This window comes from Ruditapes philippinarum, unplaced genomic scaffold, assembly GCF_026571515.1.
Source record: "Ruditapes philippinarum isolate M1 unplaced genomic scaffold, ASM2657151v2 ctg5968_1_1_1_1, whole genome shotgun sequence".
Classification (NCBI taxonomy): Eukaryota; Metazoa; Mollusca; class Bivalvia; order Venerida; family Veneridae; genus Ruditapes; species Ruditapes philippinarum.
The window spans coordinates 105,375-228,927 of record NW_026863255.1 but is presented as its reverse complement, the minus strand read 5'-3'; the positions used below and the strand labels follow the sequence as shown (position 1 = coordinate 228,927).

Genomic DNA, 123,553 nt, shown 5'->3' with positions numbered 1-123,553 from the left:
CCCAAATAGTCCGTGATAAATTAAAACCACCAAGAAGGAAATATAAAAAGGTATAATTAATTTAGGAAAATTTTGTATTGAAAAATTTTTTTAAAACTGAAAAAGTATAAATTTTTTCTATTTTTAAGGTCTCCTAAAAAACGGCCCAACTGAAATACTTTTTAATGTAAACTTAGGGGGGCAATATTTTAAAATTTTTAGATATAGAGAATTTTAAAAACAAATTTGTTGGAATGAATGATTCCGTCTTTTTTCCAGTTACGTTTATAAAGGGTTTGGGAAAATTTTAAAAAAAAAGTTGCCTTTTTTGCCCCCAAAACAAAAGGGTTGTCTTTAAAAAGAGAATAAAAAATAGAAAAATAGGAAAATTTTTGCAGGTTTTTTTTTTTTTTAAAAAATTAAATGAGTCAATAAAAATAAAACCTGTAATTTTTTTAAAAAAACATCTGCTGAGAAAAATTTAAAATAATCTACTATTTTAATTTAAAACCCTGACTTGTTTTGTCTGCCCCTTTATGCAGTTGATCCATTGGGGGCCCCCAATACATTGGGGGTCATAAGAGGGTTAATTTCCCAAGTGTGATAAATTTAGGGGTTTTAAAAAGTGGGTTCATTAGAGGTTAATACAGCGTGAAAATTAAAATTTTAAAAACAAAAAGTGTGTCTTTAAAAGGTTTCACGGTAACAAGGGTTAAACAAAGGGGTAAAATATTAGGGGTTTTTAAACAGTGTGATAATTAGAGGTTTCAATACGTTTTATTTTAGGGTTAAAAAAGGTGTGTTCATACATGGTTAAAGGGGGTTGGGGATGTTGGGGTCATATATGGGTGCAATTAAAAGGTTAAACGCGGATCTTAAGGGTTAAAAAGAAACAGTGTAATCATTAGAGGCCCCAAACTTTTTGATGAAAAAGAAGGTTAAAACTTAGGAATTAATTAAAATTTTAATTATAATGGATATTAATTAGGTTATACAATGTGATCATTAGAGTTAACCAGTGTGATCATTAGAGGTTAACCCCGTGTGATCATTAGAGGTTAATCAGTGTGAAGATCATTAGAGGTTAACACAGTGTGATCATTAAAGGTTAACACAGTATGATCATTAGAGGGTAACACAGTATGATAATATAGAGGTTAATACAATGTGATTACATTAGAGGTTAACACAGGGTCATGATCATTAGAGGGTAACACAGTATGAATCATTAGAGGTTAACACAGTATGATAATAAGAGGTTAATAGCAATGTGATCATTAGAGGTTAACACAGTGTGATCATTAGAGGTTAACACAGTATGATCATTAGAGGTTAATACAATCTGATCATTAGAGTTAACACAGCATGATCATTAGAGGTTAACACAGTGTGATCATTAGATGTTATTACAATGTGATCATAAGAGGTTAATACAATGTGATCATTAGAGGTTAACCCAGTGTGATCATTAGAGGTTAACCCAGTGTGATCATTAGAGGTTAATACAGTGTGATCATTAGAGGTTAACACAGTGTGATCATTAGAGGTTAACACAGTATGATCATTAGAGGTTAATACAATCTGATCATTAGAGGTGAACACAGCGTGATCATTAGAGGTTAACACAGTGTGATCATTAGATGTTATTACAGTGTGATCATAAGAGGTTAATACAATGTGATCATTAGAGGTTAACCCAGTGTGATCATTAGAGGTTAACACAGTGTGATCATTAGAGGTTAACACAGTGTGATCATTAGAGGTTAACACAGTATGATCATTAGAGGTTAATACAATCTGATCATTAGAGGTTATTACAGTGTGATCATAGGAGGTTAACACAGTATGATAATAAGAGGTTAATACAATGTGATCATTAGAGGTTAACACAGTGTGATCATTAGAGGTTAATACAGTGTGATCATAAGAGGTTAATACAATGTGATCATAAGAGGTTAACACAGTGAGATTCATATCTTGATATATTTCAGTATATTTAATTTCTCCGAGTGTAACATGTGTCGTATATGTCACGAGGACGGCAGTATGGAGAAGCTTGTGTCACCGTGTCATTGTGCCGGAACCATGGGTATGCTACACGTATCATGTCTAGAGAGATGGCTCGGATCTTCAAATACAACAAAGTGTGAAATCTGTCAGTTCCAGTTTATCGTACAGAAAAAACCTCGACCATTAAAATGGGTATATATGTTACTATCACTTTAAGATACCAACATTTATGATTCAGCGATTTTTTTCCCTATATAAATGGTACCCAATAAGGGACCCATTCACAATCACAAAAAGGACCTTCACAATTTTCTGAAACTGGTTCCAACGGACCCGTTCACAATTCTGATGAAATTTTCACAATTTCGATTCATTAAGCCTTTAATAATGTATTATTTCCTCTCTTTGCATAATGATGATAAAATTTTGCCTGCTTTACTTTATCTTAAAATGCGTTTAGCCGACATGATTTCCGTTGCATTTGCCCTTTAAATTCTCGTATTGTTTAAATACTAAACTTCTAGGAAGAATCAATACCGAAACAAGCGTCTTACAATTTCTGTAAACATCATTCAAAATGACTCGTAACAGTAAAGCTTTAGACATTAAGTATGTTTAAGTCAGTCACAAATTATATGTTCTTACTGCTTATAACTATAATCGTCTCATATAGGACAGATATTTCAATGATATAATAGAGTATACATGTATGTTATTATTTACAGTACATGCAGGAACCGACGTTGAAAGAAGACAGACTGTTGATAGTGAAGGATATAGTGATACTGGTTACCCTCGCAGGTCTTGTCCTTGCTGTTGCTGTACTATGTCTTGTGTTTGCTAAACGTTTGACAGATGAGCACAAGCCGGGGCCAGCAGCAGTTCTAATTATTTTGACCGTCTGCTCCGTCATGCTGTACGCTATATGGATGTTTGTAAGTGTACTGTATTATCTCCCTTGGCGGTAGTATAATTATCATGCTAACACTGGTAAGAAATTCATGAAAACAAATCTGGTCAGATCCCATTGTTTAATGCAATGAAATATTTCTGCATAGCGCAATTTGTTCTACAATATAGTTTTCATTCCATGTATATACAGTTAAACTTCGTTCGCTCGAACTCGGATCGCTCGAATACCTCCTTTCGCTCGAACTCATAGTCCAGTCCCGGCAAAATTCCTATATAATAATATATTGTTCTACCTCGGATCGCTCGAACACCCATCGCTCAAACTCTCGAACATGATCTCTGGTCCCTTCGGCAGAAATATAGTGTAAATCACACCTTTTCGGTCGCACACAAACAGACAACAAAAGTTGCAGGTCGACATGTTCTAAATAATTGACAATCGGTGACACATGTTTTTAACACCTCGTGATCGTGACAAAGGCAATTAAGGTTTATTGATACAAAATAAAAGGTGTTGTAACAGATTTGTTAACCAGGTTTTCAATTTTGAAAATCCTGGTTATTAGATTGGGGTATGGCGGGCGGATGGGCGGATGGGCGGATGGGCGGCTGGGCGGATGGGCGGATGGGCGGATGGGCGGGCGTCAAACGAAATTGTGTCCGCTCTGTAACTCTTCAACCCTTTGAAGAATTTTGATGAAACTTCAGACAAATGTTTACCACATCAAGATGACGTGCAGAACGCATGTTCCGCATGGCTGGCTCCAAGGTCAAGGTCACAGTGACATTAACATTGAAAATCCTGTCCGCTCTGTAACTCTTCAACCCTTTGAAGAATTTTGATGAAACTTCAGACAAATGTTTACCACATCAAAGAGACGTGCAGAACGCATGTTCCGCATGGCTGGCTCCAAGGTCAAGGTCACAGTGACATTAACATTGAAAATGCGGATGGGCGGGCGTGTCAAACGAAATTGTGTCCGCTCTGTAACTCTTCAACCCTTTGAAGAATTTTGATGAAACTTCAGACAAATGTTAACCACATCAAGATGACGTGCAGAACGCATGTTCCGCATGGCTGGCTCCAAGGTCAAGGTCACAGTGACATTAACATTGAAAATCCTGTCCGCTCTGTAACTCTTCAACCCTTTGAAGAATTTTGATGAAACTTCAGACAAATGTTTACCACATCAAGATGACGTGCAGAACGCATGTTCCGCATGGCTGGCTCCAAGGTCAAGGTCACAGTGACATTAACATTGAAAATCCTGTCCGCTCTGTAACTCTTCAACCCTTTGAAGAATTTTGATGAAACTTCAGACAAATGTTTACCACATCAAGATGACGTGCAGAACGCATGTTCCGCATGGCTGGCTCCAAGGTCAAGGTCACAGTGACATTAACATTGAAAATCCTGTTTATCATACTTTAATTTTGTCCGGGCCATTTCTCTTCAACTAAAAAAGCTATGGACTTGAAACTTCATAGGATGATAGATCTCATTAAGAAGAAGTGCAGTGCACAAGAACAGGTACTCTGCACTTCCTAATTTTGAGTAATTGCCCTTTGTTAATTTTCATACTTTATTTTGTCCGGGCCATTTCTCCTAATGTATAAAAGCCATGGACTTGAAACTTCATAGGATGATAGGTCTCATTAAGAAGAAGTGCAGTGCACAAGAACAGGTACTCTGCATTTATTTATTTTTTGAGTTACTGCCCTTTGTTTATTTTCATACTTTAATTTTGTCCTTGTCATTTCTCCTCAAGTATGAAAGCTATGGACTTGAAACATCATAGAATGATAGATCTTATTGATAAGAAGTGCAGTGCACAGAAACTGCTGCTCTGCACTTATTATTTTTTTAGTTATTGCCCTTTGTTATTTTTCATATTTCATTTTTGTCCTGGCCATTACATTGTTCACAAGGCGACACATCCGACTCGCGGAGTTCTAGTTTCCTTATACAGAATATAATTATAGTGAACACTTCCTCTGTGGCAATTCCTCCTACATTATTCATGTTTTACATTGCACATAGTTACATTGTTTGTTGCTTGTATTTGTATTTCAAATACAACATATTTATCTACAATGGTGATAATTGAAAACCTGGTTTCATGGCATTGCCATGTTTCTTGTTTGTTATGATAAAATTGTATATTTGCCGTCTTTAGTAACGATAAAAAGAAAACGACTTCTGAAATGCGCAAAAGTCAATAAATAAATGACGTTTACCCGGACGGCTTTAATTACAACCGTGGTTCATGTATCGTGAATTGTCAGTGTAATTTATTTATAGAATGATACTTGTACGTGTTTATTTTAGTAAATGACTACAAATATTTGCTGCTGTAAAATGTTATTTTTTATATTTAATGAATTCATTGTTTAAAATAAAATTAATTCCATAATAGACATATAAATATATTTTGAACATTGTTCACAGTTTGGATAAAGATCGCCCAATTGAACTCAACCAATTACAATATGCATAAATATAGATTAACACAGTGTACCGTTAATATTGTTTTCAATAGTATAATAATTCTTAATATGATGTATTCGACAAACAGATGTTCTAACAACAATTATATTGACGTATTTATCATTTGACCTATGTAAGCTGGAAAACCTTTAGGTAATAATAGTTCAACCTCAGTTGGCTCGAACTACCGATCTCTCGAACAAATTTTCACAGACCCTCCGAGTTCGAGCGAAAGAAGTTCGACTGTATATCTATATGTAACTGCATGTAGGATAAACTTTAAACATATATTGTAACACCAGGCACATATAACTATAGGATACAATGATAAATATATTATTATGTAACACGAGGCATATATAACTATATATAACTATAGGATACAATGATAAATATATTATTATGTAACACGAGGCATATATAACTATATATAATTATAGGATACAATGATGAATATATTATTAAGTAACACGAGGCATATATAACTATATATAACTATAGGATACAATGATAAATATATTATTATGTAACACGAGGCATATATAACTATATATAACTATAGGATACAATGATAAATATATTATTAAGTAACACGAGGCATATATAACTATATATAACTATAGGATACAATGATAAATATATTATTAAGTAACACGAGGCATATATAACTATATATAACTATAGGATACAATGATAAATATATTATTAAGTAACACGAGGCATATATAACTATATATAACTATAGGATACAATGATAAATATATTTATTAAGTAACACGAGGCATATATAACTATATATAACTATAGGATACAATGATAAATATATTATTAAGTAACACGAGGCATATATAACTATATATAACTATAGGATACAATGATAAATATATTATTAAGTAACACGAGGCATATATAACTATATATAACTATAGGATACAATGATAAATATATTATTAAGTAACACGAGGCATATATAACTATATATAACTATAGGATACAATGATAAATATATTATTATGTAACACGAGGCATATATAACTATATATAACTATAGGATACAATGATAAATATATTATTAAGTAACACGAGGCATATATAACTATATATAACTATAGGATACAATGATAAATATATTATTATGTAACACGAGGCATATATAACTATATATAACTATAGGATACAATGATAAATATATTATTAAGTAACACGAGGCATATATAACTATATATAACTATAGGATACAATGATAAATATATTATTATGTAACACGAGGCATATATAACTATATATAACTATAGGATACAATGATAAATATATTATTATGTAACACGAGGCATATATAACTATATATAACTATAGGATACAATGATAAATATATTATTAAGTAACACGAGGCATATATAACTATATATAACTATAGGATACAATGATAAATATATTATTATGTAACACGAGGCATATATAACTATATATAACTATAGGATACAATGATAAATATATTATTATGTAACACGAGGCATATATAACTATATATAACTATAGGATACAATGATAAATATATTATTAAGTAACACGAGGCATATATAACTATATATAACTATAGGATACAATGATAAATATATTATTATGTAACACGAGGCATATATAACTATATATAACTATAGGATACAATGATAAAATATATTATTAAGTAACACGAGGCATATATAACTATATATAACTATAGGATACAATGATAAATATATTATTAAGTAACACGAGGCATATATAACTATATATAACTATAGGATACAATGATAAATATATTATTAAGTAACACGAGGCATATATAACTATATATAACTATAGGATACAATGATAAATATATTATTAAGTAACACGAGGCATATATAACTATATATAACTATAGGATACAATGTTAAATATATTATTATGTAACACGAGGCATATATAACTATATATAACTATAGGATACAATGATAAATATATTATTATGTAACACGAGGCATATATAACTATATATAACTATAGGATACAATGATAAATATATTATTAAGTAACACGAGGCATATATAACTATATATAACTATAGGATACAATGATAAATATATTATTATGTAACACAAGGCATATATAACTATATATAACTATAGGATACAATGATAAATATATTATTAAGTAACACAAGGCATATATAACTATATATAACTATAGGATACAATGATAAATATATTATTATGTAACACGAGGCATATATAACTATATATAACTATAGGATACAATGATAAATATATTATTAAGTAACACGAGGCATATATAACTATATATAACTATAGGATACAATGATAAATATATTATTATGTAACACGAGGCATATATAACTATATATAACTATAGGATACAATGATAAATATATTATTATGTAACACAAGGCATATATAACTATATATAATTATAGGATACAATGATAAATATATTATTATGTAACACAAGGCATATATTAAGAGGATATTTTTTCGTTTGAGTGAAATATGGAATATATTTTCACGAAACATGATAAAATGCCACATATTTTCACGAGCCGGGACGGCGAGTGAAAATATGTGGCATTTTATCATGTTAAGTGAAAATATATACCATATTTCACGAAAATCGAAAAAAAAACCTTTTTATTTAATTTCATTTTCAAAGAAAATGGTTACGAACCCCTTTGCTTGCTACGCAACTGCAATTGTACAGCGCGCAGTAATATAATTATTGTCTTGTTTTGCACGCGATATTTAGCGCTACATTGTGACGTCACGTAAACAACTCTTTTAAACGTCTGTACAGCGTTAATGACTGAATTAAAGATATTGGTGTTCGGATTTATTTTCTTAGTTAGACCATTTCCTATCATTCTAGATAGTTTTCAAATCAAAATTCAACAAAAATTTGTTATTTATTTATCAGATTTTGTAAAGAAAATGGCGAAAGAAGTCCCCTTAAATGAATATGAGTTTTGACTCCGCCCACTTTCATATTTATATTTCATATTTATTTTAAAAAAATATGAAATATATTTGACTGATATAGCACCATATTTCATGGGTAAAATTAAATAAAACTATATATAATTATAGGATACAATGATAAATATATTATTATGTAACACGAGGCATATATAACTATATATAACTATAGGATACAATGATAAATATATTATTATGTAACACAAGGCATATATAACTAATATATAACTATAGGATACAATGATAAATATATTATTAAGTAACACGAGGCATATATAACTATAACTACATGATACAATGATAAATATATTATGTAACACGAGGCATATATAACTATATTTATATGTAACTATAGGATACAATGATAAATATATTATAATGTAACATGAGTACAGGTGGCTGTAAGACGTATGAGGAGACGTGTACACCTGTGGCATGTAGAACATCACATTATTCAGATCAAGCAGAAAAACAGTTGTCCTGGTGATACTAGCAATAAAATCTTCAGAAGATTTCCGGTGAAGTTGCCGTCAGCTAGACAAAAGGTTAATAGTTTTTTATTTATCACTTACAAAAAATAGAGCACTGATCTGGTCAGAAATATGTCACTTTTATAGCTTTTGGGAGCGAGGATTTGAATTTTTTTATTTTTCCACAACAATAGTGTCATTTATGTAACATGTACTTGTTGATGACACTTTAGTGTGCTGATTTTATTATGTATAAAGCCAGTGAGGCAAGAGGCATTTTTCAGTTACCAATTTTATTTTATTTATTGCTCACCAGTATCTCTGCTTCTTGTAAAGTCACGGCTCCTCGTATTATCTGGGTCAACTCTTAAAACCATCAGGATTTTAAATAACAAGTATATTCTGTTAGAAATGTTGTTTTGTCTAAGTATGAATTTAATCCATCTATAAAGAAAAAAGTTGGGGCAATTGTAGCAAAATTCAGGGACATGACCTTAAAGGTAACCATAATAAGGTCAAGGTTAGATCCTAATTATTCATGTCATGTCAACATACTAATCAAATAACTCATTCCTAACGACATATCAACCAAAACAATTGAACCTAGACCAAACAATAGTTACATAGTTATGTACTAAGTTTTGAATACAATATCTCCATAACAATACCTGTTACCTAACTATAGTTATAAATTGGAAAATGATATTATATTTACAGTAACATTGACCTTGACCCTAGGGGGCATGAAAGCAATTTCAAGTAATGTCTCTTCATCATGTTGCTGGATGACAGTAATTGACGAGACAACCATTGTTCTATTTTAAGTAACTGACTTTGGTTGTAGGGGGTTCATAGGCAAATTGCAATTAGCAAGGTCTGCATGTAAGCTTGCTATATACCAAGTTCCGATGTTTAACAAAACCCAACTAGACTAAACACCTACCTGTAAAAGTTTTCTAGGCATACAAAAACTTCCGTATACAAAAAAACTTCACAATTTTACACTAATACCTTGTATGTTATACACATAAAAAAGACAACAAATAACTGCTTGTAATTTCTTTTATGTTAAAAGTTACTTTTGTGGCATTTGAGTCTGAACTTGACATTTGCGCTAAATTTGTGCTGCAGAGTTAATACAATTTCCTCAAACTTATTTTATGATCTTCACCTTAAAATGACCTTGACTGCCAAGGTCAGATGTGAAATGCTGTTTCAATTTCGTATAACTGTTTGTTAATGCACTTATATGATTAATATTTGAACCCAAAAATAACCCTAACATCATCATAATGCCTTAAAGTGAATATGACCATGAATATCCTTAATGAACATCAAGGTCATATTTTGAAAATTATTTCATTTTCAATGAATATTAATTTATAGATGTATTTGTTCAATAATTTGAGAAACCATCATTTAGGACCAAACTGGAGTTTGAATGACCTTAGGCAAAAAAGCATCTTTGGTAATAAGAAAAATCCTAAAATGCAGTAAACTGTTCCTGCTTGCTGAAGGCTTTTTGTTGAAAGCATTACCAGAGTTCACAAAAATGTTGAAGTTCATAAATAATGTGGGAATTCATGAATAATGTGGGAGTTCATGAATAATTTGGGAGTTCATGTAAATTTTAGTTTTTAGGAATCATACAGGCTGTTGATTTATTTTCCTTTTTTTCAGACACCAATTTCAAAAAAGAAGAAATGTAACAACAATAATTTAGTGTCTACGTCATTTATCGGCTGCTCTTTGGAGTCATATAAAGCTGCCATGTTTAATCCTGTCACACCCACAGAACCATTACTTCAAGATGACAATAACAATGATATTACCACCCTTAATGAAACCAGCCCATCAGTGGTCTCCCTTGATGAAATTATTGACGAGTGTTTGAGTTACTATCAGCCACCGGAATGTGGAACTACGTCAGTTTTATTAAACAATGATTCAAGTCAAATTGTTAGAGAAACTGGTGTTTAAACTTGATTATTATCAATTTCAGATGGACTTTTATATAAGGAACCCTTATAAATTCTGTTTGAGACTAATTCCTTTGACTCGAATTGAAGTTTATAAAGCTTGCCGCAATCTGATTGGTCAGGAACTGTTAATTAAGTGACTTATTTTGTAAGTATTTACTCGACTATTTGATGACTAGTTCATCTATCGTTGTCAGTAAAACACATAGTTTATTTGCTAACATTATCCATCATCTATTACAATAGAAACCTCACACAAGCTTTTTGGTTTATAATTGGAGGTGACTTGTTAATCTAGCATGGATTTTTTGGTGAATTTTACATGTGAAATGTATGGTCAGATTTTATAACCAAAGAAGATATTGACTACATGATTGCTTTTTTTTGGTCATAATAAATTTTGTTTGTCAATATCTCAGATCTTTCACTCTAGTATTAAATTTAACTGATTTGTCAATCTTTGTAAACTTGAGTTATTTAATGTTGGTGCTCAGCCTGTTTTATTGTCCAGTAACTTGGAGATAATGTCATGTGACCAGCAACAAGAGATTAGTATCTAGTTATCATTGTTGATTATTGTGAGGTCAGTATTTTTGTTTTTGTTATTAAGAGAAATATACATGTATGCCAACTGATGTATGATTCTTACATCAGACCATTTATCTGGTCACAAATTGCTTCTCTTGTAATATTATTTCCCAGCCAGCACTGAGAATGGTCTTGTCCCAGATATGTCCCAGTCATCACTGAGAATGGTCTTGTCCCAGATATGTCCCAATCACCATTGAGAATGGTCTTGTCCCAGATATGTCCCAGTTACCACTGAGAATGGTCTTGTCCCAGATATGTCCCAGTCATCACTGAAAATGGTCTTGTCCAGATATGTCCCAGTCACCACTGAGAATGGTCTTGTCCCAGATATGTCCCAGTCATCACTGAGAATGGTCTTGTCCCAGATATGACCCAGTCATCACCGAGAATGGTCTTGTCCCAGATATATCCCAGTTACCACTGAGAATGGTCTTGTCCCAGATATGTCCCAGTCATCACGAGAATGGTCTTGTCCCAGATATGTCCCAGTCACCACTGAGAATGGTCTTGTCTCAGATATGTCCCAGTCACCACTGAGAATGGTCTTGTCCCAGAAATGTCCCAGTCACCACTGAGAATAGTCTTGTCCCAGATATGTCCCAGTCATCACTGAGAATAGTCTTGTCCCAGATATGTCCCAGTCACCACTGAGAATGGTATTGTCCCAGATATGTCCCAGCCAGCATTGAGAATAGTCTTGTCCCAGATATGTCCAGTCACCACTGAGAATGGTCTTGTCCCAGATATGTCCCAGTCATCACTGAGAATGGTCTTGTCCCAGATATGACCCAGTCATCACCGAGAATGGTATTGTCCAGATATGTCCCAGTTACCACTGAGAATGGTCTTGTCCCAGATATGTCCCAGCCAGCACCGAGAATGGTCTTGTCCCAGATATGTCCCAGTCACCATTGAGAATGGTCTTGTCCCAGATATGTCCCAGTCACCACTGAGAATGGTCATGTCCAGATATGTCCCAGTCACCACTGAGAATGGTCTTGTCCCTGATATGTCCCAGCCAGCACTGAGAATAGTCTTGTCCCAGATATGTCCCAGTCAGCACTGAGAATGGTCTTGTCCCAGATATGTCCCAGTCACCACCAAGAATGGTCTTGTCCCAGATATGTCCCAGTCACCACTGAGAATGGTCGTGTCCCAGATATGTCCCAGTCACCACTGAGAATGGTCTTGTCCCAGATATGAACCAGTCATCACTGAGAATGGTCTTGTCCCTGATATGTCCCAGCCAGCATTGAGAATGGTCTTGTCCCAGATATGTCCCAGTCATCACTGAGAATGGTCTTGTCCCAGATATGTCCCAGCCAGCATTGAGAATGGTCTTGTCCCAGATATGTCCCAGTCACCACCAAGAATGGTCTTGTCCCAGATATGTCCCAGTTACCACTGAGAATGGTCTTGTCCCAGATATGTCCCAGCCAGCATTGAGAATGGTCTTGTCCAGATATGACCCAGTCATCACTGAGAATGGTCTTGTCCCTGATATGTCCCAGCCAGCATTGAGAATGGTCTTGTCCCAGATATGTCCCCAGTCACCACTGAGAATGGTCTTGTCCCAGATATGTCCCAGCCAGCACTGAGAATGGTCTTGTCCCAGATATGTCCCAGCCAGCATTGAGAATGGTCTTGTCCCAGATATGTCCCAGTCATCACTGAGAATGGTCTTGTTCCAGATAAGTCCCAGCCAGCATTGAGAATGGTCTTGTCCCTGATATGTCCCAGTCATCACTGAGAATGGTCTTGTTCCAGATAAGTCCCAGCCAGCATTGAGAATGGTCTTGTCCCAGATATGTCCCAGTCATCACTGAGAATGGTCTTGTTCCAGATAAGTCCAGCCAGCATTGAGAATGGTCTTGTCCAGATATGTCCCAGCCAGCATTGAGAATGGTCTTGTCCCAGATATGTCCCAGCCAGCACTGAGAATGGTCTTGTCCCAGATATGTCCCAGCCAGCATTGAGAATGGTCTTGTCCCAGATATGTCCCAGTCACCACTGAGAATAGTCTTGTCCCAGATATGTCCCAGTCACCACTGAGAATGGTCTTGTCCCTGATATGTCCCAGCCACCACTGAGAATAGTCTTGTCCCAGATATGTCCCAGTCACCACTGAGAATAGTCTTGTCCCTGATATGTCCCAGCCAGCATTGAAAATAGTCTTGTCCCTGATATGTCCCAGTCACCACTGAGAATAGTCTTGTCCCAGATATGTCCCAGTCACCACTGAGAATAGTCTTGTCCCTGATATGTCCCAGTCACCACTGAGAATAGTCTTGTCCCAGATATGTCCCAGTGACCACTGAGAATGGTCAGTCATATGATAGGTCTTGTTTGTCGTACATGTGATATTTACAAACTACTATTTCTATAATTTATAGTTGTGTTGAAATAACATTTATATGATTTATATGACATATATATTTATATTTTGTATACATGTACAATGTTGTTTGTTTCCCTGTTTATAGTTTAATATAATAAAGTTTACTTTGTTTCTAGTCTGATTTGTACACATTTGTTACGTTGAAATGATAGACGGATGTACTTACTATATCTGCATATTTAAAGCTTCTTGGAAAAGAAAAAAAAATGTTGTGCAAAGGGAGAATGATTTATTGATTTGCTTGGTAATTCAGGAGTTAGTGGTATCCTATAATGGCCCAGTGATCAAGGTTGCACCTCTTGCCCCCCACAGCTGTGGTATCAATGCTTCCAGAGACTTTAAATAAGCTGTTAGGAAGCTATCCAACATTGGTGGTTCAACTTGGGTGCCCTGAAATAGTGCATGTCATAATCATGTACTTAAATGTTTACCTTTTATATCTATTGATTCTTAACTTAGGTATACTTAAAATTCAATTGCCATATATACACATGTGGTTCATGTATCTATCTTTGGTTTTGTACAACTTGGTAGTACTTGGCTTTTCTTTACATTAACTGTAAGTGTCATCTGTAGAAATTATATCATTGCACTTTTTTTTTTTAACAAGGCAGTCTGAAGGACAGCTAAATCTCCCTCCATAGCAGACATGAATGTGTACTTCTTGACCATAAATCAACCACGACCTTGATGTTGTGCCATGCATATCATAAGCAAATTTGTTCATCACAAAAGTTTGTTTCAGTCATTGACCAATTATAATCCATATTCAGGATACCTTCAAAGATCCTCTTATTTTGTTAGAAACCATGGGTAATTTTAGACTTCGTAAATTGACATATCTGGTTGTAACATGCTTTAGGCAAAATTGCTGTCCTGTGGGCTTTAGTAATATGTTTTGTTTTAACATATATTATTTCATGCTTTCCAGTGTTTTATTGTAATATATCAGATGATTATATTCTGATAAACCACTAGTGAAATTTATAAAATATAATTTTCACTGTAGCCGGACCATATCTGAATGCGGATGAAAAGAAAATCATAACTAAATGGAATAACAGACAGAAATAAATGCCGTCATGCATAAATTTTTAATCTTTAGGAAAAGAAAGTCCAGGTCATCATTTATCATGTTAAAAATGTAACAAAATTAGAGAAATTTAACAGAACTATATTTCAAAATTGATGATGTGACTTCATGATATGATGACATCACAAAGGAGAATGCGTGACATTACGCGGCAAAATCGGTAAAAAAATACTGAAAATTCCTTAAAAAGCATGAAATAAAAAGAAAATTTATTTGTGTTACATATAAGATTGAAATATAATTCATTCGTGAACACCAGCTATTATATTTTCACTCGTGGCTACGCCACTCGTGAAAATATTGCATCTGGTGTTCACTCAGTGAAATTATATTTCAATCTTACATGCAAAACAAACAAATATCCTATATATACTTTGATTGTGACTCTAGTTATAAATTATTTGTTGTATAGTTTTCATGTTTTACAAATCATTCAGGTGAGGATTACAAGACAGCTGGTTATGTTATAACTTTGACATTAGAGGTAGCCACCTAGTTGTTGCCCTCTGTAGGTGATCATTTGTGCCAATATAATTACAAAATTTCAGTAGTTAAAAAGTTTTAAAGAGGGCACAAAATTGTTGACTTTTAACATTTGCCTTCAATGTGTGGCCTAGACCTTCGGGATAGCAACCTGAATATTGACCTCCACACATCATGTCATTATGATGACCATTTGTGCAAAGTAATTTAGCATGGGACAAAAGTAGCTTAATACACATGGCCGCATGGGCAAGTTAGGCTGTAATTTTAAAACCTTTGAATTGAGCGGATGTGAAAAATTGAGGTTTAACATTGGACTTTTGAGTGAGATCCTGACCTTGAGGGTACTGACTTGATTGTTGCGGAGTGGACACTTGACCTTTAAGTGTGACCTTGACCTTGGGGGTAACAACCCAATTATTATGTTTTCCAAATTGTCACATAATGGTGATCACTTGTGCCAAGTTATTTCAATTTTTTTTCAGCCGTTAAAGTAATGAGACGGATACAAAAGTGTTAACGAATGGACGGACTGGGACCATTTATATAAACTTTGCTTTGCAGAAAGATATTAAAAAGATTTTTTAGCATTTTTTTATTCAAGGAGATAGTTTAAATCTACAGGATAGAAAATGGTCAAATTTGAAGTTTTTGACAAATCAAAGTTAGTATTTCAAAGAAAGATATAACAAAGACAAAATATACAGATTTTGCATTTTAATATTTTTGTTAGCACTATATCTTTAAGAAGACATATTCTTTAAAACAAAAAGATGTAATCAACAGATGTACATTGTATATATATATATACTGTGTGAAACAATAAAAAACTTAAAATGTAAATGAATAGCAAATATATGTACACAAATTGTTCCTTACAAATGCAAAAGTGTAACAAAACGTTACAAATGAAAAAGTGAAACAAAAGACTAAATACAGAATAGAAGCTATATTGAAATGTCTCCAACATTTAACACCACAAAAAACATAACAACAAGAACAGCAAAATGACTGACCATAATGTTTTTAAATTTGACAATTTCACCACATTTATTTAAACCAATGTCTTATGTTTACTGAGCATCTATGAAGGTCCAACTACACATTTTTCACATCTACTAAAGTTATATTTAGTTAAAAAATGTGATTTTTTCTCTATTGACAGGTATTGTTTATCAATATTGACCGGAACCTCATTATTTTTCCTAATTTTTATTGTTAGTTTCTGTAATTTATTATGCTTTACCGACTTTTAATAATAGGAAAGTTTGCGATACTTTATTTTATACAAATGTCTTGATAGCCTAGTGGTTAGTATGACAGCATATGCAAGTTTGAATTCTCAAAAAAACATTATTTTCAGATGTCTTCAAGTTTTTGTTTTTTGTTAATTAGATGCAGCATTAGTGGATGAACCATTTCTTTTGTCTTTTCTTTAAAAAAACCCTTGATATATAGATGTATATGTAAATTTTTATAACTTCAATTTGTACAGTTGTACAATGGGTGGTTGGCATGCACAAAAATCTAGTAGTCAAGTTCATGAAGATGTGAACCTATAAACTTCAATTTGAAACCAAAGGTCTTAACTGAGGCTAGTTAGGCAAGTGTTGTGTCGGCAACTTTAAACATAAACCATGTTTACCGTTATGCCATACTAAAATATATGTATGATTTTTACTTCGGAATATGACAATAACAACATTTACCGACAAAATGTCATTGAATATTCAAATGTCTTGGGTCAATATTGACAAAACAATATAATTATGATTGAAACATTCAACATCTTATATATGCCAGTATTGGTAACAATTTAAAAATGTAGAATAATTGAGATTTTGATGTTTTTCTAGAATTTTTACAGACATATCCAGTATAAATTGATTCTATTTTCATATGTTTTCATTAACCTGTCAAATATACATATATAACAACAATTATATCATTATTCTATCAAACTTATGACATATCCGTCTAGTTAGTGGGACTTTGTATGATGACATAAATTACACTTGTAAAAATGTTGATTTACAATCATTTTACAGGTACTGCGGAGAAAGCTATCTAAGTTTAGTATAATATGCATTAACAGTGCTATCAGGTATGTATATTGACAGGTTAATGAAACTGAATGATCATAAGAAAATACAAAAACTGAAGTGATCAAATCAATTTATTGGAGGCAAGGAGAGTGACAAATTTCTGGTTTAACTAAGTTATTCTTCCAAAATGCTTGTTATGAAATAAATATGGTAATTTATTGCCTTAAAAGCGAATGAGTCATGCACAAAAACATTGCTTAACAGATTAAACCTTAATAATATTTGTTTTCCGTAACATTTCATTCTGTTTAGGTACATTATTCATGTGTATTAAATAACAGAGACATTCTATGGTACAACTTTTTCAGGAATCAACCATATTATAATGGAACCAATATAATTTTACTGTTGATAAATTTTATTAAAATATTTCATAAGATATAGATTTATATTATAGATTTATACCCTTGAAGTTTAAGTGCAAGCATTCACAAAGTAAAATAACTTACTAGGTAGAGAAAGTATTGCCATTCATAATCAACAGAAACATGACATTAAATCATCTTAGGCACAAAAAGAAAAGTCTAGAAAAAAAATCTCAATTTTTCATTTTTTGTAATCCTTAAAGTGGGGAAAACACTGACCGTATACATTTATATCATAAACTGTGTCTTGAGCAAAAACTATATTACAAAAAAAAAAATATATATATACAGTAACTAAAAAATGTTCATAAAGAAATTCAGTTTATTTATAATACTGGATGTTGTTGGAACGAGAGAAAGTGGAGCTGAATTATAATTATTATAATAGAATCACTGATATAACATTATCTTTAAATGTGCCACCACATGTTTATAACGATTAAGAGGAAAAACAGCAGGAAAAATGTATTTTGTAAAATCCCAAAATTAAAGTGACATTATGCTCAATTTTTGTTTTGTTTTTGCTGTCATGTTGAGTTGAATTAAGCATATATTTCTAAAAGATTGACTAATATTATAATGGTGATTGACCAATATTTGATAATGTAAAATATATATGATAAAATATTAAAACAACCCCATTAATAAAGACTGCCCCCACCCCTTTTTTGATAATTGAATGCTCCTTATATATTCTGAACAATATTTATAAAATTTTCCGTCAGTCAAGTGGATTATTGATCTTATCTTTTCATTGAAATATATAAAATTGAACACAATTTTGGGAAAACATCAAATTATTTTGATTTTAACCTATTCACTTACATTCTCATGGGCATAATCTCACTTTAATATTACAAATTTACACATTGAATTAACATCTTGATTATCATAGACAATAATTTTTTTTTTCATATCTAAATTCAATTTCACAGATATAGTTACAAATAAAGTAGTTTCTTCAAAAACTCTTTTGTAAATATGTTCCACTTTAAACTGAATTATCACTCAGAGTCACACCATGTTATATCATATAAACAATATTATTCCTAAATATTGACTAAAACAATGTGAAATTTGGTTTAATTGTAAATGGAATATATTTTATATCCTATCTTTTATGAACAACTGTAAATGAGATATATTTCATATCCTATCTTTATGAACAACTGTAAATTAGATATATTTCATATCCAATGTTTATGAACAACTGTAAATTAGATATATTTCATATCCTATCTTTATGAACAACTGTAAATTAGATATATTTCATATCCTATCTTTATGAACAACTGTAAATTAGATATATTTCATATCCAATCTTTATGAACAACTGTAAATTAGATATATTTCATATCCAATCTTTATGAACAACTGTAAATTAGATATATTTCATATCCTATGTTTATGAACAACTGTAAATTAGATATATTTCATATCCTATGTTTATGAACAACTGTAAATTAGATATATTTCATATCCTATGTTTATGAACAACTGTAAATTAGATGTATTTCATATCCTATCTTTATGAACAACTGTAAATTAGATATATTTCATATCCAATTTTAAGACAACAAATCCCGGAGTACTGGTGGTGACAGAAATGTTTTCAGGCATAAACTGGTTGGACAATGTAATGGGGGTTGGGAGATAAAACAAAAGTTTTCTAGGATATAAGCTGTCTCAAGCGGTTGGACAATATCTATAGATTGTTTGAAATTCAGTATGAATTAATGATCAATCAAAATATATAGCATCTTTTATTTCTAATAAATTCACCTGTGACACAATTTTAATATAATACATACACAGTGAATATAGTTACTATATCTTTAGTTTATAAATGATTTAGTAGAACCCAAATATTTCAATTTTTTTTTTTATTTATCTAGAAGAATTCGACCCGAGGTAATACTTTTAAAATTCTTTTTCTTATAGGAATGAACTTGAACGATTGTCGCCAGATTACAACATTATATATATCTTGTATCATTAAAATGCCAAGGGAATAATTTTCAATACTGATACAAACTACACATTTTACCTATCATTAACTTTCAATACAAAAAAAGAAAATCAGAGTTACAATTTATATGTTACAGTCGGCATGGTGTGTTTTACGCGTAACAAATAAACACAGGCAGAGAGCATGTTACATTAATAATTACACATGAAGAGAGCACATAGGCATAGGGATTACACAGCATATGCCCAGGGATTACACAGCATATGCCCAAAAGGGAGACAATTCAGAACAAATTATGCACAAAATCTATATATATATATATATTTATAGTACATTCAAAATAATGATTCTTTTTATATATTAATTGATTTGTCACAATTAGTCATTTATATCATATACAAATAATACATCACTCTATGGTAAATAAATGTTTTACAAAATGAATAAGGACAGATGTATATACTGTGTTTACATTTTTATCTGTAACATGGGAAAATAAAATAAACCCGTTATTATTTAATTTTCAGTAAAATTTTGGAGGATTTCTTCTCCATTTATGTCACAGGGTAGTAGTCAAACCTACTGGAACATTTCACACTGTATCTACCCTATAACATTACAGCTCTATCTCATCACATACCTTGTACAAAACAATAAACAACAAATAATTTCAACTTGATTTTGGCAACTGCTTAAACAACAGAACAAAAATTTCATTATTCCAACAATTTTAGCATAATTAAATGATAACACAAAATCCCACATTGGTTTAATGAAACTTTGAAAAAGTAACAATTAAACTCCTTTTATAAACCTGCTAGAATGAGATATGCGTAACAATGACATATATATATAGTCCAATATTACATGTGTAACAATGACATATATATATAGTCCAATATTACATGTGTAACAATGACATATATATAGTCCAATATTACATGTGTAACAATGACATATATACAGTCCAATATTACATGTGTAACAATGACATATATATAGTCCAATATTACATGTGTAACAATGACATATATATAGTCCAATATTACATGTGTAACAATGACATATATACAGTCCAATATTACATGTGTAACAATGACATATATATAGTCCAATATTACATGTGTAACAATGACATATATATAGTCCAATATTACATGTGTAACAATGACATATATACAGTCCAATATTACATGTGTAATAATGACATATATACAGTCCAATATTACATGTGTAACAATGACATATACAGTCCAATATTACATGTGTAACAATGACATATACAGTCCAATATTACATTTGTAACAATGACATATATACAGTCCAATATTACATGTGTAACAATGACATATATACAGTCCAATAATACATATGTAACAATGACATATATATATATATATAGTCCAATATTACATGTGTAACAATGACATATATATAGTCCAATATTACATGTGTAACAATGACATATATATAGTCCAATATTACATGTGTAACAATGACATATATATATGTAACAATGAAAAATATATAGTCCAATATTACATATGTAACAATGAAATATATATAGTCCAATATTAAATACCTTATATCTTTGTTATGTTTTCTTTTATCAAAGTAGACAATGGTATTTCAAGAAAAAAAGAAATGAACAGCAATAAGACAATATTATTGATCTTTTCTGTTCTTATGATGATTTCTTTTCATATGAAGCTAAAATAACATCTCGCATACATGAACGCCACAGATTTCAACTTATTTTATATAACAAAAGTCTGCGCCACTTTGTAAGCAACACAATGACATTAACCTATAACGCAACTCATTCATGGAGGCACCAGAATAATGATTAATAGAGCACCGATGTTAACACCATACAATCCAGTCAGTCATATGAAAAAAATTCTTGAATAATAAGGTGAAACTTCTTTTTATTGTTTCTTTTGTTCAATAATATTTATACCTTAGCAACAGAAGGGTGTGAAAAAGAACAGCGTTATATGAAAATCGGCAGTGGAAGTAATCTTGGCTTGAAAAAATAGAATTAGTGATCTCACTAAATTTGTCTTGTTAGAATCGAAATAATAAATGTCTGAGTGGTGTTTATTGGCTATTTTAAACATCGGTTTTGTACTTTTGATGCAAAAAAATTAACCAGCCTTTGTGGTCAAATCCTACACATCGAAACTCCAAACCAGTGTTAATTAGATGATTAACACCATTCAGACTGATGATATTTCAATTTAAAAAGACAAAATATATTTCTTTAACATACTAATATCTAGGATACTTTTCTCTAGCGAACCATTTTTAACCCATAACCTTTAACCCATGCCTTTACAACCAGTAAACAACCAAATCAGCCGACACATCCATGCAGTCTGACCCTGATTTTCAGGGTTTATCTTATAGCCTATATTCGGTCATATTCCCAATTGAAAAAAGTATATTATTTTCCCAATCCACAGGAAAAAATTCCCACTTTGAAGTTACAAAACAGAAATATTGAATAAGAAATTCTAAAATCTTTGAAAATAAGGGCTTCTTCACTGTGAAGGTGATTAAATATTTGAAGATGTCATCCTACACAGTGATTCTTTACATTCATTTAATGATTGCAAAATTTAAGTTGTGCATTTTCCCCCCATTTTTTTAACAAAACATTGCTGAAATTACCAATTCCATGGGTATGGGTCATGTTCCCAAAATCCTGGAAAAAAACCCTGATTTTTATATTTTGATTCTGAAATCCCTTAAAACATTAAATGAACTGTTCCTAATTCAAAGATGGACAAGTCCATTTAAGACATTCAGCTGATTACGGGTTAATAAAGAATGTCAAAATGGAATAAGCTGAAAAAATAACTGAGGTATTCGCATAACACACTTCATTTTCAAAACAAAACCCAGATTACTTCTTTATCTGTGCCATTTATATTAAATAAGCAAACATCACTCTACTTTCTTCTTATCTCTATTATTTTAACATGATAATAATAATAAATCCAATCAAACCCTTAGTCCATACAACTGTAGGCTACACCTTGTTTGAAGTTGGAAGCTTTTTAACATGCTACTCTTTCAAAATGAAAAATATTTTATAAGGCAAATTTGTCTATATGAAGAAAGCAAGTATATATAGCTTATGATAATATCTGTCTGTAGTGACTGTAGTATATGCAACATTGTTTTCATAAAAACTTTGATCTATGTGTACAGCCATATAACTGCTGGACATTTATATAATAAAACTTGTTCAAATATGAAGTTGATATTGACAGAGAGTTTAGTGAGTCACTTTGTCAAACAATGTTCTACATTTATCATGAAATAATAAAAGTTTAATGTATGGCCGCAAAATTGGATAAAGTCATGTTATAACACTTGGTAAAGTATTCATGTTATAACATGTGATAATCCATCTCTGAAGTAGTCATGTTATATCACTTAATGAATTATCTCTGAATGTTATAACACTTGGTAAATCATCTCTGAAGTATTCATGTTATAACATTTGGTAAACCATCTCTGAAGTATTCCATGTTTTTGTCTAGGGACTCGAGTTTATCAAGGTGGGTTGCTTCATTCTTCGTCCTCTTCTCTCACATAGGCAAATGGGAAATAGCCGACCTAAACAAGATAGATAAAGATTAGAAAGATGTAATACATCACAGCACCCACTGGCCTTATACACTACTTACATTCTTTTGTTATGATAGACGATGGCCATGATTGGCTGAGATTGTTCACCACTACTACTGCTTGGTAAGATCATAATTTCTATATGATTCTATATTACTGCAGGTGTATTTCAAGGCCACAGTTTAATGATACACTGAATGGTAAACTTTCGTGTAATAACTTAAAGCATCTCAAATGAGATCAAAAAGCCTTAGAACATAAAATTCAAAAATCTTACACTCCTGAGTCAACTTCAAGGAGCACTGAAAGTGACAAGTGTGTTACATGTTCACAATTTAACATTAAATATTTATATCACAAAATAATTTTATAACAGTAAAAAGAAAAGAAAAAGTACTTTATGCGTGGCCAGGTGTTCTCCTTTCCACCATCCCTTATCACTTCCTGTTTTACTGAGCACCGCTATACGGTCTCCGGCCTTCAAGTTGATCTGTGTTGTTGCCGTCGCTGCGTAGTCATATACAGCTGTCGCATAACTCATTATACGCTGACCTGTAAACAAAAATAACTCAATATATGCTGACCTGTAAACAATAACACAATATATGCCGACCTGTAAACAATAACTCAATATACGCTGACATGTAAACAATTGCTCAATATACGATGACCTGTAAACAATAATAACTCAATATATGCTGACCTGTAAATAATAACTCAATATACGCAGACCTGTAAACAATTACTCAATATACGCTGACATGTAAACAATAACTCAAAATACGCTGACCTGTAAATAATAACTAAATATACGCTGACCTGTAAATAATAACTCAATATACGCTGACCTGTAAATAATAACTAAATATACGCTTACCTGTTAACAATAACTCAATATACGCTGACCTGTAAACAATAACTCATTATACGCTTACCTGCAAACAATAATAACTCAATATTCACTGACCTGTAAATAATATCTCAATATACGCTGACCTGTAAACAATAACTCAATATAAGCTGACCTGTAAACAATAACTCAATAAACGCTGACCTGTAAACAATAACTCATTATACGCTGACCTCCAAACAATAATAACTCAATATACGCTGACCTGTAAACAATAACTCAATATATGCTGACCTGTAAACAATAACTCAATATACGCTGACCTGTAAACAATAACTCAATATATGCTGACCTGTGAACAATAACTCAATATACGCTCACCTGTAAACAATAACTCAATATAAGCCGACCTGTAAACAATAACACAATATACGCTGACCCGTAAACAATAACACAATATACGCCGACCCGTAAACAATAACACAATATAAGCTGACCCATAAACAATAACTCAATATATGCTGACCGGTAAACAATAACTCATTATACGCTGACCTGTCAACAATAACTCAATATACGCTGACCTGTAAACAATAACTCATTATACGCTGACCTGTCAACAATAACTCAATATACGCAGACCTGTCAACAATAACTCAATATACGCTGACATGTAAACAATAACTCGATATACGCCGACCTGCTAAACAATAACTCAATATACGCTGACCTGTAAACAATAACACAATATAAGCTGACCCATAAACAATAACTCAATATATGCTGACCGGTAAACAATAACTCATTATACGCTGACCTGTCAACAATAACTCAATATACGCAGACCTGTCAACAATAACTCAATATACGCAGACCTGTCAACAATAACTCAAATATACGCTGACATGTAAACAATAACTCGATATACGCCGACCTGTAAACAATAACTCAATATACGCAGACCTGTCAACAATAACTCATTATACGCTGACCTGTAAACAATAACTCATTATACGCTGACCTGTCAACAATAACTCAATATACGCAGACCTGTAAACAATAACTCGATATACGCCGACCTGTAAACAATAACTCAATATACGCAGACCTGTCAACAATAACACAATATATGCCGACCTGTAAACAATAACTCGATATACGGTGACCTGTAAACAATAATAACTCGATATACGGTGACCTGTAAACAATAACTCATTATACGCAGACCTGTAAACAATAACTCATTATACGCTGACCTGCAAACAATAATAACTCAATATATGCTGACCTGTAAACAATAACTCAATATATGCCGACCTCTAAACAATAACTCAATATATGCTGACCTGTAAACAATAACTCAATATACGCTGACCTGTAAACAATTACACAATATACACACCGACCGGTAAACAATAAACTCAATATACGCTGTCCTGTAAACAATAACTCAATATACGCCGACCTGTAAACAATAACTCAATATACGCCAACCTGTAAAACAATAACTCAATATACGCCAACCTGTAAACAATAACTCAATATACGCTGACCTGTAAACAATAACTCAATATACACTGACCTGTAAACAATAACTCAATATACGCTGACCTGTAAACAATAACTCAATATACACCGACCTGTAAACAATAACTCAATATACGCTGACCTGTAAACAATAACTCAATATACACCGACCTGTAAACAATAACTCAATATACGCTGACCGGTAAACAATAACTCAATATACGCTGACCTGTAAACAATAATTCAATATACACCGACCTGTAAACAATAACTCAATGTAACCAATTACACAATATACACAGACCTGTAAATAATAACTCAATAAACGCTGACCTGTAAACAATAATTCAATAAACGCTGACCTGTAACCAATAATTCAATAAACGCCAACCTGTAAACAATAACTCAATATATGCTGACCTGTAAATAATAACTCAATATATGCTGACCGGTAACCAATTACACAATATACACAGACCTGTTAACAATAACTCAATATACGCTGTCCTGTAAACAATAATTCAATAAATGCCGACCTGTAAACAATAACTCAATATACGCTGACCTGTAAACAATAACTCAATATACGCTGACCTGTAAACAATAACTCAATATACACCGACCTGTAAACAATAACTTAATATACGCCAACCTGTAAACAATAACTCAATATACGCTGACCTGTAAACAATAACTCGATATACACCGACCTGTAAACAATAACTCAATATATGCTGACCTGTAAACAATAACTCAATATACGCCGACCTGTAAACAATAATTCTTGTCTCAAATTCATATCACCTTATAATAATTGTCACAAATATCTTGTTTCTAATTAAAACTGAGACAAAAATGTAATAGGTCACATTTACGTTATAAAAGACAATCAAGTGTGTGGAAAACAGCTGCTTCTCCGCCACCGAAAAAGGCAAAAGTTACAAAATCCATAGGAAAACACATGTTTATCGTGTTTATTGATAGGAAAGGGGTACCGTACTTGTCTGTCATGCAGTCCCACTTGGCCAGACCGTGAATTCTGCATACTACTCAAAGGTAAGTCTATAGTTAAATTCTTTGTAATTATTACGGTAATAATTAATAATAATGACTGATTTCTCCGTTATAATCAGAATAATATCCTAAAGTGTAATCACATTTTCAATATGAATTAATCTAACTTAGGTCTATTTTCTTTAATTTGTGTATTATCAGGTAATCAGACGTGATCTCTTAAATGCGATAAGAAAGAAGCGTCCAGCGTTAATTGACAACTTGGAGAACATTATATTTCATCAAGATAATGCACCTTGCCATAGATCTCAGGAGATACAGATTGAACTTGATGTGATAGGTTTTCAGAGACTTCCTCATGCACCATACAGTCCGGATTTAGCACCCTTAGACATTGCAGTGTTTCCTTATTTAAAATCACAATTACGAGGTCAAAGGTTCTAAAACTTCAGCGAACTCCGCCAGGAAACTCTACGAGTGTTGAGTACATTGAAGCAGGACTTTTTTGAAAACATCTATAATAAATGGGTCACCCGACACCGGAAGTGCATCGAAAAACACGGAGAATACTTTGAAAAACATTAAAAAATACTTATGACGTCATGACGTTCATGTCGGCGTGCTTCGGTTATGTACAGGTATCATTTTTTAAATTTCAATAACTTGGTCAACTTTGGAGGTATTTTGTTTATATTTCGCATAGACATGCATAGAAGGTGTATTGACTTTTCTTTAGCTAGATTATTGTAAAGTGTTATAAATGATTGAGTAACAGACTTTGTCTACGATATTTTGGGACAACCCTCGTACCTACATAACTCCCCAACATAATAATTTAATGTTCCTGGTACAATTTAAAAAACCTGATAAATATAAAGAATTAATAAGGCTTCACTATACCAGGTTTATTTAAATTTTGACCCATTTTGACCCACAGTCTGACAGATTAATACACAATGCATTTACTTGTTTTTTTTTTTATAAAAAGTAAAAAATTCCATTGAGAGGTAACCTGATTGGCTCAATTACCACAAAAGGCAATTTTTCATTATTCATGCCAAAGGTGTTTTGAAGATTGCTGCTTCATGCAAAACTTTAACCAGTAATTCACAAAGAGCCATAATTTCAATCAAATATGAAAACTTTGTCCAGTCTTACATCAATGCTCAACATCACCTGAATTAGTAGGATTTGCCCAATTATTCTTCAAAGAGTCAAACTAAAAATAATGTATTTTCTTGTATTGTCAGAAATAATACATAATTTGATTTTTGTTTTTCTTAAAAGATATCTAGCTTTAGCAAGGCAACACACATACTACAAACTGAAGACATCCAAGAAATACACCTGGAAATAAGTTAAGCACACCCTGGAAAAATCTAAAATTGGTTGTGATTGAAAGCACTGTCATGATTTAAGAAATAGTTATATGATTACATAAGTAGCAATACCAATTTAGTAATCATAAACCAGTAAATTTAAGAATTTAGTTATTTCTTAACCAATTTATTGAAGCATTAGCAAATGTGTTGTTTTTTACCAAAAATGTAAGTGATTATAAGTATGGCTTTGGAGCATTTACAAAACATTTACTGGTGGATATTTTTGGTAAATGTTGCCTAGTACGTAACCTAAAATGACATTATGTAGCCAAATTTTTAATAACGTGCATAACCGCCACGTGCCAGAATGACAGCCTCAACCCTTTTCCTCATACTACCAGGTAGCTGTGTGATTTTGAGATAAATTTTGACATTCTTGGTGCATAGCTTGTTCCAGTTTACAGGTTGACTACAAGTGGTTTGTACAATGGCCCAAATAAAATCTAAAATTTCAGTTGTGGTCATGTCAAAATTGAGGCAAAATGCCGGATGTGCTTACCTTTTTTTCCATGTGTATATATAAAAGTTAAAAATGACAATATACAATACAATGATTTATGATTGAAATGTTTGCATACCTTAGCAGTAACAAACTTTAACATTTTCTATGTTACTATGATGTACATGTGTGCCAAAATCATTATTCTATACAATAAGTACATGTATTATATAAGTTCTATATAAAAAGCATATACATTATAATTATATAAAATATAAGTATTATATAATTACTAATAGAAACACAGACATACTGATGACCAGATATATAACATAAAACTTTCCTTCAGGCATAAAAAAGCAAAATAAAATGAATTCTCTTTCAAATGCTAGAGCAAAGGGTCAGTTTTATGATTAAACATTTCAACAAGAAACAAAACTGAACAATTCTTTTTTCAGAACATTGTGCTCAGAGTGGCTTAATATTTAAAGAATGAAAAAAAATAACAATAAATAAATAATAAATATCAAATTATAGAACTGAAGTAAGTGCATACCCGCAGTAGAATTCTCAGGCTTTGGTGGGAGTGCAACTCTGAGTGGTGATGTTATGCCATTGGTGGCTAAAAATAGAACAGTTAGCTAAAAATAGAACAGTTAGCTGACTAGTATGGGTTATATGGGATAAAAAATAATAACACATCTACAGTAGCATGCATAAATATAACAAAAGCAACTGCCTAGCAGGGACCACACACAATTTCTAGTTTCTAAAGTCAAACACATCAAAGGAAGAATATTATACTACAAAACATTTTTTTTTTTAACAAATTAAATTAAAATTTCAGATTTGATCTTGACAGTCAAGGTAAGTCAAAGGTCAAAGTCACATTTGAATTTATCATCATGTCAGTTTTGCCATAAATGCTCTTTCGTCCAAGAATGAATCAAATCTCTAAGTAAATAATAAAGTAAAAACACTTTCTGCAAATTTCGATAATTTGACCTTGATAGTCAAGGTAACTTGATAGCCAGTAACACAGACATTTAGGCCAGTAACACAGACATTAATGTCAGTAACAAAGACATTAAGGTCAGTAACACAGACATTAAGGTCAGTAACACAGACATTAATGTCAGTAACACAGACATTAAGGTCAGTAACACAGACATTAATGTCAGTAACACAGACATTAAGGCCAGTAACAAAGACATTAATGTCAGTAACACAGACATTAATGTCAGTAACACAGACATTAAGGTCAGTAACAGAGACATTAATGTCAGTAACACAGACATTAATGTCAGTAACACAGACATTTAGGCCAGTAACAAAGACATTTAGGTCAGTAACACAGACATTAAGGCCAGTAAAACAGTCATTTAGGTAAGTAACATATATATTTAGGCCAGTAACACAGACATTTAGGCCAGTTACACAGACATTAAGGTCAGTAAAAAAGTCTCTTTTAAGTATAATTAGTTGGTGACATGATGTATGCATAAAAAATGTATGTAATTTAAAAAAACATGTAATGGTATTATTGCAGTGAAAACAAGTAACATAATAATTTTGACCATGCACTAGCAGCAAGTGTAACATGTTAATAACACACAAGCTAATACACAAAAATAAAATAAACATGCACTAGCACAATGAAAACATGTCAGTTATTTAAATAAGTGAACTGTTGAAACTCTGTGAGGATTATACACAGGTTTATAAACTTATCACGTCTCTGACTTATATTTAACAGTCAAACAGATCACAGTCAAGTGGACAATGCTGAGGTCATATGGCAACTTTCCAGCTTTTCTGCTGAAGGAAGTCCTAAGTGTCCCCACCATGCTTTATTTCAGGCACAAGCAGGCACCTGAGTAGAACCAGTGATGTTTTAAGATAGCCTGATTTATTCCTCACATTTAAGAATCCAAAGTCCCAAGTGGGATTAAACCAACAAAGGTGAAGGGCAAGTGGTTTTAAGTCAAAGACCTTAAATACTCAGCCACAGGCACTCCTAAACAGATAACTAAGCTTCATTATTGTAAGCAATAGATTTTATACAGCCAGATAGCTTACCTTGTGGATTGGAAGCGACAGATTTATATGGATATAGAAGGTTAGTCTGAACTTCAGGGAAACTGTCCGATAATGAATTCTTCTGGTAAAACTCTATTAACTCCTGAAACATTACAACAAAAGATTTGAATTCAACTCTTCAATATTGTTATTATATTGTTTGATGCTATAACAATGTTTAGAGGTTCTAGCTTACACAATTAAGTAACGGCCAAGTAACATGGCTTTATCTTATATAACGATAGCATGTCAAAGTATGAAATCTCTAACTAATATAATATTTTGACAAAGCTAGAGTTGTCAACAAGAGACAAAGAAAATAACACAGTACAAAAACCATGACTGATATTTCCAGGACCCATTACATGTTCTATAATTTAAGTGTATTTTACTGCTAAAGAATGTAAATGTTACACTGACATGAAATCAATGTTACACTGACAAGTAATAAATGTTACACTGACATGTAATGAATGTTACACTGACAGGATATGAATGTTACACTGACATGTAATGAATTTTACACTGACATGTAATGAATGTTCTATTGACATGTAATGAATGTTACACTGACAAGTAATGAATGTTACACGGACATAAAAAGAATGTTACACTGACAAGTAATGAATGTTACACTGACAAGTAATGAATGTTACACTGACATGTAATGAATGTTACACTGACATAAAATGAATGTTACACTGACAAGTAATGAATGTTACACTGACATAAAATGAATGTTACACGGACATAAAATGAATGTTACACTGACATGGAATGAATGTTACACTGACATGGAATGAATGTTACACTGACATGTAATGAATGTTACACTGACATGAAATGAATGTTACACTGACTGAAGCAAAATGTTACACTTACTGGCAATGAATGAAAGAACCTGGTGTCAGCCATATAATACATGTTCTCTGAATTCTTTTCTATCTTTATGTGTCGAACTGTTCCTGAAAACCTGAAGGGAGAAATGTAAAAAATATGTTTATATATTCAGCAAATAGTCCTTTAATGTACCATATAGGACTAAAGAAATGAAAAAGCCTCAAATAAATAATCATTGTTTGCTCTATAGGAATATTTTGCTTTTTCAGATAATGTAAAAAATGTTTTGGATTGTTTGGGTATTACAACTACAATTTAAAGTTTTTTTTTAAGAATGGTTTATTTTACATTTTAAATATTTGAAAGTCATCAATGATAAAATAGCTTGCCTAGCAACCAGTGTACAGACAGACTACTTCTTCTTCATCAAAAGTTAGAGCACCACCCAAATATATCTGATTGTGCTCTCATTTGCCCATGTAAGTGTTTATTGTGGACAATGTGTGCCAAAGTATGGTAGCTTCTTTTTCATTGGTCACTTTAATATAATATGGCACTAATTCTAACTTAAGAACCAATCAAATTTTAGATAATCAATACTTACTTTATACTGAGAGCAGGATTGCCTTTACGCTGGGGGTTTTCACTATCTCTAACTAAGTATGTACCATCTGGCAATTTTTTCATCCTTTCACCAGCTTGATCACGTGCTAAAGGACCTACGTACCTATAATACAATATATATCTATTATAACTTGATCTCAAACTAGAAAATCTAACATCAAATTATATTTTGTCTTCAACACAGACCAAGTTGGACCATCAATTTTACATCAGCAAGCCAGATCATAAATTTCCTCATATGAATGGACTCCAAGTCCCTGGCAGATTTAATACCGTCAATGGTGATGGGCAAGAAATTTCAAAGTCTGTCATGTTAACCACTTTGTTGAATGCAAATACAACTATTTAAACAATAAGTTAATACAAATTTTTCAAATTAAACATTTACTTCCACAACCAATGACGGCACTACATGTAAATACTGCTTCAGTTTTATTCAGTGTTACATTGGCTTAAATGTCTGGACGTTGTGCTGCATTTATATTATAAAATGATTATAAACAGTGTCATACAAATCTCACTTACTTTGTATATATCTAAAGCTGTTAGATGATCATGACTTTTTTGATCTTAGTTAAATAAACGCTTATTAGAAATTTATATAACATCAGAAGAGACAAACTATGGTAAAGTTATTACTTTAAGGAATGGAAATCACTGAACAAATTTTATAAATAAATTGTTTTTTATTTTAGGATTAAACATTCTAGCATGCATTGTAATACTCACAACATCACAAATATTAAACAACAACTAGAACAACTAAACAGAAACAAACAATTTTTTTTTTATTGTAAAACAAGATTATTTTTTTTTTCATTTTGAACGTTTATTTTCAAACTTACCAATCCATTTGTTCTAAACAATCTGACCTATTTATGTCTTTACTCAAAGTTGTGTTAACAGAACCGAATTTGACTTTATTTGTCCCACGTTGTATAACAACTGGTATGTATCCTGAATCTGGCATGGCGGGTCGTCGGGCTCGCTTTGACTGTTTGTTGTACTATGTTAAATCAAAGTAAAACTCTCTAAGAAACCATCAGTCATAATACTTCCCTCAGTGTAGATATATGGTTGACAAAATATGGCTGATCATATATGACTGTGAATGTATGACAATGATCATATATGACCAACCAAATAAGACACTGATTATAGTTGACCAATCATATATGACACTGATTATGACACTGATTATTGATGACCAACCATATATGACACCAACCATATATGACAGCCCATATAGGACACTGATCATAATTATGACCAACCATATATGACCAACCATATTCTGCACCTAAGTTGTTTTCATTAGAGAGATAACTGTTTTAGTTAGAACACTAACTAGCCAGAGTCATGCATAGGAGAGGTGGAAGTTTTCAGTGTTTTACAAGATGAAGTTCAATGATAATAATCATGTACATAAAGAAGTCATTCAAGATGAAAACAATCATTCATTGGATACATTCCAGTTGTCATAGCAACAGAATCACTATATAAACCAGTTTGCAGTTGTTGTTTTTTTTCTTCTTCTATTTTCACTTTCCTATATACGTATAGCCCCGAGTTTACTCTATGTTAAAATATACAGTGTAACTTCTGAAAGCCGAACACCTGTGGGACTAGCCAAAAAGTTCGAAATTTGGAAGTTTCCGGAATTCAGAAGTTTGGAATTATCTGAGACATAGTAGAAAGAAAAAGTAGAAACATTAAACATCAATTGTTTATGTAAGACATGGTGAAAAAAAATATGAAACTAAATATATTTATAAAATGGCAAAATTATATGACTTTTAAAAAGTTTATAACTTAATATGCATATTAAATTTCTTTAACACCTATAACTGACTTTGTTTAAACAAAAGCATAATGTAAAATTATTTAGTAAATTTCATGTTGTACCAGCTATTTACCTGTAATTTTTATTTTTCATCATGTTATACTTCTCATTTTTAATATTCACACTGTAATCAAGTGTTTGACAATTGGTTGACAGGGGTTGTAATCTATGGATTTTGGAAGTAAATTATAATTGATATAACCGAAATTTAACAAGAAAATCGTTAGAATTCAGATTTTAGAAGTTCCGGAATTCAGAAGTATTCATTACATAGAAAACAAAAGAATTTTGGGACCCTGAAAAATGTTTGGATTTCAGAAGTTTCCCGATTTTAGAACTTCCGGAATTCAGAAGTTACACTGTAAACAAAATGTATTGATCCATTTAATATTTGGAAAATCATTAAATTTTAAAAATAATAAATCATGAAAATGATGGACACTCCCCCGCCCCCCTTCTACCAAAAACATCCAAACAATTTGAGTTAGGATATCCCAAAGAAGTCATTGAAGAATACTTTTTTTGAATACTTTTTTTTACTATAAAAAAGTTTTTTCCCCTGCACTGTCAAATGTTCTGATAAAAACAACTGGTCAGTGTGTTCCCATTATCTCCGGTCTGCGATTTACTCACCATTCATATTGACTATAATCATGCCCGTCTGGAACATTTACATAGCCAACTGGTTTACACGGTGAAGGTATCTGAGAGGTACGGTGTCTGCCAGAAAATTCCCAGTCTAGATAGGAAGGGGCACGCCGCGGGGGCTGAATAGAGATTACAATAACCATGCAAGTTAACTCAGTACAAAAATCACTATATTGGTTCTACAAAGTGCCCCCTGGTCACATTTCATAACAAATGCCTACCCCCCCCCCCCCCCCCCCAAGTCATAGATTATAAAAACCCTGTTACTGGCTCTGTTACATCCATTCCAACCAGGCTCTACAGTCCGGGCGACCAGCTTGCAAATTAATTGTTCAAAAAACTGATAATGGTTCAAAAATTGAAGCTGGACCAGCCCATTCAAGTCAAATTCCCAATATTTTGGTTATTTTATCCATTAACCTGGTGAACTTGTGTACTGGATTAGCTTTTTTCTGAATCTGTAAAGTCTATTTGAAGTTTGAGGGAATTCATTATCAAACTACTTAAAGTATAAAGCCTGGTCAATTTGCACAGATATGCCAAAAAAGGTTCTATACCCGGTGACAAAGGTTAATCACCTCAGAATTCAGCAGGATAATGGTTAAATGAAGGACGGAATCTGTTTCTGAGCACTTTTAGAACCAATATGGTATTTCACTAAACTACATGCAAGAGTGATGAAAGTTTTCATGTTTTATCACATTCCCATGTACAAGATTGTATGCATTGAAAGTATGTATTTATATCTAACAATCATAAATATAAAATTTCAATGTACATATATTTACAATACTTCCATAATACTTTATTTTTTAAAATACTGAAAGATTTCAATACAATCCTTTCATATATACTTCAATAAATTTTTTGTAAGTAAAATATTTCCAAAGATACACTGATAAACCTTTTGTAAGTACACTCCTTCCATAGATACACTTATAAACATGTTATAAATGTAATACTTCCATAGATACACTTATAAACATGTTATAAATGTAATACTACCATAGATACATTGCTTAATCCCTTATAAATGTAATACTTCCATAGATACATGGTAAACCCCTTATATATGTAGCACTTCCATAGATACATACCCCTTATATATGTAACACTTCCATAGATACATTGGTAAACCCCTTATAAATGTAATATTTCCATAGATACATTACTAAACCCCTTATAAATGTAACACTTCCATAGATACATTGGTAAACCCTTTATAAATGTAATATTTCCATAGACACATTACTAAACCCCTTCTATATGTAACACTTCCATAGATACATTGGTAAACCCCTTCTAAATGTAATACTTCCATAGATACATTACTAAACCCCTTACAAATGTAACACTTCCATAGATACATTGGTAAACCCCTTATAAATGTAATACTTCAAGTGATACATTACTAAACCCCTTATAAGTGTAATATTTCGAAAGATACACTGTTTTCCTGGAATTTTAATCACCAGTGCAGATATCAAACTGCTTTCCTTGAATCTAGGCAACAAGTGTAGTTACCAAACATGTTTGCCTGGAATCAAGGCGCTAAGGGCAGAAACCAAACATGTTTGCCTGGAATCAAGGCGCTAAGGGCAGAAACCAAACATGTTTGCCTGGAATCAAGGCGCTAGGGGAGAAACCAAACATGTTTGCCTGGAATCAAGGCGCTAAGGGCAGAAACCAAACATGTTTCCCTGGAATCAAGGCGCTAAGGGCAGAAACCAAACATGTTTGCCTGGAATCAAGGCGCTAAGGGCAGAAACCAAACATGTTTCCCTGGAATCAAGGCGCTAAGGGCAGAAACCAAACATGTTTGCCTGGAATCAAGGTGACAAGGCAGAAACCAAACATGTTTTGCCTGGAATTAAGGTGATAAGGGCAAAAACCAAACATGTTTTCCTGGAATCTTTAACAATCTGTGCAGATACCAAACTTCTTTCCTGGAATCTATATCTACAGTTTTTTTTCCCTAAAACAATTGCAAAATCTTTACATATATCATTTAAACCAACATTTCAGGACAAAATGCACATTCTGTGAAAATGTTCACATGCAAAATGTATGAAAGTGAAATAAGACTAAAAGAGAGGAAAAAATGTCAGAGGGAAAAATGTCAGAGTGAGTCTTACTACATCTTTAATACAAGCCAGAAAAATCAATGCCATAACAAAAGATTAAAAGTAAAACATTTACATTCACTTTATAATATGTTTCAATAAATAACTACTAAATCACACTGTGTATACAACTATATACAATTATTTCTGTCCACATATTTCATCATTTTATAAACTTATTAATACATAATATTTTAACCATTAACATCTAAGAATCAAATAAAAAAGTTCAGTTATATTACAAGAAATGACATTAAAATACAAATTTTCCCGGCATATTGTTTCTTAAGCCTTTCACCTGATGAACATGTAATACGTTTGCCCAACCTTGATATAGGAACAGTTCAATTCAAGTAGATTTCATAATCAAAATATAAAACCTTGAGCTCACAACAGTATAGAGCCTGGTCAGACTGCACAAATGCGCAAGCCGGCCTGGCTCTGCACTAGTGGTAAAGACAAATCACTTTCATTTCCAGCAGGTCATGGGCTAGTGTGACTAGAATCTGTAGGTCACATGTTATTTGAGTGTGAAAATCAGTCATCTAAGTTTTGCCAAGAGTTACTAAAATACTTCTATTCTTAGTTTTTCTATTCACTTTGTTTCTTAAATCAGCATCAATCCTACCAAACTAGTTGTTATTGGACAATTCATGATGATATATGTGGCATCAATTCTATAATTCATGTTAACCGTAGTTCTATTATTAATGTTAAAATTAAAATACAACACATGTTAACAATCAAACATGCACAACAAAAAGGGCACAACATTTAGTGTTTTTTTTTTCTCTCTTTTTTTTTTGGCTAACATGCTGTCCTGACATACCATGGGAAGACAGCAAGGTCAATCTGAGGTCGTGTTGTTGCCCCGGCAACCTGACCTTGTATTAGGACATGACCTGGTCTTGAAATATGGGCCTCCTCATAAGACGGTCTTATCTATGAGCAAATACAATAAAATATTTTATGTCTTATCTATGGGCAAATACAATAAAATATTTTATGTCTTATCTATGAGCAAATACAATAAAATATTTTATGTCTTATCTATGGGCAAATACAATAAAATATTTTATGTCTTATCTATGGGCAAATACAATAAAATATTTTATGTCTTATCTATGGGCAAATACAATAAAATATTTCATGTTTAAAGTTAACACTGTTAAAACCCTGTTAGAACTATGTTCTTTAAAATTTATCTCACCAACATGTGTTTGTAAAACACAATGACTCTGTCTTGAATCTATTAACTACATTCTTGTGAAAAAATATTGGGGATAGTCTTACAATATAAAACCAAGCAGTAAGAATGCATAAATACATTATTACTGACAATGAATCCTACAACAATACAGAGACATTAAAGCTTGGTGTTCACCTTTCCAATGTGAAGATATAGGGAATATCAACAACTAACAATCACACTCCTACCAATACTAGAACAAGGTGTTTGCCCTTCCACAGTGAAGATATAGAGATTATCAACAACTAACAATCACACTCCTACCTATACTAAAACAAGGTGTTTGCCCTTCCACAGTGAAGATATAGAAAATATCAACAACTAACAATTACACTCCCATTATACCATTATATACTAGAACAAGGTGTTTGCCCTTCCACAGTGAAGATATAAAAAATATCAACATGTAACAATCACACTCCCATTATAACATTTAATACTGGAACAAGGTGTTTGCCCTTCCACAGTGAAGATATATAAAATATCAACATGTAACAATTACACTCCCATTATACCATTAAATACTTGAACAAGGTGTTTGCCCTTCCTCAGTGAAGATATAGAAAATATCAACATGTTACAATTACACTCCATCCTATACCATTAAATACTGGATCAAGGTGTTTGCCCTTCCTCAGTGAAGATATAGAAAATATCAACATGTAACCATTACACTCCCATTATAAAATTTAATACTGGAACAAGGTGTTTGCCCTTCCACAGTGAGGATATAGAAAATATCAACAAGTAATAATTACACTCCATCACAAGGCATTTGTCATTCCACAGTGAAGATATAGAAAATATCAACATGTAACCATTACACTCCCATTATACCATTAAATACTGGAACAAGGTGTTTGCCCTTCCACAGTGAAGATATAGAAAATATCAACATGTAACAATTACACTCCCATTATACCATTTAATACTTGAACAAGGTGTTTGCCCTTCCACAGTGAAGATATAGAAAATATCAACATGTAACAATTACACTCCCATAATACCATTTAATACTTGAACAAGGTATTTGCCCTTCTTCAGTGAAGATATAGAAAATATCAACGTGTTATAATTACACTATATCCAAAACTAAAACCTTTGTTAGCCTTGCCAGACACTACTTATGTTTTAGAAACATATTAAAGTCATTACAAAGAAACAGCTAGTCTATAATAAAACAAACAAACAGAATTCACTCTTATCATACCTCATCATTCTGTATTAAACAAAGATAAAAATATAAACATAAAATACATAGCTTATCAATACATTACAATAACAGATACAAGTAAACATATTTTTACCTTTGACCATAATTTTTTTGTTTCTAGTTAAAACATAATGGATCATTTTCAATTGACAGAACTAATACAGCAAATATATCCCTATAACTTCTGATTTAAATCCAAGACAACAAAAATTGTTCTTGTATTACATATTGTCTGACGTGTTATATTTAGACAGGCTGGTACCCACTTTGAACTCACCTGTCTTACTTCCTCTACAAATTGAGACGGGAACCAGCCGTCTTGATCATCACATTTTCCTCTCCACCAATCATGTTCTTTCTGTGTAACTTCTATAATCGCGTTGACTTTGAACAATAGTGCTTTCCGTGGCCGAGGATTTGGTTCTCCTACATATTCTACTTTGGCCTTGTATTTTTCTATCGAATGATAAAACATAATTTAGCTGGGTCACGACAAAACCAACATAGTGCGTTTGCGACCAGCATGGATCCAGACCAGCCTGCACATGTGCACAGTCTGATCAGGATCCATGCTGTTCGCTATCAGTTTCACTACTTATTATAGGGTCTGTAAGCGAACAGCATGGATCCTGATCAGACTGTGCGGATGCACAGGCTGGTGATCCATGCTGGTCGCAAACGCACTATGTTGGTTTTGTAATTACGCGGCTCATATTTTAAAGAAATGATTACACAATGAAATATTTATCTGTAACTCTGTATCAATAAAGTATCATACATGGTCATATCTGAAACTTTCAAGAATAAAAAAAACACGGTAACACAACCCTTCGAAAGAAGTATACTTTAATCACTGGGCATAAACTTGTCCTGTATCATGTATGACAGACAAAATACTGAATCTTTTACTTATTTACAAAGCTATATTAGTGCATGGATTGACAGTTATTTTGAAGTTGAGTTTAAATGACTTAAACATATATATAATGTCATTTACAAACCTCTTCTATGTGGGGTAACAGGGGGTGTCTGTTCTTGCTTCTTTTTACCAATACATTCTTTATGTACACACATACCAGTGACTGAAACATAATATATATACAAAATGACCAAATATTATATCCACCAGAATAAAAACATTGATAATATCTGGGTAATGCCATCAGTATACTGTCAGGTCAATGTGTATAATGTCAGGTCAATATGTATAATGTCAGGTCAATATGTATATAGTCAAGTCAATGTGTAAAATGTTAGGTCAATATGTATAATGTCAGGTCAAAGTGTATAATGTCAGATCAATATGTGTAATGTCAGGTCAATATGTATAATGTCAGGTCAATATGTATAATGTCAGGTCAATGTGTATAATGCCAGGTCAATGTGTATAATGTCAGGACAATGTGTATAATGTCAGGACAATGTGTATAATGTCAGGTCAATGTGTATAATGTCAGGTCAATGTGTATAATGTCAGGTCAATGTGTATAATGTCAGGTCAATGTGTATAATGTCAGGTCAATGTGTATAATGTCAGGTCAATGTGTATAATGTCAGGACAATGTGTATAATGTCAGGACAATGTGTATAATGTCAGGACAATGTGTATAATGTCAGGTCAATGTGTATAATGTCAGGTCAATGTGCATTATGCCAGGTCAATGTGTATAATGTCAGGACAATGTGTATAATGTCAGGTCAATGTGTATAATGTCAGGTCAATGTGTATAATGTCAGGTCAATATGTATAATATCAGGTCAGTATGTATAATGTCAGGTCAATATGTATAATGTCAAGTCAATATGTATAATGTCAGGTCAATAAGTATAATGTCAGGTCAAAGTGTATATTGTTAGGTCAACCTGTATAATGTTGGGTAAACTGGAATCAAGTCAGGTCAATGTGTATCAAGCCAGGTCAATTTGTATCAAGTTTGAAATGTGAACATTCAAAAGATTGCCTTAAAAACTCTGTGATATTTATTTGCTAGAGTCCATGTAAGAAAGTTAGTCCCATCTATTCTTTAAGTAATTTAATTATTGAATCTTCATATGTGTTACTTATAACTGATAGACAAATAGACTAGGGTATTTGGTAAACATGTATGCCACCAGGCACTGACTGATGTCAATAAAGCTTGACCTATTCACTAAGTTATATGAGGGGTGATTGCTGAAGAAAAATTATTAACACAATGAATTCTAATACGTCTTTTCTTCTTATCAGACAAAATGTAAATTAGTAAGCTATCACTATTTGATGGAGCTAAAAATGATTAAACTTGCCAATAATGGTTGATCAAAGATACATAACCAATAATCCAAACTCCATTAAAAGTAACAGAACCACTAAAAGTATCTCTAAAAAGATATCAGTCCATAAATAAAGGCCAGACAAGTAGAAGTGTAAAAAATCTATTATAAGCATCAGTCATCTTGACCTTGTGGTGAACCAAAACTCCGTCGGAAGTTAGAGGACCATTCAAGGTATAACTCAATCAAATATAAAAGACATCTGTAAATAAATAAAATCAGGAAAAGCTTAAGGGTAAAAATCTATTTTAGCAAAGGTTACTTGATCTTGAGCCCATTCCTGCATAAAAAATTTCAAATTTCTCATGGTATATATCTACAGACAATGACCTTGACTTTGAACCCAGTAACCCAAAACTTCATCCAAAGGAAGAGGATCACCAAAGGTCAGTTCCTACATAATATGAATGCTGCAATGAATGGTACAGGCAGAACTTGAGATATATCCAACTTGCAAGTTTAGGGGGGGGGATGTATAAAAAGACAATTTTTATCTACAGACAACTTACCTGGGCATTTATACCCCTGAAAGAAGACACCACGAAGGAGCTTTCCACAAATATCACAGACCTTGGGTTCACTAAATGTTGTCATTATAAAATTCTTGCCTGCTGCTGGCTGTGTATTATCCCTGTAGGTAATCAACAATCAAGTTAAAACAAGTATAACTGAATAACATTATCCCTGTAAATTTAGGTAATCAACAATCAAGTTAAAACAAGTATAACTGAATAACATTAAGTTAAAACTGTAAATTTAGGTAATCAACAATCAAGTTAAAACAAGTATAACTGAATAACATTATCCCTGTAAATTTGGGTAATCAACAATCAAGTTAAAACAAGTATAACTGAATAACATAAAACATTGTATACTATGACTTAATCTTTACACTCTTTATATGATAGGGTATTGTGTTACCTGTACAAGAATACTGTTACCTGTACAAGAATACTGTCACCTGTACAAGAATACTGTTACCTGTACAAGAATACTGTTACATGTACAAGAATACTGTTACCTGTACAAGAATACTGTTACATGTACAAGAATACTGTTACATGTACAAGAATACTGTTACATGTACAAGAATACAGTTACCTGTACAAGAATACTGTTACATGTACAAGAATACAGTTACATGTACAAGAATACAGTTACCTGTACAAGAATACTGTTACATGTACAAGAATACTGTTACCTGTACAAGAATAGTTTTACCTGTACATGAATACTGTTACCTATACAAGAATACTGTTAACTGTACAAGAATAGTTTTACCTGTACAAGAATACTGTTACCTGTACAAGAATAGTTTTACCTGTACAAGAATAGTTTTACCTGTACAAGAATAGTTTTACCTGTACAAGAATAGTTTTACCTGTACAAGAATAGTTTTACCTGTACAAGAATACTTTTACCTGTACAAGAATACTGTTACCTGTACAAGAATACTGTTACCTGTACAAGAATACAGTTAACTGTACAAGAATAGTTTTACCTGTACAAGAATACTGTCACCTGTACAAGAATAGTTTTACCTGTACAAGAATAGTTTAACCTGTACAAGAATAGTTTTACCTGTACAAGAATAGTTTTACCTGTACAAGAATAGTTTAACCTGTACAAGAATAGTTTTACCTGTACAAGAATAGTTTACCTGTACAAGAATAGTTTTACCTGTACAAGAATAGTTTTACCTGTACAAGAATAGTTTTACCTGTACAAGAATAGTATTACCTGTACAAGAATAGTTTTACCTGTACAAGAATAGTATTACCTGTACAAGGGTTTTGTGTTTTAAGTATGGCTAAAAGGATACTACACAGATAAATTAAACTATTGCTTTGTTTGTTTCTTTTTGGTGGATTTAAAGTCACATTTAACTGCAAGGTCACATTGTGACTTTCCAGTTTTATTGGTGGAAAAGACCACAGATTGTAATTCAGGCACAATGGGGCACCAGAGTAGAATCACTGACCTTCCGCATGTTAGCTGGATAGAATCTTGCCATGATTAAATCCAGAGTTCCTGATATGATTCATACCCACTGCCATCAAGGACAAGTGATTTACAGTTGGCAACTTTGACCTCATGGCAATGAAGGCTACAATTATTGAAGTAAATCCATCCATGAACACTGAATACGATACTACTCTTAACTATATGAACATAAGATATCCGACAACTGCCCAATATACTCAACTACTGTCCAATATATGTTCATTGGATACTCGACTACTGTCCAATATATGAACATTGGATACTCAACTACTGTCCAATATATGAACATTGGATACAAAACTTTCTGCCCACTATATGAATATTTAAGATTCTTGTGAGCCAATTCTCTTGATATCATAACTCAGTACAAAATGGTTGGTAAAAACTTACAATGCAAGATTGATTGCCTCTATCCATTTGTTTTTAATTTCCTCAGTTTTTGCGAAGAAGGTGTATGCCATTGAATTGTCTTGCTTTACAATTTGGAACGAGCAATTCCACTGAAATTTATATAAATATGAATTAATGTATTAAAAGACACTGACAACTGGTTCTGAACCAGAAGACAGAAATTTTGTTTTTTTCTAGACTTATATAAATGTACATTGTCTTGACACATACTGGAAAATCATTTATTATATACAACATAATTCACATACATGTATAATTATGTATGGCAAGTATATTTAATGTTTTGATATATTAACAATTTAACATTAATAATACCTTCAGCCTTATTCTCTGTACAATAAAATACAGACCATGTTAAGCTTTAACCTCTAAATGTGACCAGAGGTGCATCAGTACTAAGGGTGTAGTACTTAAGTACCAGTACCAGTACTTGGCAAATTTTGCAGTACCATTACCAGTACAAGTACTAGATTTTAGCTCGGTACTGCAGTACCAGCACTTTTTTTGGTGAAGTAATTAAGTATCAGTACCATTACTTTTATATATTCATCAAAGTTTGAATAAATACAGTGTCAAACAAATAATTGCAAATATTATTCAGCAAAGAAATAAAATCATAATTTACTTTAAAGTTAACATATTAACAACTTTATAGTTTTAACATACTTTTTACAAACAATATTTACAACATATATTCATGTCATATCTAACCAGTTTATTAACCAGTCAACTGTATAAATACAATGCAAACATCTTTCATTTAAAACACAACAGTCTTTTGTTGCCTTTCACACCTTCACACCTCTGTTTAATTTATACCAAAGTAAATAACAACTTTTTATGGTGCTAACAATATCACTTTTTTCACTTGAAATGGGATTAATTAGAATAGAAGAAATTAATTAGTGTTTATTTTGCTCTTTTACTAGTAAATACAAAGTAATAAAAGATTTTAATAAGGATATTTTAGGGTAAAGAGTTATTGAGTCTGTTTATCTTAATTTAATTTTTACTTAAAGTCTTTGGTGCTTTTTATGATGAATACTATGTTAACAGTTGAAGGAATATTGCAGCAAATTATCTTTAGATTTGATAGCTTACTTTTTCACCAAAATAAAATATAGTTAATGTAATTTACAGCTATATTTTATGAGAAAAATTGATGCTATTTTTAATTTTTATCAAAACCAAAAGTACTGGGTAATGCAGTAGCAGTACCACTTTTTAAGACAGTAATGCAGTACCAGTACCAGTAGTAGCAAAATTTTGTAAGAGTAATTCAGTATCAGTACCAGTACTTGCAAAATCGCTGCAGTACGTACTGCAGTACCAGTACCAGTAATGCAGCTCTGAATGTGACCTTGAGCTTGCTGTTAGGGGTATGGGTGAAGCACATGACAAATTATCATAATATGTTGATCACTTCTGAAAACTTAATTTCAAAATTCTTTCATGAATGGAAAAGTTGCAAACCAGGCACAAAATAAGCCCTATAACAGACTATGTTAAGCTTTAACCTCGGAGTGCAACTTTGACCTTAAAGGTAGGCACTGGGGTCTAAGTGTTGTGCATGAAATATTGTCTTATTATTGTTAACATTTCTGCCAAGTTATTTCAGATGAAAAAGTTATGAAGGTGACTGGAAATACAACTTTATTAATCTACTGTCTAACTTGCTCATGCTACCATGTGTATTAAGCAACTTTTTTCTTAGGCATAAAAAAAAATAGAAGTGTTTCTGGTGGCGAGGCGAAAAAAAGTAGGGTCGGTAGGTCGGACTTTTTTTTTTTTTTTTTAGTCAATCAACGATTGTAGATATGTCAGATACAGATTATATGTACTTTAAATTATATTCTATAGCATATAAAAGTACTTAAAATGTTAGACTACCAAACCTAGTCTTCAATATTTTATTTTGAAATAAATTTTACCAATGGCATGACTCGACTTTCGTTTTCATTTTTTTTATTCTTACCGAACAACTGGCTTCAATTTTAATATTATCACTCTTAACATGACCATGCACGTCCGAAAAATGTTTTGAGCTGTTTTGCTGTGGTCTATTAATTTGATTTCCTGTTTTGCCAAACTATGATCGTATTTTTAAAGAAAATCGCCAGCAGTAACACTTCGGCTGCTTGTTGTGCCGCCATATTAGCCTGTGCGCGTTAATACGTAATTGGAACCCGAATCGTCTGTGCCTCACATCGTTGTCGACTCGCAATACTAAAACCCGTCTTCGGTAATGGCACCATTTTTTTTTTGTTCATCGATAAAAAACTTTGGGTCGGCGCTAAAAAATAGGGTCGGTAGGGCCACCGGAAACACAACATTTTTTTTTTTAGGCCTTATGCGACCACTTTTAATTCCCCCAATCATTTTCTCTATAAATCTTTTATGTATAAAGCGACTTTTGCTCAATGCGACCAAGGACCGCTAATTAGTCAGGTAATTAAGATCAATCTTTTCATTAAACAACCACTTTTACCTGTCAAGTAATTGTGTTTTTAGGAATGCCCCCTCGTAATGTCACAAGTGTCAACAATCAAAACACCAGGGCTCGAATTTAACACTCGCACACTCGCAAAATGCTAGTTGAAAAATGATTTTGCGAGTTAGATTTATGACTACTCATAATTTTTTGAGAGTTGAAGATAACAGAATAAGCTCGTCAGGAAAATCCGAAATATAAATGGGGCGTAATATTCGCAGGTAGCCGAGTTATAAACTATGCGCCCACTTGCTGTCTGGTTTACATTTTCTATACCTTAACCTCACTTAAAAAAGTACACAAATTTAAACCAGTCCAAATGTCATTTAGTCCGTGTAAATCAAGCTTGATCGAAATAAAATGTCTAAACAAAAAATAACAAACTTCTTCTCACTTACTGAAGCAAATTTGTCTTCCAATGACAATACTCTTGAGTACAGAAGAAGATTCCCAGTCTATCAAAAGAAAGACAATCAGACCTTCAGTTAAAATGGTTAAAAAATGGGAGAAAGAACTGCACGTCAGTTTTACGTACTAACTTGATGACGATGGAAATGTTGCCAAAATATTTTGAGCCGATTGTTGTGCGCATAATTCAGACCAGACATCGACGGTATGGCAACAATATTGCATTATTATTTTTTTACATGTAGATTGACATTTGATAAGAATCCCTGTCCCCTTAATCAAATTTTTGAGTAGAAAGTTACGTTGCTGATTTGTACCCCGGGCAGTTTGAACTCGTCCAAATAAATTAAAATTTTAATTTTGTTATTCTGTATATCCAGCAACAACTTTGTCTTTCAGCACAGCAAATAATTAAACTTAAAATTGAAGTATTATAAATTTTTTCATGCCCAATTTCATGATTAAGACAGCTGTCACAAAATATGTTTAAACCTACAACATTTATTAATATAAAACTATTAATGAATGTACTCAAAAGTTTAAACAATTTTGGAATTAAAAAATCATTGACGTAAAAAGTGCTAAAAAATTGCTAGTGGCCAAAAAAGTAAAATTCGAGCCCTGTAAACACAATATATAAATGTGTGAAAAACCCCATTTCCCAAACCGTTTAAGCATATGCAAATGAAGTTAAGTATATGCGTGACATGTATTATCCAATAATATTGATTAAACAATATAACACTCCGCCCCTACTGAGATGGTGTATACCCTACGCTGCTGATATTTAGACTGCCTTGAATTGACTTTGATCAGCAATTAAATTAATGGTTACAATTAGATGTATTTGTTTATTTCAAATGAAAAAAAAATGCACGACAGAAAACATCTTCATTTATTAGGGTTTTCGTGTTGGAGACAAGGAAAAACAAGGGAGAAGTTTAAAAGTTCTGGAAAAATATCAAACATGTACATAATGTCTCAAAATTTTTTTGTCAATAAACATAAACAAGTTATTTTTTACATTAGCATGCATTTTGATTATCGGAGCATTCTAATTATTAAACATTTATATAAATGAAGTTGGAAAACATTCCCACCACAAAAGAAAGATGTAACATATAATTTTGAATTTTTTTTATCATGCTTTGTCTTCAGAGACCGTTTCATTAAGCAACCCTTTTGGTTGTTTCCCTTGCAGGGTTGCTTTATACACTTTTTGACTGTATATTGAAATTTGACCAACGTGTGACAATAACTCTGTATGTTGCACATGACATGTTGTCTTATTATGGTAAACATTTGTGCCAAATTACTTCAAAATCCCTTGATGAAAGGCTGAATTATGGACCTGACATAAATTGTGACAAACAGACAGACGGAGCCCATTGAAAAGGTGAGGGACAATAAAACATTTAGAGCATTTAAAGTTTACCCAATCAAATGTTTTTTAATTAAGAGTGAAAATACCAGTACAGTTAAAAGCAAGCTACAACATTTAGACAGCATAAGCTTTTATAAATAATTGTGGAATATGTTTGTTAGTAATTATATCAATATGTTTAGAAATAGTAACTTTAATCATTTATTTATTTTTCTGTATATTTTACCTTGTCAGGTCGCCTATTTCCATCTTTCACAGCTGAAGAACCATCCACCTTGTATTCTGCTAAAACTATTGCTTCTTTAAAACTGTATGTTTCTCCCTACAATCATACAAACACTGACAATATATACATGTTATACTATTACACTAACAGTGTTACACTAACTTTACCTTACAATTAACTCTCATACAAAAGCTGTAAAGCTCCCCACTATTCACTTGTAAAGACAGTCAATTCACTTATAAAGCAGTCTATACACTTATAAAGGCAGTCTATTCACTTATACAGGTAGTATATTGAACTTATAAAGCTGGTCTGTAGAACTTAAAAAAACAGTCTATTCACTTATAAAGGCAGACTATTCACTTATAAAGACAGTCTATTCAGTTAAAAAGACAGTCAATACACTTATAAAGCAGTCTATACACTTATAAAGACAGTATATTCACTTATAAGGGCAGTCAATTCACTTATATAGGCAGTATATTGAACTTACGAAGGTGGTCTATAGAACTTTTTAAAAAAAGGCAGTCACTTCACTTATAAAGACAGTCTTTTCAGTTAAAAAGGCAGTCTATTCCCTTGAATTATACAGACAGACTTGTCACAATAAAGACAGTCAATTATTATATTATAAAGACAGTCTTTTCACAATTCACATTAAAGGCAGTCAATTCACTTAATATATTATAAAGGCAGTCACTTTACTTAAATTATAAAGGCAGTCTTTTAACAGTAAAGACAGCCTTTTCACTTATAAAGGCAGTATTTTCACTTATATTATAAAGGCAGTCAATCTACTTATAAAGTATTATTCATATATTATAAATATTCCAGATTATTTTAGGATTCCAGAAGAAATAAAATAAAGAATTGTAAAAACATGTGAAATGACACCAAGAATTTGTTCTTCTTCATTTTTTGTAATTTATTTATTAACCCCTGACTTGCTGCATGATAGACAAATGGGTTTGCCCAACCTTGAATTTGGAACAGTCCATTTGAATATAAAACAGATTTTTGATATTAAAATATATAACCTGGTCAGACTGCGTGGATGTGTAGGCTGAACATGCTCTATATTGGTGGAAATACCTTAAATCACTTTTAGTTCCAGCAAGTTAAGGATTAATATAATTTATGACATTGAACAAAAAGTAGAAATAAAAAAAAAGAAATGAAGTAGAATTTCAAAATGTTAGTCCTTGGGACAAAATATTAATATACATTGGATGTTTACATGCTTTTATTTTTCACTACATGTATAAATTATTTAGCTATGAATATCAGTATTGTTATGACATGCAAAAAAACCCATGGTAAATCAAATAAAGAAATGATGTCATTCATAATACATATTATACTGAAATTCTAACAGTGACATTATGTGGGCCCTGTTAAATAGTTTTCACAACATCTTTAAAATATTGATAAAAATTAACCTTTTAGCTAAGGAGTTTTTGTCCTGCTGAAAAGCGAATGTTGTACTAAACTAGAGTGACATCCAGTCTTACAAACACAAATGACAGACCAACATACAACAGCATTGTTTCTCAAGAGGGGACATTACTCTATATGATAACATAATCTATATATCAATGTTCAAGATCAGTCTCTGTCTAACTGCCTATACAATTATGAGATAGGTTGGTCATTGTCTGAATGCTAACCCTAGGTCTGTCTGAATGTGCTATATAACGGCTATATAAAGGCAGCTAAGATAGATATGTCTGTCTGAATGTGCTATATAAGCAGCAAAGATAGATCTGTCTGTCTGAATGTGCTATATAAGCAGCTAAGATAGATCTGTCTGTCTGAATGTGCTATATAAGCAGCTAAGATAGATCTGTCTGTCTGAATGTGCTATATAAGCAGCTAAGATAGATCTGTCTGTCTGAATGTGCTATATAAGCAGCTAAGATAGATCTGTCTGTCTGAATGTGCTATTTAAGCAGCTTAGATAAATTTGTCTGTCTGAATGTGCTATATAAGCAGCTAAGATAGATCAGTCTGTCTGAATGTGCTATATAAGCAGCTAAGATAGATTTGTCTGTCTGAATGTGCTATAAAGGAAGCTAAGATAGATTTGTCTGTCTGAATGTGCTATAAAGGAAGCTAAGATAGATCTGTCTGTCTGAATGTGCTATAAAGGAAGCTAAGATAGATCTGTCTGTCTGAATGTGCTATAAAGGAAGCTAAGATAGATCTGTCTGTCTGAATGTGCTATATAAGCAGCTAAGATAGATCTGTCTGTCTGAATGTGCTATATAAGAAGTTAAGATAGATCTGTCTGTCTGAATGTGCTATATAAGCAGCTAAGATAGATCTGTCTGTCTGAATGTGCTTTATAAACAGCTTTGATAGATCTGTCTGTCTGAATGTGCTTTATAAACAGCTAAGATAGATCTGTCTGTCTGAATGTGCTTTATAAACAGCTTTGATAGATCTGTCTGTCTGAATGTGCTTTATAAGCAGCAAAGATAGATCTGTCTGTCTGAATGTGCTATTTAAGCAGCTAAGATAGATCTGTCTGTCTGAATGTGCTATATAAGCAGCTAAGATAGATCTGTCTGTCTGAATGTGCTATATAAGCAGCTAAGATAGATCTGTCTGTCTGAATGTGCTATATAAGCAGCTAAGATAGATCTGTCTGTCTGAATGTGCTATATATGCAGCTAAGATAGATCTGTCTGTCTGAATGTGCTATATAAGCAGCTAAGATAGATCTGTCTGTCTGAATGTGCTATATAAGCAGCTAAGATTGATCTGTCTGTCTGAATGTCTTATATAGACAGCTAAGATAGATCTGTATGTCTGAATGTCTTATATAGACAGCTAAGATAGATCTGTATGTCTGAATGTCTTATATAGACAGCTAAGATAGATCTGTATGTCTGAATGTCTTATATAGGCAGCTAAGAAATATCTGTCTGTCTGAATGTGCTATATAGACAGCTAAGATAGATCTGTCTGTCTGAATGTCTTATATAGACAGCTAAGATAGATCTGTCTATCTGAATGTGCTATATAAACAGCTAAGATTGATCAGTCTGTCTGAATGTGCTATATAGACAGCTAAGATAGATCAGTCTGTCTGAATGTGCTTTATAAACAGCTAAGATAGATCTGTCTGTCTGAATGTGCTATATAGACAGCTAAGATATATCTGTCTGTCTGAATGTCTTATATAGGCAGCTAAGATATATCTGTCTGTCTGAATGTCTTATATAGGCAGCTAAGATATATCTGTCTGTCTAAATGTGCTATATAAACAGCTAAGATTGATCAGTCTGTCTGAATGTGCTATATAGACAGCTAAGATAGATCTGTCTGTCTGAAAGTGCTATATAGACAGCTAAGATAGATCTGTCTGTCTGAATGTCTTATATAGGCAGCTAAGATATATCTGTCTGTCTGAATGTCTTATATAGGCAGCTAAGATATATCTGTCTGTCTAAATGTGCTATATAAACAGCTAAGATTGATCTGTCTGTCTGAATGTGCTATATAAACAGCTAAGATAGATCTGTCTCTGTCTGAATGTGCTATATAGACAGCTAAGACAGATTTGTCTGTCTGAATGTGCTATATAAGCACCTAAGATAGATCTGTCTGTCTGAATCTGCTATATAAGCAGCTAAGGTAGATCTGTCTGTCTGAATGTCTTATATAGGCAGCTAAGATATATCTGTCTGTCTGAATGTGCTATATAAACAGCTAAGATTGATCTGTCTGTCTGAATGTGCTATATAAGCAGCTAAGATAGATCTGTCTGTCTAAATGTGCTATATAAGCAGCTAAGATAGATCAATATGTCTGAATGTGCTTTATAAGCAGCTAAGATAGATCTGTCTGTCTGAATGTCTTATATAGGCAGCTAAGATATATCTGTCTGTCTGAATGTCTTATATAGGCAGCTAAGATATATCTGTCTGTCTGAATGTGCTATATAAACAGCTAAGATAGATATGTCTGTCTGAATGTCTTATACAGGCAGCTAAGATATATCTGTCTGTTTAAATGTGCTATATAAACAGCTAAGATTGATCTGTCTGTCTGAATGTGCTATATAAGCAGCTAAGATAGATATGTCTGTCTAAATGTGCTATATAAGCAGCTAAGATAGATCAGTCTGTCTGAATGTGCCATATAAACAGCTAAGATAGATCAGTCTGTCTGAATGTGCTATATAAGCAGTCAAGATAGATATGTCTGTCTGAATGTGCAATATAAGCAGCTAAGATAGATCTGTCTGTCTGATTGTTCTATATAAGCTGCTAAGATAGATCTGTCTGTCTGATTGTGCTATATAAGCAGCTAAGATAGATCTGTCTGAATGTGTTATATAAGCAGCTAAGATAGATCTGTCTGTCTGAATGTGCTATAAAGGCAGCTAAGATAGATCTGTCTGTCTGAATGTGCTATAAAGGCAGCTAAGATAGATCTGTCTGTCTGAATGTGCTATAAAGGCAGCTAAGATTAGTCAGTTTGTATGAATGTGCTTTATAAGCAGCTAAGATAGATATGTCTGTCTGAATGTGCTATATAAACAGCTAAGATAGATCTGTCTGTCTGAATGTGCTATAAAGGCAGCTAAGATAGATCTGTCTGTCTGAATGTGCTATAAAGGCAACCAAGATAGATCTGTCTGTCTGAATGTGCTATATAAGCAGTTAAGATAGATCTGTCTGTCTGAATGTGCTATATAAGCAACCAAGATAGATATGTCTGTCTAAATGTGCTATATAAGCTGCTAAGATAGATCTGTCTGTCTGAATGTGCTATATAAACAGCTAAGATAGATATGTCTGTCTGATTGTGCTATATAAGCAGCTAAGATAGATCTGTCTGTATGAATGTGCTATATAAGCAGCTAAGATAGATCTGTCTGTATGAATGTGCTTTATAAGCAGCTAAGATAAATTTGTCTGTCTGTATGTGCTAGATAGACAGCTTTGATAGATCTGTCTATCTGAATGTGCTATTTAAGCAGTTCTTTTATATATAATTTGATTCAGATTAACAAAATTGAAGCTGTGACTTAAAGCTTGGGTGTTTGTAATAATCTGAGGAGCTAAGGACAGCCAATTACAAACTATCAACAACTACCCTTATCTAATGACTTTGTGTAAAGAGCTTATTAACTATTAAATAGTCTGGTTATATATTAGATGGGACAGTGGTGGTCTGGTTTTATTGTCACTAGAACATCTATTCTACTGAAGTTATTTAACCTAAGAATTAACATGACATATAAATATTGGTCATCTGTTTATACCAGTCTATCTGTAATCTGTGTACAATATTCTAATTAAAAACTAATAATAATAAATTTGTTTGTTTCTGAAACAAAAACATAGTGTCTCCTGCAACCCCACCCTGAAGCAATCTATTGAGGAACATAATTATGTTCCTGGTTTATTTTGTTTACTGGACCAGGATTCATACCTATAATACATTGTTTCAAGAAAGGGAGATTTGCATAAATAACAAAATATTGGGTAAGGGTTCTATGTCGCTATAACCCTCTAAAAAACTGATATAAATACCACATAATAAGATAATATTTTCTATAAATCATGCACCACCAATAAATCTTTTAACTAATAAAACTTTCATCCTTTTAAATATTTAATTTATCAAACCCTTCCTTCTTACCCCACCAAAAAATATTATACTTTTGTAAGATGCTATTAATCTTGACCGTTTAATTAAAAAATAAAATATGTCACATAATAAAAAACAACAACAGATTTCTCAATTAAAATGTAAAAAACTTATAAAATGTTAAATATAAATTAGAGATAAATAAGTGCACTGTCACTTAATGTGGGTGGGTAGTAAATCACAATGTTTTTGATGTGGGTGGGGTAGTAAATCACAATGTTTTTGATGTGGGTGATTTACATGTGTCTTCAGGTGAAAGTTTTCATTAAAATGTAAAGTCTGCAAGAAATCACGGCTTAGAGCATGTAAAATATCCCCCATTTGTTACAGATTAAATAAAGTAGCAGTAGAAAATTCACATAGTTATTTTGTTTGGTGTAGGGATGGGAAAGAATGCCATGTTTTTTTTATGTGGATGGGGTAGTAAATTATCATTATTTTGATGTAGGTGGGGTAGTAAATCACAATGTTTTTGATGTGGGTGGGGTAGTAACTCATCATATCTTGGATGAGGTGGGGTAGTAAATCACCATGTTTTTGATGTGGGTGGGGTAGTAAATCACAATGTTTTTGATGTGGGTGGGGTAGTAAATCACCATATCTTTGATGTGGTGGGGTAGTAAATTACCATGTTTTTGATGTGGGTGGGGTAGTAAATCACCATGTTTTTGATGTGGGTGGGGTAGTAAATCACCATGTCTTTCATGTGGGTTGTGTAGTAAATCACCATGCTTTTGATGTGGGTGGGGTAGTAAAATAGCATGCTGGCTTGCATACTGAACAACAATAACATGCTTGTGATACTGAACTAATATACTAATCATGCAACTTCACTCCTTGTACTTAATAATTGTAACATCAGGAAAAAAATATCACCACAAAAACAAAGCTTAATTTCTCACAAAACCAATCCATATCCACTTGTAATTCTTTCTAACAAAATATGGACACTTCCCATAATGGCATGATAAAGGTAACACTAATTTCTTCTGTGCCCCTGTCTCCCCCCCTCCTGTTCCCCAATTTTTTTTTTATATGTGTGCCCCTGTCTCTCCCAAAATTTTACATGAGGGTAGTACACAATGTGTGTCCCTGTCTCTCCCAAAATTTTACATGAGGGTAGTACACAATGTGTGCCCCTGTCTCTCCCAAAATTTTACATGAGGGTAGTACACAATGTGTGTCCCTGTCTCCCCATAAATTTTACATGAGGGTAGTACACAATGTGTGTCCCTGTCTCCCCTAAATTTTACATGAGGGTAGTTCACAATGTGTATCCCTGTCTCCCCTAAATTTTACATAAGGGTAGTATACAATGTGTGTCCCTGTCTCCCCTAAACTTTACATGAGGGTAGTACACAATGTGTGTCCCTGTCTCCCCTTAATTTTACATGAGGGTAGTACACAATGTGTGTCCCTATCTCACCAGAAATTTTACTTGAGGGTAGTACACAATGTTTGTCCATGTCTTCACAAAAGTTTTACATGAAAGGTATTACACAATGTATGTCCCTATCTTCCCCAAAATTTTACATGAGGGTAGTACACAATGCGTGTCCCTGTCTCCCCAGAAATTTTACTTGAGGGTAGTACACAATGTTTGTCCATGTCTTCACAAAAATTTTACATGAAGGTAGTACACCATGTATGTCCCTATCTTCCCCAAAATTTTACATGAGGGTAGTATACAATGTGTGTCCCTGCCTCCATCTCCCCGCAATTTTACATGAGGGTAGTATACAATGTGTGTCCCCGTCTCCCTGAAATTTCACATGAGGGTTGTATGCAATGTGTGTCCCTGTCTCCCCCAAAATTTTACATGAGGGAAGTACACAATGTGTGTCCCTGTCTCCCCAGAAATTTTACTTGAGGGTAGTACACAATGTTTGTCCATGTCTTCACAAAAATTTTACATGAAAGGTATTACACCATGTTTGTCCCTATCTTCCCCAAAATTTTACATGAGGGTTGTACACAATGCGTGTCCCTTCTCCCCTGAAATTTTACATGAGGGTTGTATGCAATGCGTGTCCCTATCTTCCCCAAAATTTTACGTGAGGATAGTACACAATCGCAACTGAATATACTGATTGTAAGATAAATGGATACCTTTGTCTAAACTGTACATTCATAATGTGAAAGGAGTACAGTCAAACCTGTGTTTATGGTTATATTTAGATACTTTTAAGGAACATTTCCTTTAAAATTAGCCAACCATATTATTTTGTTTTTAATTAAGTAAAAATACTTGTTTATAGAGATCTTGTGTCAAAATAACATCTATTTTCATTGCTTAAACCTATCACTATAGACAGTCTGGTTTAACTTTGTATGTAACAAACATATCTTAGAAAGAAGGGCTTTACTTATAAATTATTGAGGTACCACAAGGGAAAATTTTCAGGCTAGTGTGAAATGATATTTTAATAATTTTCACTGTGTCGTTCTCATATATAATTTATATATATCAATTATCCACTCAAAGGCATAAAATAAAATGAGATTAGTGTATTCAGTATAGTATTGCAAATATACATGTCAAAGGTATCCATTATCCTTAAGGCATATAAAAAAATAATGTGAAACAACATCAAATATCTTACCCAGAGAAACTTGTCCACTATCTATTGGTCACATAATTAACACAGTTACAATAGGAAAAACAATAAATCTGTAGCTAAAGTGGGTGATGGACAAGAACCAAGGCTATATATGATTCACAACAAAACAAAAATTGTGCATTAAAAAAGTTATAAATTGTTAAAACCCTATGTTACACTAAAGAATATTGTACTTATTATAGATTAGAGTTTTCTATCACTATGTATATAAGAGCTGGAATATATAACTTTGTGTATTTAATATTTTTATTTAAAATAATGCTTGTGTTTTTCTACAAAAATCTACATTCTTAGAAAATGAGTATTTTTTATCTATAAATGTTTGCATAAGAACTCATTTAAAAAAAAAGAAAAAAAAAAGACATGCATTGAGAATTAAAAATATTAATCAAAGCGGTCCAGTCTGAAATATATATTATATGTAAAAATCTTTTAATGCAAATTTGAAATCTTAGATTATCTTGCATCTGATTGGTGGATTCTGTATGAAACTTTGAAATCTAGCATCTGATTGGTGGATTTTGTATGCACATTTGAAATCTAGTATCTGATTGGTAGATTATATATAACTTCAAAATTAACAAATGAGGAAGTTTCATTCAATATTCATAAAAAAAACTTTTGGGACACATGTTTTATATTTGAACAGTTAGAAATATTGGTTATGTAATTTAATGTATATACATGTATATATATAAATTTATCATTCATGACATTTTATTTATAATATTAAAGTTGTATGGAAATTTAACAATGTTTGACTTGAAATATACATATGATATGATAATAAACATATGACATGCCTAGAGACACGTCTTTCATCTTAAGTCTACAAACATTAGTGAGCCATAACTGGTATATATACATGTATATAAAGACCCTTATTAAATTTAAATTACAACACAGACATTAAATATATTAATAAGACTCCAAACTACAGTAGAACTTCAGTGCCAAACTTTGATTTGTTGATTTAATTGATGTATTGAAGTAAAATGAAAGTCCCCGATTTTCCCCCTACCACCCTCATTACCCTATACATATATTCCTTATTAAAACTTGTACATCATAGTAGAATTTTTCTGTATGTCGATTTTTCTGATTTCTCAAAGTTTTAATTTGGTCTGCAAAGGATGAATAAGTCAAAGTTTATCACCTTCACTCTGAAGATATTTTCATACCTTTTCAAGCCACAATGTTGATTGCCAATCAACTTATATGACATATCTATTTACTATAAGCTGGTTTAGTTATGACCATATGCTACACCTTTAGTAACTAAATAAAGGTCGACCGCTCAAATGAAACCAATTCATGAGTCACAGTCCTGATGCATTAAAGTTTTTACATAAGTCCCTTCAAGTTTGACTTACCAAAGTTCTATTGTATAATTATCCAGTACTGATACACATGTTGTCATTGATTCTATACATTAGCCTGAACCTTAGTCTCTTAAAAAGCATTAAATTATAACTAACTACATTTAATAAACAATATCACACAATACAAAAATGTAAACTACATGTATCCATACCCCCCCCCCCCCACTGAATTATTACCAATAAATTGTCCTGTTTTTATATAATTATGTCAACCAGCTTACAAGAAACACTTAGACTCAACTCAAGTTATCTTTGCGAGATTCTAGAATCAATGTGACAAAATCAATACAAGATATCTTGGCAAGTTCTCAGAACATGTGCCATAATCTCAACATTAGGTATGTTGGAAATTAATCAGAATCTATGTGACTTTGCAATAAACTCAACACAAGTTATGTTTGTAATTTTTCAGAATGTCTGTAATAAGCTCAACACAAGTTATGTTGGTAATTTTCCAGAATCTATGTGATGCAGAACATGTGCCATAATCTCAACATTAGGTATGTTGGAAATTAATCAGAATCTATGTGACTTTGCAATAAACTCAACACAAGTTATGTTTGTAATTTTTCAGAATGTATGTAATAAGCTCAACATAAGTTATGTTGGTATTTTTTCAGAATCTATGTGATGGATTCAACACAAGTTACCTTGCAGGTTTTCAGAATCTTAGTGATAAACTCAACATAAGTTATGTTGGTATTTTTTCAAAATGCATGTGATAAACTGAACACAAGTTATCTTGGTAAGTTTTCAGAATCTATGTGATGGACTCAACACAAGTTATTTGTCAAGTTTTCAGAATTTGTGTGATATTATTTGAATTAGCTAAGCAACTTGGAAAACAAAGTATGCAAGTCTCTCACTTATTCTAATGAATTTATGGACAAGATAATCAGTATATTTTTATGTTTAATTTCATACAAAGTAAATCTAATCTTTGTTTTATCATAAAAACAGCCTTAAGTTTTACATCAACCAGTCTTTGAGAATGAAAGAGATATTTGTGCTTTTAGTATGAAATAAAGTTCAGTAAAGTTAGAAAATTCCAATTTATGTGAGGAGATTAATTATCATACAAAGCTGATAAAAAACAAAACTGGAAGACAGATAATAGAATATATGTAATATAGGATTCTACAGAGCTTTAACTCTTCCAGATACAAAATAATTGTGAATATTTCATGTCATTTTACTTATCTAAAGATCAAAAAATATCTGAAAAACTCTTGTTTTTATATCTAATAGTCCATTTATTCTTGATACTAACATTTAATGCTAGGAAACCTAGTTTGTTTACAGTGCAGAAAATTAACAACTACAATATGAGTGAGGCAAGCAGAACAATTAGAAATGTGCTCTCAAGGGAGGCAATAAAAACAAAACTAAAAAGTTAACGACACACAAGAGTTACCTACCTTTGATTTTCCCATTAACATCACCTTGTCAAACAGGAAAATGTATCTGAAATAATAAAATATTCATTTGTAAAGCTTTTGATTATTACCTAAAATAATTCATTTCAGAACTGCCCTAAAATAATTCATTTGTGAATTGTCCTAAAATGATTCAGTTGAGAACTGTCCTATAATGATTCAGTTAGGAACTGTCCTAAAATGATTTAATTGAGAACTGTCCTAAAATAATTTAGTTGAGAACTGCCCAAAAATGATTTAGTTGAGAATAGCCTTAAGATAACTCATTTGTGAACTGCCCTAAAATTATTCAGTTAAAAATTGTCCTAAAATGATATCTGAGTGCACTGATTAGAATCTAATATTAGATTTAGATTCAAAAGTTTTTGGTTCGGTATGTTAAGGCACTGTCAAACAAGAATGCCTGCAATGTCATATAATTCACTATGTCACATGTAAATAGAAACAAAAATGGTGGCTACTTGTTGATCCAGTGGCATTGGTAAAATCCTATGTTGTTTTTATATTGTGCATCTGAGAAAAGATTTTGTATGAAAAGTAATGCATACAAGTAATTTGTATAACAGCAAAATAACTTTTATGAATACATTGAGCATTTTATAGGTTTAAAAAAAAGTTTTTAGTAATACTGATTTATTTCTACAAATGAAACTTGAAATTGAAAATAATCATTACATGGCTGGAATTTTAGAAAAGAAATTTTAATTTCCTGTTTACATGTGCTAAAATATCTGCAAAAAAGCTAATGTATTTATAACTGTTTAAATATCTGCATGTGGTAGTGATTTAAAATTGAATGTGGGAATGATGTAAGATACCAATAAGATAAACTGCATTTGAGAGTGATTTAGGATACTAATGAGATACATTGTATTTGGGAGTGATGTGAGTTACAAATGAGATAAATTGCATGTCATAGTGATTTAAGATATCCTTAAGATAATCTGCATTTGTTGTGATTTAGGATACCAATGAGATAGGGAGAGACTTGGGATACCAAAAAGATAAACTTTGTACAGGCGTGATGTAAGATACTTATAGAGATACCAATGAGATAAATTATTTGGGAGTGATTTAGGATACCAATGAGATAAATTGCTTTGGGAGTGATTTAGGACAACAATGAGATAAATTGCTTTGGGAGGGATTTAGGATACCAATGAGATAAATTGCTTTGGGAGGGATTTAGGATACCAATGAGATAAATTGCTTTGGGAGTGATTTAGGACAACAATGAGATAAATTGCTTTGGGAGGGATTTAGGATACCAATGAGATAAATTGCTTTGGGAGGGATTTAGGATACCAATGAGATAAATTGCTTTGGGAGGGATTTAGGATACCAATGAGATAAATTGCTTTGGGAGTGACTTAGGATACCAATGAGATAAATTGCTTTGAAAGTGATTTAGGATACCAATGCTATAAATTGCTTTGGGAAGGATTTAGGATACCAAAGCCATCAACTGCATTATGCTGTTAGTTACTAATAGAGATATAATGAGATAAACTGCATGGGGAAGTGATGTGAAATATAAATGAGATTAACTTCTTCCGTGAAAGATTTAAGATACCAATGAAATAAACTTGTGGGAGTGACTTAATAAAGGTTTAAATGAGAAACATCTTTTAGGAGGCACTTAAGGTTTGAATGTGATAAACTGTATTTTGAAGTGACTAAAATATATCAATGAACTGCTTGTGGGAGTGATTTTAGATATCAATGCGTTGTAGTAGTGAGAGCAATTTAATATATATATGACTGTATAAACTTGTTTACAGTATTGAAAGGTTACAGCAGGAAATTAAAGGAGTATACAGATAAGTGTTTAGGTTTTATAATCTGGTAGATAATCAAAAAGCTGTAGATTGACAGACATGTGACATTCAGACCTGATCAGCAAGTCACAGTTGACAGACATGTGACATTCAGACCTGATCTGTAAGTCAAGGCTGACAGACATGTGACATTCAGACCTGATCTGTAAGTCAAGGCTGACAGACATGTGACATTCAGACCTGATCAGCAAGTCACGGTTAACAGACATGTGACATTCAGACCTGATCAGCAAGTCACAGTTAACAGACATGTGACATTCAGACCTGATCAGTAAGTCAAGGTTGACAGACATGTGACATTCAGACCTGATCAGCAAGTCACGGTTGACAGACATGTGACATTCAGACCTGATCAGCAAGTCACGGTTGACAGACATGTGACATTCAGACCTGATCAGCAAGTCAAGGTTGACAGACATGTGACATTCAGACCTGATCAGCAAGTCACGGTTGACAGACATGTGACATTCAGACCTGATCAGTAAGTCAAGGTTGACAGACATGTGACATTCAGACCTGATCAGTAAGTCAAGGTTGACAGACATGTGACATTCAGACCTGATCAGCAAGTCACGGTTGACAGACATGTGACATTCAGACCTGATCAGCAAGTCACGGTTGACAGACATGTGACATTCAGACCTGATCAGCAAGTCAAGGTTGACAGACGTGTGACATTCAGACCTGATCAGCAAGTCGTGGTTGACAGACATGTGACATTCAGACCTGATCAGTAAGTCAAGGTTGACAGACATGTGACATTCAGACCTGATCAGTAAGTCAAGGTTGACAGACGTGTGACATTCAGACCTGATCAGCAAGTCACGGTTGACAGACATGTGACATTCAGACCTGATCAGCAAGTCACGGTTGACAGACATGTGACATTCAGACCTGATCAGCAAGTCAAGGTTGACAGACGTGTGACATTCAGACCTGATCAGCAAGTCACGGTTGACAGACATGTGACATTCAGACCTGATCAGCAAGTCAAGGTTGACAGACATGTGACATTCAGACCTGATCAGTAAGTCAAGGTTGACAGACATGTGACATTCAGACCTGATCAGTAAGTCAAGGTTGACAGACATGTGACATTCAGACCTGATCAGCAAGTCACGGTTGACAGACATGTGACATTCAGACCTGATCAGCAAGTCATGGTTAAAAATCCACTGATCAAAAAGCCCTGAATGTGATAGCACAGCCTGTCCAAATACATCAGCAGAAATATTGCAAGGTAACAGTAACAGTCATATACCTGAGTCCCCTACAGAAATACAACACACATATCTTGTCATCAAGGTAACAGTAATTATGAAAATAAATCAAATTAACAGACTTAATTAAACAGAATATATTAGAACACAAGTGTTTTTATTTATTTGTAAGGATTACACTTTGTACTTTTATTCCAGGCATTAAAAGGTATCTGGGTAGAACCACAGTATATATGTTTCCCATCTGTCATCTGACACCAATTTTAATTGTTAGGGGTAAGTTTTTAGTGTATTATTCTAGATAAATGCGTGCTCCTGGCTTAAACTTCTTCATATCTTATAAGCTAGTTGTATAGTGTTCTCACATGAAGGAGATCCAGGTAGGATTTAAATCTAAATGAAGCCAGATTTAAAAGAATCCAGATTTGGTTAAAGTAGTTGTTAGTGGTTGGGTTTTACCTCACACCTGATGACTTTTCAGCTATACTGCTGGAGGAAGCCCTCTGGTGCCCCTTTGTGCATTATTTCAGGTACAAACAGGCACCTAAGTAGAACTACAAACGTTACGTAAGCCAACTGGATATCTTTCTCACTCGAAAACATAAAAGATGCTTGATTTACTCGAACCTACAACAGTGAGAGTCAAGTGGTTTGAAGTCAATGACTTTAAGGCAAAGTTTTATTTGACATCTTGCCTGTAAATTGTGCATATTAATTGTCTCTCAATATGGTATAAATGTATGGACAGAAACCTGCTACAAATTACTGCCCTATCTTAATAATAAAAATATTGTTATTCCTAACCTTTGTCTAACTTTATTATCTACATGTGACCGCACCTTCAGTTCACCATCCTTCTGTAACTTCCCATAATCACGTAATGACGTATTCTGTGGCTAAAAGTGAAAATAATCATGAAATGACATATTCTATGGCTGAAAGTGAAAATAATCATAATATGACATATTTTGTGTCCAAAAGTTTAAAATATTCACATTTTTGTCTCTAACATAACTGACAATGTGACTTGCAGAATAAGATATACTTCAAATCATTAAAGAAAAATTCTACTCAGGTCTAAGTCTGAAAACATACATGTAGATCACCAGTGGCACATATATATATTTTTTTAGATTTGTGTACCATTTGATGAACGTTTGCACCAATACATTTAAGCAAAATTTCAGATCATTTGATTTAACTCGAACTAGATCGGGACTCACACTTAAATACAAATTTCTATTTCATTCTAGGTAAATATACATGTATCTTATTAAATTTTGCTACTCCTTTTGTTAGCAGTGCCATAGTTGATCTATTTAAGAAAAAAATTATTGTTTATCTTTTTTAGACTTCCGGATGTCAGTGCATTTCCTTAAACTGGAGTTGAACAATTTTAATTCTAACAGCTAAAATTCAACATGAAATTTCTTGAAACATTTAAAATTACATAATACTAAACACAAATACAATTCTAATTCTTAATTAAAAACAATGTAACATATTCTGATTTCACTGTTTACCATTTGTAAATCTGTAATACTATTTTGTATATCTTGTATGAGTTGCAAAACCTCGTTGTCACGCTTCACTTCATTTACATAAAGAGAGAGATCCTGCATGGCTTCAAGTGCTATCTGTAGTGATGATACATCATTGACAGCCCGATCTGTATTCTTTATTAACTCCTGTAAAACATTTACATGATATATAACAATTTATGTGCTGTATATACATCCAAGATATTCAAGTTTTTTGTATAAACACTGGATTTATTTTCATTGAGGTGGAATGAAAATAAATAATTCATGAGCAGCGAGAGCCATGAGTGAAATATGTAATTTTCATACCACTCAATGAAAATAAATCCTGTATTTATAGAAAAAAAAACTTAAATTTTCTGTTAATTATATACTTCATCAATATTTAAAATAATTGATGTATTAAAGTGATGTATATACAACAATTGTAGTATTTGGGTGCTGTATATAAAATAATTGATGTATTAAAGTGCTGTATATACAACTATTGTAGTATTTGAGTGCTGTATATACAACAACTAAAGTAATTGGGTGCTGTATATACAATAATTGATGTATTAAAGTGCTGTATATACAACAATTGATGTATTAAAGTGCTGTATATACAACAATTGATGTATTAAAGTGCCGTATATACAACAATTGATGTATTTAAGTGCCGTATATACAATAATTGATGTATTTAAGTGCTGTATATACAATAATTGATGTATAAAGTGCTGTATATACAACAATTTAAGCATATGGGTGCTGTATATATAACAGTTTAAGTATTCAGGTGCTGTATATACAACAATTTAAGTATTCAGGTGCTGTATATATAACAATTTAAGTATTCAGGTGCTGTATATATAACAATTTAAGCATATGGGTGCTGTATATACAACAATTTAAGTATTCAGGTGCTGTATATACAACAATTTAAGTATTCAGGTGCTGTATATACAACAATTTAAGTATTCAGGTGCTGTATATATAACAATTTAAGCATATGGGTGCTGTATATACAACAATTTAAGTATTCAGGTGCTGTATATATAACAATTTAAGCATATGGGTGCTGTATATACAACAATTTAAGTATTCAGGTGCTGTATATACAACAATTTAAGTATTCAGGTGCTGTATATATAACAATTTAAGCATATGGGTGCTGTATATACAACAATTTAAGCATATGGGTGCTGTATATACAACAATTTAAGTATTCAGGTGCTGTATATATAACAATTTAAGCATATGGGTGCTGTATATACAACAATTTAAGTATTCAGGTGCTGTATATACAACAATTTAAGTATTCAGGTGCTGTATATACAACAATTTAAATATTTGGGCACTGAAGAGCTACCACTTCCAATCCTTTTTTTTTTGTATCATGTTAAGCATATGAAAGTAATTGAAAAACAAAAATCAATAAAAAGAAGTACATTTGGTCCAAATTCATATAAATCAAGTGCCACACTATGAATTACTTCCTGTACAATCTGATATAATAATAAAACCTCCAACTTATTCTATGACCATTATGGAGTAGTTTAAAAGCTAGTGACCTTAAATCACTAAGCAAAAAACACCCCTGGTGTATACAATAGACGTATTAGAACTAGAACTGCCACTATCATGGCGTGAATACCCCCGCATACCACTTTGTCAGAATCAACAGTGGCCATTTAGAGCTCAAGGACAACCTCCCTGCCAAATCTGAGGTAAGTAAGCCAGTGCATTGCTAAGTTATGTATTCTACATGCTTCAAATGTGAAAATGTCAAAATCAATACATTGCGGACAGGACATACTTTAGCAATTGAGAAGAAAAGCTTTTTTTGTCAAGGTCCCTGTGACCTTGACCTTTGACCCAGTGACCTCAAAATCAATAGGGGTCTCCTTATAGTCATGACCAACATCCATGCCAAATATGAAGACTGTGGGTCAAAGGAATCTAAAGTTATTGGGCAGACAAACTTTTTGAAGTCAAAGTCCCTGTGACCTTGACCTTTGACCTCAAAATAAATAGGGGTCATCTACTAATCATGACCAACATCCATGCCAAATATGAAGACTGTGGGTCAAAGGAATCTTAAGTGATTGGGCGGACAAGCTTTTTGAAGTCAAAGTCCCTGTGACCTTGACCTTTGACCTGGTGACCTCAAAATCAATAGGGGTCATCTACTAATCATGACTAACCTCCATGCCAAATATGAAGACTGTGGGTCAAAGGAATCTTAAGTTATTGGGCGGACAAGCTTTTTGAAGTCAAGGCCCCTGTGACCTTGACCTTTGACCTGGTGACCTCAAAATCAATCGGGGTCATCTACTAATCATGACTAACCTCCATGCCAAATATGAAGACTATGGGTCAAAGGAATCTTAAGTTATTGGGCGGACAAGCTTTTTGAAGTAAAGGCCCCTGTGACCTTGACCTTTGACCTCAAAATCAATAGGGGTCATCTACTAATCATGACTAACCTCTATGCCAAATATGAAGACTGTGGGTCAAAGGAATCTTAAGTTATTGGACGGACAAGCTTTTTGAAGTCAAGGCCCCTGTGACCTTGACCTTTGACCTGGTGACCTCAAAATCAATAGGGGTCATCTACTAATCATGACTTACCTCCATGCCAAATATGAAGACTGTAGGTCAAAGGAATCTTAAGTTATTGGGCGAACACGCTTTTTGAAGTCAAGGCCCCTGTGACCTAGACCTTTGACCTCAAAATCAATAGGGGTCATCTACTAATCATGACTAACCTCCATGCCAAATATGAAGACTAAGGGTCAAAGGAATCTTAAGTTATTGGGCGGACAAGAAACCGACGGACAGCCGCACGGACGGCCGGACGTTCTCACAGGACAGTAATTATGTGGCTACTCTATTGTTCTCTCTATTGTTCTTTTTAGCCACGCAAAAGAAAATAGCCACATAAAAGCATTACGGAATGAATGACATCAAAGAGAAAGAACAGTTACCTATTGTCCCTCTAGCCACATAATTACTCTCCTGTGAGTGCGGACAAGCTGATTCCAGTATACCCCCCTTACAACTTTGTTGTGCGGGGGTATAACTATGGAAGTTGAAGTATAATAATCAGTTGTACATACTCTTAACAAGAGATGATATTTTAGAACTCGCTGCATGGGCACGTGTAACAAATCTCGCAGGCGGAATCTGGCTTCATTAGCATCCCTCTCACATTCCTGTAATAGGTAAACTAAATATATATATAACTGTTAAACCTTCCATTATATTACTTGGTTAAGTATTTCACTATGTCATTCCGACAACTATAATAGTGTAGTAAAAACAAACACAATTTGACATATCAACAAATTTTAATATTCAAGCCAGACACAGTTTACCATAACTCATACAACTATTTGTATATTTCATTCAACACGAACAGCAGTATAACATTAAAGTCTGTATAATACTAAAGGTGACAATAACTTTCCTAGGACAATAGTAGAGCCAGGCCAGTTAAGTAATCCTTACAATGATTTGTCTAGGACAATAGTATAAAGTCAGGCCAGTTCTGTTATCCTTACAATGATTTGTCTAGGACAATAGTATAAAGTCAGGCCAGTTCTGTTATCCTTACAATGATTTGTCTAGGACAATAGTATAAAGTCAGGCCAGTTCTGTTATCCTTACAATGATTTGTCTAGGACAATAATATAAAGTCAGGCCAGTTCTGTTATCCTTACAATGATTTGTCTAGGACAATAGTATAAAGTCAGTCCAGTTCTGTTATCCTTACAATGATTTGTCTAGGACAATAGTATAAAGTCAGGCCAGTTCTGTTATCCTTACAATGATTTGTCTAGCACAATAGTATAAAGTCAGGCCAGTTCTGTTATCCTTACTATGATTTGTCTAGGACAATAGTATAAAGTCAGGCCAGTTCTGTTATCCTTACTATGATTTGTCTAGGACAATAGTATAAAGCCAGGCCAGTTCTGTTATCCTTACAATGATTTGTCTAGGACAATAGTATAAAGTCATGCCAGTTCTGTTATCCTTACAATGATTTGTCTAGGACAATAGTATAAAGTCATGCCAGTTCTGTTATCCTTACAATGATTTGTCTAGGACAATAGTATAAAGTCAGGCCAGTTCTGTTATCCTTACAATGATTTGTCTAGGACAATAGTATAAAGCCAGGCCAGTTCTGTTATCCTTACAATGATTTGTCTAGGACAATAATATAAAGCCAGGCCAGTTAGGTAATCCTTACAATGATTTGTCTAGGACAATAGTATAAAGTCAGGCCAGTTCTGTTATCCTTACAATGATTTGTCTAGGACAATAGTATAAAGCCAGGCCAGTTAGGTAATCCTTACAATGATTTGTCTAGTACAATAGTATAAAGTCAGGCCAGTTCTGTTATCCTTACAATGATTTGTCTAGGACAATAGTATAAAGTCAGGCCAGTTCTGTTATCCTTACAATGATTTGTCTAGGACAATAGTATAAAGTCAGGCCAGTTCTGTTATCCTTACAATGATTTGTCTAGGACAATAGTATAAAGCCAGGCCAGTTCTGTTATCCTTACAATGATTTGTCTAGGACAATAGTATAAAGCCAGGCCAGTTAGGTAATCCTTACAATGATTTGTCTAGGACAATATTATAAAGTCAGACCAGTGATGTTATCCTTACAATGATTTGTCTAAGACAATAGTACAAAGTCAGGCCAGTGATGTTGTCCTTACAATGATTTGTCTAAGACAATAGTACAAAGTCAGGCCAGTTATGTTGTCCTTACAATGATTTGTCTAGGACAATAGTATAAAGTCAGGCCAGTGATGTTATCCTTACAATGATTTGTCTAGGACAATAGTATAAAGTCAGGCCAGTGATGTTATTCTTACAATGATTTGTCTAGGACAATAGTATAAAGTCAGGCCAGTGATGTTGTCCTTACAATGATTTGTCTAGGACAATAGTATAAAGTCAGGCCAGTGATGTTGTCCTTACAATGATTTGTCTAGGACAATAGTATAAAGTCAGGCCAGTTCTGTTATCCTTACAATGATTTGTCTAGAACAATAGTATAAAGTCAGGCCAGTTATGTTATCCTTACAATGATTTGTCTAGGACAAAAGTATAAAGTCAGGCCAGTTATGTTGTCCTTACAATGATTTGTCTAGGACAATAGTGTACAGCTAGGTTATCTTTATAAGCACTGTAGCCAGGCCACTTAGACAATGTTGAAAGTATGTTAACTACTTAACATAAAGTAAGATTTGTATCAAGGAATTTTCAAAACTGCCATCAGTGGAGTATAACCTTATCAGAATGTGAACTTACCTCTATTTTTTCTTTGACTTGTTCATTTTTCTTTGTCAATTCCTCTATGTGTTCTTGAGCTTTTGGTAAATTTGAACAATAGTCTCCATAAATAAGTAACTTGGGCTTCCATTTAACGAATACCTCGTGTATTTTTGGTTTATCTGTGGTACAAGCTCGGTGTAATTCTGCATGAAAACCTGTATGTACCTCTAACATAGTCTGTAACAGATAAATAATCAACTTTATTTCACTCATTTCCTAAGAAATTATTTATAGTGTCTGTTCAATGAATGAGGAAAACTGAAATGGGGTTTGTGTAAGCTTACAACAAAAATTGTACAAAGACAATACTACCCAATATCATCTGTGCATTAATCAAAATGAAGACACCAAGTGGTAAAGTGTTTACATTAATTAAAGTGAAGACACCAAGTGGTAGAGTGTTTACAGATCTTGGTATATCTGTAATAAACAAGGAAACATGAAGAAATACCTCCATGTGACCAGATTTTAGGAAATGTCATAAAGGATTACCTCGATTTGTGAGAAAATGATCTCCTTGTCTGTGTGGGATATCACTGATTTCATAGGCTTGATAAATTGCTGAAATGAAAAGTAAATAAAAAATAATGCCAGTATATAATAACATCATAATTCTATATATCAATTATTTTGTTTTTAATAATGCTAACATATCAAAGAAGTAGACACTTATTTCTTTTCCCAGGATCACAATATTACATGTTTACTTCCAGGCAAGCACTCATAATCAAACAAGAGGGCCATGATGGCCCAGAAGTCGCTCACCTGTATATAGGCCCTGAGCAGGGCCAGTTTAAACCCCAGGGCTTTTATTTGAACAAACTTGGTAGACACTCACTAGAACATGTTTTATGCTACACATCTTATGTCTAGCTGGTTGGGTTTTTGAAAAGAAGATTTTTTTAAGGTTTTTCTTTACACATATATACATATAAGACAATGACACACCTGGGGCAGGGCCAGTTTTGACCCCAGGGCTTTTATTTGAACAAACTTTGTAGACACTCACTAGAAGATGCTTCGTTCTTAATATCTAAACTCTAGCTATTTGGTTTTTTTCAAATAAAATTTTTTAAGTTCTTGCTATACACATATAAGGAAAATCAATGACACCCGGACAGGGCCAATTTTGACCCCAGGGCTCTTATTTATACAAACTTGGTAGACTTCCATTAGAACATGTTTCATGCTAAATATCTTAGCTCTAGCTCTTTTGGTTCTTTAACAGAAGATTTTTTAAAGTTTTTACTATATGCATATAGGGAAAATCAATGACCCCCTGGGGTGGGGCCAATTTTGACCCCAGGGCTTTTATTTGAACAAACTTGGTAAACACGCATTAGAAGATGTTTCATGCTAAATATCTACACTCTAGCTCTTTGGGTTCTTTAAAAAGAGTATTTTTTAAGTTTTTACTATATGCATATAGGAAAAATCAATGACCCCCTGGGGTGGGGCCAATTTTGACCCCAGGGCTTTTGAACAACCTTGGTAGACACCCACTAGAAGATGTTTCATGCCAAATATCTAAGCTCTAGCTCTTTAGGTTTTTTAGAAAAAGATATTTAAAGTTTTTTCTCTTGGTTGCCATGGCAATTCTTTGAACAATTTTCAAAGGTGACCACCAAAGGAACATTCCTGTGAAGTTTGGATGAAATTGGCTTAGTGGTTTATGAGGAGATGTAATTTAAAGTAAAAGTTTACGGACAACAGATGCCAGACGGACGTCGGACGAAAAACGATCACAAAAGCTCACTGTCACTTTGTTAACAGTTTATGTACAATTGGCTTTACACTATAATGTACAATTGGTTTTACACTATGATTTTATCATTGGTTAACTTTTGAATTTCAGTATTTAATGCATTGCTTCCGTTTTCACTCAAAAAACTGGATGATTATCATTTATCCGAAAAGTTGTGATTGTCTGTTAACAGAATACCTCGCCCATTTTCATTGAGTTACATTGAAAATGGCGGCATCCAACTAGAACTGACACTGAAAATTTCATTGATATGTATAGAATTTTTTATATTTTTAATTTTTTTTTTTATTATTTCCTTTTTAATATACACATGTAGTCTATAGCCGGGCAAGCCAGAGCCCGGACCCAGCCTTTGACTTCCCCTAATAACCAGTTTGTGAAAATGTATATAAAGTTAATAAGTTTATAGATACCATGACTATCATTCTGAGGGCATCAACATAATTTCTCTCTGTATCAACCATCTCTTTAATACAATAATCTCTCTTTGTTGTTGGTGGTGGTAACTCAGATACCTGTATATATAAACATTTGTATTATATTACACTATATTTACACTAGTATAGAGCCAGACCAGCCTGTATTTCTGTGCAGTCTGACCAGGCTCAATGTTTGTTTGTTTGTATGGTTTGGTTTCATGTCACATCGACACTGTATATGTCATATTGCGACATTCCAGCTTTACTGATGGAGGAAGACCTCAGGTGCCCTTCCATGCACTATTTCAGGCACGAACCGGTACTTGAGTAGAACCACCGACGTTCCGTAAGCTAGCTTGATAGCTTCCTCACATGAAAGAATCCAAAGTCCCTGTCAGGATTCAAACCCACAGCAGTGAGGGGCAAGTGGTTTGAAGTCAACAACCTTAACCACTCGGCCACAGACGCCCAACGGACTCAATTATTTTTTTTGTGTATTTCTTATTGAAGTCTGTTAAATTTACATTGGACTGTTCTAAAATTCATAGCTAAGCAATATTTTTACACAAAGTCAGCAAGTCAAGAGCTAATTTTGTTAAGTTGTTTCTGTAAAGTGCAGTATTTTGTATAAAATGGTCGACTTCAGAATGAAATGAAATAAATCAATGTTCAACAACTCAAAGTGTAGAGACTGTTACTTGTGGTCTCAGATGATTGAAATCATCACTACATATGTAAATGTTATTATATTTCTACCATATCTAATCACTGAATATATATTTTTGTAGACAATTATTTGTAAGCATACATGATGACTGAATGTCTAATTTTTGTTTTTCAATACCCAAAAATAACAATAATAAATAATCTGCTCCCCTTTATTTCTTATCATACTTACATCTCACAAACACGTTTTAGAGTTTCCGTTCTGTCAGATAAAATAAAACAAAATTATACATACACTACTTGTGCTGACCCTAGATTGTTTATGTCTCGTGCGTTTAGTTGAGCATAGGTCCTCATATATCTCATCATCTCCCCCTTCCTGGTACACAGAATCATACAAATCTTCATTATCTTCAATGTCATGGTCACTATACAAGGGCAAATAATAAAATTACAACAACAACTGGTGGGAGGTAACAATAATCAACTTAAATATAAACTAAACTAGCATACACAGAAACTGAAAAATGTTACATAACCTAAAATAAAACAAAAATCATAACAATGGATGCTTCTAATGCAATGTGACAGAGAAAAAGTAGTTCCTTCATGATTAATTTATTAATGTTGAATAACAGAGAAAAGTCGTTTTAAACTAGTTTAATTCACTAACTTTAAGTGACAGCAAAAAGTAATTTAATGAATTTATTTAATTCTAGGTGATAGAGAAAAGGAGTTCCAAACAAGATTAATTCATGAATGGGAGGTGACAAAGTAAGGGAGTTTCATTAAAGATTAATTTATTAATGGGAGGGGACAGAATAAAGGAGTTCATAACAAGATGTGAGGTGACAGAGTAAAGAAGTTTCATACAAGATTAATTCATGAATGAGAGGTGACAGAATAAATGAGTTCCATACAAGATTAATTCATGAATGAGAGGTGACAGAGTAATGGAGTTCCATACAAGATTAATTCATGAATGGGAGGTGACAGAGTAAATGAGTTCCATACAAGATTAATTCATGAATGTGAGGTGACAAAATAAATGAGTTCCATACAAGATTAATTCATGAATGAGAGGTGACAGAGTAAAGGAGTTCCATTTCAAGATTTATTTATTAATGGGAGGTGACAGAGTAATGGAGTTTTATACAAGATTAATTCATGAATTGGAGGTGACAGAATAAATGAGTTCCATACAAGATTAATTCATGAATGTGAGGTGACAGAGCAAGGGAGTTTCTCACAAGATTAATTCATGAATGTGATGTGACAGAGTAAAGAAGTTTCATACAAGATTAATTCATGAATGGGACATGACAGAGTAAAGGAGTTCCATACAAGATTAATTCATGAATGGGAGATGACAGAGTAATAGAGTTCCATACAAGATTAATTCATGAATGGGAGGTGACAGAGTAATAAAGTTCCATACAAGATTAATTCATGAATGGGAGATGACAGAGTAATGGAGTTCCATACATGATTAATTCATGAATGGGAGGTGACAGAGTAATAAAGTTCTATACAAGATTAATTCATGAATGGGAGGTGACAGAGTAATGGAGTTCCATACATGATTAATTCATGAATGGGAGGTGACAGAGTAATAAAGTTCCATACAAGATTGATTCATGAATGGGGAGGTGACAGAGCAAGGGAGTTTCTCACAAGATTAATTCATGAATGTCATGTGACAGAGTAAAGAAGTTTCATACAAGATTAATTCATGAATGGGAGGTGACAGAGTAAAGGAGTTCCATACAAGATTAATTCATGAATGGGAGGTGACAGAGTAATGGAGTTCCATACATGATTAATTCATGAATGGGAGGTGACAGAGTAATAAAGTTCCATACAAGATTAATTCATGAATGGGAGATGACAGAGTAATGGAGTTCCATACATGATTAATTCATGAATGGGAGGTGACAGAGTAATAAAGTTCCATACAAGATTAATTCATGAATGGGAGATGAACAGAGTAATGGAGTTCCATACATGATTAATTCATGAATGGGAGGTGACAGAGTAATAAAGTTCCATACAAGATTGATTCATGAATGGGATGTGACAGAGCAAGGGAGTTTCTCACAAGATTAATTCATGAATGTGATGTGACAGAGTAAAGAAGTTTCATACAAGATTAATTCATGAATGGGAGGTGACAGAGTAAAGGAGTTCCATACAAGATTAATTCATGAATGGGAGGTGACAGAGTAATGGAGTTCCATACATGATTAATTCATGAATGGGAGGTGACAGAGTAATAAAGTTCCATACAAGATTACTTCATGAATGGGAGATGACAGAGTAATGGAGTTCCATACAGGATTAATTCATGAATAGGAGGTGACAGAGTAAAGAAGTTACGTACAAATTTATTATATAAATGGAAGATGATCAAGAAAAGCAGTTCAATACAGGTTTATTAATTAATGAGAGGTGAAAGAGATTAAAGTATTCATTAATTATGCAATTGGCTTTGTAAAATTATTATTATTATCATACTCATCTTATTTTCACCAGCATTATGACATTCTGTACTAATAATGTTATACAAAAAGTCAAAGATCTTAAATGTTTCTAAAGTTTCAAATATTCATAAATTTTATAATTCTGTCAAACTGAAAAATTGTTTTCCAGGATAATACAATCTCTTACAGATATTACAACTGACAGATTCTTAGTTTTCATAGATATAACGATGTTTTGAACTTTGACTTTTTTCACAAGGTGCAAGCTATATTCAAAGTTCATAAGCTTAACAAGTATGGCATCTGTATAATGCATAAAGAAGTGTATACATGATTATAAAGTAGTGTATACATGATTTAAAGTGAGATTTTAAGTGGTGTGTGTTGTACAGCTTTTTTTTAATTTCTTCTTTTTTTCCTTACAAAACGTTTGTATTTAATTGTACAGCTCACCATGAATTTGAGAAAATTTGCTTTAGCCCTCTTAGAAATGCTTGCATCTTAGTTTACCAAACATACAAGTGGGTGGAACTAAACACATGTGGGCAGTGCTAAATATATAAGGGCAGTACTAAACACTAATGGGTGGAACCAAACGCAAAAAGGGTGAAACTAAATAAAAACACAACCAACCTGAAAAACAACAGAAAATAACAGTTAAAACATGCTCACCTGGGTCACAGATATAACAATCAAATGATTCTAACATGAAAACAATGTTGGTAGACAATCCAAGAACATCAATGACAAATTAGGATCATGAAGTGAAGGATACTGACAAATTTTTTTCCTGCTAGTTAAATGTTGATATAACTATCTTGCTTTGTTTAACTCACAAAAATGTTTCTTGCAGGAGCAAAACTCACACACAATCATGAGTAAACAGGGATGATTGGGAAATATGACATGATGTTTTGGGTTTCATTTGTAGAATATTTATACTATGACACAAAGATTCCATTCGATATAATAGAGGCTGGGTCATTTCATAAAATAACCCAAAAATTATGAAAAAGGAATTAATTAAAGAAGTTTGTTGCTGTAAACATATTGCATGGCAATTCACCCAGCTTCACTGTATGATAGTTTGATAAAATTAAGAGGACTTTTCAGTAAAAAGAATGGAAAGTCTGTAACAACATTGTTTTCTGTACTCACCATGTCTCATCACTTTACTTTGTTCCCTGTACAGAAGCACCCCTTTAACTACAAGTGATTTTACCTTACTATATCCTAACTTCCTAAAACAGCCTGACTTACATTTTTGTTCAAAACTATTCACACTGTAACAAATGATAACAGAGACCTGATGTTCTTATATAATTGTATTGATATGTAAACCTTTTGATAATTCATTTATCTTTCTTAACTAAATTAAAATAATATTGCTAAAACATTTGTCTTATTTTGACACAGTCATGTGTTATTTTGACACAGTCACTTGTTATTTTGACACAGTAATGTGTTATTTTGACACAGTAATGTGTTATTTTGACACAGTCATGTGTTATTTTGACACAGTCACTTGTTATTTTGACACAGTCATGTGTTATTTTGACACAGTAATGTGTTATTTTGACACAGTCATGTGTTATTTTGACACAGTCACTTATTATTTTAACACAGTCACTTGTTATTTTGACACAGTCACTTGTTATTTTGACACAGTCACATTCTGTGAAATTATCATATTCATCTTGATGTTTGGTACAGTAATAGTTTAGTTTATATGTCACTTACCAGCCAACAGTTAATGAGTGGTAAAACTACCACAAATAAATACCATTGATGTGTGCAGTTGTCAATCAAGAAATAACTACTCTTTAACAAGTGGTTGTGACAGTTTACAGTATCATATTAATATCATATGAAACAGAAGGAATAGTTTTGCACAATTTGTTTCACAAATTACTGGTTTAAATGTCTAGCTAGCTAACATTTCCTGTTTGTTTTGAACCATTTACCTGATCTGTGTACTGTCCTATAAACAATTTGTCTGTCTAGCTGTTACTGTGTCCCTGTAACCTTGGCTTGAAAGAGCAACAATTTATCTCTACAACTTTATGTCTCTACATACTTTACATGTTTTAAACCGGGTGCTAGGTGTTACTCACGGTGCACTACAAGTTCATGTAGCCATCACATTGCAGTTATAATAGATTGTCCTTAACTATGTAGAGATATACTCATAAAAAATTAAACCTTTATTATAAACCTAAAAGAGTGTAATATTGTTGCTCTTTCAGCATGTATATAGTATCAGTAATCACATGACATTGTTACTAGTGTACCTGTGACCCATGTGAACGTTTTAAAGAGCATAAATCATCATATATCTTTTCTTCTGTCTCATTCTCTGCTACATGCAGAACTTCCTGCTCCTCTGGAACATCACTGAATCTATAAATAGATCTTATATCAGCATCTTTACAACAAAATCTATAAATAGATCTTACATCAGCTCCTATTCAAGGAATCTATAAATAGATCTTACATCAGCTTCTATTCAAGGAAATCTATAAATAGATCTTACATCAGCTTCTATTCAATGAAATCTATTCTATTAATAGATCTTATATCAGTTTCAGTTGAATTAAATCTATAAATAGATGTAACATCAGTATTATTAATAGAAACATATATTATTACCGACATTTAACAACATTGGAGTACAAACATGACTTCTGGTTGTAGTCAACTTATGAATGTCCCTTTACAAAAGATACAATAGCAAAGATATATCCAATACCTTACAAATCTAAAATATACAAAAATTCAAACTTTCTATGTTTGTTTTTATTTTTTTATTTTGCTTTTCATAACTTTCATATTGCTACATTCTTACACAGACAGTCATGTACGTTTTCCAAAAGTGTAAAAATAAGAATTAGAGTTGAAATTAACTGAAACTTACCGGCATATGTATCAAACTTCATATCAGAGAAGTTATATCAAACAATGATCAATTCTCTACAGAAGTTTAAATTAGTTATCAAAATTATTAATATAAGTAAACATTGTTAGATATAGTAAAATATACAAGTTATATATGTACAGTAAAATCTGTGTGGGAAGGTGATGAAATTATGTGACTAGTTAACCGTCACAATCTGTTATAATTGTTTTAAAATGCTGGCTGTATGTGCCAGGTTTCCTATAATTGTTTTAACGGTCTTTAAGCTAAGGTGTCATGATACACAGATCTGACTGTATATATAAAACAGTAAAGTTCTGAAAATCAGTCCACATAAAATATTATTTAAGCTTATGTAAATATACAAAACCACAAATTTGTAAAAAAAACAAAAACAAGAGCACCGCTAGGCGGAGCATTATATGCCCGAAAGTGTTTTTTTTTTAATAAGGATGAAGCATTTATAAGACATGGGAATTAGCTGTTCATCCTATAAAATTTTACAGCTGTAGGTTGATTAATACTAAAGTTATTAATAATGACCTTAACCTTTGACCTTTTGACCCCAAAATCAATAGGGGTCTTCTACCTTATATGGACAATCATCCTAAGAAGTTTGAATATTGTTGGCCAATTGGAACGTTAATTATGCTCTAGAAACTGTTTTCAGTATTAAGGTAAAAGTGACATTGACCTTGACCTTGTGACCCCAAAATCAATAGGGGTCTTCTACCCAATATGGACAAAATCATCCTACGAAGTTTGAATATTGTGGGCCAAATGGAACTTACGTTATGCCCCGGAAACTGTTTTTTGGTTTTAAGGTAATTGTGACCTTGACCTTTGACCTAGTGACCCCAAAATCAATAGGGGTCTTCTACCCAATATGGACAATCATCCTATAAGGTTTGAATATTGTGGGCCAAATGGAACTTAAGTTATGCTCCAGAAACTGTTTTCAGTTTATAGGATATAGTGACCTTGACCCTTGACCTTTTGACCCCAAAATCAATAGGGGTCTTCTACCTAATATGGACAATCATCCTATGAAGTTTTGATCACTGTGGGTCAATTCGAACTTAAGTTATGCTCCGGAAACTGTTTTAAGTATCAAGGTAATAGTGACCTTGACCTTTGACCTTGTGACCCCAAAATCAATAGGGGTCTTTTGCCCAATATGGACAATCATCCTATGAAGTTTGAACATTGTTGGTCGAATGGAACTTAAGTTATGCTCCGGAAACTGTTTTCAGTTTTAAGGTCATAGTGACCTTGACCTTTGACCTTTTGACCCAAAAATCAAAAGGAGTCTTTTACCCACTATGGACAATCATCCTATGAAGTTTGAACATTGTGGGTCAATTCGAACTTAAGTTATGCTCCGGAAACTGTTTTAAGTATCAAGGTAATAACGACCTTGACCTTTGACCTTGTGACCCCAAAATCAATAGGGGTCTTCTACCTTATATGGACAATCATCCTATGAAGTTTGATCATTGTTGGTCGAATGGAACTTAAGTTATGCTCCGGAAACTGTTTTCAGTTTTAAGGTCATAGTGACCTTGACCTTTGACCTTTTGACCCCAAAATCAATAGGGGTCTTCTACCCAATATGGACAATCATCCTATGAAGTTTGAACATTGTGGGCCAAATGGAACTTAAGTTATGCTCCGGAAACCAAATTGCTAACGGACGGACGGACGGACGTACGGACGGACGGACGGACACACAGACAGACAGACGGACGCCAGGGGGTATAACATAATATGCCCTTTCGGGCATATAAAAAGAAAAAGAGAAAAATGGTCCAATATCAATTCAGACCAAGTGCTACAGTACATTTATAGAGCTAATATAAGTATTTTATGTGGTCTCATTAGCTAAACTTTGATTTCACTTACAGACACTCTAAGTTCATATGCTTCACTATAAACTACATGCTTGGTCAAAAATACTCAAAAATGCATCTAATAGGTCTACTCATATCAATAAACAAAACATGGTCAATGATATGTTAAGATGACATAGATCACATCAATTTTTATCAACTTTTTCTCAACTCAGTTTAGTTAATAAATTTGTCCCAATATTAAATGAATATTAATTAAAGGGTTGTTATTGTTAAACAAAGATATTGAACTTGTATTTGACTCAGGTGGATTTCACTAGGCCAGTATCTTATGAGCTTTAGGTGGACCAAATGTGACCCATTCTACAGTGAAATACAAGTAACAGTTCCTGATACCCTGACAATGAGTCTTTATAAATAAATAAATATATATATAACTGCTTGTATGTAAGCAATAAGTTCAGTCATTTAATATCAGGATCACATTAATAATAAATATACCATAAAGATTTTTCCCTGTCAGATTGTATTCATATATGTGATATATAATTATTATATATGTGTAAAATGACAAATATATACAAAATTTATCCACATATATAATAAAACAAATTAACTAATATTTAATGACCAAGAAAGGATCTAAAATACAATGTTTTTTCATATATTAAATTCAAAACAAAGTGGAATGTTGATGAAATTTAGTCAAAATTATAACCAAATTTATACCAAAAATATCTAGAATAGCTCGGAATATCCTAAGTCAGGGCCTCCACTGAAGTTTTTTTAACATGACAGGAAATAGGTTGTTTTTTTATATAGATTTGTGTACCATTTGAAGCAATTGTCTGTGAGCTTAATTTTTAGAAAATATCTTCATTAAATTATCTTCTTTTTTTTCTTCAGAATAATCCATTTTTATTGAAGTGTTTAAAAACTTATTACTCAAATTTGATATAGAATTACATACAAAATTGATTTTCAATTTTATTCTGAGTATATTTTCTTTGTTATCTTTTGTATATTTTTGTGTTTCAAATGCCCTATTTATCTATGCAAGAATTCAACAAATTATGAATTTATGCTTATGGGCATCAGTGGAGTCCCTTTAACATTTGTGTATCAACATACAAACCAATTTCTTAAAATATCATCAAAAAAGAAAAAAAAATCATGAAAATTACATTCTGTAAAAAAAGAATGTCTATAAGCAGCTAAATCTTATCATGCACACCCAACAATAACAACCTTCTCCTTACAAATCCTAGTATGTAAATGAATAAGCACTGCCTATTTTGTTATAATCTGAATGTTCAACATTAACATAACACTTAGAAGTAATGTCTCTCCTACTCTTCTTGTTCACAAAAACAAAGATGTAAACCTGAAGGTATTCATTATTACAGACCTAACATTGCCATTATCTGACAATGAACTTTACAGTTTAGTTCTTATGTGGCCAACAAGACTGTGATCTCTGACGGTTATGTTATACAATGGCCATAATATGATCTCGTGCAATAAGATTTAGTTCTTACAAGGTCAGTGTGACCTTGACTTTTAAAGGTTGTGTTAAAAATGGCCATTATCTGACCTTGAACTTTATGTTCTCACAGCCAGTCTGACCTTGAACTTTAGGTTCTCACAGCCAGTCTGACCTTGAACTTTAGGTTCTCACAGCCAGTCTGACCTTGAACTTGAGGTTCTCACAGCCAGCCTAACCTTGAACTTGAGGTTCTCACAGCCAGTCTGACCATGAACTTTGTGTTCTCAAATGGCCAGTCTGACCTTGAACTTTGAAAGTTGTATTTTAAAATGGCCATTATCTGACCTTGAACTTACATAATTATAGTGATCATTATGTGGCTATTATCTAATCTTAGTTTTGTATATAAACTCTGTCACACCAGAAATTGAATTTTTCAAAGATGTGTACTTATATGGCCATTCTTAGACTTTGTATTCTAACATGGCGCCCTACCTGACCATGACATTTGAAGCTTGTGTACTTACATGGCCATATCTGAGAGGTTGCCATAGATATCTTCTTCTGGTTCCTCATTATCATTGTGTTGTGGGAATCCTCTACAAATAACAAGCATTCAAATATTAGTTCAAGGGTCACATCACACTAAAATTACTACATGAAGACAACACTTAAAGCTGAAGTCAAACACAAAATCTGCAATATATAGTGTCTATATATTCTATATATATAACACAATATATGACAAAATAAAAACTACACACACAAAAATATATAACAAAAATAGAAACAGGACATATTAGTAGAGTATATTCTGTTGTTATACCATTCTTAATATCATTCCACCAGATATCTACACAAATAAGCTTAATAATAAAGTTGGCAGGAATGTGGGGGATGTGATAGTAAATTGTTTTAACAACCTTTACTATTAAACTTAAAAGAAATCAGATTTTTACCACAAATCTATCTACAATTACTGTTTATAATATTGATGCTCAAAGTAAATTGTATGCAAGGCTATTACAAAAACAAAGCAGGGACTATATTTCATGTATCAAAGAACTAGGCAAACTTAAATTGTTCAATATAAATTTATGATACTTTCAGTTTGAAGCTGTCCTATATTAAACTTCAGCCATTTTATAATCTAGATATTGACATAGTCACAGTGGAAATTCTGGTCAGAGAGTGTTGGCACAAGTCTAGCTTTAAAACTTTACCATTGGTCAATTAAAGTCCACCAATCCGATGCAAGTTCTGATAACTGTAACCTTTTTTAGCTCTTAATCTGCTAAAACCTAAAGTAATTAGTTTTTACCTGGTTATACTTAACAGATGGGCAGACTGGCCTGACTCTATACAGTTGTTAGTCAATGTTTTTATTTTAGTATTGAAAAGGATTTGACTAGAATACATCAATGCTCTAGGCTGATGCAAAAAACCAAACAAACAAAACAACAAACCAACAAAAATTCTAAAATTGTTGCACTGATTGTCAGTCATGCGAGTTTAACTATATGTTTTGCAAGGCAGTGAAAGTTTATATACACTACACTATTATGCTAATTTTAAGGGCTTCATTTTGCATGATATGGAAAGTAGCATCTCTGTTCATCTCTGTGTAAGAGATGATCAGATTACCTCCCTTTCCTTGCATTCAAGGATCACAAGAGTTGCATCCCTTACTTACTGGGCTAAATCCTTGAGTGTATTGTAGTAGTCATGGTGATGGATTTCATTATCAGGAAAACCACTACAGAATTAAATATATTCATTATAAACATTGTTAAAATGAAAACAGGAGATAATTAGGTCATAATATCTATTTGTGTTCTCAACATAGTTCATGCAATTGTTTTGTTCTCATTTATATCTTATATTTATGTCGCTAGGTAACATTTTTACTACAAGGATCAGAATAAAAGAGAACAAAAATCTAAAACAACAAAGACTCCAAACTGTTTTTGAGTAATTAAAGAGTTAACTAAAATTATCAACAGAAGAAAATGTTATAGCTATCTTAAAATTTATATGTTATTAATATTTTGATATTGCATGATTAAACATTGTTAAATTCTCTGCTCAAATAACATTCACCAATATATTTTATATAAATGGACATATTCTTTATTCACAAAGAGTGCAATATTCTAGCTTTATTATCTCATCTGATTGAAATCTATCAATTATAGATAAATTATTTTTTTAAACAATCACTTTATCAATGACGCAGAAAGGATTTTCTATGTGTATTTTACACTACTGGTACCCAAGTAAACCTTACAACCATCAATATGGCAAGAGTAGGTAACTAATTAAACCCAGCAATTAAAATTAAGGCACAATTTTAATTGTCCCTGGGTTACACTTACAACCAACAATAAAGAAAAACTTTGTATGTATTATCCCCCCTCCCCATAAAAAAATCATTAATAAAGGAAGAGTAACATACATCAATTTAACACTTTGACAAATCTTATCTGCCAGTCTAAGTGATATAAAGAGTGGACAAATAAATTTGTAAGCCAAAAAATAAAATAAATAAATAAAATATTCTGTATCTCTATTCCTTAAGAATGCAGACATTTGTTATAAAATGTTATTTACTATTCACAAATACACATTCACATCCCAGTATGTGGGAGGCCTCCCCCTAGAAACACCTGCTATTGGACAACAAGCTCCCTGATTGGTTGTAACAGACAACAAGCTCCCTGATTGGTTGTAACAGACAACAAGCTCCCTGATTGGTTGTAACAGACAACAAGCTCCCTGATTGGTTGTAACAGACAACAAGCTCCCTGATTGGTTGTAACAGACAACAAGCTTCCTGATTGGTTGTAACAGACAACAAGCTTCCTGATTGGTTGTAACAGACAACAAGCTCTTTGATTGGTTGTCACAGACAACAAGCTTCCTGATTGGTTGTATCAGACAACAAGCTCCCTGATTGGTTGTAACAGACAACAAGCTCCCTGATTGGTTGTAACAGACAACAGCTCAGTATAAGAGTAAATATTATCAAGTGTATTTAGTTGCTACTGTAAATTGTTTTGGCTAAAAGTAGTTAAACTGGAAATTTCTTATCCAGATGAAAGTGTCCAACACAGAAAAGCTTTAATCTAAAATACAGTACAACTGGAAGTGTACATCTTCCTTCTTGAAATTAATTTACATAGAATGGAGGATTATTGAGATACCATTCATTGCTGTAAGGAATTTGCAGAATGTTTTCATAGAAGCACAGACTGGTCTATATAAAGAAAAACCTGTCAACACTTTACCTATCATTAACTTTCCTTAAAACATGTTTGGAACTTTTATTCTTATATAGGCAAGTAAAGTTATGCCACTAGAAAGTAAAAATTTCCATCAACTTTTCAGTTGACAACTGAATTTTTTTTTTTTTAAACAAGTTTTCTGCATCCTTGATAAGGCACAAGTACCTACAAGTAGGTAAGCCCAATAACCATCAATAAGTCTAAGTGATTTAAAGACAAACTAAAGCAATGTAATCAAATTTTGACAATTATAACCGTTACAATCTGAAGGGGGAAAAAGCAAATACATACACCTGATATAATTGACTTTATCATCAGAAAGATAACAGTAAAAAAATCCTGACCAGTTAAAATGACTTCCTTTATAACAAGGAAGGAAAATTTGATAAGTTCTTTACTTCCCTGTGTAAGTTTCAGGTCCTTGAAGATATAAATACATGTAACATGTTTATATAGAGATGTGACTTCCTTAGAGATAACTGTATTATAAAACTTTCAAACAGTGAATGTATGTCAACTAGTTATAAGCCACAATAATCACTTGTCTTGGTCATCTCTATTGAGGAACTTAGAATCGGCTTGTGATTTAAACAAAAAAATTCACCACACATACAAGAACACAGACATGCTTGTTTGTCTGTTGTTCTTTTTTGTTTCAACACACTTTTTGTCGTATCACTGAGGTCAGTACATCTAACTTTTCTGGATAATTAACCAGTAATGACTTTTCTGGATAATTAACCAGTAATGACTTTTCTGGATAATTAACCAGTAATGACTTTTCTGGATAACTAACTAGTAATAACCAGTAATGACTTTTCTGGATAATTATTACTAATTTCTCTGCAATGGTCCCACTACTAATATCACATGATTTCTGAATCATATATGAGAGAACAAATGACTACATGTATAAGACTCAATGTCTGAGATCATAAGGAGAAATTTTGTCTCACAAGATGATCAACCCATGCATTATAAATCTAGTGCTCTCCCTTCATGAGCTATGCAGGCAGACTGCTCTCCCTTTATGAGCTATGCAGGCAGACTGCTCTCTTTTTATGAGCTATGCAGGCAGACTGCTCTCTTTTTATGAGCTATGCAGGCAGACTGCTCTCTTTTTATGAGCTATGCAGGCAGACTGTTCTCCCTTTATGAGCTATGCAGGCAGACTGCTCTCTTTTTATGAGCTATGCAGGCAGACTGCTCTCTTTTTATGAGCTATGCAGGCAGACTGCTCTCTTTTTATGAGCTATGCAGGCAGCCTGCTCTCTTTTTATGAGCTATGCAGGCAGATTGCTCTCCCTTTACAAGCTATGCAGGCAGACTGCTCTCCCTTTATGAACTATGCAGGCAGCCTGCTCTCCCTTTATGAGCTATGCAGGCTTTTTTTTTATGCGCTTATTTTAGGTCCCCGCCGGAAAGCCCATATGGGCGACCTTACACTCAAGTCGGGTCATCCTAGTGCGTCCCGCCGAGATTTTTCATCGATTTTTTTCCAGCTTTATTGGTGGAGGAAGACCCCAGGTGCCCCTCCGGGCATTATTTCAGGCACGAGCGGGCACCTGGGTAGAACCACCGACCTTCCGTAAGCCAGCTAAATGGCTTCCTCACATGAAAGATTTCGACCCGAGTGAGGATCGAACCTACAGTGGTGAGGGACCTGTGATCTCAAGTCAACGACTTTAACCACTCGGCCACAGAGGCCCCGCTATGCAGGCAGTCACAGACTAACCTTTTATACAAATACAGGGCTTAGACGGACCTAGTTAGGATTTATACTTGTACAAAACAAATAAGTGTGTTTTACCCTATCAGTTATATATATTTCACCTTAAACTCTAACACTATAATAAGACTCTAATAACACTTTATGTAACTTTGGCTACTGAATAACAAATTCATAAGATGATAATGATCCGACTCTTAATTATTATTGTTTATCAATGATAAAGAAATTAAAACTGTCTGTGGTTAAAATAAATAACCCACTTTCAAAACCACAACAACCACAACACACTTGAGCCAGTTTAAAAGTTGGTTTATTTAATTTTCACAAGCAGCAAGTTCTGAAGTTTGTTTGCTGTAGGTCATGTAATATCACTTAGTATCATTTAAACAATTTTTTGCAAAAAGCAAAAATCTAAAAAAAATTGTGAAACAGCAAAAAAAATATGGTAGTTTATGAAGAGTTTAATATGTGCAGAACTAATTAAACAAAAACAAAAAAAATAGAAGTAAGTGCTAACAAGTTGCATTGTCTATGGTAAAACTTTGACCTTGTACTTAAGAGAATATATCAAGATATGAAACAAACTGAAAGCTTTTAATATTAGGTATTCAGATACACTAAATAACCTCTCCAGATTTCCTCTCTTCTCTATAATTCACATATTTTACATTTTTACCTAGCCTTACGTTAATTGATTTTTCTGGGAAATAATACAGGTGCTATATATATACAATAGTGTCTGTTTTATACAGAAAGTATCGAACAAAAATAAACATGAAACATTCTGTTACCAGTAATATGCCAAACCAATATTTCTTGGCCAGTACATTTACCACATTACTTTACAAGCTCTTTTTGCAGTACATTACTTTACAGACTGGTTTCTGCAGCCAGTATTCTTTGCGACATTGTTTAACATACTGTTTTCTGTAGCCAGAATTCTTTTCCACATTATTTTACAAGCTGTTTCTGCAGCCAGTATTTTTGCCTCATTACTTTACAAGCTGTTTCTGCAGCCAGTATTATAGCCTCATTACTTTAGACACTGTTTTCTGCAGCCAGTATTTTTGCCACAATACTTTAGAGACTGTTTTCTGCAGCCACCCTGTATTTTTGCTTCATTACTTTACAAGCTGTTTCTGCAGCCAGTATTTTTGCCACATTACTTTAGAGACTGTAATCTGCAGCTAGAATATACCATCATACTTCACTGACTTTTCTTGGCCAATAAGTTTGTCTCTATACTTAACAGTCTGTTTTCTGCAGCCAGTTTACTTGCAACATTACTTTAAAGGCTGTTATTGGAGAAAGTAGGCCTGCCACATTACATTACAAGCTGTTGTATTGACCAATACCCTATCTCTTTACTTTACAGACTGTTTTTTGCAGAAAGTAGGCCTGACACATTACATTACAAGCTGTTGTATTGACCAATACCCTATCTCTTTACTTTACAGACTGTTTTGTTTTTGTTGTTTCTTTGCAACCAGTATACTTGTCACATTACCAAATGTTTTCTGTTTTCTTATGTGACAAACTGAAATTTCTATCAATATCCTTTGAAAATAAAATTGATCATCTAACGTTCAATTGATAAAGAGTGGGGCAGCCTAACTATATTTTAGAAAGTTTTTATATTTTATCTTAAACTCTTTTTCATTATCAATTATTGGTCAATTTATTACCATTTTAATAGCCCTTCCTTCATAATATATAGTTATTTCAGTGACAAAATGGGCTTAAATCCACTTTAAAGAAAGGGCTCCTAACGCCCTGAAATTTAAAAATTCTTTAATCCCCTGTTTCTAGTTATGGAATTGCCTTTTTTTAAATTTAGAAAAATCTTTGAGCATAAAATCAAAAGAACTATAGTTAAAGAATTTATCAGACATTTAACAGACAAAACAAATAAAGACCCTTGTTAGACTTCACAAAGAAACAATTTGACACGGGTTTTGTACTAGTGGTTCCAGTATTGTATGTCCAGTACTGTATGTGACAGTATTGTATAAATTTGTTATAAGACTGTTAATAAACAATATAAACAGTATATTATCTATAAGATCATCATCTTATCAAGTTTATTCAACTTTCCTATATTAGCTGTTTATAGAAATTTTATGTACTATATTTCAAGAAATATTCAGGTAATTTTTTAACAAGCCTCTACTACAATGTATAACAAATGGCTGTTACATCAATGCCTGTTTATCTGTTATTTTACTTTACACATCTTACATTTTCTTTTGAACCTCCACTTATATACTTATACTCTATAAACAGTTTCTAAGATTATCCGGGGGAAACGAAACTAATAAGCCTTAAAATTAACTTTACCAGATGTTTGTATAATAATAATATATAAAATATGTCAACTAATATTCCTTTAGTTAACAAAATTGTGCTCACAATTTTCTTTGAAGTTTTTATTTTTTAGAAGAAAACAAGGAAATTAAACATAACAAAAGAAAAACCAAAAACAAAAAAGACAATAAACAAATAAAAAAAAAAATGTGGGTCATGGTCCTACTCATACCCCTTTTTAGTATTACCAGAGCAACCAACAACCATAACAAAGTCATTTACCAACAAACCCCAACAAACCATACATAATATTTACAGAGAACCCACAACAAACTAAGTCATCCGAGCAAACCCAAAAACCATCATAAGTCATTTACCAGAGCAAACCCCAAACAAACCATAACATAAGTCATATATATATATAATAAACAAAATATGTGCTCAACATAAAATTCATCAATGTTTCCTGTAGTTTCTCCATTTTTTTTACATAGACAAACAAGGAAAATTTAAACTAGCGAACAGATAATAGGAAAAAAACCCAGAAAACTGCATGATTAAACAGAATCATAATTGAAACAAATTGATGATAAAAAAAAATTGTGGGTCATGGTCCTACTCATCAACCCCCTTTTTAGGTCATTTACCAGAGCAAACCCCAAACAAACCATAACATAATCTTATTTTATTTAAAAGTATTCTTTGTTATTGATTGTCAATCATTATGCGAAGTTTAAACCAATTCTACAAACAACATACATTTTGCTATGATGACCTACAGTAATTTTCTATAAAAAAAACAAAAACAGAAGGGGTGGGTGTGGGGGATTAGTGAGTCATAATAAAATTTTGCATGAACAGCTAAAGCTTTTGAATAGACTTTTGTATATTGGATGGATGGATGGCTACACTGTATGTAGTTTCTGATATAAAAAACAAGACATGCTATTGGATAATTAAGACTAGATGGTCATCATGTTCAGCTAACCAGGTCTATTTAAGTATCATGTCTGTACAGTTTCATCAAAATCTAACAAACAACTGAAGAGATGTCATTTAAATCTCATTTCTATTTTAGCTTTGCAGCCATTTTATTCATATGTTCAACTGACCAGAACCATTTGTGTATTTTTTGTAATGGAGTACCTAATAACCATTGGTATACAGCTTTATCAAAATCTACCATAAGGTTGAGTAGGAGATGTTGCTTAAAGATTTTTCTATTTTCAACTCTGGCAGCCATCTTTTTTATTGCAGTGGGACCATTTGAGCAATTTTAGTAAAAGACCACTCTACAATAAGTTCTGCTGAGTTCCATCAAATCTATACTAAAGTTGAAGAGATGTCATTTAAAGATTATGTCTATTTTTTGTTATATTTTCTGGCAGTTAAAATTTTAATTTACAAAAATAATTAATTTTAGGAAAGGGCCAGTTTTAACATAGGAGCTATAATTTGAAAACTATGCCAAATATCTAAAATCTAGCCTTGATGGTTTCAGAGAAGATGAATTTTAAAGATTTCATACAAAAAACCCTTCCAGGACAGGGCCATTATTTTGACTAAAGTGTAATTACTTCTTACAAACTTGGTAGAGACCAAAAAGATAATGTTTCAAGCCAAAAATCAAATTTTTTAAAAATATTTTATATACACATAGACCTAAGGTTGAGGCCTGCTAGACAATATTTCGTGCCAAATATCTAAGTTCTAGCCTCAAAGATTTTTCATTGATTGCCATGGCAACCAGAGTGTTGTAATAATGACAGCCCTGGTAGTTTTATTTTCAAATAACGTAATCAAATGATGTCACACTAGTGCGTGGAAAACATGGAACAACCAATGGTTTCTTTATAGGAAATATAAATAACAAAATGCTGAATAACCAATTTGGACATATACCCTGCTAGTTTGAGTTTTTCAATAGCATTCCGATGCCTTTGTAGATGTTAAGGCACAAAAAAGGTGCATAAACCTATTACATGACGTACTTGAACTTGTGTTACAAAACCTAAGTTATAATTAGCAAGAATTAAATTAACTCCCTTAATAACTATGAACAAATCTATACAGTAACCTTTTGACTTGTATATAATAAATTAATTTACTAAAATGTTTCTTTACATTACAATAACCTTTCACTAGCATAATGTTGCCATAGTTACCTTCAGTAATTTACTAACCTACCCTTTATAACATCTAAATATATCATTACATACATTACCCCTACAAACAATCTTGTTCTAACTTACTTTTATTGCTTTTTTTGTTGTTTTTTTTTGTCTAAAGATCACAGTTCTATACAAAGATTTTATGACAATATAACAGCTTCAAAGTTGTTTACTATATTTTAACATCCGTTGTAACACTCTTCGTGATTTTGTCACTATACACAAAGAAGAAAAAAAAACAGTGTTAAACTGCCAATTAAGACTGGTTAGGGACTACATGTATATGCGGCTGTTGTTTTTTCTCCCTTTATAATATAGTTAACAAATTCTATTAAGGCAATGATAATATTGCATTTTTATTAATAATCTCCGTTCTTACAATGTTTTCTTTTCATATAATGCTAAAATAATATCTAACATACACTGCCGCCACAAGTTTCATCCATATCAGTTCATATAATTTATATGACAAATAGGGGCCTATTAGTATGCAGTGTAATGACATCATCATAAGTATACAACTCATTCATAAAGGCGACAGAATGACATCATTTTAAACTAACAAGAATGATTCACCGCACACTGAAGTAAACACAATACAATCCAGTCTGGCACATAAGTTTTTATTGTTGAAAACTTGATAAAATAACTTTTTTATCATTTCTTTTGTTTAATAATTTCTATATCTTAGCAACAGGAGGGTGCGAAATTTTACAGTGTTATACGAAACTGGCACCTGAAGTAATCTCCGCTTGAAAAAATAACATCAGTGACTTTCTTAATTGTGTCTTGTTAGAAATGAAATAATATCAGTGTGAGCGGTCAATTACTACACATCAAAACTCCTTACCGTGTTAAATAGTCAACTAACAACACAAAGACAGATATTATTTCTTAAATATATTGCATGTCAGCATGGCATATACCCCCACAAAATTTTTGTAACAACCATATGGCTGATATATGGCTGATATGCTGGTAATAATTTTTCATATATTATAGCATAAAATCGGCTATTTTCCCCTCTTTTGCCCATGTTATAACGGGACCAAAACCATGTGTTAACATAGTCACGCGCCCTTGTTATAGCCCGGTTTCACCTATGCGCAATACATACAGGGCCCAGTAAACAAACAAACAAAAAATGACAATTTGGCCTGTTTGCCGAAGAGTCATGCGCTCTTGTTATATTGAAATTTATTGATTCGAGGGCCTCAGTCGCATATTCAAGTAACTATGCCGGAAAAACGGCGTATAGACATCGGTGCTAATCTTGGTTGTCGCCCTTTCTAAGAAACGGACAGTTGTCAATGTAAACAAATACAGTAGAATCTACCTGTCATTCAGTTTAACACTCCGATTAACTTACAAAACTAGATAACACAAAATTAATATGAGAAAATGTTTTTTATTTATGTTAATAAATGTTGATAAATGCTCTTTATATTTCTTTGAGAGAATAATGCTTAGTGCCTGATTTTTTTATAAACTTGTTTGCTTAAAAAAAACCGATTCTGATGTCACTGATCTTTTTTCTACCGTCAATCTGAAATCATTCTAAGAATTTCTGAGGGTCATGTTTTGTCTTGGGTAGAGGGTAGAGTAATGTAACGTTTTTTTTCTTGAGATAATAAATCTCCAAAGGCCAAGCTTTGTTAAATCAATTAAAATTCAAAATTTCGTTCGGTTCCGAGAATTTTCCAAGTTGTTGGCCCCGGAAAAATGAAACGCATACGTAAAACATAGAATTGGATAAATACCGTCCAAGCACAAGTCTTTAATGTAATTGTGTTTTGTATAAACTATACATCACGAATCTGTTTGAAAATTTTATGCTATAATAGCGTCAACGCACGTTTATTTCGTGTTATAAAGTCTGCAGAGTCCCTCGGAACTGTTGGAGCCCTCGCCCTACCGGGCTCGGGCACCAACCGTTCCTCGGGACTCTGCAGACGTTATAACACGAAAAAACGTGCGTTAACCCTATATTAAAGTAAGTCACTTATCCCAAAATATCCAAATTATCTACATTTGAATAAGCTTTTTTTCAGCCTACCAGTAAAAAGTCTGTATAGAAATGACAGGTTATTTTGTGTGAGTGTATGCAGTATATTAAGGCCACAATCCCTTTCAGCCAGAATATAGCCACATATTTAATGTCAGAAGGTATGTTTTATATATGTTCTAATTTAGACAACTAATACACTATTATCAAAGTTTAGCTTACCTGACCCCTTTCTTCAGAGCTAAATCTGTCTTTGAGAGTTTTGAAAGAGTGTGTAATACCTGCAAAATAATATTATAAGAATTATAACAGCAGTCATAGATGTGTTTATGTGCATAAAAATGTCACAATGCAATACTGCCATTGTGATATATATATATACAAAATTAAACAAAAATATTATACATATGTAATGTTTATCTACTGGGTTATTACTAATTAGATAGTCTGCAAAACTATGCAATTCTTATAACTTTTTGTCAAATAACAACAAACAGCCATCATATCCAGTAATGACATAAACATTAAAGTAATGATAAGTTTATATAAATAGCTATTTAGTCAGACTGACCAGAATTGTGAGGCCTGAATAAAAATAAACACAAACCTTTCGGAAATTTTTCACATCAAACAAATCAGGAGGCTCAAATAAGTCTCTACTTTCTATCTTGAATTCCTTCTCACATGTCACGAGAAATGTACGAATATTCTTCAAACACAGAAACTACAGAAGAGAAAGATAGAATATTACAAAAATATTGTCATTCATATCACAACAAAACACAAACAAAAGTAATGTACAAATGTACTTTGGTAAACACAAATGTTCCTATAAGTCAAGTCACAAACCTTAAAGAGAAACTGTTTGAGTAACAAATTCCATCATAAACCAATTATTCCAAAACTCATGTGACTTTAAATAGTAACATGAGGTCATGATTTATAAGTTAAATAAGTTAATTAATGCTTTCATTAAATCTGAGTTGTTCACTTGAGCCTTACTTAACCGTAAATAAAATAAGGGTAACATTGTCACAAAATACCCAAGTCACTAAAGCTTTAGGTGGAGATGTGGGTGATATGAAGTGTGGCAAGCAAGTTGGTCCCTTTACATATTTTTATCTGAAATTTTACCTCTTTGTGTGACCTTGACCTTGATAACAGGGACCTGAATTTGACCTTGATAACAGGGACCTGAATTTGATATGCGACACTCAGCCTCACATTTATGAAACTTGTACCAAGTTATATTAAAACCCCTCATTTGGGGTCAACGTATGTAGAAGTTTTGCTTTGGACAACACAGAGATCTTAGTGTGACCTTGAAATTTGACATAGAGACTTGGTTCATGGAAGGGCACTAAGTCTCATGGCATGAACAATTCTATAAAGTAACTAGGGCTGTCATTGAATATTGCGATATCGATATATCATTGATATTCATCATCCGATACATTATCGATACACACTTTCACATATTGATACAAGCTAAAAAATTTTTTATTTCTGTTAGTGAATATACCTCTCTATTTTGGCTTATAAGAGAAGTCACTTTTTTCTAGTTTTCTTGGCTAACTTGAACTTAAAACTCAGTTTTCAAATGTCAGTGACAAGAATAACAGAAAAAAACAAACTTTCTGTTAGTTTGAAGTATTTGTATTTGTGTAATACAAGCATGCATAACACTATGATCCCAATTTATATATATATATAAAATTATAAATGTTTTTCATGGTATCTACTGTCAAAGTCGATATTTGTCTCTCGATATATATACAAAATTTTCCATCAATGACAGCCCTAAAAGTAACATAAAAATTCCTCCATGCATGTAGGATATATGCACTGGACAATATCTGGATATTTAATCGTTTCTAGTGACCTAAAAATATTAACCTAAATTAAACAGGTCATACCTGTAATCATGATAGTTACCACTTTTGTTACAATCCATCAATAAATGATAACTAAATGGTCCCTCTACACACTTCATATTTTTATCTGAAATTTGACTGCTATGTGTGATCTTGACATTGGTCGCAGGGACCTGAATTTTGTGTGTCACACCCCACCTCACAATGGTGATCATTTGTGCCAAGTCAAAATTTCTGGAAAGTATTATGAAAATTCTTCCATGCATGTAGGATATATACGCTCCAGATAAAATAAGAAAATTTTATCATCTTTAGTGACATTGACCTTGAATAATTATATTGACCTAAATTAATAGTAAATTAAACGTATCACAGCCATAGCCATAGTTATGATAATGACCATTTGTTTTACAATAGGAATCCCTCAATAAATGATGACTAAATGGTCCCTATATTTATCTGAACTTTGACCTCTATGTGCAGCATTTGTGGTGAACATTTCTCTCAAGTTTCATTAAAATCCCTCCATGGGTGTAAGAGATTATATTTTTTTTCAAACACATCTAAAAATAATGTTTAAAATCCTTTATTATTTATACAATTAAATTTATTATACAGACAATAAATAAACAAAAATAATATAGTTTATAGAGAGGACACTTCAGCGTTAATAATGATTTAGATACAGTTTAAGGATATATTTTTTGTCTGTGTATGCAATTTCCCATATTTTGCAAAAGAAGCATGCAAATAATGCTCAAAAACAGTGCCACAGTAATGACATTAACATGCGCTGTCATCCTCTCAAGTTCTTCCCCTTGTCTAAAATATATAATTTTGGGGTGATTATTTTTTATACATATATCCACATTTAAAAAGATTTTAAGAAAAAAGATATAAAAAAATGGCTTCATAAAAATAATTCCATCTGAGTACTGTCTGTGCCGTACCCCTGTGGCTTTGAGGCTTTGCCATATTCATATTAACATGTGTCCCTTGTGAATAATAAAAAGGAGTTGTAGAATTGGAATATCTTTGTTAATTATACTCATAATACTGAATTCATGTAAATCGGTCAAGCTGTTTAATTGATCAATTTATAAGAATCAGGGTCAGCTCGCCCTAAAACGTACTCGGCCCTAGAGTCAGCTTGGCCCTATTCCAACTCGGCAAGGGTCAACTCGGCCCATAATTATATATTACTGGTAATGATTACTTTTTATTGATCAATATTTAACATATATTGTCTTGATATCTCTTCTTAACAAAGATAATTTCAAACAATACGTACAGGTACACTGCTAGTTCTGGCTTCCATAACTTTATATGTCGCTTTTATTTTGATGTTGCGACAGTAAAGTTATGGGTCAACCCTATTTGCAAAGGCTACCAGAATTTGACAGGTTCGTGCGCCGTACATTAAAACCTATTAAAATCACCCTTATTAATCAAATTTGGGTCAAATAAAAATACCATTTGATAAACAAGTCAATTTTGAACTAATTCACGTTTTGTTTTTAAATGAAACTTCAATGACATTGTGTACCCTACTATTTTAAGAGAAATATGTAGAGAATGTTTACCAATATGGAGTCTGCTTTCAAATGAGATCTCGCGGGACTTCATGTTTTGGAAATTCTAGCATCTATTTTTAGTAACGGACCATACACTATTTTTAGTAAGTGTATGATTTTATATAAAAACAAACAAATAATTCATGAATCATCACTCAAAACAATATAAATCCAACCATGTTTTTGGTACAATGTCTTTTATTGAATAAATACACTGTTATTCATAATTGCAAAGCCATGTTTTCAATTAAAAATAGCATTTAGGTCACGTGTCACCAAATGTCATGCAAAGGTATCCGAACCTAAATTCTCGCTGGTCACGTGATAATTAGGGCAGCAATGGCGGAGAATTTTATGAAATGTGAACCCGCTGATAAACTTTGAGGCAATATTTCATTAATCTAACATTCTGCGTTCAAAAATATAGACTGAAGGGTCCCAAATATATCTAACTACCTGTATTAAAATAGTTTTTGTCCAGATCACGGAAATTTATTGAATTACAGCATGACATAAAAATGTCACGGGTCTGGTTGACTTTCGATACGGGGTTGGCTTCAGCGAACAGGTCTAACAATACTATCAAACCTGTTCGCTGAAGTTTTTTTAGCTAGTACACTGCCAACTTTTTCAATTTCTGTTTGTAAGTGATCATATTTCTGAAAAACTTTATAGTAATTTTCTCCTTAAAATTTTTATTAACTAAACAATCTATATCCTAATATATGTTTTTAATAGAGGGCCGAGTTGGTATAGGGCCGAGTTGACCCTTTACCAATTTATAACAGGAAGTAAATAAAATAAGAAAATGGAACACTGGCGCTAAAATCCAACATATAAAATTTTATGACAACGAAAACAAACGATTTATAACTTCTAAAATCTCAGATTAAACTTTTCCAGTCAATCTGAAATAAGTTTACATGTTAAATTTCTGAAATTAACTTTTTTTACCTGCGACAGTTGAGGCCGAGGACTGAAATCTTTTGCGTCAACACAATATGGTTTTATGGCATTCAAAAGATGACAAAGCAAGACCCCGTCTCTTAAAGCCTGTGCTAGATCAAAAGCTTGTGCCTCTGGGTGTGTAGCCCGATGATCATCGGGCAAAATTTTACACTGAACTAGCCAATTCACACATAATCTCCATTCGTCGGCCGCCATATTTCCGATCTTTCCCTCAAGTCTGCAGAGCTATCACATACGAAACTATTTCTTTGAAATCCCGATTGTATATTGAGAAACTTTGAATAAATTAAATACTGTCCACTTTTACCTTCTTTTTGAACAATAAGTAAATATTAAGATATCAATCTTTAAAAAAAAATTTTTTATAATTCGAAACTGTGGCTGCAGAAAAATTACATCGGATGATTGGAAAATATGACCAACAAGAACCGTTTCCATGTAAACTTTGAACCAATAAATAGGAAGTAAACTGTACTTGCTGATGTGTTGGTTAGCCTAAGTACATTTAAAACTGTAAGTATTTTATTGAGGGTTTTCGATTACTTATTGTCACGAAGCAACGAAGTGTTATTCAGCAGTGTTCAGTATGGAATGCCGGTAGGGACATGCCACTTTGCTTATTTGCCAACTACTATATTGCTTATTTGCTGATTTGCCAATTTGCTTATTTGCTAATTGCTTATTTGCTTATATATATAAATTTTTATGCTATTGTCAATTTGTCAGGCAACACGTCCGACTCGCGAAGTTCTTGTTTGATATAAAATAACAAGTCTTTGTAGACTTTATTTCAAGCTCATGAACCTATATCATGTTATTATGTTTATAAAGTTTTGTTAATTATAACTTGTGACAATTATGATCAATCCATCATTACCTAGAATATAGGTAGAAAGACAGATGGATACATTTTAATCAATTTCGAAAAAAATAAATTCAGTTTCAGAAAGTAGTTGTTTTTTTAATTATCTTGAGTTTCAGTTTTAGCTCCACTATTCAGAGAATAGGGATGCTGTTCTACCCACCAATGCATTGGTTTTCTTGGTAACTTGTTTTTCTGTCATATCTCTGTTACTTTTGCTGATTCATGCATCTTACTGCAACTTTGCATAAACTTTGCGTTACAAGCATGCATACAAAGTACATGTACATGAAGAAGCTGTGCCCGTTATATACTGAATGTCAAGGTCACCAATGTATTGTACTGAGAAGCCTTTGTTTTTCTGTCATATCTCTGTTACTTTTGCTTATATCTAACTGTAACTTCACATAAGCATTAAATAGGCAGCATGAATACACAATATTCAAAAAGGCTTTGTCCATTATACCCTAGGTCATGATCATGGTCATGGTCACCTGATAGCATGTAAAATGTTCAACATGAAGAAATGGAAAAGTGTGACCAAATTTCAAAAACATTGAACCAAAGCAAAATGTTGATGCACACACAGACATAAGTGATCTCAAAATCTTACAGAGCTAAAAACGCAGCCTATTGCTTAAGTGCAAAGACAAAGACCCGTGTTAAGCATTTACCAAATGTATCATTTGTGATACTATGTGTTCGTACCACTAAAATGAGGCCCTCTGCAACAAATCTGCTGAGAATAACGACATTTTATATGCCATAAAATAAGAAATAGTTTTGTTTTCAAGTTCTTTTATTTTCAATCTTTACCCAATAATTTTCACTTATGACTAATCAAGTGTTTATGATGCCATCAATCTCTGACTTAAGCTGCACAAACAGATCTATAGCTGCAACACATTATAAGGCATGCTCAAGCACAGATGCTGGCGGGTCAGATCCTGCCCCTAACGTGATACGCCTCTGTAAACACTATATCAAAATTATTTTAATATTTATCAAATACGAATTGGACATTTGTTACAACGATAAAACCATTAAGTACTTTATTGAGACTTAATTGGTGGTATATGGTATTTTTTCATACCGGTATATGTAAAAATTGCTTGAAAACCAGTTTAACGATGTCCAATTCGTGTTTAAATATTAAAATATTTTAAAATGAGTGTTTACAGGGGCACGTATCACGTTGGGGTACGGGATCAGACCCTCAAGCGTCTGTGTTCTCAGGACATGTCAGCCATCAGTTGTAGACATATATCTGCGTAGGCATCACTGCAACTAAATTCATTGATCAACAGTAATCTTGGAAAAAACTGAATTTACAAGAATACTGTTGGTAAAAGTTAACAGATTTGACTCAACTGGTTGTCTGTAGTCAGATTTTCCATATATTTCCGGCACAGTGTAAAGTATTTCTATTGCAAAAAAGCAAATTAGCAATTTGCAAATAAGCAAATACGTAATCCAGCGGTTAACAAATAAGCAAATTAGCAATTCAGCAATTGGCAAATAAGCAAATTTGTCGTTAAGACTATCAGCCATTGGCAAATAAGCAAATCGGCAATTAGCAAATAAGCAATTCAGCAATTGGCAAATAAGCAAAGTGGCATGTCCCTACCGGCATTCCATAGTTCAGATAAATTATTTGTAATGCCTTAAACTCTTAACTTCAGACGTTCAGTCTAAGCTATCTGCCATATTGACGTTTCACCTACTGGGTATTCCGGTCTCGGTCTTTTCGTCTCCTAGACGTTTCGGCCCTGGTCTTTTTTATACTATAGTGAATAATATATGTTAGTCCCATCAGTTGGTACCTGTAGGCTGTTTTATAGATCTAGTTTATGTCGGTCAAGCCAAAGGGGTACGGCTCATTGAATGTTTCCAAAATATGTGTTTGATGGTAAAAAACATTAATCCTAAGTTAGAAATGAATTTAAGCCTTTCCCATCACACTATATACTAATATACTCAACTAAAATAGATGCTATAGACTTACAGGTGATGTGCACAATCTTCCAAGGCCAAGTGGGTCAAGGGCAACTACCAGAAGGGACGACCATGCAATTGTTTTAACTCACTTACGTGACAGGTTCAGACGGGCGACCTTGACCGCGCCCGCATTTAACATAACTGCAAAAAACATTCGCCATTGGTTGCGCGCACAACAACACCCAATTAGAGCGCAACGCCGATATACAGCCAGGCGACATTCTCACTAGGTATTAGGTGGACATGTGCGAACCGTCCTTGGGGGCGACGTGACTGAAATACTGTCCTGTTTTCAGGCTAGTCTCATTATAATCTCAGTCGTGGCGACGGCCGTGTAAGAATTTACTGTCGAAAGGGCGAAAGGTGTGTACCTGTCTGAGTTAGACAGCATGATTGTTTAGGTGGTGGAAGAGTCATGGTATGGGGCTGGATAATGGGTGGACAAAAGACCCGGCTTATTGTTATACACGGCAACTTAAACACCCAGAGATACATCAACGAAGACTTGAATGCCAAGGCTATTCCATTTATGCAAAGAAAGGTCCCGTTGTGTTTCAACGCCCACCCTCACACGACGAGGATAACAATCTTCCAAATATTCTTGTTCAATGTTTTGTCAATTCTATGCATCGATGCGTTGACGAACTACTTAGAGCCAGAGGTGGCCACAACCTGTATTGAATTAAATGAAAAAATTGCATGCATTTTAAAACTGTTAATGAAATTACTAAAACCTATCTGCACATAGTCAAAACTTTATAGCCAGAAATTGATAAATTGAATTTGACCCTTTCCTTAGAACTAGCGTAATTTAACAAACTTAAACATAATTTATAAATAACAAAATGCATATCAATGTTGTGCATGCATGTCTTTTTTCATGCCCAACATTTGTTTTTACATTTCCGTCATTGATTTCCTGAAAATAATAATAAAATATACACTGTCAGGTTTCTATTTCTGTTGAGTATATATAGACAAGGTAACAACTCCCATCTGAAGGTGTCTTATGTCCAATCAGGGTTTTCGCCTCACAGTTTTTTTAAACGATACAGCATGAATAAAAAGGAATTCGAATAATTTATCTATCGAACCAAGGTAAAACTTTTCTTATCTTTCTTATACTTGTCGGCGTCCCCTTACACTTGTCCGGAGCATAAGTCAGTCATTATAAGTGGGATTGACTTCAAACTTGGTATGCATGGTTTTTATAATGACCTGAAGTGCAGTGCACAAGAACCACTACTCTGCACTTCTTAATTTTTTAGTTATTGCCCTTTGTTAATTTTCATACTTTATTTTTGTCCAGGCCATTTCTCCTAATGTATAAAAGCTATGGACTTGAAACTTCATAGGATGATAGATCTCATTAGAAAGAAGTGCAGTGCACAAGAACCTGTACTCTGCATTTCTAATTTTTGATTTATTGCCCTTTGTTAATTTTTGTCATACTTTATTTTTGTCCAGGCCATTTCTCCTATTAAAAGTATAAAAGCTATGGACTTGAAACTTCATAGGATGATAGATCTCATTAGAAAGAAGTGCAGTGCACAAGAACCTGTACTCTGCATTTCTAATTTTTGATTTATTGCCCTTTGTTAATTTTTGTCATACTTTATTTTTGTCCAGGCCATTTCTCCTAAAGTATAAAAGCTATGGACTTGAAACTTCATAGGATGATAGATCTCATTAAGAAGAAGTGCAGTGCATAAGAACCAGTACTCTGCATTTCTTATTTTTTTAGTTATTGCCCTTTGTTAATTTTCATACTTTATTTTTGTCCAGGCCATTTCTCCTAAAGTATAAAAGCTATGGTCTTTAAACTTCATAGGATGATAGATCTCATTAAGAAAAAGTGCAGTGTACAAGAACCGGTACTCTGCACTTCTTATTTTTGAGTTATTACCCTTTATTAATTTTCATACTTCATTCTTTTGTCCAGGCCATTTCTCATAAATTATAAAACATAAAGACTTGAAACTTCATAGGATGATAGATCTTATCAATAAGAAGTTCCGTGCACAAAAACTGTTGCTCTGGACTTCTTATTTTTGAGTTATTGCCCTTTGTTAATTTTCATCTGGCCATTTCTCATAAAATATATTGTTCACAAGGCGACACATTCGACTCGTGGAGTTCTAGTTCAACTTAGAATTTACGTTAAAGTTTGCATAGCATCTGGCTTTGAAACAAGTTGAAATTTTATACACTTCTTTGCGAGCATTATAGGACTCTCTACAAGGCTTATAACTGTAACATGGATTTAAAGAATACCCTTTTGTTAACTTAGAAAATTTTATATTATCAAGGTTCTGTTACTATCAAGCACTAAGAATGGTCAAGCATGCTTTCCTACAGAAGCTCTTGTTTAATTAATGCTAAATACATGTATTATTTAAATGTTAAATGTACACGTATTGTCAAGTATATAAATGAAGTAAATAACGCGACTGTGTGAAAATCTACAAAAGTAGCCATTACTTGGTTAAAAATACAATAGAAATATTGTGATATAGTGACATACATGTGAAAACTGAAATGAGTCAAAACTCGATTTTTAGCTGGTAAATCATTTAAAAATAAAACAAATACAAGACATTTTCCTTTAATTAAATCCACATTTATGAAGAAGAGATATAATTCCTTAACGAAATATCTACTGTAATACATGTAAAGTAGTCGAAAGTGGAAAGAACTACTGTAATAAAGTAGTCAAAGGGGAACTTTTGTAAAGGGAAAGAACTATGTGATAAAGTGATTAAAGGGGAAAGAACGGAACTTTGTCAAAAATGGAAACTACTGTGATCAAGTGGTTATAGGAGAAAGAACTATTGTTATAAAGTAGACAAATGGGAAAGAACTACTGTGATAAAGTAGTCAAATGGGAAAGAACTATTGTGATAAAGTAGTCAAAAGGGAAACAAACTATTGTGATAATTGATAAAGTGGTCAGTGGAACTATTGTGATAAAGTAGTCAAAGGGGAAAGAACTACTGTGATAAAGTAGTCAAAAGGGGAAAGAACTACTGTGATAAAGTAGTCAAACGGGAAAGAACTACTGTGATTAAGTAGTCAAATGGGAAAGAACTACTGTGATAAAGTAGTCAAAAGGGGAAAGAACTACTGTGATAAAGTAGTCAAACGGGAAAGAACTACTGTGATTAAGTAGTCAAATGGGAAAGAACTACTGTGATAAAGTAGTCAAATGGGAAAGAACTTCTGTGATTAAGTAGTCAAATGGGAAAGAACTACTGTGATAAAGTAGTCAAAAGAGGAACAAACTATTGTGATTATTGATAAAGTGGTCAGTGGAACCATTGTCATAAAAGTAGTCAAAAGTGAAAGAAATACTCTGATAAAGTAGTCAAAGGGGAAAAAATATTGTGATAAAGTAGTCAAAAAGGGAAAGACAACTGTAATAGTCTGAGTTAATTTATTATGTTTTTTTTCCAAAGTGCCTCATTTATTCGGAATATATTTATTCTTTATTGAAAATCATACAAGTAAAAACGACAGGCAAATCATGTTCATGATAGAAAGTTGATCTTTTTTAAAAGTCACCCTGATTTTACTTACTCTAAAAACAGTAATTTTATATACTATTACAAATACACATTTTTCCCTTTAAAGAACCAATCAAAGTCATACAGGCAGGTTTTTTATTTTATTGATAGGTTAAACTTTTATTTTTTCTTCTTTTCACCCTATTATATATGTCAGGGCAAGAAATTTTCTAAGGATTTTAACAAAATGATACTTTTTTTTCCCATGTTTATATTTTTTTGTCTAATTAACTTGATGGCTCTAATTGTTACTTATTTTGTTGTTTACTTACACAAAAAAAAAATTTTATTTTTGGGGCGTTATCTAAGCAATTATGGAAATGTGGATTATTTCGCGCAAAAAAAGGGAAAGGGTTCATTATCACTAAACTATTGTTTTAAATTCCCCTTGCTTATTTGATTTATTGGGGAAAATTAGGGTATATTGTTGTAGGTTTTAATCCACTCTCTCCTGTGCATATTTAGAACATTTGACATTTCTAAATGAATTTACCTGTTTTGTCTGGTTTTACCTGGTTAATGACTATTCTTGTTACTTTTTTGTTGATTCTTTATTTTAAAAACAAACAAGCAACAACAACCTTAAATGCTTAAATGCATGCTTGAATTTCGTGCTGCCTAAATGAGATGTAAATTTATTGATGCATGTTACACACTATACTTATTAGATGAGTGAGTTTATAATTGTAAAGTTTCAATTTGTTTATTGAATAGCTTTTATACTTGAATTTTGTAAATCTGTTCTATTTGTTAACTCGGGTGTGTTTATGAAACTAAATATTCAGTTTTAACATGTTTGCACTTTTAAGCTAACTGATGTAATTTTATCAAATCAAGATTTATGTTAAATTTATAACAATGCACTCAAATATTGTTGGGAGTAAATTATAAATTATTTTTGGAAACTTGTAAGTTGTGCAAATGTAGCAAAGTATTTAATACAAATCACCATATTTTGGAATTAAGTGTTTATTAATTGATTTCAGGGAAGTATATACATGTATATATAATTCATGTGAATGGTTTAAAACAGCTTTTATTTTCTGTTAGAAAAAACAATCATGTGTTGTTCCAAACTAAGTATTTTAGTAATTTTTATTTTGAATAGTGCATCATATCACTGTTAAGCCTTCTTCAAGTAACGTTCATTTCTAAAAATAGAAAATTGGGGAAAGAATTGTCCATTTTACTAATTTAAATATAGAGAGTGGACCGATAGATTTGAGGTATCAAGGGGTTTCCTTTTTCTTATTATTGGTAAAGTTTATTTTTAACCTTCATTCTTTTAATCTGACAGTTCTATGAAATGATTTATATAAAAAATAAAGCAACATATTGAACCTTTAGAAAAACTGAAGGCCACTTTAAACATGGTAATATTGATAATTTACCTTTTTTGGCTTGAAATGAAAGTTTCTGTTATCAGTTGTAATAATTTCCTTTAATAGATAATGGAGAGTGGAATATGTAATTTTTGATTTAAAAAAAAAAGATGATTTTTTATGAGTATATTATTAATTCAGATAATGAAAGTTGATGTATAGAACATCAAGGCTCTAAAATCTGGAATACTGGGGGAGATCATTTGATAGCAATGAACGTAAAGTTTGTTGGTGAAAGTTGCAGACAAAAGTTTTAGGTGTATGTTGATCATGATAATAAAGAGGGCACTATCTATCGTGTCCAGGTCTTGATGAATTTTTTGTGGCATTTACTCGCCCTTCATAAGATGCACTAGCCCTGCATTTTGATGGACAAAATTTGTAAAAATCAAACTCAAACCTCAAATTTACTAATTACCCGTCTATATTGGTATAATTGGCTTTATTCAATTACATATTGTTCAATAATGTTTATAATACTTTTATTCTTTTATTATATAATCTTCAACATAGCCTGAATACTTATTCCATTCAAATTTTAACACACTCAGCTAAAATATCTTTTTTACTTGCCCAACCCGAACTTTTACTCGCAAATGCAAGCAAGCGAGTGGATCTGTCGAGGCCTGATGTCCTCCTTTTGATGATGGTGAAAATATACCTTATGCAAATAAAACCAGTTCTACAGTTCTACTTTAAACTCGATATTCATGCTGGCTATGAAAATGTGATTCCATTTCAACTAGGCAGATAATTAAACAAAATACTTGCAAAGTTGTTCCCCTTTTTGACTTTGCTTTAATTATGCTATAAGTACAGGTGTTGTTAAGTTAAATGTTGATGCAACTTTTATATTTCAGATGATATAAAGAGAAAGTTTTACCGGCTCAATGACCAACTTTTATATTTCAGATGATATAAAGAGAAAGTTTTACAGGCTCAATGACCAACTTTTATATTTCAGATGATATAAAGAGAAAGTTTGACCGGCTCAATGACCAGTGCTGCATCCAACTACCACGAGTCAACACAGTTTATCCATCAACGCTACGAGGATACTGCACATATCATATTTGTATGTATAACATCACAATTGCTGTCTTAAACACCATAATAGTTATTTGCTTCACTCTTAATATGCTCAATTTCTTAAATGGACTGTTTCCTTTTTGGAACTATCCATGATCAATTTTAGTGATATTAGCGTAAAAATTTCAAGTTGGTCACTGGCCAGTCAGCTGTATACATCCTTGTCAAAGACTTCTCAGTTAGAAAGGGTTACAGTATAAGTTTACAATTATTTATTATACATTCAAGGTCTTTGTTACAATTATTTCAATGTTTCATTAAGCTGTCATTACAGTAATAAATTCAAAGAATTTGACTAAATTGTTGCCTTTGTCCCTATAATAAACTGTTTCTATGCCCATAGAATAAACCTTTTCCTATGTCCCTAGAATAAACCTTTTCGTATGTCCCTAGAATAAACTGTTTCCTATGCCCATAGAATAAACTGTTTCCTATGCCCATAGAATAAACTGTTTCTTATGCCCATAGAATAAACTGTTTTCTATGCCCATAGAATTAACTGTTTTCTATGCCCATAGAACAAACTGTTTTCTATGCCCATGGAACAAACTGTTATATGCCCATAGAACAAACTGTTATATGCCCACAGAACAAACTGTTATATGCTCCTAGAACAAACTGTTTCTATGTCCCTAGAATAACCTGTTTCCTATTCTCCTACAGAAAACTGCTGATGTTATTATACCCCCAAAAACGAAGTTTGGGGGGGTATATAGGAGTCACCCGGTGGTCGGTCGGTCGGGCGGTCGGTCGGTCGGTCCTGACGTCCGTTGCATTTTCCTTGTCCGGAGCATAACTTGAAAACTAATGGTTGGAATTCAATATAACTACATACAATGGTCAAGCACATTGAGAGGAAGTGCAGTGCACAAAAACCATAACTCTATCTTGACTAATTACAGAGTTATTGCCCTTTGTTACTTTTCCTTGTCCGGGGCATAACTTGAAAACTACTGGTTGGAATTCAAAACAACTTCATACAATTGTCAAACACAATAAGCGGAAGTGCAGTGCACAAGAACCATAACTCTATCTTAAGTAATTACAGAGTTATTGCCCTATGTTGCTTTTCCATTGCTTTTTTTTTTTGTCCGTTGCATTTTCCTTGTCCGGAGCATAACTTGAAAACTACTGGTTGGAATTCAAAACAACTTCATACAATTGTCAAACACAATAAGGGGAAGTGCAGTGCACAAGAACCATAACTCTATCTAAAGTATTTACAGAGTTATTGCCCTTTGTTGCTTTTCCATTGCCTTCTTTTTTTTTTTTGTCCGGACCATAACTTGAATTTGAGGGGTTAGAGTCGATGACTTCAAATCCAGTTACCTCTCTGGCGTGGGTTCGATCCCCGGGAGATGCTTTGGTAGTTTAGCGCGGAGGAAGGTTGTCTAGTACTGGTGTAACTCTCCAGGAACGATGGTTAGGAAACTACCCGCCTATATGACTGAAATACTGTTGAAAAAGGCGTAAAAATGAAACAAACAAACAAACAAACAAACCATAACTTGAAGACTAATGGTTGGAATTCAATATAACTACATACAATGGTCAAGCACATTGAGAGGAAGTGCAGTGCATAAGAACCATAACTCTATCTAAAGTAATTACAGAGTTATTGCCCTTTATTACTTTTCCATTGCTTTCTTTTGTCCAGACCATAAACTTGAAGACTTATTGTTGGAATTCATTATAACTTCATACAATGGTCCAGCCACATTGAGAGGAAGTGCAGTGCACAAGAACCATAACTCCATCTTGACTTATTACAGAGTTACTGCCCTTTGTTTCTTTTCTTTGTCCAGAGCATGACTTTAAAACTACTGGTTGGAATTCAAAACAACTTCATACAATGGTCAAGCACAATAAGGGGAAGTGCAGTGCACAAGAACCATAACTCCATCTTGACTAATTACAGAGTTATTGCCCTTTGTTACTTTTCCATTGCTTTCTTTTGTCCGGACCATAACTTGAAGACTTATTGTTGGAATTCATTATAACTTCATACAATGGTCAAGCACATTGAGAGGAAGTGCAGTGCATAAGAACCATAACTCCATCTTGACTAATTACAGAGTTATTGCCCTTTGTTACTTTCCTTGTCCAGAGCATAACTTGAAAACTACTGTTTGGAATTCAGTACATCTTCATACAGTTGTCAATGACATTAAAAGGAAGTGCAGTGCACAAGAGCCATAACTTTCCATTTTGACAAAATACAGAGTTACTGCCCTTTGATACTTTTCTTTGTCCGGAGCATAACTTAAAACCCGTCGTCACTGGTTTTGGAATTTCAAAACAAAACTTCATACATTTGGTCAAGCCCACAATAAGAGGAAGTGCAGTGCACAAGAACTATAATCTATCTTCATTGTTTAGAGATTTAGATGTGGTCCTGTGTGTTGCTGTTTTTCTTGTGGTTCTGGACTTGATTTACAGAGAGGAATGCGCGAAGTTAGGAGACTTAGCAATGGCCGAACCAGCATTGAAAAAGGAAATGAACATACATGGAACGCACGAATTTATCTTTTTAATTGCCCACAACCAAAACTCTGATGTTTCAATTCTTTTACAAGGTATTCTGTTACTAGTAACATCCTCATTTCCTAAGCAGACTTGTGGGGGTATTAATCACATTTAGTGATAGTTCTAGTTCACTTTAAATTTAATTCATGTGATTCAAATACAATTGAAGGCCATTCCTCTGGATGGACTTTGAAAAAAAATATATACAAATTTCTTTGGCCATTATCCAAGACTCAATACTATTATTATCAGGTCTCCAGGCCTTTGTTTTACCATCAGGCAGTGAGAATAGGTGAGCACACTGTTATTCTGACAGCTCTTGTTCAGTTCCCTATGACAAATCTTGTTGGTTTTACATTATGTCTATTTCAGTATTTACATTATGTCTGATTTTGCTATTATATTATATCTATTTTAGTATTTACATTTTGTCTGTTTTTGCTTTTACATTATGTTTATTTTAGTATTTACATTTTTTCTGTTTTTTGCTATTACATTATGTCTATGTTAGTATTTATATTCTGTTTATTCTAGTATTTTACATTATGTCTTTTGCTATTACATTATGCCTGTTTTAGTATTTACATTATGTCTATTCTAGTATTTACATTATGTCATTTTAGTATTTACATTATGTCTATTTTAGTATTTATATTATGTCTATTCTAGTATTCACATTATGTCTATTCTAGTATTTATATTATGTCTATTTTAGTATTTATATTATCTCTTTTCTATTACATTATGTCCGTTTTAGTATTTACATTATGTCTGTTTTAGTATTTACCAGAGCTCCAGATAATTTTTTTGGCCAAGGGGTTTTTACCCCTCAAAATTTAGAGTGAGGGGTAAAATGCAAATTCTGAAAAACTTAAGGGGTAAAATCTGTCAAAGAAGCATTTTGCATTTTTTATAAGCAAATTAAACTTGTTGTTTTTGTTTGTTTGTTTATTTTCTTTTTTTAGAAAACTCTTTACAAATAAAATACTGATTCAATGTGAAACAATACAAAACATGCCATGTAAAGTCAGACTTCCAGAGTATACTGGAACTCAAGTTAAGGATACACAGCAAAATTATCAGGATTTCCATTTTCAAAATTGGAAGTCAAAGACTTCAAAATCTCTGATATTGGAAGTCACATTATATAGGGCTAGGTATAGAAGGAAAAGTATTAGATTTTAGGAGGTCAAAAGCCAAATGAAGGAGTGGATGCCTTGAAATTATTTTATTTTCTAGGAGTCAATATTTTTCTTTATTTATTTCTGTTGGCATGTATCTTATCATGTACTCCAGTTTGAACAATTATAGTTGAAAATTAGAATTAAAGAAAAAATAAACAAGATTTTTTTCATCTTTCCTTAAAAAAAATATTGTCTGAGAGAAGTGTCCGTAACTGTAGACTGGGTACGAAATATTGAGTACAAAACTGCAGGTGGAAAAACATGTTTATTTTGTCCCACAAACAAAAGTGAAAGAAATTAAAATATATTTCTGTTTACATTGAGGCATAAGCATGTCAACAAGGATGCCAAAACAAACTGATACTATGTTAACTCCTACGATGGATTATCTGGAACAAATTTTACAAATAATTTCACAGTTGATTTACGTGAGTTACCTCCCTTTCGTACTTCCGGCTTACTTAATTTTTAACTTGCCGTTGTTGGGACAACAGAATTTTTTTAGTTTTCAATGCAGTAAAATGGAAATATATTGTATTTTTATGCTCAAACATCCTCTTTTCCTTAATATCGAATGTTTACACTTCTATTCTTTCACGCTTAAATTTTGACATTACAAGCGTATTTTCATTTTTTTGGGGCTAATTTTTACGCACAATTTTAAAAAATGATGGGGATTTTGATATTCTTGGTATTTTAAAAACTTTTTAGGGCCGCATCTGGAGCTTTTTTTACATTAGTCTATTCTATTTTTTACTTTATGTCTTTTTTAATTTATTTTATCTTTTTTGCTATTACTTATGCCCTTTAGTTTTTAAAATTATGTCTGTTTTTGTACCCCAACACAACGCAACAAAAATCCCTTAAAGACAAAAAAACGACGTCAAAAAAACAAGCAAAACCCTTTCCCCTTTATTTTTCACCAGCTCAACACCCGCAACCAATAACAGCCGAGCTCAGTCGTTTTTAACCAGCCTTTATTCACTACAAAAAGAAAAACCCTTTCAAAACCAAAAGTTTAAAAAGTCTTAAAAAACACGGGAAAGATCGCACGGGGCAAAAAGGCACAAAGCTGACCCCAGTAAAAATTCGGGTTTTATCTTAACATAAAAAAAGAAAATTTTTTTACAAAATAAAAAAATTTGCTATTTTTTTAAAATTTTGGGACGGGGTTTGCCCCTTTTAAAATAACTCATTATTTAAAACCCTTTTACAAAAAGTTTTCATGTGAAAACCTTATATAATCCTAATTTTGAGGTAACTATATTTTAAATTTGGCTTACATTGAATGATAGTAAATTAGGGGCAGGGTTTAAGAATCGAAATTTTACTGCCCCTCCTACTTTGGGATATGCTTCAACCAAATTAAATAATAAAAAATTCACTTCTTTTTTTTAACCAAAATTTTTATATACTTTTTTAAAGCTGTTTTGTTTTTCTAAGGGAACTTTTAGCATATAAAAAACAATATAAAACCCCTTAAAGTAAATTTTCTACAGTCCAGCTACACTCTGCATGTGTTGTGTTTTGTGTTGTAAGTGAAAACATTTTGTTGTAGAGAGTTTTTGTGATTATGGAGTAAATATTTTGCTGCGTTGAAGTGATTTCTATAGTTTATATATTGTGAATTTTCCATTTTTTTTTATTTTTAAAAAGTGAATTTTTTTTGTTGCACATCAATTAACTTTATTTTGTTTTTTTATTCATGCAACAGGGGAGATGGGGGACGTCCGAAACGACGAATAAGACTTTCACTCACAGGGTCGTTTTTTTAAAAAAAGTTTATAGAAACGGGATGACTGTATCGGGGTGGATGACTTTAAATTTTGAATGTGCAACTTTTTATATATTTTAATTTGGTGTAATTTTAATAAAATATTTTCACAAACTTTAAATTTAAAACCAATTATGGAGCTACATCCAATTTAAAGGGTGGAAACAGTGCCCAATCCTGGACTTTGGTATTTTTTGTCGGGGTTTGGGGAATCCCCAAAGGGCGGTAGGGAATCTTTCTTACTACCTGGGAAACATGAACCGACAAGGGCCATTTTAAAATTATAGGGGGGGCAACCCCAGCGGCCCAAATTCTGGATACATATGTTCTAGATCTTAAACATTCGGTGGTTTTCTGACCCCCGGGTTTTTAGAGCTAGGTACAAACATCCACTTTTTTCAACCAGAATCTAAACCCCAGAAATTTATATGTTTTTTGGAAAGGACTACCAAAACGGGAAAAATATAAACGACATTCAAATTTTAATAAAAAATACATGTACAGGAGTTCTAAAACAAAAAAGGAAACCCCACCCACAAAAAAACTTTTCAAAACAATAGTGGGTAGTGGGTGACAAATTTATTTTTATAGTGGGGCCCCATTGGGGGCTGCCCCAGTCACTGATAAACAAGTTATATTTTTGACCCCAAAAAACACTTTCTTGGGAAACTTTAAATGTAAAAGGAGATTCCCCGGAAAGCCAACATGGTCATACTGTTTTTCCATTTTAACAAAATTTTTACATTCTTTGGGGGAAAGCTGGACCAATTTTTAAATTGATATGCATTTTTTAAAACCTAGACAAATTAACTTGGTCTGACGTAAAGCGTAAGAAAATTTATCCGTCTGCTAGAGCGGGACACGGTGCCATTGCTATAGGAACGAACATGTATATATTTGGTGGCATGAACAGAGATGGTGCTCTAGATGAGACTTGGAGGTTTGATACACGTAAGTTATTAAATATCAGATAGTTGTCTAGTGCTAAACAATCATTTATATTTAGAAAAATAGATAAATATGAATAACAGAACAATGTTGCTCATACATTCATACAGTCTGTTCACACAACACATCCATATGGTCTGTTCACACAACACATCCATATGGTCTGTTCACACAACACATCCATATGGTCTGTTCACACAACACATCCATATGGTCTGTTCACACAACACATCCATACAGTCTGTTCACACAACTAATTCATACGGTCTGTTCACACAACTCATTCATACAGTCTGTTCACACAACACATCCAAGGTCTGTTCCACACAACACATCCATATGGTCTGTTCACATAACACATCCATCTGGTCTGTTCACAAAACACATCCATTTGGTCTGTTCACATAACACATCCATCTGGTCTGTTCACACAACACATCCATATGGTCTCTTCACACAACAAATCCATATGGTCTGTTCACACACACATCCATATGGTCTACTCACACAACTCATTCATACGGTCTGTTCACACAACACATCCATACAGTCTGTTCACACAACTCATTTATATGGTCTGTTCACACAACACATCCATATGGTCTGTTCACACAACTCATTCATACAGTCTGTTCACACAAACATCTATATGGTCGTTCACACAACACATCCATATGGGTCTGTTCACCCACAACACATCCATATGGGTCTGTTCACACAACACATCCATAGGGTTCTTTACAAAACACACCCTTTTTGGGCGTTCAAAAAACACATCCATTTTCGTTCACACAAACACCCCATACGTCTACTCCCACTTTAACAATCCAAAAATTTCTTCACACTTTTACTTGGGCCCAGATCATTTTTACTATTAAGATTTTTAAGCCCTTTTAAATTTACAGTAAGGGGTTTGGAAAAAAGTCACGTTAATTTTAAAAAAAACACTTTAATAACAAGGTTTCAAAAAAAATCATAAAAAAAAAATAAAAAATATATTTTTTTTTAAAATTTGGCAAGAAACCCGGTGAAATAAATTTGGGGAACGTGTAAAAAGCTGAAACGTCACAATGCGGGAAATATATTTTTAAGCTCCACTTTTTGGGAAAAAAGGTTTGGATATTGAAGACCCATGGATTTAGGGTTGGTTAAAATTTAAAATTTTAAGGTTAGTTCAAAACGTCTACATGACTAACATTGTTATAACTGGATATTGTTGGTTAACCTTATAAGTTAAGTGTTAGTTCAAAGTCTACATGACTAACATTGTTATAACATAGAGACTTTATTATTGATGCACCTTGTTAAGTTCTACCTCTCACACTTATGATAATTATAAAACGTGTCAAAGGTAAAGTGCTGGAGACCTGTAATAGGTAAATAAGTTCCATTTTCTCAGAAACTATTATAGAAAACTTTAGTCTCTTAGAAGTTGAAAAAAGTGATATTTCCATCTATATAAATTTGTTTCATAATTTTTCTCAAAAAAAACAATCACAGACACTTCAATCTTTAAAAATACTTGTTTACTATCCAGACCAGACAGTTTTTAAGAATTATGCACACATTTCTACTTTGCTTTAAACAAACTACTTTATACAAAGACGCTGCTCATTGGCAAGCTGCCAGGGATCCACTTTTTAAAAATCATAGATGATAAATAAGAAGCATTACCACAAACCAACAAAAATTATGTTGCTGAAACATCTTTAAGGATTGGAAGTATATTAAAATCTTAAAAGTTTATTTATCACATACCCGACTGTCACTTTTGTGGCTCCATAAAAACGGCCATGCATTTATTTTGATGTGATGTCAATAACATTTTGCTCCATATAAACGTTGGGTTAATGCGTGCTAAATGTTTACGTTACACTTTATGTAAGTTTATGAACAAGTGGTATGTTTTACCGTCAATACACTTTATGTAAGTTAATGAACAAGTGGTACTGTTTTACCGTCAATACACTTTTTGTAAGTTAATGAACATGTGGTACTGTTTTACCGTCAATACACTTTATGTAAGTTAATGAACAAGTGGTACTGTTTTACTGTCAATACACTTTATGTAAGTTAATGAACAAGTGGTACTGTTTTACTGTCAATACACTTTATGTAAGTTAATGAACAAGTGGTACTGTTTTACTGTCAATACACTTTATGTAAGTTAATGAACAAGTGGTACTGTTTTACCGTCAATACACTTTATGTAAGTTAATGAACAAGTGGTACTGTTTTCCCATCAACAGTGTTCTTTCGGATATGTGATGAATAGTAATGTGTAGCTTCATTACTAAATTCTTTTTGAATTAAATAATATGCTTGAATAATATAATTTTATTCCACTCTTTCAATAAAATTTTTTAGGAACCCTTACACGATTTGATACCCTTTTTTTATTTGTAATCAAAATTATAGGGGAAAACCCAAAATTAACAGTTGCATTATTGACTTGCAATGTAATGTGTTTATTTGCTGCATGATGCTGTTGTTTGAAGTGTCATTTTATTTGTAACGTTTGTGGTAATTTTAGCACCTTTTTTTGTGTTCGTTAGATAATTGAATGGACTTAAATTCAAATACTCATTTTACGTTACTTTTGGAACATTTTTTATGTAATTTTGTATTTTTGGGCTTTTAGTATTAGGTTCAGTTTATGAGTACGTAAATTTACAAAAATAAATTGGCAGGTGCGCACAGCGACCTTTTAATTTTGTATAAATATTGTACTCATGAATTTAAATCGGATGAGTGTATTAAATATTGTTTATAAACAGTTTTGATTTTACTTAAGACGTTGATTAAAACAAACTGCCGACTAACCAAAGAAATGTGTTACGATTCATTTGAAATACTGCAATCCTATTGGTCAAAAGATAATTTCAAACCAACTAATTGTTTGTTAATGGGTCAGTTTTAATTTTGATAACTCTTGGGCAGTTACAGTTTAATATGTCTGTAAAATTCCCCTGTTTTTAACAACACCCTCTCTAAAATGACCAAAATTTTAACTCTTTTTTGATGAATTCTAAATGTGAGACTCATTAAGGTGAAGGTCAAAGTGGTTTTTGTTAACTTTTTTAAGATTGAGTTTTTGTTTATGAGTCCGCCTTTCCATTTTTTGGATCAACAGTGTCAGATTCTTTGTGACCTTTACTACAAATTGTGTCAATTTTTTATTCGAAAAATGTGCAGTTATCTACCTTTGTACTGAGAAAAACTGGAAGATAACTGTACAGCAGCTATTAGTTTATTTAATGGGTAGCCAATTTTATAAATATTTTGTTAAAAGAAAATCTTCAGGCTGGTATGTTTAAACACATTAGTTATATAATTTATTGCTCCTATATGTATTTCAGTTACCATGCTGTACTGGAAAAAGTAATGACTACGACTAAAGACTACCATTAAACAACTGAAAAACTAATAAAATTTAATTATTGTTGCCATCTTGGATTTTTCAAGCCATTGCATCCATACAACCTGGATCCTAGCTAGTGTATTAAGTGCCAACAACTGTGCCAAGTTTCATGCTTTTCTTAAAAGGTGCATAATTTGTCCTATTTTAAGAACGGATTTCTTGCACTATTTAAATATAATGTTGATTAAGATGAAGAAGTTAAATGTTTTGAGTGGTTTAAGATATTTGAATTAAAAATTTTAAATGTATACTGTAATAACACATCAAAGAGATTGATGTTTTTATGCTCACCTAAGTACTTACTTGATTTACTGGTATATGCTGTCTTGTGTGTTGGCACTCATGTGTTGTCTGTTGTTTTTTTGGGAATTTTTTTCAACTATCAAATTACTGTGACATTTTTGCTTAAATTTATTTAAGAAATAAATTATAACAAATGTGTGTTTTTTAGATCTCTGCAAAATTTTAATACATCATGCCCCAGGAGTGAAAATTTTCCCATTCATAGAGGTCACTTTATTTATAAGTTAAAAGTTTTTATTTTGAACTTATTGTATAAAGTTACAGAAATCATGGCCCTGGTGTCACTTTTGTTAAAATGATTTACATTGAAGAAAAATAAATTACAGACCAATCCATCATGCTGACTACTTCATTTTTGCCGTTTGTCATCTTTTGACTACATATAGTAATATTGACATTTGTCTGACCAAACCGCTGACTACTTCATTTTTGCCGTTTGTCATCTTTTGACTACACATAGTAATATTGACATTTGTCTGACCAAACCGCTTACTACTTCATTTTGGCTGTTTGTCATCTTTTGACCACACATAAGTAATGTTGAAATTTGTCTGACCAATTCCGCTTACTACTTCATTTTGGCTGTTTGTCATCTTTTGACCACACATAGTAATGTTGACATTTGTCTGACCAAACCGCTTACTACTTCATTTTGGCTGTTTGTCATCTTTTGACCACACATAGTAATGTTGACATTTGTCTGACCAAACCGCTTACTACTTCATTTTTGGCTGTTTGTCATCTTTTGACTACACATAGTAATGTTGAAATTTGTCTGACCAATCCGCTTACTATTTTCTTTTTGGGTCTTTTTTCATTTTTTACCCCCAAATATAATTTACATTTTTTTTACCAATCCCTACTACTTCTTTTGGGGGCCAATAACATACATTTGAAATTCTCAACGGGACACAATTGTTCATCTTTTTTCCTTTGTATATATATGTTTATTTGCCCCCCAACATACTGCCTTTTCAAAAACAAAAATTTCCCAACAATCAAAATAACACACATAACAACAGAAAGCTGTTCAATAAACTCTAACCTTAACCCTAAAAATATATGGGGGTGCAAAATTTGATGCTAGATATTTTTTGGAACCTTGATATAGGATTTATTGGGAGGTGATTGTTTTGTCCCTTAAATTTTAAGATTATTGTAAGATTAAGTATTCCCACCTTGATATAACCGCTTAGGGAAAATTAAATTTTGGTACCTTTTTAAAAAGACTTTTTGGGAGTATTAGTATTGAACTTGAATAAGACTTTTGTGATATTTTTATTGGTCCCGAATTAAACTTATTGTAAATTTTATTGTATTGACCTTGTTTAAAAAATTTTGGGGATTTTTTGGGTTTTGGGTCCCTTGATTAAACTTTTTGTGGGGAAAATGTAAAAAGGAAATTTATTTTTTTTGCATGAGGGATCACTTCTTCTGTTGAGCAAACACTTTCCCCTCATATTTTTTAAAAAACCTTTTGTCTGTCTCATTTTACAAAACTGGGTATATCAATTTATTTTTCTGCAATAAAAATTTCACTTTTTTTGGAACATGCATGACCTTTAACATAAACCCTTATCCTATTATTTTTATTTTTAAGGGGTGCCCCTGTTCCCACTCATTTATTTTTATGTTAAAATACTTTTTAAATGAGCAGTATTATATTTTTTGAAGTCTGCATCCAAACTTGATAATACACAAATAAAAGTGAGGATGTTGACAGAGCTTGGTTATACTCCATGTATGTTTATAAGTTAGGATATTGACAGAGCTTGGTTATACTCATGTATGTTTATAAGTTAAGGATATTGACAGGGCTTGGTTATAACTTCATATATGTTTATAAGTTAGGAGGTTGACAGAGCTTATGTTATAATCCATGTATGTTTAGAGCAGAGCTTGGTTGTACTCCATTATGTTTATAAGTTAGGATGTTGACAGAGCTTGGTTATACTCCATGTATGTTTATAAGTTAGGATGTTGACAGAGCTTTGGTTATACTCCATGTATGTTTATAAGTAGGATATTGACAGAGCTTGGTTATACTCCATGTATGTTTATAATGTTTGAGGATATACAGAGCTTGGCTTATACTCCATGTATGTTTATAAGTGTAGGATGTTGGCAGAGCTTGGTTATACTCCATGTATGTTTATAAGTTAGGATGTTGACAAGAGTTTGGTTAAAATCCATGTATGTTTATAAGTTAGGATGTTGACAGAGCTTGGTTATACTCCATGTATGTTTATAAGTTAGGATGTGGACAGAGCTTAGTTATACTTCATGTATGTTTATAAGTTAGGATATTGACAGAGCTTGGTTGTACTTCATGTATGTTTATAAGTTAGGATATTGACAGAGCTTGGTTATACTCCATGTATGTTTATAAGTAAGGATGTTAACAGAGCTTAGTTGTACTCCATGTATGTTTATAAGTTAGGATATTGACAGAGTTTGGTTATACTCCATGTATGTTTATAAGTGTAGGATGTTGACAGAGCTTAGTTGTACTTCATGTATGTTTATAAGTAAGGATATTGACAGAGCTTGATTATACTCCATGTATGTTTATAAGTTAGGATATTGACAGAGCTTGGTTATACTCCATGTATGTTTATAAGTGTAGGATGTTGGCAGAGCTTGGTTATACTTCATGTATGTTTATAAGTTAGGATGTTGGCAGAGCTTGGTTATACTCCATGTATGTTTATAAGTTAGGATGTTGGCAGAGCTTGGTTATACTCCATGTATGTTTATAAGTTAGGATGTTGACAGAGCTTAGTTGTACTTCATGTATGTTTATAAGTAAGGATATTGACAGAGCTTGGTTATACTCCATGTATGTTTATAAGTGTAGGATGTTGGCAAAGCTTGGTTATACTTCATGTATGTTTATAAGTTAGGATGTTGGCAGAGCTTGGTTATACTCCATGTATGTTTATAAGTTAGGATGTTGACAGAGCTTGGTTATACTCCATGTATGTTTATAAGTTAGGATGTTGACAGAGCTTGGTTATACTCCATGTATGTTTATAAGTTAGGATGTTGACAGAGCTTGGTTATACTCCATGTATGTTTATAAGTTAGGATATTGACAGAGCTTGGTTATACTCCATGTATGTTTATAAGTTAGGATGTTGACAGAGCTTGGTTATACTCCATGTATGTTTATAAGTTAGGATGTTGACAAGAGCTTGGTTATACTCCATGTATGTTTATAAGTTAGGATGTTGACAGAGCTTGGTTATACTCCATGTATGTTTATAAGTTAGGATGTTGACAGAGCTTGGTTATACTCCATGTATGTTTATAAGTTAGGATGTTGACAGAGCTTGGTTATACTCCATGTATGTTTATAAGTTAGGATGTTGACAGAGCTTGGTTATACTCCATGTATGTTTATAAGTTAGGATATTGACAGAGCTTGGTTATACTCCATGTATGTTTATAAGTTAGGATGTTGACAGAGCTTGGTTATACTCCATGAATGTTTATAAGTTAGGATGTTGACAGAGCTTGGTTATACTCCATGTATGTTTATAAGTTAGGATGTTGACAGAGCTTGGTTATACTCCATGTATGTTTATAAGTAAGGATGTTGACAGAGCTAGGTTATACTCCATGTAAGTTTATAAGTTAGGATGTTGACAGAGCTAGGTTATACTCCATGTATGTTTATAAGTTAGGATGTTGACAGAGCTAGGTTATACTCCATGTAAGTTTATAAGTTAGGATGTGGACAGAGCTTGGTTATACTCCATGTAAGTTTATAAGTTAGGATATTGACAGAGCTTGGTTATACTCCATGTATGTTTATAAGTAAGGATATTGACAGGGCTTGGTATAACTTCATATATGTTCATAAGTTAGGAGGTTGACAGAGCTTGGTTATACTCCATGTATGTTTATAAGTGATGTGTTATACTCCATGTATGTTTATAAGTTAGGATATTGACAGAGCTTGGTTATACTCCATGTATGTTTATAAGTTGGATGTTGACAGAGCTTGGTTATACTCCATGTATGTTTATAAGTTAGGATGTTGACAGAGCTTGGTTATACTCCATGTATGTTTATAAGTGAGGATGTTGACAGAGCTTGGTTGTACTCCATGTATGTTTATAAGTTAGGATGTTGACAGAGCTAGGTTATACTCCATGTAAGTTTATAAGTTAGGATGTTGACAGAGCTTGGTTATACTCCATGTATGTTTATAAGTTAGGATGTTGACAGAGCTTGGTTATACTCCATGTATGTTTATAAGTTAGGATGTTGACAGAGCTTTGTTATGCTCCATGTATGTTTATAAGTTAAATGTTGCTGAAGCTTGGACAATAAATGTTTTAAATGAGGGTGTTTAAAGAGCTATATTTTATTCTATGACTGTAGGTAAGGCTATTTACTTACCTAGATTATATTATATGACTGTGAGAGAGTTCACAGAAACAGATTGTATTCTATGAATGTATGTTTGTGACATAGTAGTTTGCACCAATTGCTAAGCATTGATACGGGGTTTGGTTTATTTATATGGACAAGCTTTCTGATACCTTGTTTACGCATCAAACTTGTCTTGTGTTGACAAAAAGCGCTCAATTTCTTGAAAGGTAAACACTAATATTCTACCTTAAGAACAACTTCTACAAAGCATAAAATCATATGCTACCAAGTTGAAGTTTAAAGATTGTTGATGAAAGGTGGATCATTGCAGAGTATTGTATATATGAATACAGTCAAAACATTTTTGAAATCACAATTTCCGAAGTTTTAAGACATGTAGCCTGTGAAAATATTTGCAAACACTGTTTGTATTGTATACAATGTACTGTAAAATAAGAAATTTGGTAATAAGCCACTTATTTTATGACTGGACAATTTTTGCAGAATATTTTATTAATTTAGCGGAACTGAAAATTAAAATTTTATGAATAATTAGGTTCGCAAATTTGTTAGAAATGTACATGTATTTAATTAACCAGTCTGTGTAATGATATGTTCTTTATTGATATATGTTTTGTATCTTATGTCAGCAAAATGATTATTATATTACAGTTACATCACAGTGGACAAAAATAGATTTACAAGGACCGCCCCCTGGCTGTAGACTTGATTTTGGAATGTGCTTGATAAATTTAAAACGTAGCGTGGTAACTACAGATACGACCAATGATGTAGTCAATGCAACGAAGCAAGCTAAAGATGTTCTAGAACGTGAGATGACCAAACCTGGAAGTGCGTCGTCGCGAACAAGTTGTCCGGAACTTGGTACATCTGGTATCCCATGTTTTACTTAATGATCATTGTGAAATATGATAAGAATATCATTATGTATATACTGTACATTTATCCTTACCGAAATAAGCCTGATATATATTTATATAGAGCACATGATGCTGATGGTGAGCTTTTAGAATTGTTGGCTGTCCGTCAGAAACTTGTGTGATATTCCCATTGTAGACACTGGGCCAACTTCAATAAAAATTGTTTATTTCTTATGTTATATATATCTTAAAGATGTTCAAATGGTTTGTGTATATTGTATATCAAGTCACAAAATGTAGAAGTAGAATTTGAAATCTTTTAAAAGTGGTCTTAATGCCCAAAGCTTTGATATTGGAACTCTGCCAAGTTTCTTCAAATTGTAACACTGCGGTTAAAATCTACCCAAATCCTCATGGGGTGGGTTTTTTGAGGCAGATGATTTTATGTATTATTGGTTAGAAAGATTTTATTGTTTATTGGTAACATGGCCCTATATAAATGTTTTTTTTTGCATAAAGGTGAGGGTTATATTTCAAACAGTCATTTATATATGGTGATATTACCCCATGAAGAGTATAACAAATTGATAATACAGCAAACTTCCTTTGTCTGAAAAAAACACAAAAAAAGCAGCTCTGTGTATGATTTATATAAACGTAACATTTAATCAATGAAAAGCCTTCATTAATTAAGAACATTTAAAAATGTTTTTCTCAATAACCATAATTAGGCCTATTGCTTAGATATTTGGTGTAGTATTGTATAATGGTCCTGTACCAATATGTTACTTCTATGTTGATTGAAGTGACAGCTTTATATAAGATTACTCAAATGATTTGGGATCACAATTATAGGTCATCTCCAAATACCCATAACTCTAGGATGCTTATTATTGTGTGAACGTTGAAATTTCCTGCATGGCAGTTAGGTACCTATATATCACAAAGGATAATAAAGTGTACTATTTTACTTACAGCTCTTGATTATTGTTGATTATTGCTCATTCATTATTGTTTTAATGGAAGAAAGACATGTTTGATAATTGATTCTTAGGCAAATATAGTTATATTACAATATTATATTACAACTTGTGACCTGCCAGGCTGTATCAAAATATATACTTTCTGTTGCAGATTCAAGTCTAAATGGAGCTACTGGTGGACAAGAATTCAGTTCAGGGGCAGATAACTTTGATGATGTAGATGGCGCCACCAGTGCTACAGCGCCATCTAGTGAGATAGAGAAAGTGTTCACTTTATGCTTGGTGCATGCTGGGATGGATACAGAAGGGGAGGTGTTTGATGATGTACTTGTAATAAATCTAGATATATAATTGTTGGCTATAATTCTTTGTATGTTAATTCATTAAGTTATATTTTGTTAACATTTTTTGTTTCAGTCCGAGAAATTAACGAAGATTAATTTTGTTCTTTAGATTATAGAAAGATTTTAAGCTTTGTCATCGAACATAATATATCTATGATAAGATTTAATATTTGTAATATCAACAATTTACAAATATCAACAATTTACATGTCAGAAAACTTACACTGAACATGTTGTACGAAAACTTACACCAAAACTTACACTGAACATGTAACAAATCTGACACTGTATATGTTGTAACAAAACTTACACTGATGATAAAAGTATTTTTTAAACTGGAACATATGTTGATGTTACAGTTATTTTAGTATGATAGAACATTAAGCCAAGAGTAATGCTATTACAGAGATGATTGTATCACTGCCAAAATTATTGTTTGTTTTTTGTTTTTGTATGTTTATTTTATTTTTCACTTTTCATCAACATATATAGGTTAACTTTTTACTATTTTAATTTAAAATTACATTGTCTCAGATACAATATAAAATTTCTTGATTGTCTCAGATATAATGATATAATTTCTGTATGTATGTAAATGGAGTAAGGAATTATAATTTCTGTATGTAAATGGTATAGGAAAAATATAATTGCAGTATGTATGTTTATGGAAAAGAAATTATAATTGCTAAAAAAAAAAAAAAGATAAGATAAGATAAGATAATCTTTATTTAAAGTCGGTTTCATAAAAACATATAAACATTAGCTATATAAGCTATTTTCCGACATAACTTATTATCCTATAACAATTCAAACAAACAATCTGTATAAAA

The 123,553-nt window shown here is 32.7% G+C and overlaps 3 protein-coding genes across 10 annotated transcripts; 2 read left to right on the top strand and 1 right to left on the bottom strand.

Moving 5' to 3' along the window:
• Positions 1–1,970: 1,970 nt before the first annotated feature.
• LOC132721625 (E3 ubiquitin-protein ligase MARCHF8-like) lies at positions 1,971–11,408 on the top strand (the record flags this gene model as incomplete). The annotated part of the gene is given in 4 exon segments (XM_060705945.1): positions 1,971–2,181; positions 2,715–2,924; positions 8,793–8,942; positions 10,548–11,408. Coding segments are annotated over 4 exon segments (871 nt in total), but the record flags the coding sequence as incomplete, so codon positions are not given.
• An 8,747-nt stretch (positions 11,409–20,155) lies between these two features.
• LOC132721628 (proto-oncogene vav-like) lies at positions 20,156–97,418 on the bottom strand. Of its 8 annotated transcripts, XR_009624489.1 has the most exons (26): positions 97,071–97,408; positions 93,276–93,392; positions 92,891–92,949; positions 81,700–81,771; positions 72,738–72,870; positions 71,771–71,872; positions 70,085–70,153; positions 69,569–69,769; positions 67,361–67,456; positions 64,242–64,406; positions 63,523–63,614; positions 59,643–59,688; positions 56,825–56,845; positions 48,558–48,653; positions 44,028–44,137; positions 42,143–42,264; positions 40,322–40,402; positions 39,598–39,776; positions 33,090–33,250; positions 32,225–32,347; positions 31,663–31,753; positions 30,781–30,883; positions 29,258–29,323; positions 23,887–24,041; positions 23,361–23,477; positions 20,156–23,323 (listed from the first exon to the last, which is right to left on the bottom strand). XR_009624489.1 is itself a non-coding variant. In XM_060705952.1 (25 exons), the coding sequence occupies exons 1-25, from the start codon at positions 97,278–97,280 to the stop codon at positions 23,430–23,432; spliced, it is 2,685 nt and encodes an 894-aa protein (XP_060561935.1). In that variant the 5' UTR covers positions 97,281–97,418; the 3' UTR covers positions 20,156–23,429. The 8 variants fall into 8 exon arrangements, 7 of the variants coding, with proteins under 7 accessions (XP_060561935.1, XP_060561933.1, XP_060561936.1 ...); XM_060705952.1 differs by lacking the exons at positions 72,738–72,870; positions 81,700–81,771 and adding exons at positions 77,214–77,322; positions 82,866–82,928 and having other exon boundaries at positions 20,156–23,477; positions 97,071–97,418; XM_060705950.1 differs by lacking the exon at positions 72,738–72,870 and adding an exon at positions 77,214–77,322 and having other exon boundaries at positions 20,156–23,477; positions 97,071–97,418.
• Positions 97,419–112,258: 14,840 nt separating this feature from the next.
• On the top strand, positions 112,259–123,018 carry LOC132721627 (rab9 effector protein with kelch motifs-like). The gene is made up of 3 exons (XM_060705946.1): positions 112,259–112,414; positions 121,188–121,400; positions 122,531–123,018. The coding sequence occupies exons 1-3, from the start codon at positions 112,351–112,353 to the stop codon at positions 122,728–122,730; spliced, it is 477 nt and encodes a 158-aa protein (XP_060561929.1). The 5' UTR covers positions 112,259–112,350; the 3' UTR covers positions 122,731–123,018.
• Positions 123,019–123,553: the final 535 nt, after the last annotated feature.

What these genes read in the sequence shown, in the direction of transcription:
- LOC132721628 (XM_060705947.1), bottom strand. Translation starts at nt 97,280, where the DNA reads ATGGCGGCCGACGAATGGAGATTATGTGTGAATTGGCTAGTTCAGTGT. An exon ending in GTATTACAGATTTACAAATG is followed by an intron (nt 63,615 to 64,241) that starts GTAAACAGTGAA and finishes TTTCACTTTTAG; the next exon opens with CCACAGAATACGTCATTACG. An exon ending in TGTCGCTTCCAATCCACAAG is followed by an intron (nt 29,324 to 30,780) that starts GTAAGCTATCTG and finishes TTCTATTTTTAG; the next exon opens with CCACCAATGGCATAACATCA.
- LOC132721627 (XM_060705946.1), top strand. Translation starts at nt 112,351, where the DNA reads ATGTATATATTTGGTGGCATGAACAGAGATGGTGCTCTAGATGAGACT. An exon ending in GACTTGGAGGTTTGATACAC is followed by an intron (nt 112,415 to 121,187) that starts GTAAGTTATTAA and finishes ATTATATTACAG; the next exon opens with TTACATCACAGTGGACAAAA. An exon ending in AACAAGTTGTCCGGAACTTG is followed by an intron (nt 121,401 to 122,530) that starts GTACATCTGGTA and finishes TTTCTGTTGCAG; the next exon opens with ATTCAAGTCTAAATGGAGCT.